The sequence below is a fragment of the Cricetulus griseus genome, chromosome 7 (assembly GCF_003668045.3).
Source record: "Cricetulus griseus strain 17A/GY chromosome 7, alternate assembly CriGri-PICRH-1.0, whole genome shotgun sequence".
Taxonomy (NCBI): domain Eukaryota; kingdom Metazoa; phylum Chordata; class Mammalia; order Rodentia; family Cricetidae; genus Cricetulus; species Cricetulus griseus.
Window position 1 is genome coordinate 110,551,514 of NC_048600.1, and position 102,762 is coordinate 110,654,275.

Genomic DNA, 102,762 nt, shown 5'->3' on the forward strand with positions numbered 1-102,762 from the left:
AGAGCTGGTCATGCACATGCTCAACTACAAGTCCATGGCAAATGACAGTGCGGAAGATCCTCTTGCTAGTCTGCCCCAGGCTCCCTGATGGAGGTGACGTCAGGATTGTGTTTTCCCCATCTTTCCTGGCTCCTCCCACATCGCAGTATGAGCATCTCACACTTCATCCTCGGCATGTTTGTGTCAATTGGACCCAGCACCTGCTGTTTTTCTCTGTTGTTCAGCCAAAAGCTCAGAGTTCATCCAAGCGAACAAGTGAGTTGTCATTAGGATGCCTTCCCAAGGGATTCAGAAAGGGTGTGTGGGGAGTGCATTGTTAAACTACTCAGGTCTCCATAGAAGCTGGGATTGTCAAAAAACCCTTTGCCATATGTGAAATTTAGGTGTCCCCCTTTTTATCCAAACAATTTCAGCAATTTGCCAAGTGGTCTTGTCTCCTATTTCCTCCCTCCCATCCTTTCAAAAATCTTCTAGGGTCTGGAAGACGGCTCGCTGGCTCACAGCACTTGTTCGTGCAGACGGCCCAGGTTTGGGTTCTCAGCACCATGGTGGCTCACAACAATCTGTAACGGCAATCCTGGAGGTCACCTGGTACAGATACATGCAGACAAAACATTCATACACATAAATCTTTAAGAAAATAATTCCTGGGGCTGGAGAGATGGCTCAGAGGTTAAAAGCACTGGCTGCGCTTCCAGGGGTCCCAAGTTCAATTCCCAGCAACCACATGGTGGCTCACAATCATCTATAATGAGATCTGGTGCCCTCTTCTGGGGTGCAGGCAGAACACCATATACATAATAAATCTCAAAAAACAAAAAAAACGAAAAGCAAAATGTAGATAAAGAGAAACAGATTAAAACAAGAACTAAGATAAGACCAAGCATTCATAACTAATAACAAATCTCCATGTCATGATTTGGGAGATGGTTGGTAGCCCTGTCTAAAAATGTTAAATTAAAAATAAAAAATTTCCTCTAAAACCACATGTTTTAAGCCTGTCAGAAGGCTTAGCAGGTAAAGGTACTTGATGCCAAGGCTGACTACCCGAGTTCAACCCTTAGAATGTATATGGTGGATCTGGAGCCCACATTATGAAAAGGAGAAAATTGACTTCTGAAAATTGCCCTCTGACCTACCTACACACACACACACACACACACACACACACACACACACACACACACACACACACACACACACACACAAACACAGAGCGCGAGAGGGGGGGGGTACACACTCAGACTGAGGGAGAATAGAATAGCATCATGGACAGGTCTTCCTGGCCGAAATCATCTCTGGGCTTGAATAGGGGCCTGGGATGGAAGCCACACTGGACTAGAAGCAAGTACCTTTGGAAGAGTTTTGAGCTGCACTGGCCAGGAGAGAACCCAGCACGTGTGAGGAGGCTGGGAGAGCAGCCAACCCCTGAATTCGCCTGACACCGGGTTGGATCTCCCCCAAGTGGTTGGAGAGAAGCGCCATCAGGACAGGGCACGCCCTTCGCGGGTGCCAGCGCCTACCTGTAACACTCAGGGCTAGGGTTGGCCAAACTGAACTGGGCAATGAACCTTCAGCAGGGAAGGGAATTCCGAGGCAGCTGCTGGACACAGGACAGGAACTTCGCTTCACCTGGTTCTGGGGTTTCTGGAGCCAGGGGCGCGGGTGGGAGTGGACGGAGCCAGGTGAACCTTCGAGCTTCTCCTGCCACCTAGTGGCTGCTCTAAGCCAGGCCCTCGGCTGCACTCACAGGCTGCTGCTGGTGGGTGAGGCTGGGATAAACACAAACAGCGTCTCCAATCCTCTTCTGAGGTCGGATTTCGCCTTGGCCAGTTGGGGACCCTGGCTTGTCCCGCACCCTCCGCCTGGCTATACGTAAGGGACAAAACCCCTCTTTGAGGTGCAGAGAGAGCTATGTTTTCTAGATTCACTGATGGTGTGCGGAGCTGAAGCCGACAACCCCACACTGATGGGTGCCACTATCACAGCTTGTCCCACTCCGGCTGGCTTGACGATGGCCAGTGACAGATGCTGGGACTCCTGCCCAGCTTGGTGTCATCCTAGGATTCTGTGTAATTCTCCAAATATGTGCTGTTTCGTGCAGGCCCTTGGGTTCCCATAGATTGGGTTCCCTCCTCTGGAGGATATGCCCTTCTCCCCCTAAGATGACAAGGGACAACAACCACCCCGAGGCCTGCTAGGGAAGGCCAGCCGCGCCTGTGCTACTCCTGGGTCTCCTGTCTAGCCCTCGCCTAGGGGAGAAGGCTGCTTGCGCTGAGGTCTTCATTGCATCATGTCAGGCTCCTGCCTAGGAAGCAGCTGCAAGGATTTGGGGAGGGACCAGACCCTGGGGGAGGAGCTTCAGGAGGGATAGGGAGTCATGTGGAGGGGCCTTGTTACCTGCTGTGAATCCCGAGTAAGGCGCCTAGGGATACCTGTGTGCACTTTGGTGCCTGCCACCTTTCCGGACTGACGCCCATTCTCCTCCTCCAGGCCTGGCAGCCTCAGCTGCACCCGGCCAGATTGCATCATGCTTGGCTTTGTTCTCAAAGAAGCAGGTGCAGGAGTGCCACTTCCCTCTCATCCTTTCTGCTCCCTCCTGGGCCACCCTCCTTTCTCCCTTTGGGGTTCTCAACACCCCATTAGAGGGAGGAAGGCAGAGTAGGCTGTATCCCCCCAAAAGGAACACCAGGTGGCATAGCAGGATACGGACTATCAGAGCTGAGTGACAAGGTCAGAAACGTTCTCCTGCTTCTAAAGCTAAAAATAACACGCGCCGAATTAATTTAACCGTTGTAGGAAGTACAAGGTGTGTGTGTGTGTGTGTGTGTGTGTGTGTGTGTGTGTGTGTGTGTGTGTGTGTGTGTGTGTGTTACCCAGTGCTTTCTGCCCATATTCTTGTGTGATCCTTTCTGCAGTCACCTGAGGTGGGGCTACTGTCACCTGTTTTCCGCTGGAGTCCAGAGATGTGAGAATACTTGTTCAGGACCACCGGGCCACTCAGACAGACCTTGGGTTTGAATCTTGGTCAGCTTTCCTTTTGACAGACTTCTCCAAGAGACGGTTGGAAAATTCCATGCTGACCGGAACTGAACATTTTCTTTATAAGGGGGGCTTGGGGCTGGCAATAGTGACTCATACCTGCAATCCTAACAGTCAGGAGAGAGCTGCAGGAGGGAGTGCCATGAGTTCAAGACCAGCCTGAGCTTCATAATGAGTTAGAGTGCAGTCAGGGTTACAAGTAAGACCTTGTCTTAAAATGTTAGATATTCGAAGGGAGTGTGTTGGAGTGCCCAACACACTCATTAGGAGGCAAGAGTGTCTTCCTGTCTTTTAATTTGAGGGGAAAAAGGAAGCTTCCTACCCAGTAACCTGGCTGTGCCAGCCCTATTCCCCCCACTGCTCCACCCCTCAGGTGGTGGTGCTGCTGCAGACTCTGGTTTAGGAAGGGTCCGCTCGCTGCACCGCCTCCCACAGGGGAGATAGTTATATGGGCTTTAACTAGGTCTGCATATAATGACCCCAAAGGCTGGGCAGAGTTGGTGGATGGTATCACTCCTTCTCTGTGTAAAGACTCTACTTGTAAATCTATGGTGTTTGGGGTGTGTTTTGTTTTGTTTGTTTTTCCCCAAGACAGGGTTTTTCTGTATAGCTCTGTCTATCCTGGAACTTGCTCTGTAGATCAGGCTGGCCTCAAACTCACAGAGATCTGCCTGCCTCTGCTTTCGGATTGCTGGGATTAAAGGTGTGCGCCACCATGACCCGATTTGGAGTATGTGACATTGAGGTTTCACAATAAAGTCACCATGCAAGCCGGGCGTTGGTGGTGCACGCCTTTAATCCCAGCACTTGGGAGGCAGAGGCAGGCAGAACTCGGTGAGTTTGAGACCAGCCTGGTCTACAAGAGCTAGTTCCAGGACAGCCTCCAAAGCCTCAGAGAAACCCTGCCTCTAAAAAACAAAAACAAACAAACAAAAAGTCACCATGCATTTGGCTAGAATCAATGCCTTTTTTTTTTTTTTTTTCTTCAAGACAGGGTTTCTCCTGTCCTGGAAACCAGGCTGTCCTCGAACTCATAGAGATCCTCCTGCTTCTGCTTCCCAAGTGCTGGGATTAAAGGCGTGCACACCATTACTGCCCGTCTCAGAACCAATGTCTTTAGGGATAGACCTTTCGAAGCTCTGGCCAAGCAGCAGCTATTTCAGCAGCTTGGAAATGGGTGCCTGTAGCCACCCCGGCTTTCATTTCCTGGTCATTGAAGGAGAATAAGAGGGATGCCAATGGGAAAGAAAACAGTCTGGACTCTGCAACCGGAGTCCAGCTCATCCAGGGTCTGGAAGAGGCCAGTTGGGGGGGGGGGAGCATGCTTGCTTGCTGGCACTCCTGTCTTTTTAGTCCAGGACAGACTTCATATAAGGGACAAAGGATCCATTGACCCCATAGCCTTGTGACACCACCCCAGGCAGCCAGCGGGGCCCTTGGGTAGCAGACAGGGGCTATGAGGCCACCTAAAGGGCACGGCAGTGAAGCCAAGAGTGGGGAAAGTGGGGAGTATGTGGGTGGTACCAGGGCCAGTCAAGGATTGGGGTACTTCTGGGACTCTACTGCTATCTTAGGACTCTACTAATGTACTGCAATAGAGGCACAGGATGAGCTGAGGAGTCCAACTTCGACACCAAATACATCATCTGGGTCTCCCCGCCCCCATAGCGCCCCCCCCCCACACAGCCTATAAAGCCCCCTTTGTCTGGTAGGCTGAGATCTTAACTCTCTGCTTCAGCTTCCCACTCCCTTCTCCCTCACCCTCTGGAGCCTGACAGAGAGACTGGGTGAGAAATGTGAGGCCAATTTCTTGCCAGGCTGGACACTGGCTTGGGATCAGCAGCTGCTCCTGCATACGAACGTTGGGAAGCCCGCCACCGCATTCAGAGCAGGTGAACTGCCTGCCTGTCCACTCTGGATTCCACTCTTGCCCTGGGCAGAACACCCACTTCATTTATGCCTATTCATGTAATATTCCTCTCAGTCTGGTCCTGCTTTGTCTGTGACAAGGGACACCCTGTTTTTAGTTGCCAAAGAGAGGAGTCGCTTTTGCACTTTCTTGGTCTTCACCAGGGTTGGTGAACCTTACACTCTCGTCACCTGGGGTCTAAAAGCCCTTTCTTGGTAGTGGGTAAACAGGCCATACCCCGTTTGGCATATGGCTGGGGCATGGCATGCTGGGTGGGCGACAGGAATCTCCATCCAGCCCTGCTCCCCACTCCCATGCCACAGGCAAAGCCCTTAGGGCACATTTACAACAAGGAGCCACCCCACCAGTCGCCTGTGCCATCATCCTGTGGAGTGGCACAGTGCCTCCCTGTGTTCAGCACTCTGTGGGTATGTCTGCTGGCTCTCAATCTCTGAAGTGGCCCGTTGCCATTTGGGCTATCGGGTCAGCTCTGCCACCAAGCCTTTTGGTTCCCTTGGCCAAGCTCCTTTCAGGAGCCTGTGGAAAGGAGAGGTGGGGGCCTTCTCGTCTGGGCTAGCCTCAGGAAAGTGACAAGGGTCCTCTCGTGAGCCGGAGTCTTCTCTCCACAGACAAGATCCCAGGACAGGCAGCACTGGGGATGGAGACAGGAGGAGCCCCTGGATGTGTGAGGCCCTGGGTGGCACTGTGTGTGTGACAGAGTGTACGACTCCGCACAGCTGGTGGCCGGTGTCTGCGTGTGCGAAGTGTAAGCTCGCTCGTGGAGCGCGGCCCCCACCCGGGCCGGGGTGGGGGGGAAGACAGCGGAGCTCGCGGAGGGGCGGAGCCTGCAGCGGGGCGGAGCCCGCGGCGGGGTGGGCTCAGGCGGCCGAGTCCAGGCGCTCCTGGCGTGGCTCGTGGTCGCCGGGTGCAGCTGCCCGGCCAGGGTGCATGGAGGTGCCGTCGTCCCCTGCGCCCCCTGGGGCCAGCGTGCAGAGGACGGCATAGCGGTCACAGCATGGAACAGGTCAGCGGATGCCGGGTGCGGGCGCGAGTCTAAGAGCCAGGGCTGCGGGCGCGGTGACCCGGCGAGGGTGGGCGAGGCAGGAGTGATGGCCGGACTACGAGGGAGGGGTGCGGGCGCGGGCGCGGGAGCTCTGGGCGGGGCCGAGCTGGAGGAAAGGGATGGGTCCGTGAGACACCGAGCTGATGCACTCATGCACACGCGCGCTCTTGGGGGCACTCCCCCATCGCCGATAGCCAGGGAGGCACGAGCAGAGGGTGCACTTTACACCCCCACGCACATTTAGAAGCCCCCAACTCCAGTCAGGAAGGCAAGCCCCCAGCCCCTGCTCGCTAAACCTAGGCCTGAGGGGACACGGGCTCTGCAGAATGGAGGGGTGGCCATACAACTCCGTTGTCCCCCAGGTCTCCACACCCTCCAGTGGGACTTAAAGATACAGCGGCCCTTCCCCCTACGTGTCAAGGGACTTCTCCCAGCCTGTCTGCTTCTTTTCCCAGTTACAGCAGCTGCAGCAACTGCTGCCACCATTTCATGGCAATGAGAAGATGGGTGGGCTAGAAGGCTCGCCACATGCGCCCCAAATGCAGCACTGCAGCTCTGGCCAGGTGGGCGGCTGCCTGACTGTTACCGGGGTTCCTGCCTGGGCACTGAGGGTGTGGACTAGGGGTAGTGGCCAGGGAAAACCCCCGCTAGAATTGTCACTCTGTAAACAGCTCTGCAAACCCCAGAGAGCCTGGCCAGTCCAGGTCAGTGAGCAGGGAGCCCAGATTTTGGCTCACAGCCCTGGCTCCAAGAGGGGCTGCAATGAATGGGGGTGGAGTGTCCTCATGTTCCAAGGATGCTGCTTGTATGAGGTCGTTGGGTGGGGTTTAGAGTGGTGGAGTTGGCTGTTCTGTCATTAGATGTGCCTGCAAGTGCTGAACCTGTCCACATAATCATCTTTTCCCGGCCTCCACCAGTTGGTGTGGGGTCCTGGCCTCTTAAGATCTCCTCCCTCTCACTGAGCTCAGCCCCCCTCCCCACTCTGTTGTAGAGGGGTTCAGGCATGGGCTACCTATGATGGTGATGAGTTAGCAGATGGATGATCCTGGATTCTGGAAGGTTGGGAGTGCTCTGGTTTCTTTCCTGGGCTGGGCTATGAGGTTTGGGGTGGGGTCATGGGCTGCTCCAGTCTCCAGGTCTGTTTGGCATCTTGGCCATTAATTTAAATGGCCAGTGGCAGCTCCCCAAGCACTAGGTCTGGTAGGGGGAAGGGGACACAGCTCCTCATTTTTTTTTTTTTTTACTGCTGAGTACTGATGAGCACACTAAAATGCCAGAGGGTTACTAAATGCTGCTGAATTCTTTAATATATCAGTTTTATGTTATATGAATTCCACTTCCATGTTTTTAAAAATTCATTTATTTGTATTTTATGTATACTGGTGTTTTGTCTGCATGTATGTGATTCCCTGGAACAGGAGTCACAGACAGTTGTGAACTGCCATGTGGGTGCTGGGAATTGAACCCAGGCCCTCTTGAAAAGTAGCCAGTGCTCTCAACCGCTGAGCCATCTCTGCAGCCCCCTCCATTTTTTTTTTTTTTTAAGGAGAGAAGGCTAGGCCACTGTTGCTGTCTCCTGCAGCTCACCCCCCCAGGTGACCTTTGCTCCAGCGTCTACATCCTCTACTATTGTGGCATCAGGTTCTTCCCCTTTCTCAAAGAACATACCTTACCAAGCCCACTGCCATCCCTCCAGAAGAACAGGGCAGCAGGACTCTGGGCTTTCTTCTCTTCTCTCTCTCTCTCTCTCTCTCTCTCTCTCTCTCTCTCTGTGTGTGTGTGTGTGTGTGTGTATGTGTGTGTTGTGTGTCACTATGTATTCTGGGCTAGGTTCCCTAGTGTTAGTGTTACAAGAGTGTATATGTGAGCCTGGCTTTAGGCCATGGGACTTCTGGCCTGGCTCTACAGAGCACTTCTGGTGGGCCTGGAATGTGTGTCTCCAGGCTGCTATGAGAGCTGCTAGCTAAGGAGAGGGATGATCTCTGTGGAGGAGCAAGGCTACTTAGCCTATGGCCTTCCAAATGTGAGCTTACTCTTTTGATGGGCGTGGTGTGGTGGGATTTGTACAAGCAGAATGGAGGTGCTGGCTTGGCATGTTTAAGACCTGGGGGTACCCTATGCCCAGCACCCTGCCAGCTTCTCAAAGCCATGGAGGCATGGTTTGTGAGGGGCGTTTCTGAAACCAGAGCTGCAGCAGCTCCTATTTTAAGTTTCCCATGTGCCGAGTCCTCTTGTAGAGCAGAGAACCCTTTTATAGTGCAAGAGTCTCCCTGTGTGTCTGCTTGGTATGTGTGGATTCTGGCATGTAGGGTTTCCTAAAGGGGAGCCTGTCTGGAATCTCTCCCAGGGGCTGGGTTTACCAGGTTCCCCCAGTCTTGTTTCCAGCTCCGCCCCCTTTCCTCTCCATTGGACTCCCCTCTCTCCACTCAGGGCTGGCTCAGGGCCAGACAAGGAGAGAGGGGCAGCTGCCGGGGATTTCCAGAGCTTCCAGGGGGAGGCGGGAGTCGCCCACCCTTCCTCTTCTCCCCTTCCTTGTCCCTCTTCCCTCTACTCTCTTTGCTCCCTCTACCCTTCCAGGAGGGCAGTGTGAGCATGGAACAGACTCCTTCTATGTGGGGGGCTACGCAGAGTGTAGGGTCTTCATACAGAACTATAGAATCCCTGGAACAGGAAGGGCTGGCCTGATACCCCTCAGCCCCCACAATGCCCTGCAGCAGAGAGCAAGGACTTTGCTTGAGTCCTGAATCTGAGCTGGGAGAGCCTGGATAAATTACTTAACCTCTCTGAGCCTATCTCTTCACTCCTACAGTGGACCTAATTACATCCACCTTACAGGGTTCTCGTGGGGTTAAATGAAACTAGGTTAGAAAAGACATCATCAGCTCTCAACACAATTCAGTCCCTTTCCCTTCCAGCTGGGGGACTCATGCCCAGCCACTCAGTCCATGGCCCAGGGCCTTCGCTGGCTGATGACATACAGTTAGGGCCCTGTTCTAGGGCAGAGACCCCACCCAAGGCCTCATCTCTTTGTGCCACCACATAGGTTTTCCTAGCAGTCAGCCAGTTCTGATGGAGCAGGGTTATCACCACCTGCTGTGACACCTGCCCAGGCTTCATGTGGCTGCTGCCAGCCCAGGGAAATTGCAGGCTCCGGCTCCCAGCCAGCTGCTGAGGGGTTGCTGGGCTAGGGGCCCCAGCTGTTTGGCAAATCCCTAATGCCTTAGTCCTAACCTAGCCAGAGGTCTTTAACTTCCCTTTCCAAGGTGTGTCAGACAGAATTTCTGCCACAGGGGCCTGGCAGCAGGGATCTAGTAGGCGCTGGTATCTTTTTTCAATGAATGCTTTCCCCACTGACACCATTAAAAATTGTTTGTGATAGCTGGGTGGTGATAGCCTTTAATCCCAGCACTTGGGAGGCAGAGGCAGGCAGACCTCCCTCATTTTGAGGTCAGCCCTGGTCTACATAGCAAGTTCCAGGCCAGCCAAAACTACAGAGTGAGGCTATCTCAAGAAACAAAGCAAACGAAGGTGTTGAGTCGGCTGAGTAGGCCGATGGGTTTGACAGAGCTTGTGTTCTAGTACTTCCCTCCTTCCTCAGCTCTTTGCCGGTCAAGGGCCTTCAGGGGTCTAAGCTAGCCTCTGAAGGCCACTGCCTTCTTTTGTCAGTACCCAGCCTCTCTCTTGTTCTTCTGTGCTTGTCACATCATCAGTGCAGCACCATCCCAGCACATCCTTTGCGGGTCCATCACCCTTCCCAGAATGAGGCTTCCTTGAGGGTAAGCACACCTTCTGTTTCGTCACTGTCCACACCATCCCATAGTACACTATACCATGTGCTTTGGAGATGCAAACTGCGGAGTACAGTGTTTCCTTCGGGAGACCGCAAAGGGTCTAGGTGCTGAAAGCCAGGTGTGCCGAGACCAGCTCTCCCATCCAGCCCTGCCATCCTCTCTTTCTCCACCAGGGGGCACTTGTTTTCCTTTATTGGAAGAATTGCTGCAGAGGCTAAATTCATGGCCCTTTGGCCCCTTAATTCACTGGTCCCATTTTACAGACAGTTCCTAACATATGATGGCTCTTGTTATATAGTTAAGGCTAACCTGACACTTGTAGTGTAGCTCAGACTAGCCTGGACCTCCTACATCAGCCTCCTGTGTGTTGGATTATAGGTATATGCCACCACAACAAACTCAGTTTACAAGGTTTTGACTTTACCATAGTGTAAAAGCAATGTAACTTCAGCAGAAACCACATCCCATTTATTTCTCTAAAAATAAGGTCTTATGTAGCTCAGGCTGGGCTAGAAACTCTATATATGTGGTTGGGGGTGACCTCTCATCTCCACCTCACCAGAGCTGGGATTATAGACATGGACTACCACACCCAGTTTGAGAAGATGGAATCCAGGACTTCATGTGTGTTAGGGAACAGTCTACCAACTGAACTGCATCCTCCACACTTGCACTCAGCCCTCTGTCTGACCTTTTCCTGGGGTGATGATATGTGACCCTATCCCCTGTGGTACTGGGTTACAATTTGCAGCCAGCTCCTTAATCTAGGGGGAAACAATCTGGACTCTGCACTGTTTGACTAAGTCCAGGTGCTCTGCAGGATGGCCTCGAACAAGCAGTATAGACCAGGATGGCTCAGAACTCACAGAGATCCTCAGGTTCTGCCTCCCCAGTGCTGGGATTGAAGATGTATACCACCACACCAAGAAATTTAGGATGCTTAAAATGGAAGTGAAACTGTATCATGAGTGGAGTGGTCTCCTTACAGCTCCAGGGTGCTTCAAGTCTGTTGTTAAATGTGCGAGCCTGCAAACCTCTCTCACTCACAGCCACATGAGAGAGAGAAGGCCTCACTGACTCATTTTTGAGGGTGGGATGGAAATTCAGAGAATGTACTTGTCTTCAAAGTCAGACAGCTGCCTGGTGAATGGGACTTGGCATCTCATCTCAGAGTTCCTTGGATGACACTCTGAAACTCCTTGTCAACTCAGGACCAGGCCCAACACTGAGTATTCCATGGCCAGTCATGTGTTGTCCTCCTGGGGATGCTTCTCATCCATCCTCTCAACTTGCTCCTGTGTGTCCTCAGTCTCTCCCAGGCACATGTTTTCAAAAGCATGGTTTATTTTTTAATTATATTTTATGTGAAATGAAATGCACGTCTATCTGTGTTCCATGTGTGTGCCTGGTGCCAGTGGAGGCCAGAAGAGGCCTTTTGATCCCCAGGAGCTGGAGTTACAGATGGTGTGACCCACCATGTGGATGCTGGGAACTGAACCTGAATCTTCTGGAAAAGTAGCCAATGCTCTTAGTCACTAAGCCATCTCTCCAGCCTTCAAATGTTGTTGGTTTTTCACAAAACATTTAGTGATTGATTGATTTTTGTGTGTGTATTTGTGCACACATGTGTTCATACCTGCAACTGTGCACATGTGGAAGTCAAAAGACAAGTTTGTTCTTGCTTTTCACCATGAGAATTCTGGGGACTGAACTCAGGCATTAGCCTTGGAGGCAAGTGTCTTAACCCGCTGCACCATTTTGCTTGCCCTATATTAAAAACAACACAGTGTTCTAAAGATATATTTATTTTATGCACATGGGTATTTTGCCTGCATGTATGTCTGTGCTCTACAAGTGTGTCCGGTTTCTGTGGAGATCAGAAAAGTGCATTGGATCCCCTTGAGTTATAGTTGTAGGTGGTTGTGAGCCACTGTATGGGTACTGGGAACTGAAACTGGTCCTCTATAATTATAGAGTGAGCGCTCTAGCTGGGTGGTGGCGCATGCCTTTAATCCCAGCACTCTGGAGGCAGAGGCAGGTGGATCTCTGTGAGTTTGAGGCCAACCTTGTCTACAGATCGAGCTCCAGGACAGCCAGGCCTACACAGAGAAACCCTGCCTTGAAAAGCAAAAGCAAAAAAAAAGTATGTGGACTCTGGAGCCCAAATATCTGGGTTCAAATCCTGTTGTATTTGCATAAGGTACATAGATGGTCCTGAATGCCTATAATCTTGAGATTATATTTGAGAATCTGAAATAAGTGGATCAAAAGTTCAAGGGCAGCCTCAGCTACTTAGTAAGCTCCAGGCTAGACTATGCTTATAGGCTGAGGACCAGTCTAAAAATAAAAAACAAAGGCAAAGTAAAAGGAGTCTGGTGAGGTGACTTGGTTAGTGCTTGCCATGCAAGTGTGGAGACCTGAGTTCAGATCCCTAGTGCCCATGGAACTAGGTGCAGCTGGAAGCAGCTCACATCTGTAATCCAAGTGTTAGGGAGGCAGAGACAGGAGGATCCCAGAGTTCTGGGTTCAGTGAGAGACCCTGTCTCAGGAAACAAGGTGGGGAGTAGAGCAAGATGTTCAATGTCAGCCTCAGTTCTGAATATATGTGTACACACACACACACACACACACACACACACACACACACACACACACACGCATGTATACACACAATTGCACATGAACACAGTATACACATGCACAACACAAAAACCACCCTAGATTTCCTACCCATTAAACAAAATAATAAATACTATGCTTGGCAAGGCCTTCATAATGTTAACTAAAGCATTAACTCGAGATTCATTGCCTGATCTCTTCACTGTCCGGGGGCCATCCTACATAAACTGTCTCGTAGACTAAGTCTTGAAATTGTTCTAGATTCTTCCATCTCCTTCCCCTTTACCTAGCAGGTTACCAAGTTCCAAAGCCTCTGATATTTGTTGCTCACCCTGCATCCTAACCTCCTTTCTTACCGTCCTTGGTTCCTGTCCTTACTGTGTTCCAGTACACACCACTACCTCAAGTTACTGGCAGGCCAGACCAAAACCTAAGTGTCTGAGCCGAGTCTCTCACATCCTCCTGTTTCCTTCCTCATCCATCACACTTCCTGCTCACACACCACCGGAGCCGTCCCTGCCTTTGTCCATGGGGAACCTTCTCCCCAGCTAGCCTCTCTCTCCATTCCCCTCATCCAGGTCTGCTCAACCACGAAGCCCCGCAGAACCAGGGGCAGCTCCTGGAGGCCATCCTCCTGTTTCTTCAGCCTTCCATGGCTGCTTTGGGGTCTCACCATAGAGTCATGATTTAGGAAGGTCAAGCCACTGAAGGGAAGGAGCAGGGCCTGATCCCTAGATCCCCAGGGCCACCTGTCACACCCTTGCAGGACCCATGCTTCATGGGGTATAATTCTGGGTCAACAGCCATGACTGGACTGGTGGAGGGGTTCAGCAATGAGTATGAAGGGGATCCCCCCTAAGGACCATAATCCCCTCAAGTGAGAGTGTGCTTACCCCAAACCCCATAGTAAGAGCCTGTGAGGAAGAAAGGCGGGATATGTAGCAAAGCAGAGATGGAGGATGGGGAGCCGGGACAGACAGGGAGGGGTGATTAGTGGAAGAAGGCCTGAGGAGATGGATAGGAATGACTGGCGGGAGGGGGTGCAGGTCAAGGTGCAGGAAGAGGTGGGAGGGGCCGCAGGGTGGGGGAGAGTGCACTTTCTGGGAAGTGGGAGGGGTGGAGGGGGTTCGTGCTGTGCATTGTGGAGGGAGGAATTGGCCTGCCGGTCAGCGTGAGCTCATTTCCTCTTACTGCCTCCTGTAGGGTCTGAGGGCATCAGGCTCTGGAAAAAGTGAGCCAGGGGCACCCCAGGGGCCACCACCCTCCTCCCTGCCCCCACAGCCTCAGCTCAAATCTGCTCTTTTTTACAGAGACAACCCTTTGTTCTGGGAGGAAAGGACCCTTGTGCCAGGGGGGCGATATGCCTTGGAACACTGGGGCAGCAGGCAGAAGGGGCGGGAGGAACTGGTACTCTGTGAAACTGAGACGATCCAGGCATTGTGACGGATGACAATTAGACGGTAGCAGGGACTTTTTTAGGAGGAGGGGGTAATTCTGGCTTCTGACCTTGATGGGGTGAAAGAACTTAGAGAGGTCATTAGAAGAGAATCCTTGTGAGCGCCCGGACTTAAAGCCCAAAGTGTGAGCCTATCAGTGGCCTTCAGGCTTTCAGGAGGAGGGACGGACTGACTGATGCCTCCCTTCCCACAGCCCGCATTCCTGAGAGCCTGAACAAGTAGCAAGGGGTGGGCTTGGAGACTTGGGTCAGTCCTGATAGTGGTGGTGGTGAAGCAAGCCTCCTGATGAGGTCTCCTGGCTCAGGGATTGGTGTCTTTGGAGGACAGTTATTCTTTCTGCTTTGCCTGCCTCCCCTGTTTCTTGGGGATATCTGCTTTTTCCCCACCTCATGATCTGGGGAAAGGAGTACAGAAGACTTTAAAGTGGCAAGAAGGAGCCAGGTGTGATGTCTCTTGACTTTTATTCCAGTACTCAGGAAACTGAGGCAGGAGTAAGGGTCAATGCCACTCTGCAGTACCCTGTCTCAAAATCATCAAACCAAGTCATACCAAAGAAAACCCAAAACAGGGCCAGGCGTGCTGTCATACCCTTTTAATCCCAGCACTTGGGAGGCAGAGGCAGTGAATTTCTGTGAGGTGGAGGCCAGCCTGGTCTACAGAGCAAGTTCCAGGACAGGTAGGACTACGTATTCGACAAAAGAAGAAAGAGAAAGACCCACAAACAAACAAAATAAAAAAATCTTGTAAGAAGGCTCAGGAAGATGTCAGCATAGGCTGGAGGAAGAGGAAGAGTGAGAGTTAATAGCAAAAGAACCTCCCCTCACAATGAAGGACTGAGGTACTGGTTCTCACTGGACTGTGTGGGGGCCTGTGAGCTGGGGAAACAGGGTGAGGCTCTGTTGGAGGATTGGGGAAAGAGTAGCTGGCTCAGGCCAGGAGTGTCTCTTTAGGCTAGCTCCCAGTGGAGCAGGGTGGGAGTGTCTCTTCTGGGGCCTCTGCGAGACCTGAGGTCTGAGGCACAGCCTTCACTGCAATGGGCACCAAAAGTCTGGGGCGTCTGTCAGAACTCCCTTCCAGCCCTGACTCTGCTGCCCTCGTGGTAACCCCTCTTCCTGGGAGGGGTCTCTTCTAGATGGAAGGGGGGCATACCTCACACCACGTCTGTTGTGCCTCAACTTCCGCCAGTCCCTACCTAGAGCCTCCGCCCCAAGCCTTGTCCAATCTTTCCCTGTATGCGATGAGGTCGCTTCATCCTGTCTCCGCCACTCACAGGCTTTCTGGATCTCTGGGTCCGTTTCTGTCCCTTTCTAGCTGCCTTTCCTTGTGCTGTTACTGGGTTCTTCCTCTTTCCGTGCTCACCGTTCAACATCTGTCTGGGCAGGTCCCCTGTAGGCCCTCTCTCCAGAAGTTTCCCTGAGACCTTGTCTCTGGGCCAGGTTCGTTTCTGACCCTTGGCTTCACGGTCCGCGTAGATCTCTGTCTCGGGTCCCTTTACTTTTGTGCGCAGCGTGTGGAAAGGCTACCGACTGCGCCGGGTGTGGAGCGTGGCCTGTGGGGCGGGGTGGGAGCAGGTAGGCGGAGCTACGTAGAGCCCGCCCCCTTTGGGCCCCGCCCCCTGCCCCCCGGCCCGTGCCCCCTACAGTGCCCTGGCCGCAGAGCCTCCACTGCGGCCCGATGAATGGAGTCGCCTTCTGCCTGGTCGGGATCCCGCCGCGTCCGGAGCCCCGGCCCCCCCAGGTGAGAGCTCGGGCCAGTCTGGGGCGGGACCAGGGGCCACGTCCGAGCTGGGGTCACTGTGCCCCCGTCGGTGGGCACCTCTGCGGGAGCTTGGTGTCCTGCAGGGGAGTGGCAGGAGGGACAGCTGCGCTAGGCAGGGGCTGGAGGTGGCCGCCGCGCAGGGGTCCCCGACAGCCCAGGGGCTACCGGGCCGGGGCCACCCAGTCGGTGTTGGTGCCAGGCCCGCGGCAGCGGGGGTGGGAGGCCCGCGCCTTTTGTCCGGGATTTTCAGGCGGGGCGCCCGCCGCCGTTTCCTCTGCCCGAGTTTTCGTTTTCCGTTGGCGAGGCCCCCGCACAGCTGGAGCCACAGGGAGTGGGGGAGGGGCTCTGGGGCGGGACATCATCGGCTCGCCCTCCGGGTGGGACTGCGTTGTGGACTGCGGGGCTCGGGACCGGGACCCCAGCCCTGCCCGGCCCTCTCCTCTGCCCTCTGGGGCTGTGGGTGGGTCCGGGAGCGGGGTGCCAGGGGCATTACTCAGCGCTGGGCTGCTCTGCTTGGGTTCTTTCATCTGCCAGCTGCTGAGGCTGGGGAGGGGCCTTTACCTTCCCAACAGGGTCAGTCCCCTGCCTTGGAGTCTGGCTTCAACTCAGTCACTCCCCAGCTCACGGTTGGCAGGGCAAGCTGAAGGGCTGAACACTGCCTGACCAGTAGTTTTCCTGAATTTGGAAAAGACATTCCCTGGGGTCCAGTTTGAGGGTCAAGGCCAGAACTGAGCTTCTCCATCTTTTGACACCCCAGCGGGCTCCTGTCCGCGGGGTGTTGGTCCCGCGGGCATGTACTTTGCAAACTCTTTAGGAGACTGTGGTCTCTGAACTGGATGTGTTAAGTTCTCCCTCAGTCGGCTTCTCTACCCCTCCCTGCAGCCAGTGTGTTTCCTAATTATAAACTTGAAATTCAGGATGGACAGGGGGTGGGAGTGGAGGTCATTAGGCTTGAGTCCTTACGATTCTCCCCCCACAAACAGCACACACTTATCCCTGACCCCTTACTGTCTCCACTCCTAGCCCCCTGTGGGCTACTGGTGGGTGGTGGCCTTTGATCCCATACGGTTCTCCCCTTTGCCAAGGCAACAGCCTCATTTTCCAAAGTGGCCAGCGCTGACAGCAAGAGATTTGAATCTCTACTACAGAAGTAGTCATTTGGCCTGCAAACTTGGCCCAAAGGCCCCCAGCCCTGGTGGCTTTCTCCCATTGCACATGTGTGGTTGGATCCACCCCCAGACGGCTGGGAACTCCAAGGCCCTGTGTCCCAGGTGCTATCTTTTCCTTTCAAATTATGAGAGCCCTGGGTCCCCTCCACAAAATACTAGATTCCAGGATCTCAAAGTCCCCTGTGTGTAGTAAAAATGTTAGTGCCTGTTTTTATGTATATATGTATGTATGTATTTATTTATTTAGTTGGTTGTTTTTTGTTTGTTTGTTTGTTTGTTTGTTTTTTCCAGACAGGGTTTTCCTCTGTAGCCCTGGCTGTTCTGGAACTCACTCTGTAGATGAGGTTGGCCTTGAACTCAGATTCATCCACCTGCCTCTACCTCCCCAGGGCTGGGAGTAGAGGTGTGCAGCACCACTGCCTGGCAATGTTAGTGCCTATTTTACAGATAGGGTCTGACCTAAAGGTATGGTGGCAATGTTGGGTTGGAACCTGAGGTCTAGTGGTGGTTAGGTCATGAAATAAAGGTTTTTTTTTGGGGGGGGTGGTTATTAGGAAGAAAGCTTGTGTATTGCTGGGATGGGGCAGGATGTGTGGTTCCCAGCTGAAGCTCAGGAACTAGACCTGGGAAACAACCCTTTTGTGTGGGTAGTGTGGATAAGGCCTTCTGTGTCCTCTCTTAGGGCGACCCTGAGCTCATGACAAAAGGGTGCAGTGATGTTGGCATAGCTGGGAGTGGGAGTGAGGGAGGGTGTGGGATTTGAGAGCAGGGCAGGGTGCGAGTGGGCAGTGGGTTGCTTCACCCCTCATGGGGAGGATACTTTGAAACCTGTGTAAAATTAAAAGGCAGACTATGGCTGGGTGTGGTGGTGTCTTTAATCTCAGCAGAGGCAGAGGCAGGCAGGTCTCTGAGTTCAAGACTAGCTTGGTCTACATAGGGAATTCCAGGATAGCCAGAGCTACATAAAGAGACACTGTCTATAATAATAATGATAGGCTGGGCGGTGGTGGCACTCAGAGGGCAGAGGCAGATGGATCGCTGGGAGTTTGAGGCCTGCCTGGTATACAATGCAGATGCCAGGACAACCAGGACTGTTACACAGAGAAACCCTGTCTCAAAAAACCATATACACACAAAATAATAATAATAATAATAATAATAATAATAATAATAATATAAAAGATAGACTACAGAGCAGATGACTGGACTAAGTGTTGGGGTGAGAGATTGGGGCTAGCTATTCAGAAGAACTTCCAGGGACAGGTTTGTTAGATGCAGTACCTCAGAGCATCCTGGGGCATGCATGGTACAGGGATATATCCTCCAGTAGGTGGACTGCTGTGATGCTGGATTCCAATGCAGATATCTAAAAAGATCCAGAGAGCATGCAAATATATTCAAATGAGCATATAAATTAGTGCTAGAGATTTTTTGAGCCAGAGTCTCTTGCTATGTCAGCCTCCTCAGTGATAGCTAAGATTTGGTAGCAGTTCCTCTGGGTCAGGATTTGTACAACTTATTCTTTGAATTGTCACATTACCACCTCAAGGTCAGTACTACCTGTCATTGTCCATCTTACAGTTGAGGACACTGAGGCACAGTGAAATAATAGTGTGGCCAAAGCTGCATTGTTCATAAAGAACAGAGTTGGTAGCTGGAGAGATGGCTCAGAGGTTAAAAGCACTTGCTATTCTTCCTGAGGTCCCGAGTTCAATCCCAGCAACCACTTGGTGGTTCACAACTATCTATAATGGGATCTGGTGCCTTCTGGCATGCAGGCACAACACTGTATACATAAAGAGAGAGAGAGAGAGAGAGAGAGAGAGAGAGAGAGAGAGAGAGAGAGAGAGAGAGAGAGAGAGAGAGAACAGAGTCAGGGAGGAAAGAGCCAAGCCACTGGGTGCTAGAATCATGGAAGACTTGAATCTGTGTCCATTTAGTAGAGTCCACACTGAATCCTCCAACTGCTGGATTAGAGCTTGATTGCTTGTCTTTGTTGGTCATCAGGGTGTCACAGCCTCAGGTGTCCCTCAGTGTTTGTTGGCGGGTCTTCAGCCTCCCTCCCTCCCCAGGCTGCCCCTGGCGCTCCAGGCCTATGGCAGCCCATTGGCATTCTCCTTCTAGTGGCGCATCAGCCCTGCTCTGCTGGTTGCAGGGGATCAAAGGTGAGGTATTGGCTTGGTCAGGGATTTAGACAAAGCCTGGTCTTAACTATCCTGCTCTGCCACCCGGACTCTGTCATGAATAGGGCCTGTGGGAGCTGGCACTGCCTCTCCCCACACTCACCCCCCCTCCAAACAACCCGCCTTCAGATCTAGGCCCCTGTTTCATGAAATTGTGCCAGTACGTCAACAGGGCAGTACCAGGCTGTACCCGGAGAGTGTCTTCACCGTCTCAGGGAGACATCAGGCCCAGATGGCCTTGGCTTTGGACATGGGTAGAGTTAGAGCCCTTGGGAAGGGGCTGTCAGACTAGAGTTATTCAAAGGCAAGAAAATAATATCAAATCTCATCCATGGTGTGTAGTGCTGGGCAGGTGTGTTATTGCCATCTAGGCTGACACAAAGATTCCACGACTTCCTACAGTCACACAAGTGAGTGATGGAGCTAAGGAACTGACTGTGCTCTTAACCTCATTCCAGTGGCCTAAAGGTGTCATGTCTGTTACCACACAGTCTGGCACCTAGCCAGAACCCAGCGAATATTTGTTGACTGGCTGAGTGGTCAAAGCCAAAGGGCCCCTCTTGTTCAACTTCTCATGCTGAAGGTGAAAAGGACAGTGGACTGTGTCGTGCCCCTCAGACGGTGAATGGCAGATGAAGACTTAGGTCCCTCTGAGTTCCAGGCTCCCAGGGTTTATGTTCATGGTGGTATGTACCCCCCTACCCCACCCCACCAGTGCTAGCCTCTGGGACTGAGTTCTGGGGGTGTGGCAGGGATGAGTACACAATGTGTCCTGTTCATCTGTGTCCCCAGCACCCAGCACAGAGCCTGGCACAGGGCGGTCCTCCATAAATGTTTGCAGAGTGCAAGCCAGAAGCCTCCCCCACTGGTCTCCCAGTGTGACCTGGGCTTAGCTCTCTCCCTGGCAGTGGGATAGGAGGCCTGTCAGACTAGAGTTATTCAAAGGCAAGAAAATAATATCAAATCTCATCCATGGTGTGTAGTGCTGGGCAGGTGTGTTATTGCCATCTGAGCTGACACAAAGATTCCACGACTTCCTACAGTCACACAAGTGAGTGATGGAGCTAAGGAACTGACTGTGCTCTTAACCTCATTCCAGTGGCCTAAAGGTGTCATGTCTGTTACCACACAGTCTGGCACCTAGCCAGAACCCAGCGAATATTTGTTGACTGGCTGACTGACTAACTGGATTCATGAATGGTGAGACAATGTATGACAAACCCACAGAATCCTGTAACCCATCCTTTGCACGTAGGTGGGGTTAGGGTCTCAGGAAGACAGTCTGGGAGTATTGCTGTGTTGTCTGCACTGAGTGCCTGAGCTAAACCTAGGGAGGAAGGGCAAAGTCTCTGAGGGCTTCCTGTCACCACTGCCCTCCAAAGCTACCAGGTGCCCCTGCCCACAAAGCTCCTGGCTTCTCCTGCATTCACTTGGCTCTTCATTTCCCAGAGTTCTGAGGGGAAGGTGCTGAGAAACAGGCCTTCAAAGGTCTGCATCCCATCCCAGCCTTGAGGTGTTTACCTCAGACAGTGGGAAGATTTGTTCTTATCAAGTTGGAGGGTGGTCTGAGTGTGTCTGGGACAAGGCCTGTCTTAGATCTTAACTTTTTTTTTTTTCATTTTTAGTGCTCAGGATTGATATAAGTGTACACTGCCTAAGTGCTCTATGGCCAGTCCATTACCATCAATTCTTATTCTCCTGCTGCTGCCTCTCTAATGCTGGGATTAAAGGCAAGCACCACCGTACCCGATTTAGAACTGAGATTTGAACCAGAGCCTTGTACGTTTGAGATGAGTGCTCTCTCCTTATCTATATGCCTAGGCCCTGGTTGTTTTTGTTTTTTGTTTTGTTTTGTTTTGTTTTTTGGTTGGAGGTTTTTGAGACAGGGTTTCTCTGTGGCTTTGGAGCCTATCCTGGCACTTGCTCTTGTAGACCTGGCTGGTCTCGAACTCACAGAGATCCACCTGCCTCTGCCTCACAAATGCTGGGATTAAAGGCGTGTGCCACCACTGCCCGGCATCTGGCATTTTTAAAAAATTGTTTCTATTATGTTAAGTGTATGGGCGTTTTGCCTGCTTCTATGTATGTGTGCCACATGTGGACCTGGTGCCTGCAGAGTCAGAAGGCATTGGCTCCTCTGGAACTGGAGTTGTGGACGGTTGTGAGGCACAATATGGGTTCTGGGAATCAAATGTGGGTCCTCTGGAAGAGCTGCCCCTTCACTATTTTATTTTAAGACAGGATCTTGCTAAGTTAAGGAGGCGGGACTTGATTCACTCTGTAGCTGGGCCAGGCCTTAAATGTCCATCCTTGTGCATGCGTCAGCCCTGGGACTAGAGTCCTCTGTCATCCAGCCTGGCTGTTATCAACTGTTCATCTCTCAAGCAACAGGTGTTGGATTTCCAGCCCGCATCTGTCCTAAACCTCGGGCCCAGGGACATCTCTAGCTTCCTTTGACCCTTCCATGCCTGGGCTGCTGGGTCACCCTTCCTTTCTGTTCTTCTTTTCCTGGTCTGAATTAGCATTACTCAGTCAGGACCCACCTCCAGGCTACAGCTTCATCTGCTCATAGGGTCCTGCACACTGGGAGATATTTGGTGCTCTACCTTCTGACCCAACAGGCCGGCCCTGGGAGACGAGGGCCTGAGGCCTGGGTCTGGTATGCCCCTGCAGGCTCTTGGGAGTCTGGAGCACCCTGTGGTTGAGTGTGTGGGTTGGGCCTTGCCCTTCTTAGTTCCCATTTTAACTCTACTCCATCTTTACTGTTTGGCTTTGGACACTAGCCTTGGTTTTTCTCTTTCATATGGACTTGAGGCTTGAACTTGAAGCTTACATGTGCTAGGCGAGCACTTTGTGACTGAGCTCTTGACCTGCATTTTCTTACCTCAGATACAATCCATCAGCTTTATTGAGGGGCCTGAGTGAGGGGAATCAGGCCAGTCTCTATTGGCAGCAGCCACTGATAGGCAAATAATGATCAATGGTGGCAATCCAAGCCCTGGTGATGGGAGGCAGAAGGCTTGCCACCAGTTCAGAGTCAACACTGATTACACTGTGAATTCCAGAACAAACTGAGCTACAGGGTGAGACCCTGTTTCAAAGCAAATAAAAACCAAATAAGCAAGCAAATAAGCAAAAATCCCCAAACACCAAACAAAGGAGCTGACATACAGCTCAGATGGTAGAGCACTTTGCCTAGCGTGCACAGGCCCTGGGTTTGATCCCCAGCTTTTCGTTGGGTATATAATCACAGCACTTAGGAGATGGAGGCAAGAGGATCAGAAGTTGAAGGTCATCCTTGGCTACATAATGTGTTTGAGGCTATCCTGGGCTACATAAGACACCATCATAAACAGACAAAACAAACATTTATGGTCAGAGTTATCTGAAGAGGAAGTGAGCTTCCGGGGAAGCAGTGAGGTCTTTGTCACTGGAGGTATCCAAGCCCCTGTGGACAATGATGTGGACTAGTGATAATTCTGGCATTGAGTTAAAGGTGAGCTCAGAACCCCCTGGGGGCTCTTCTTGGAGATCCTTGCTGTGTTACTGTAGTAAAAGAGCTGTTTCCTGGACTTGTGCTTACTGGAGGCTAAGACTGAGGCCAGATGCCGGGTCTGGAAGAAGTATTAAAGGCTGGCCACTATGGTTGGGGCTAAGTACCATCTCAGAAGCCAGGTATCCCTGACAGGCTGCCTGGAAGTACCCTGGAAGGCCTGATGTGAGTGTGAAGTGGGCTAGAGAAGGTGAGAGGCCACTACAGAGCCAGAAAGACTGGGTAACCAAGGAGCAGGGAGGTACCCGTGCCTCTGGTCCTGGAGGCTACCTGATCATCCTGGGTTTGAGTGCCAAGGGAAGGGGAGAGGTCCCTGGTCCACCAACACAGCCTCTCATGTAGCAGAAGCCTTAGCTGCTCCTTGTATCAGAGTCTAGCCCGTAGGAGTGGAACCGGGGAAAGAAAGCCTTATGCCCAGTGCATTTGGGGGCGTCGGGGGGAGGTCCGGGGAAACAGTGGAGCCTTTGTCAACAGCTGCCAGGAATCTGGCAGAGGAGCCAGCCTGGGTCTGGCTGGGTTCTCCACAGGCTGTCCTCTTTGAAGTGACCCTTTCAAAACCCAGCCTGTATCTCTGGGAAGAGAGAGAGCTTGGGCAGACTGGGCAAAGGGACATAGGGCAGGAGGCCTGTGGGCCCCAGGAATGTGGTGGGCTGGGGACATGTGGGAGCCATGTGGGAGGACAAGTACTTGGGTCTCAGTGACAAGCAGGGTGTCAGTTCTGGAAGGGCTTCTTTCAGTTAGCGGTTTGATTCTGTCTACACTGGGCTCCCAAACAAGCACTGTCTTCTTCCTTGTTAATTCCTACCACTGATGCGAAAGCCACTTGGGAGACCAGGGTTGGGGTGCAGGACCTGGAGCACATGGAGAGGTGGAGTGAGGATCTGGGCCACATGACTTTTCCTGCTCCTTAGAGCCTCTAGAAGGTTGGAGACCCCCCACCTCTGAGCAGAGACCCCTGTGCTTCACCAGAGTTCTCCTTATCAATGAGGAGACAGTAATGGTTCTGCACAGGGGGGAGGGCAGGAGGGAGGAGAGAGGAACAGCCAATTAGAGAGGGTACCCTTTCCTGACTCCCCATCTTTCCTTTAGGAGAAATGAGGCCTAGAGAAAAGGCAGGCTAAGAGGGAGACAGGACAAACAAGAACTGACTGGAGAGCCAGGTCCAGTAGTGCAGGAGGTTAAGGCAGAAGGATCACAAATTCAAGGCCTGCCTGGGCAGCTTAGTTGAGACTCTGTCTTGAAATTAAATGAAATTAAATGAAAAAAAAAAAAAAAAGGCCTAGCTCAGTGGTAGAGTGCTTGCCCAGTGTGTGCAAAGCCCTGGGTTCGATCCTCAGAGCTGCATGGGTGTGGTAGTGAGTGCATGCCTGTATCCCAGAACTCAGGCAGTAGATACAGGGAGACTGGAGTTCAGTTCCATCTCTGTGAGGCCTCACACTCAAACTCACAGAGATCTGCTTGCCTCTGCTTCCAATTAAAGGCTTGTGCCACCGTACCAGCTTAACTAAAATAAGTGAAGGAAGGAAGAAAGGAAAGAGAGTGGAAGAAAAGAGAAAAAATGACATCCAGGTAAAGAAGGAGTAGGGTTCCCAAGCTTTACTCAGGAAGGGACACTTTACAGATTGGAACTGAGCAATGGACAGGGGACACTTGGTTTGCCCAGTCAGGTAAGCTGCCCGCCCCACCCTGATGCTATGCTACCTCTCTTTGCATACTTACTATGTGGCCATGTGAGGCATAGTGATAGTTTAACAAGGGACTGGAGTGTTTGTCTGATAGTCCACCAGGTCACACTGCCTAGTAACCTGTAGGAGGTTAGACTGTGTAAGTATGCTCAGATGTTCACACACTGAAACTTCCCAGTGACGAAGTTCTCTGAAAGTGTCATCAGTGGTGTGAACTGTCCTCACTTGGACTTGAGAGGTCTTCTGGAGGTGTGGTCTCAGGTTCCTCTCCCAGAGGGGATGAGGCCCTCTTTGTTGCTCCCTGTATCTTGAGCTGGCATCTACACAGCTGAGCTCTCATTAGCTCTAATGAGACCTTGGCCCTGGGCCCCTGGGCCCTCCTGCACCTAGGGGAGTTGTGTGGACAGCTGAGAGTGGGCAGGTGTACAAGAAAAGAGAAATGGGATAGGTCACCCAGGCAGGTGAGAGAGTCATTTCACTTCCTCCCCCACAGCTTTTGCCTTCTGCATTGGGTCTCAGAGGCCCAGGTCCCTCAGTGCTAGGAAACAGCTTATCTGAGGGACCAGGTATGGTCTGGGGCTGCCAAGGACATTCCCAGGCATGGCTGGCATAGTATTCCTCTTGTCCTCCCCCTGACTATAGCCTGGGGCAGCACAGGAGGCTTGGCGCTTGGGAAAAATTGGGCAGTGGCCAGATCTTCAAGCAAACCAGCTTTCATTTCGGGGTGATCATTACTTGTAAGCACCCTAGGCTCCACACAGCCCTGCCCTCAAGGGGTTCCTTGTCTGAGTTTCCTGTTGCCCAAAAGCCAGACAAAAAGGCTCCACTAAGATTTTATAAACATGGCTTGTGAGATTCTCATCTCCATTACCTGCTATCCCAGAATGTTCCCATGGCCCCCTTGCCTAAATTACCAGTGTTAAAAGGACCCAGGCAGACCAAAGGAACAGTGTGGAGCAGACACAGAAAGAGGGACTAAAGGCACTAGAGGTGTGTGACATCCAGAGAGGCCCAGTGTTCAATTTAGATCCTGGGTGACTTTGCATGGTGGTGATTTTATTTATTACTTATTTCAGTCTTTTGGCAGGGTCCATGTAGCCTTGGCTGGGCTGGAGCTTGAGGGGATCCTCTTGCTCTGCCTTTTAGGTGCAGGGGTTACAGGTTATTTACACTCACAGGAGCTCACTTTTGAATCTGTAAATATCCAGGCACCTCAAAGTGGCCCTTGAACATCCATCTTTAGTGTCTTTATTGTTTTATTTTATTTTATTTTATTTTTTGTTGGTTTTTCGAGACAGGGTTTCTCTGTGTAGCTTTGGAGCCTATCCTGGCACTCACTCTGGAGACCAGGCTGGCCTCGAACTCACAGAGATCCGCCTGCCTCTGCCTCCCAAGTGCTGGGATTAAAGGCGTGTGCCACCAATGCCTGGCTGTCTTTATTGTTTTAAAAAACATTTTTTAGATTTATTTATTTATTTTATTTTATTTTGAGACAGGGTTTCTCTGTGTAGCTTTGGAGCCTATCCTGGGAACTCTCTCTGTAGACCAGCCTGGACTGGAACTCACAGAGATCTGCCAACCTCTGCCTCCCATTGCTGGGATTAAAAACGTGCCCAGCAGTAGTGCATATCCTTAATCCCAGCATTTGGAGGCAGAGGCAGGCAGATCTTTGTGAATTCAAGGCTAGTCTGGTTTACAGAGAAAGGTCCAGGTTGGCCAGAGCTGCATGGTAAGACCTTGTTTCAAAGAACAAAACAAAACGAAAAAGAAGAAGACAGTTGCTGGTAAGGTTGCAATACGCCTTAGTTATATGACCAACTTCGTCTCATTCCAAACCTATGGTTAAGATGAAGGGGCTTACCACCAAGCTGCAGCTCCAGCCCCTACGCTGAGCTGTCTTTTATTTTCTTCCTCTTCCTCCTTTGTGTGTATGTGTGTGTGCGCGCACGAGCCTGTGCACCACAGAACATAAGTGGAGGTCAGGCAGTTCTCAACTTATACCTTGTGGGTTCTGGGGATTGAACTCATGCATATACTTACGCTTTTATTTATTTAGGTGGTGTTGTGATTTTTTATTATTATTTTTATTTATACATGTGGGCAGGTGTTTTGTCTGCATGTATGTCTGTGTAATGTGTGTGTGTCTGGTGCCTGTAGAGGTCAGAAGAATAAAATGAATGTCTTGGAACTGGAGTTCCATATACTTGTAATTTGCCATGTGAGTGCTAGGGATCGAACCCAGGTCCTTTGGAAGAGCAGCCTGTACTCTTAATCACAGAGCCATCTCTCCAGCCCATTGTTTCTGTGTTTTTTTTTTTTTTTTTTTTTTTTTTTTTTTTTTTTTTTTTAACAGTGTCTCACTAAATTGTCCAATCTTGCCTGGAACTCTGTATGTTTCCCAAGCCTTGAGTTCTCAGTGATCCCTGTCCTCCACACCCATCCCCAATTCTGGGACAGAGACATCCCCCGCCTAGGCTTTTTTTTTTTTTTTTTTTTTGATCCCTGTGTCCACATCATCTGCTTTGTTTACTGCATGTCTACCTCTTTGATCTTTATAAAACTGGACTGCTTTTAATTTCTGCAAATCCTTTGGGGTTTGCTGAACTAAAACTTGCTGAGCAGCTCCTAGATGCCAGGCATTTAGCTGAGCATCTGCAGGAGCCCCTTACGGCTGAGGAGATGGAGGCTTTGGAGAGGGAAATGGTGAGACCAGGGTACACAGTGGAGACTGAGCACCGCGTGAGCCCCGCTTGGTGATAACCTTTCCATTTTCCTACATTATATCTCTAAAATTTGAATTGTTTGGGGACAAATAGGGGGCAGGGTAGGGCCACGGATCCACGCGTACCTCTGGACAGGGACTGGTTTACATGTCATTTCCTAAGTGCTCAGCTGTTTGTGAGCTCAGATTTGGGAACTCTAAGAAAGCGAGGCTGACCTGGGGCTAAGGTAGAGAGGGATGGCGTTTTAGGGAGGCAGAGCCTTATTTGGGCAGTAATAGGAATGGGAGGTCTCCTGCGGCCCCGTGGCATCTTTGAGATTCCTCTCTGAGGTGACTGGTGACTGATGATGACCCTAAGGGGCCCACAGGTTTGGGAAACAGCCCTCCGGCTTGCGGGCGCTGCCTTAGGTAGTGGCCATTCCGCGCAAGCTTCCGATAGGCAGCGACCCACCAATCAGAGGTGCCTGCTGTCCTTATTTGCATGACCACGCCCTTCACGTTCAGGGCCCATCTGTCGGCAGAAGCCGCTGCGGCCCCTAGGGCTCTCACCTCGTTTCAGGCCCGGTGCAGTTTGTGCAGTTTGTTCCGTGGGGCGGGGCGGGGACTGCGACCCGGCTGGCAGGCTGGCTGCACTATTCATAGCTCCGGGGCAGGCGTACTTCGCATATTTGTCGCTCCTCACGTCTGGCCGGACCATCCCCTGTCCTCTCCTCCTCCTCCCTGCTCTCCCACCTTTTCCCTTCAGCCTTTCTACAATTATCTGAAGTCTCAGCTGCCTCCTGGTAGTCTGTACACATAAGGAAACAGCCGCTCTGTCCCTTTGTCTGGGCCTAGAAGACTCAGCGATAGTAGAGACGAGGTGGCCAAGAATCTAGGCTTGGCTTGCCAAGGGAGATAGAGGTACTTGTCAGGAATCTGACAGACACTGTGGGACCTGGGTCCACCCTTCAGCCTCCAGGTTGACATCTGAGGATGGGGAGGCCAGTCAGAGTCGTGGGAAGGAGACAGGGAGAGACAGATGGGTGAGTGCTGTGTCTAGCGTGTTTGAGACCAGGTGAGGAGAGCTGGAGGCTGGATCACTAAATGTGAGGACAAGGCATGACTACAGAGGATGAACGCAGATTTCCGTCTGTGTCTGTGTGCTCTGTCCCCCCTTACCCTGTACTTCAATGCTCCCACTTTTGGTTGTTCCCACCAAGAAAGAACAAAAAGTTGAAGCATGGGTGTGTTCTCCCCAATACTTAAGGGCTAGAGGCATGAGGATCAGAAGTTCAAAGTCATCCTTTGCAGTATACTACACAGTTTGAGGCTAACCTGGGCTATATGAAACCCTGTCTCAAAGCAAACAACAAAAAGAGATGAAGCAGTCTCTGTCCCAGGTGGGCCCCCAGGGGAGAGGGGTAGCCATCCCAGTGATGAGAGCGTTCTTTTATTTGATTTTTTTTAAGATTTATTTATTTTTTATGTACATTGGGGTTTTGCCTGTGTGTATGTCTGTGTGAGAGTGTCAGATCCCCTGGAACTGGAGTTACAGTTGTGAGCTGCCATGTGGGTGCTGGGAATTGAACCCAGGTCCTTTGGAAGAACAGCCAGTGCTCTTAATCTACAAGCCAGCTCTCCAGCCCCCACACCTTTTTGAGCCAGGGTTTCTCTGTGTAGCTCTGGCTGGCCTGGAACTCACTCTGTAGACCAGGCTGGCCTGAAACTCACAGAGATCCACCTGCCTTGTTCCCCGAGTGCTGGGATTAAAGGTGTGTGTCACCACAGCCGGGCAATGAGAGCATTCTTTACTTCCCTTCTGCCCCATTCAGAAATATCACAATGCTGTCAGCCTAGCTAGACTGCATGCTTCCCTTCAAAGCAGACACCGTCCTGACCTTCCAGGACCCACAGTTAAGGGGGATGTAGGTCACATTAGCTTCATAAACAGACATCCTCTGAGGAGGTGCCCCGAGACGTGGCACTGAGAACAAGGCAGTGTGTGTGTGTGAAGAAGTGACTTTAAAAGAACATTTATTTTGTGTGGCATGTGAAGGTTAGAGGACAGCTTGTGGGCCAGCTCTCTTCCTATCATGTGGGTCCCAGGGATTAAACTCAGGTCCTCAGTCTTAGTTGCAAGTCCCTTTACCAGCTGAGCCACCTGGAGCTGGTGTGTTGACAGACATTAAAGCTGGAAGCTCCAAGGTGAGTAGGAGTGAATTTGAGTGAGGGTTGGGGAAGCAGGACGGGAGCTGAAGGCCACAGAACATTCCAAAAACAGTGTGTTGCAGTGGCTTAGAGGCTGGAAGGGTGCAGGGTGCTCACGGAGCTGGAAGGAGGTCAGAAGCCGAGATGACTGGAGCACAGGGAAGGGGGTGTGATGTGTGTAGAGGCTGGAGGTGTGTCCTCCAGGGCCTGGTAACCAAAATATTATCTCCTAGACTGACTTCCCAGAGGGAAACCAAGTAGCCCAGAGTGGGGGTAGGTGGGAAGAGGATTGGCTTCACTGGCCTTTGGGTGGCAGGGTCCACCCTAATGGTGGGCAGGAGGCTGGGGGGCAGGGGATGACACCTCCCACCTATCCATTCCCAGAATGCCTTCCCAATAACTTTGCTGAGCAAAGAAGACCTGTGTGAACTTGACTGAGAGCCTTTACCTACAGAAGGACCAAAGTGAATGCCCATGTTAAATGTGTCCCTTCCTGAATGCTGGGGTGGACATAGATCTTTCTTCCAGCCTTCTGTCCACCTCCCCTCAGTGTCCCGTGGTTGAGTGTAGAATTCCCTATCCAGCTGTGGCCTGGGTCAGGGAACAAGGTAGTGATAAGTGGCACCACTCAGGTCCCCAAGGTGCTGTGTGGCTTTGTGTGCAGAGGGCCTGCCATCAACTTCTGTTGTGCCTGTGGTTACACACCTGAGGGCAGAGATGGGCTGACAGAGGGTGAGGGTATAAGCATAAGAGATGCCCTCTGTCCCTTTCTGACCATGGGTCACCAACCCAGAGGCTCTCCCAACTCTGGCATGGTCAGGAGCACAGAGGAGGGCATTTGACATTATAACCTGACCGTCCCCTCAACGACTCTGGTTGTTTGTGCTGCAAGATAGGCTAGAACAAGGACAGGCTCTGCTCAGAGGCAGGACCAGCGCACAAAAGAATGCAAAGGTAGCCTGGGCAGGTTGGGCAGGGCTAAGGTGAGGGGGTGGGGTGGTTTCAGAGGTGAGGCTGAGAGCCTCTTCTTGCAGAGAACCCCACATGCCCTGGGGGAGATGTTAGGAACCTGCTGAAACCTGCCCTCTGAGGGAATGTGGTCTCAGCTGGACTGGAATTGAGCTGTCCCTCTGCCCTCAAGAAACCAGTGAGTGCACCTGTTGTCTCTGTCCAGGTGGTAAGACAAGAACTGGGGGCTGGGGTGCAGAGAAGGGTGTCTCACACTGAGTTTCCAGTCTGTCTCAGGGATGGTATGGGTGTGATGATCATGAAGAAGAGTTTCTTCAGGCAGGTCCTGCCTTCAGGATAGGAATGACTGACTGGAGTTCCACAGTCTCTTCAGGAGAGGGAATTAGGCCTCCTTGGTACTCCCAGACCATAGGGAGACTTCAAGGTTTTACATAATTTGTCCCTCAGGAAACCTTTTCTCCTGTAAGGAATTTTTTTGTGTGTGTGTGGGCGGGTGGGGCGAGATTATGCCTCAGCCGGTTGGGGTTGAGAGTCCTGGAGAATGCAGGTGGGGGACAGGCCACTGTCCCTTTCATTTCCCACTGAGATGACCTGGTGTGGTGACTTGCATGAGCCAGCAGGGGGCTCTGCTGGCTGTGGCACTGACAGACTGCATCCTGCAATGTGTGCAGTCAGGATCCTTGCAGCAGGCAAAGACAGGGACACCCTTTGTGGGCACACCCTTGTGTGTGTTACAGGTGGCTGTGGGCTCACAGGGGCTTAGCCCAGATGGGTGTGCTCTGTAAGGTTGGATCTCAGACAGCAGTCCCACACTGAGCCAGGAAATTCTTCAACAGTTCCACTGCCTCTGCATGGGGCAGGGCTGGGAAGTGTGTGGGGCCATTGGTTCAGTTTCCAAGGGAAAGGATCCCATCAATAGCAGGGCCTTTCTGTGTGTGTCAGGGTCCCTGGCAGCCCAGGAGCTTCCTCTGTGTGGAGCTCCTGACAAGATGCAGACTGGATTCCCAGGTGCTTCAGGGCCAGAGTTATCCAGGCCTAGGTCACCCAGGCTAGGGGCCTTCTAGGCCAGGTGTATGCAGCATCCCAAACCACCTGTAATTCAAACCAGCTGCTGTTAACATTTTGTCCCAGTCGGGCAGTGATGGCGCGCACCTTTAATCCCAGCACTCAGGAGCCAGATGCAGGCAAATCTCTGAGTTCAAGACCTGCCTGATCTACAAAATGAGTTCCAGTACAGCCAGAGCTACACCATGAAACCTTGTCTCAAAATAAAATAAACAAACAAACAAAAAGTCAAATCATTTTTCCTCTGTGTTTGACTTTTCAGTTATTTCAATTTTAATAAATTTATATAAAATTTATAAACCAGATGATAATCCCAGCATTTAGGAGCCAAGGCAAGAGCATCTCCACAAGTTCTGAGCTAGCCTGGGCTATACAGTGAGTTCCAGGCCAGCCAGGCCTAGAAAATTTAATATCTAAAGCATTTAAAAAGGTTTTTGTTTTTTTGGAGATGGGGTTTCTCTGTGTAACAGCCCTGGCTGTCCTGGAACTCTCTCAGTAGACCAGGCTGACCTTGAACTCACAGAGATCTGCCTGCCCCTGCCTCCTGAGTGCTGGCATTACAGGCGTGTGCAACCATTTCCCCAGCTACATTTTAAGAAGCTTTAAAAATCATGCCTATGTGTCTGTGTGGGGTATAGACATGTAAATGTGAGAGCAAGGGCAGAGGCGTCAGTTCTAACTGGAGGTGGAGTCACAGGCAGTTGTGAGCCACCTGATATGGGTGCTGGGAACCAACATGGGACCTCTGGAAGAGAGGTCCTCTCCAGCCCATCGTGAAGTCATTATTGAGTGTATAGCATGCTTGGACCATTTTCACCTCTTGGCTATAATGAAGAATACTGATGTGTCTTATTTTATTTTATTGAGACTAAGTCTTGCTATGCAACCTTGATTGGCCCGGAACTCACAATGTACACCAGGCTGGTTTTGATCTCAGAGATCTGCCTGCCTCTGCACCTCAGGTACTACGATTAAAGTGTCATATGCCTCCATGCCTGGTCAAGAATACTGTTGTGAGCATGTGAATACAGATAGTGATTTCTACGTTTTTGAGTTTAAAGTGGAATTGCTGGTAATTCTGGATTGAAATTGTGATGGAAGCGCCATACTGTTCCCACATCAGCTGCATTATATATAATAGATAACATATAATATTATTTGTATATTATATATATAATATATATATATATATTCCCTCTATTTCAGTTTCCCAGATCCTTTCTGAGCATCCAAATAATCCTCTTGCTCCCGTGCCCTGCTCTCATAGAGTCTCGAGTACCAGAAGTTGGCCTCAAATAGTAGTTGAGGATGAACCTGAACTTCTGATCTCCCTGTTTTTACCTCTTGAATGCTGGGATAACATTCCTGCCATAAAGTGTGTGTGTGTGTGTGTGTGTGTGTGTGTGTGTGTGTGTTGTGTGTGTGTGTTGTGTGTGTGCATGTGTGCATGTGTCTAGGCACACTGGTGTGCATTTGTGTAGAGGCTAGAAGACAACTTTGGCTGCCATTCCTAGTTTTTTTTTAATTGTTTAATTTAAAAAGTTTATTTATTTGCCTGGTAGATGATACATCCTTTTAGTCCCAGCACTTGGGAGGCAGAGGTAGGTGGATCTCTGAGTTCCAGGCCAGCCTATCTGTGTCTACATAGTGAGTTCCAGGACAGCTTATTTCATGTGTATTAGTATGTGCAATACATGTGTGCCCGGTGACTGTGGATGCCAGACGAGGATGTCAGATCCTGAATTGGAACTGGAGTTGTGAGCCACAGTGTGGGTGGTGGGAACTGAACTGAAGTCTTTGCACTAACAACAAGTGATTTAACCCCTCAGCCACCCATCTCTCTAGCCTTAGACCTTGTTTTTTGTCTGTTTGTTTGTTTTTGAGACAGGATCTCTCATTTTCCTGGAGTTCAACAAGTAGGCTAGTAAACCCCAAGGATCCATTTGTCTCTACTTTCCCCAGCACTGGGATTGTAAGAACACACAGTCACATCTGGTCTTTTTGTTTTTTTTTTTTTTAAGTTCTTTGAGCTTGAACTCGGTCCTCATGCTTGTAGGACGAGCACTTTACTGACCGACCTCTCACTCCAGCCTAAGATTTTCTGGAAGTCTACCCCGGACAAAGGCTGTCCAGGGCAAAACCATTTCTGAAAAACAGTGGCCTTCATTCTTAGGGAGGTTGTAGCGGTACCCTGAGGCAGTTTCTTTCTCCTGACCCTAGGGACAGAGAGATAGATGCTGGCCTGGTCTTCAGAGACCCCAACATGGCTGTGAAGCAACAAGCCCTCACTCTCAGGGAGCTGCCAGTTTGATTCGAGGAGGCATAGCCAAAGAGGTCCCTCAGAAGACCTAAGACAGCCCAGGGGCATCTGGGTGGAGTGGATCAGGGTGGAGGGGACTGTGGGCCCTGTCCCACACAGCCTGTGGTTGCCTTGGTAATGGCCTGGGTGTTTACTTTGTGGCTGACTCCAGACTCACCCTCTTTTATAAGTGCTCATTTCCCACCATGAGCAAAGACTCTGTCTTTGGGCCCCTGTCCCTTGGCGTCACCCAGGCTGGTAACAGCTCTCCCGATGGGTTGTAGTCCTCCAGCCTGGCACCTTTTCCATGCTCCTCATCTGCTGGAAGCAGCTTCCACGTTGGCACTCGTGTTGCTCATTCCCAAAGGGCCTAGAAGCTAGGTCTGTGGGCCTCTATCCCCCCCTCGAGGGAAGGCAGTGTTTCTTAGCCCATAAAAGCCTCCAGTCAGCCAGGGTGGTAGTGGGGTGGCACACACCTTTAATCCCAGTACTCGGAGGCAGTTGGATCTCTGTGAGTTTGAGGCCAACTTGATCTACAGAGAGAGTTCCAGGACAGCCAGAGTGGTTACACAGAGAAACCCTGTCTCAAAACAAATAAAAAGCCAGCTGTGGGAGGGGCCATAGTGCCACTGTGTGCAGAGGAGTGCCTAGTTCTGAGAGTGTGTGCTGTGCCACTATGTTTTGTGCAAACTTAGCTGAGTGTCTACATATCTGGTTATCAAACAACTTGAGTTTTCAAACACCTACTGTGCTCTGGGCCCCCACTGAGACACTTTTTTTTTTTTTTTTAAGATTTATTTATTTATTATGTATACAGTATTCTGCTTGCATGTATCTCTGCAGGCCAGAAGAGGGCACCAGATCTCATTATAGATGGTTGTGAGCCACCATGTGGTTGCTGGGAATTGAACTCAGGTCCTCTGGAAGAGCAATCAGTGCTCTTAACTTCTGAGCCATCTTTCCAGCCCCACAATCCCCATTGAGACTCTTTTTTTTTTTTTTTAATGGTTTCACTGTGTAGGCGTGTATAGCCTAGAATTCACTGTAAAGATCAGGCTAGCTCCACACTGTCCTGCCTCCCCAGTGTTGAGGTTACAGGTATGTACTATCACACCCAGCTAAGACTTTCTTTAGTTGACTTAATTTTCCCAACATCCTTTGGGTGAAAGTTTCTGTCTACCTCCATTTTGTCATTGAGGACTCCAGGCTCATGGGCTGGCCCCTGTCTGGGATTGTCCCTGTCCCTCCTGCACAGATTGGATGTCAGGCATAGAACACGCTTCTCTGCCCCTTGCCCCAGCTTCCTCTTCCTTGGCTGTGACCCACTTTGAGAGGGGTGGGGATGGTGTGTCCACAGACCACCCCCACCTGGGCACAGTGGTCTGAGAGAGACAGCATAGGCCAGGAAGACTTTTGACTCTCCTAGTCCTAGCTGCCTAGAGCAACACAGGGTCCCAAGTTCCTAGCTGCTGCTGGTGGTGTGTCAGGGGAGGGGCTGGGAGCTGCAGCTTGCCTGGCCTGCTTGTCAACTTGGCCTGTTAGGGCCTGTCAGGAGGGGCCTCTGCTCTACTGAAGCTGGGAACTGGGGTGTGAATGGAGCTAAAGGGTGGAGGAGCCCAGGAGGCACTGCCCTGGAGGGAGGAGACTAGGCCAGTGGGCCAGCAGTGTTTATCGCATGGCCACATGCCTAGGATAGCCCGACTGTGGAATTCTCAGTTGTGTGGTTGTGGGCAGCTTTGGGTTTGTGTTTGGTGGTGTGACAGGCCAGATGGGTGATTCTCTGGGGGTGGGGCCCTTGTTGGTCACCTGTGCTTTGGGACCTAAAGTCCAGAAGGAGGCGCTGAGCAAGCAGAGGGAAGACGAGCAGGCAGCAGGCGGGACTGACCTTGAGCCCTGTCTCTGGCTTCCTGAGCTGCAGGCTCTGCAAGGCTATCAGCTTCCCTCCTTCTGTCCCTGACCCCTGGGCTCCAGGACAGCGCTCCTCCCCTTCCCTGGTTCCTCTGCTCTCGACCCTCCTCTCCTGGAGGTGGGAGCCCATTACTGCCCCTCTCAGAAGTCCAGGCCCCTGATGTCATGTAAGGAGCCCCCTTTGTGTGTGAGGACTGCCTGACTGGAGACAATGAGAGCAGCTGTCTGGGCCTGAGTCTAGAGCTGAGGGACCCTGGAGGCTTCAAGAGCTGGGAGACACTCCTGATGGAAGGGCCCTGCTGGCAGGGACTGTGTGTGCCTTAACTTTCCAAGGGGTCGGTCTCACCCTGACCCATTGAGCCACTATGGGTGGGTTAGCTGAATGGATAACTCAGAAGGTAATAGATAGGGGTCTGGGGGTGGGGTCAGACCCTGGGCTACAGCCCTGGTGACACAAGAGTGAGGCCTCCCTCTTGAGTGTTATAATTTAAAAAATGGGGCGGTGGGAGCGGTGGGTGTGGTAGGCATGGTGGCACAGGCCTTTAGTCCCAAGTACTCGGAAGGCAGAGACAGGTGGATCTCTGTGAGTTCATCACTAGCCTATTCTACAAAAGGAGTTCCAAGCCAGTTAGAGCCACACATAGAGACCCTATCTCAAAAAAAGGGGGAAGGAGGAGCTGGAGAGATGGCTCAATGGTTAGGAGCAGAAACTCTCTAGTAAGTGGACTTGAGTTGACTCCCAGAACCCATGTGGATGGCTTACAGCTGTCTGTATTCAGCTCCAGGAAAGCCGATGCCCTCTCCAGTCCTCCTAGGAATCTGTATTCATGCACACACATGCACACACACACATAATTAAAAAATAATAAATGAAAAGAAGTCTTTTTAAAAATGGGAGCCAGGAATGGTGGTGCACATCTGTAATCCCAGTACTTTGAGATGTGAAGGCAGGAGAATCAGGAGTTCAAGGTCACCCTCAGTTACACAGAGAGTTCAAGGCCAGCCTTGAAACCCTAATCTCCAAAAAAAAAAAAAAAAAAAAAAAAAGAAAACATAAAGTACTAAGACCTCCTTTCTGAGCCAGAATGGTTACAAATGCCTGTAATCCCAACAGTCAGGAGGCTGAAGCAGAGGGATTACTGTGAGTTCAAGGCCAGTTTGGGCGGTATACAGAGTTCTGTGCCACTAGAGCCACATAGCAATATCCTGTGCCCCTCACCCCCCCAAAAAAAAACATTAGGGAATATCTAGCACTTAGAGAAGGGGCACAATTAGAATGACTTTTTAGAATTCTGGGTGCCCTTTCTTAGGGGTGCTGTCCTGAGCCCCTGGGCAGGGACCCTTAGGAAGATAAGTGAAATAAATTTTGCCAGCTGGTCCACTTAGGGGCCTGGGAGAGGCTGGCCGGTGCGTGATTCCGGCAGTGGGGGAGGAAGCAGGCAGGGTGTGGGGGGAGGACGCACTGGGCAGGAAGGCTTGGAATAGAATCTCAGCAACGCCTGGTATTTCCCAGGCTTGCCCCTCCCCCTTGGGCTCTGGGGCCCACCCACATTCCTTTCCCAGAGGAAACAGGAGGGAGCCGGCTCCCCACGCTAGAAGATCATTTCTTGCTGTGACCCACCTCTGAGGCCCTACTGTGTGCACTATACACACCCTCCTCCCCTTCTCTCCCTTCGAGGCAGCCATCTCTGCATCTGCCAGGTTAAAAGACAGAAAGGGGACATTGGAGATTCTGGTCTCTTTCAAGGTCTCTGTAGGCCTGGACACAATGTCACATGCCCTCCCTATGGCACCCAGACCCCTCTAGTCTTAATTAGACGCTCATCATTGGTCAGCCACGAGAGGCTCACGAGGTGAAGGAATAAAGAATCTCTTTGCTTAAATGTAAGATCTGGGCTTGCAGCAAGAAAGAAGGCAGCTGGGGGCTAGGGAGATGGCTTAGCATGTAAAGGTGCTAGCCACAAGCGTGAGATCTGGATTCCAACCCTCGGAGTCTATGTGGAAGCCACAATGTAGAATGCAAAGACTGGCAGTGGAGATTTTCTTCTGACCTCCTAGGGAAGTGGCACGTGAGCCATCATGAACACATACATTTGCTTAAAAAAAAAAAAAAGCCTGACATGGTGGCAGAAGTAGAAGCAGGCAGATCAGGGCTACCCTGATGTATGTATCAAGTTCCAGGACAGCTAGGGCTACCTCAGGTGGCAGTTAGGCAGCTGGACAGACTTAGTGAGGAGACCTGATGGGGATGAGGCACGTCTGTGTGTCTGCTCCACTACTTTGGGCCCTAGAGCCAGTAAGGATGAGGACGTATTGGTGGGATGGCTACCTGGTCAATGAAGGAACCTGACCTTTGGGAGGAAGGAGTGGGTCAGATTCAGAATTCCTGATTTTCTAGTTATCCAGTGGGAGAAATGTAGACTCAGTTTCACCGTCCCTGGCTGCCCCGCTGTCCCTGACTGGTCCTTTCCTGCTCTCCTAGAGTCCTGACTCAGCTCATGGCAAGCCTTTCTCTTCCCGTTGAGCTTCCGCAGGGTGGAGGTGGGGGTCCAGCTCATGCATGGGCCCCACAAGCAGCAAACAGGAAACAGAAGAACAAAACCCGTTCTCTGGCTGACTCGGTCCCCCCCACCCTGGGCCTCACACTCACCCTCCCTCCTCTGTTCCTTCCCTGCATCCTGCCCACTGACTCCCTCTCTCCTGTCCTCGTCCATGCCTTTCTGCCTCTCACATGGTCCACCTTCCTGGCAAATAAGGGTAGTGGCTGGCCAGATAAGTGCTGAAAGCAGCCCAGACCTGTGGCTCTCCCTCTTAAGATGGGCTCTGTGCTTGTATCCCCTAGTGCTGGGCATTTCCCTCCCTGTGCATAGACTGTTATAGAGTGATAGTTGTCATGGCAAATGCCTTCATGAACTGCCTGCCCTGCCTCTGCTGGAGGATGAGACCTGGAGAGCCAGAAAAGGGGAGAGAGCCGTGTCTGGAATCAGCCAGCTTCCCATCTCACCCACGTTCTGGAGGTGGCAGAGGGAGCTTCCTCTCAACTTGATGACACCAGGGTTCATGGGCAAGGGTCCTGAAGAAGAGGAATGAACATGTTTTCTTTGGAAGATTGGAGCGTGGTCTCTGTTGCCTGAAGGTGCACCTTATAGTCTGCCACACCTCACTCTGGGCTGGCAGTGTGTGTGTGCCCCTTGAAGAGCACAATGTCTGAAGCAAGCACATGCTGAGCAGTGTGTGCCTGTCACCAGCCTGCTTGTATGTGGTTACACGGGCATCGCTGTGTGGTCTGTGAAGGTCTGGCATACCTTCAATGGCTGTGCTTGTATGTGTTCTCCGTGAGGGAGGGATGTTTGCATGGGAGGATGTGCAAAGGTGTGATATCCATACTGAGGGTCTGTGAAGACAGTATGTCCCCGAGAGACAAGTGGAAGGGTGCTGTGAGGCACACAGCTAGACCATGTTTCTGCAGAAATGTGAAGCCAACGGGCCCATAGTGTGATCGCCCAGCAGTGTGAGTTCTTGCATGGTGAGTTTGCATGGTGTGTGCTGTGCCTCAGCAGGGCCCGCTCCAAGCCTCTGGTGGGGCGGAGGGTGGGCTGGCGCGGCGCCGGGGCCGCCCCGGAGGGGGAGGCGTCTGTCCCAGCGACTTGCCGGCGTGTCCCTGCCCCGCTCTGGCGGGCGCTCTTACCCGGGCGGCGCGGGAGGCGCGGCCCCGCTCTAGCCGTCCTGCCGCCGTCCGCGCGGGCCGGCCGCCCCCTCGGGGCCTCTGGGCCTCGAGCCCGCGGCTCTGGGGGGCGGACTGGGACCCCTGGGCTCCGCCTGCCGCGCGGGGGTCCGAGGACGTCCCCCGCCGGGCGCCGAGTCGCGGAGTCCCGCGCAGCGCGTCCGGTTCCAGAAGCCAGGTCTGGTGCGCGCTGGGGCTGCGACGGTGGCCGCGCCCGGGGGCCCCGCAGGCCGCGCTGCTGGGCAGCGCCGTGTGGCGCGTGGAGCGCGCGGGCGTCGGGGGCTGGCGCTGGGAGCGAGCCGTCGGCGTGGACTGCAGCGCCCCGGAGCCGCGCTGCCTCTGGCTGCCCTGTCTGAGCCACAGCGACCGCCGAACACCCGGGCTCCGTCCGTCCAGGGTGAGCAACAGCTTTGGGGCGGGGCGGGAGCTGGATGTCAGGGGCGCTCGGGTAACCCACGCTCAAGCTGAGGGAGTTCTGCATTTCCAGACGGACATCCTTGCAGTGGGGAGTGTGTGAGGAGAGTCAGGGTGAGGTGGCAGCGTTTGTGTGGGAGTTTTCCCAGCGGCGCTGGATGGAACCTGGAGTCGGGGTAATGGCACCTTGTGGACTCGGCCCTCCTGGTTTACAGACTGGAAGGATGGAATGGGGGCTAATGACTGGAGGAGTCGCTGGCATGTCTAGGAATCTAGGCTGGCAGAGACTCAGTGCGAGGGTCACTAACCCGAACAGTGGGCGCCACTCTGTTCTATCTTCTTTCCTAGCAGCAGGGACGCTGCTGACACAGAGGCACTTAAGGGTTTCCTAGTGGTCAGAGGAAGTTGAAGTGACAGAATGGGCCCCCAGCAGGCAGTGGGCGATTTCCAGGGTGGGCAGTGGCCGGGCTAGGGACAGTGTTTCTGATGTTCGGGATTTGCCAGGCTGGTAGCCGTGAGTCACAGTGGGAGCCATCCATGCCCAGCCTCCATACTGTGTTCTCTGCAATGACCTCTTTATGCTGGGGTGGATTGGGTGCGGGGGAGTGTCATACTGATGTGGACAATCCATCGGGGGTGCCCCACTTCTGCCTGATGTATTCCATGGGCTGTTGGCCCTTCTTTAACAACAGTTGGTGTTTCTGGCTGTCTCTTTGTTTTCAGACAAGAGGGTGAGAGTGATTGCAAATAGATTTCAGCCAGAAAAGCTTAATCAGCAACGCCTGTGGCCCCTGTCTGTGCCCTGTCTGTGTGTCTGTGTCAGAGTCAGAGTTAGGGGAGCTGCACTATACTTCTCCGTCTCCCTAGCTCTCAATGCTGGATCTCTCTCTCTCTCTCCTTTTTTTTATGGGGGGGGCTGTTTCGAGACAGGGTTTCTCTATGTAACAGCCCTAGCTGTCCTGGAACTCTCTCTGTAGACCAGGCTGGCCTCAAACTCACAGAGATCTGCCTGCCTCTGCCTCCCGAGTGCTGGGATTAAAGGTTTACGCCACCACTGCCTGGCCTTTCTGTTCTGTACATTGCACCACTCTTGCCCTCAAGAGGAGGGCAAGACTCAGCGTTTTCCCAGGTCAGAGGGGAGGAGCAGAAACCCGCATATAAGGTAACATGAAGGATTGAGGCTAAGTCCAAAAGAACTTCCCACAGGGGAGCAGCCAGCCCTGACTGGGTCTGTGGAGTCTCCTCTTCTGATAGGGATGTGGTGGCTGGTGGGGAGGGGGGAGGAGGGCAGGGGGCGACTACTACATTATCAAGAGACTAATTGGAAGGAGTGGTAGACTGGACCTGGAAGGAAAGAACCTAGGACTTGGAGAGGCTTAGATGGAGGGGGGGGGGTTGTGCTGGGGTGAGGAGAGACCAGTGGGAGGAAGGCATACCCACTGTCCTGGATTACAAGCAGGTCCCCTCAGGGAGTGGCACCCCCAGGCAGCTGGCAGCTCTAGGCAGGATGTGTGTGTAGGGGGAGGGGAGGGGAACATGTGGGGACCTGTCCCAGCCGCTTCTCATCACTGGGGCAGCTGGTGGCTTAAACCTTAATCCAGGGCACCAGCAAAACAATGGGCCCTGCAAACACCCTCATCTCTGAGCCTGGGTGGGAGTGGGAAGGAGGGCAGCCCATACTAGAGGGGAGCAGGGGTTTCTGTGGGAGGGGCTCTGGAAACCCATGAGATCATCTTTCCTTTCAGGGAAATGAGGGAGGGATGTGTTCAGATCTCAAGGAATTTCCAGTGACTGTATGCCAGGCTCCTTGGACCCCAGGAATGTAGGGCCCGTGGAAGAGGCCAGGGTGTAAGCCACAAGTGAAGGGGGAACATCACTGGGCCTCTGCTAAGGACTGGGATCAGGAGTAGTCTAGGCCTTGCTTGGACCCTTCTGGGGGCTGAGAGCTCAGAACCTACCTAAGCCCTTATGGTTTTTCAGGCTGTGGAATGTCTCCTTTTCTGGCGTCTCATTCAGCTGTTTTGTGGCCTCCACCTGGTTCTGTTCCCTGAGACTACAGTCCTCAAACCTATTATGTCGGTCTCGTTTTTCTTTTATTGAGATTCCAGAATCTGCTCTCTCCCCCAACCCTGCTAGATGGCGACTAAGCCTCCTGGCCGTGCACCCGCATGCATGAGCTCTCCGTTGACTCAGTGAGCAGGCGTGGTGGACAGTTTCTCACACGGGCCTCTTGGCATCCCTGTGCAGTCAGGTGTCTGTGAGCTTTCTCCAGCTAGCAGAAGGACAGCTTTCCCATACAGTGGTGGCTCCTTACACCCAGTCTGATGGGCTTTCATTGTCCATACCAGCCCTGGGCCTTCTTCAGGTTCCTGCCAGGGCCAAGGAGGAGCTGGAAGCCCGTTAAAGGGGCTTGTGGGAAGCTTTTCGTTTCCTGGGGCTTTGGGTCAGAGGCAAATGCTAGCTCAGGCTGCCCAGTGGCTATGAGTATTTGAGGCTTTGCCAAAGGCGTCTTGCTTTTCTCACACCCTATCCCCTGGCACCTGTCTTTTCTGTCACCCTCTTCGTACAATTTATCTCACGCCTGTTACTGGCTGTTTATCTTGGTGTCCAAAGACACTCAAGACAGTCTTCTCTCTCTGTCATCTCTTGCCTCCTGCTCCAGATGTGCTGCTCTGTGGCCCCCTCAACTCTTATCATTGTCTAGCCTTTGATGTCATCTAGGGGAATCCCAAACATTCTGGCAGGATGGACAGAGGGCAGTATCTCCCATCTGCCTTTCTGGTGAACCAACCTGGCCTTTGGACTGATCTTTGCAACCTCAGCAAGTTCCTTTAGTGGCCTGATGTCCAGTTGGGGCTTTTGATCCCATGCTGTTGGAGAGTACATTTGTGTGCCAGTCTGTGCTGTGTATATGTGTGTATGCGAGACTGGTTGACTGGTTATGTGCACCTGTGTCCGTGCTAGTGTGCCTGCATTGTGTAAACATATGGTTCTGTGAGTCTGCCTGTGCGTACATTTGTTATTTATTTATATATTATATTTGGTTTTTCGAGACAGGGTTTCTCTGTGTGGCTTTGGAGCCTATCCTGGCACTTGCTCTGTAGAACAGGCTGGCCTGGAACTCACAGAGATCCGCCTGCCTCTACCTCACAAGTGCTGGGATTAAAGCATGCACCACCAATGCCTGGATATTTTTTATTAAAGATTTATTTATTATGTATACAGTATTCTTACCTGCACACATGCTTGAACTCCAGAAGAAGGCACCAGATCTTAATATAGATAGATGGTTGTGAGTCACCATGTGGTTGCTGGGAATTGAACTCAGGACCTCTAGAAGAGCAGTCAGTGCTCTTAACCTCTGAGCCATCTCTCCAGCCCTGTTACTTTTTATTTTTTTTAATTTTAATTTTAATTATTATTATTATTATTTTTTTTTGGTTTTTTGAGACAGGGTTTCTCTGTGTAGCTTTGGAGCCTATCCTGGCACTTGCTCTGGAGACCAGGCTGGCCTCGAACTCACAGAGATCCGCCTGCCTCTGCCTCCCGAGTGCTGGGATTAAAGGCGTGCGCCACCAACGCCCGGCTACTTTTTATTTTTATCATTTGTTTATTTGTTTTTTGTTTTTTGGGGACAGAGTTTCTCTACATAGTCTTGGCTGTCCTGGAACTCACTGTAGACTAGGCTGGCCTTGAACTCAGAGATCCTTCTGTCTCTGCCTCCTGAGTGCTGGGACTAAAGGCATGTGCCACCACCATCCGGTTTATGTGTGCACATTTGTTTGTGTGCCTGTGTTTGTGGTATGTTCTGTCTGCATAAGTCGTGTGTGTGTTTGGGTGTGTTCATGCATGTCAGTGTGTGTGTAGGGTTGTACCAGAGTTGTATGCACGACTTCCTATGTAGAAAAGCTGTGTGTGCAGTGTCTGGCACATAGTAAATGTAATCTGGCTCAATTTCCAGAGAGGCAACGGAGGATACTGAAGGAAAAACTCAGAGGGAAGAAACTGTTAGGCTTCAAAGAGTGAGAGGGGAAGGATATGGTGACGGAGTCGGGGCCCAGAAGGGACCTGGGTCCTCATGGCTGTGGATGTTGGTGGTCCCTGTCAGGTCCTAGGCTCCTAGGCAGCTGGAGGCAGGTGCAGAGCTGTGAGCATACGCTATATAATACTCACTCATCTATCTCCCTGTGCTCTTGCAGCTTCCACTGGGCCCACGAGATGGGTGCTCTTCTGGGCGCCCCCTCCCCTGGCAGGGGCCTAGGACACTGCTTCTGCGAAAAAATCTCCAGGATGGCTTTGGTTTCACCCTTCGACACTTCATCGTGTACCCGCCCGAGTCAGCCGTGCACTGTAGCCTGAAGGTACGTCCAGCTTGCCAGTGCCTGGCCACTCTGTAGGGGGAAGCTTGCCCAGAGAGAGAAGCCAGTTGGCCTGTCCTAGATGCCTGTCAGAGGTGTCTCTCTAGGGGTCCAGCCTGGCTCCCTTCTGAACCAAGTAAGAGCTCTGTAAGGAGGTAGTTCCAGCTGAACCTAGGACTCTTTCTTTGTGACTGTGGACAAATTCCCTAACTTTTCTGGACTGGGTCTTGTCACGGGATGCAGAGGTGGGAAGTCAGTAAATGCAGATCAGCATGTACGGATACACGCATAGACGCACGCACGGTCTCTGGAAAGGGAAGTCATTTTGGGTAATGGGCTCCTTGTTCACTTGTCCACTGGTTCTTGACCTGGGCTAGCTCTTTCTGTCCCCTGGCTGAGGGGTGAGAGACCCCCACCTCCACTCTCCTTATTTTCTGGAAAGAGTTCTGAGGGAGGGGTCCAAGGGCCCCACAAGTCCTAACTCAATCCTCTGTTGTTGTAGATTTGACCACTGGATTTAGAGCCTTCTCAGCACTCTGTGACTCAGTTTCTCCTGAGGGCTACTTTGCCTTGATTCCTAAGGCAAAGGATTAGGATCTCCATTCCTAATACTGATTTATCAGGCTCTCTGAATCATACAACCATAACTTCTCAGGCCAAGACAAGGCCACCAGCTGGAGCAAAGAGTGTGGAAGACAGGAGGGTAGCCAGGCAGCAGTTGAGCTCCCAACCTCCCTCCCTGCAGAGGAGACAAATTTCTATTAGAGTTGATGAATCCCTGACTCTCCTTACCCCAGGGCTGGATCAGCCTGCACAACTGTTGGGGGATTATCGCTTGGGTACCTTGACTCCTCCTGCCACACAACCAGAGTATTAGGTTTCTCTGTATGTCTCTGCACCTGTGTATCAGTGTATATGTGTGTGTGTGTGTGTGTGTGTGTGTGTGTGTGTGTAGTATCTGTAGGCTTATGATGTGTGTACATGTCTGTCACATACTTTGTGGCTTTCACATGTGCATGAATTTTTGATACCAGGATCATCACTGTCACTGACTGTGACTAACCCTAAGCAGCAGGTGACCAAGGACACCAGCCCCTTTACTCCTGGAACTCCTAGTCCTTCCTTTCCTTCTTTCCAGTTCCTGCCACCTTCTCTCAGAACACTGTGGAGGAGTGGCAGTGACAGAGGCTGTGGTATAGTATGGTGGGCTCTCTTTTTCATGGGTCACTGGCCAACTCTGGGGCAAGACAAGCCAGGATTGCTCCCTCCCTTTCTAGAACCTGTCCTGGACTGAGAGAAGCTCTCATCCTGAGGCAGTAGGAGGCCAGAGTTCTCTGCTTTGGATCCTGCAGTGAGCTTGGCCATCCAAATGCATCTGCCTGCCTCTGCCACCTGCTGTCTATGCTGTCAGCTCACACCAGTTGGCATGCGCCTCCCATGGGAAATTGGGCAGAGGCCCAGGCTCCAGCAGCACTCAGCAAGCTTCCTGGCCCACCTTGACCTGACTGGGCTGCCAGTGAGTCCTGAGTTTGGGTGCTGGTTCTGCTGCTGAAAGGCTGACTGGACAATATGACCTTAAAGGTCTCTGTCACCTCTGAGATGTTACACCCACTGGCCCAGCCTGTCTGTTTTTCTCGTGGTTCTTCTCTAATGCCAGCACCTGCCCTCACCAGGATGGACCCCTTCCCTCCTTGCACTTCTCCCTCACCCCTGTAGGTAGCTGCAAGAATCCCACCCCTTGCCTGACACCCACTTCTGCTAATGAAAGACCCTTTCCTAGCCCCTCTTCTTTCAGACCAGAACGCTTTGCTCTGACTTTAGTCACTGCTGGTGTTGGCTCAGCACATCCAGCCCTAAGCTTGCACCCTTCCCCCTTGCTAATCGGACCTCCCAGCCCATTCTCTGAGAGAGATAGCCCTGTTTACACTTGTCAGGCTACTTATCTTTGTCGTCCTGAGTCCTCTGCATGTGTTGTGTGTTGGGGACCTCCTCCCTTGGATTGCAGCCTCCCTTGGGGAAGAGGGCATGGATCCCTGGCAGAATGGATGTTCTTGGAATCCTGGGATGCTAGTGTGATGGGACTGGCAGGTCTGAGAATAGAGTGTGTGTGTATATATTACTGGGATATTCGTTCTGACCCAGACTCCTAGAACAGCTCTCCCATCTCCTAGCTGTTGGCCAGTTGGAAGGAGACAAGGGTTAGAGGGGGGGATGGCTCAGCAGGGCTGCTCAGTTGCAGCATGGGGACTGAACAGGTGCCACACCCACCTCTCTGTTCCCTGCAGGAGGAAGAGAATGGAGGCCAAAGCCGAGGAGGAAGAGGAGGAGGTAAGGGGGAGGAGCAGGGGTGGGGCAGAGATTCAGTTTCTCTCCTGCACCCCAGTGGGCTCCACCCTCTTCTTGTCCCTATGTAGTCTTTCTCCTTTCTGTTCCTGACTAGGCTAGCTCCAGGCATCCTCCTCATTCTCTGTTCTCCCTCCCCATTTTTTTCCCTCTCATGGTTGTCTTCCTATGGGCCTGTCCCTCCCACAGCCATCTGATACAGAGTACTCCGGGTTACAGATCCCCATCTGGTCCCACCCTCCCTCTACTCTCTCCCAGAACAGTCTAGGCTAAGGCTGCAGGGCCTGTGGATCAGGGTTGGGGTGTACTGAGATGGGTTCAGTTTGTGGGTGGAGACGGTGGACAGTGAGGTCCCGAAAGGAATAGTGGGGCCTTAAGGTGTGTCTTAAATGTGACTCACCTTACTGTCACCTTTGCTATCTTTTTGTTTGTTTGGTTTTGGTTTTTTGAGACAGTATTTCTCTGTGTATCCCTGACTGTCCTGGAACTCTCTCTGTAGACCAGGCTGGCCTCAAATTCACAGTGATCTGCCTGCCTCTGCCTCTCGAGTGCTGGCATTAAAAGAGTGTGCACCACTGTGTGGCCCACCTTTGCTATCTCAGGGGTCCTTTGCTGGCTCTCAAGCTCCCCAAGTATTTAAAATCAAGCTCCCCAAACAGGCAGCTTTTCTGCCCTACCTCTGTCTGTGAGCAGCTAAGGGGACATGATCCTCCTGAGTCCTCCTGGGACTAAAGGAGACGTAGCCCTAGCACAGGGTTCAGTGGGACAGGCTTGTTGGCAATGATGGAGTTAGTGTCTATCCTGTGCCCATCCCGGTGTTCTCAGGCTTCTGTTTGGAGCCCCTGACCCTGGAAAAGGAAAAAGGGTGGGAGACATACTGGGTATCTCTGGTCCTGTGATCCGCCTTGCATCTTCAAGACTTGATAGGTGCATTAAAACATATTTTATGTGGCCTGGAGAGATGGCTCAGAGGTAAAGAGCACTGACTGCTCTTCCAGAGGTCCTGAGTTCTATTCCCAGCAACCTCATGGTGGCTCACAGCCATCTGTAACGAGATCTGGTGCCCTCTTCTGAACTGCCAGCATACATGCAGACTGAATACTGTATACATTATAAATAAACAAATCTTTAAACAAATAAATGTAATAGTATTTAAAAAAACATATTTTATGTTTGTGTGTGCCTGGGTATATGTATGTTTGCGAACCATGTGTGTGCAGGAGCCCGAGTATGTTAGAAGAGGGTGCCAGATCCCTGGAACTACAGTTACAGGCAGTTGTGAGCTGCCATGTGGGTGCTGGGGACCAAACCCAGGCCCTGTACAAGTGCAAGAGAATCCACAGATCCATCTCTCCAACCCAGATAGGGCTCTCTTTTTGAACATTATCAGTGTGTGTGTGTGTTTGGGATAATGCCAGAGTGTACATGTACCATGCCGACTGTGTCAAGATCAGAGGACGACTTGGTGGAGTTAGCTCTCTCCTTCCACTTTTCTGTGGGTTTCAGGGATTGATTTCAGACCATGCAAATGTCTTTCCCCAGTGAACCATCTTGTCGGCCCTGTGGAGGCCTCCTGTATGGCATCTCCCTTTGTCTTGTGAATTGTATGTGGAGTCTGCTTGATAGTGGCCTCTGGAAGGGCAAGGGCTGTGTGTGTCCACACACACTGTGTAGCCTGGCTTCTAGCACAGGCTAGGGACTCAGCTCATGGCTGTGGGAAGCTCTTTGTGTGTCCTTGGTGGTGTCCTCCTGTGTGGGACCTTGTGTGGTTGTAGGTATAGGTCATGCAGGAGTGCAGGTCATTGCATGCTTGTGTCTGTATGTGACTGTCCTCTGAGTGTGTGACCCCTATATGTATAGCTGTGCATGGGTGTGGCCTTCAGCAGCCACCCCAGCTAACCTGGCTGATGCCCACCAGGACCCTCCCCCCGGCACCGACTGGAGCCCATGGACACCATCTTTGTGAAGAATGTGAAGGATGGTGGCCCTGCCCACAGGGCAGGGCTTCGCACAGGTAAGCCTGCCCAGTGACTTCACATACTCCTCTGGGGTCACCTTTTCTTCTAACTGGCTTGGGTTCTTAAACCCAGATGCCAAGGAAGTTCTTCTCTCTCCACCATTCATACCTGGTACAGGGGTACCTTCTGCCCCCTGCTTTGGATTCTCACATGTGGTCCCATTCCCTGTCCCTAGGAGACCGGCTGGTGAAGGTGAATGGGGAGAGCGTCATTGGGAAGACATACTCCCAAGTCATAGGTCTGATCCAAAACAGGTGAGCGGCTGGCCTTCTTCCTTCCAGTGTAGTATGCAGACTCCCCCTCCCACAGCCTGTGCCCTGCAACTTGATCCCTCTCCCCAGACCCTGTCACCTCTGGCTTGACTCTCCTTGTCTCTGCAGTGATGACACCCTGGAGCTCTCCATCATGCCCAAGGATGAGGACATCCTCCAGCTGGTGAGTCCCTCTGTCTGCATGGGGGACCTGGGCCCAGCAGTCTTCTGGACCCTTGTGGGAGAAAAGAGAAGGAAATAGCTTGACATTGCTCAACTGGGGTTTCCCTGGGCCCATCCCTGGGCTGGGGCTGTTTGTTGCTTCACTCAAGGCTGCTCTGTGCTGGGGGGAGAGGAGGTGCTGGCCTTGGTAGGCAGGATTCCTGCCAGGGTACATGAAAGGGTGGCCCAGCGGGCCCTGCAAGCCTGGCATGTTCTTGTTTGCTGCTGTGAGAGATGCCTGCTCCCTGCACCCCCTGCCCACGTGGCCTGAGGGAACATGGCTCTGTAGCTGTGTCCATACATGCACATACCAAACGCCACCCTACAACACATCCCTCAGTCACAGATGCCACTTACTACAGATGAGGGCATTCACCCATAGCACCATGTGACTCAGCTCTGTATAAGACACACATGGCATTGCAGGCCAAGGCTAACAGACCCTCTCTCTGTTTCAGTGTCACCATGGTTCCCTCTCTATGCCAGTGTGTACCACAATACCTGTGTAGCACACAGCAAGATCTCACAGTGGTCTCACCTGCAGCTCAGTCTTTTTTTAAAAGATTTATTTATTTATTTATTTATTATGTATACAGTGTTCTGCATGCACATATGCCTGCAGGCCAGAAGAAGGTACCAGATCTCATTGTAGATGGTTGTGAGCCACCATATGGTTGCTGGGAATTGAACTCAGGACCTCTAGAAGAGCAGCCAGTGCTCTTAATCTCTGAGCCATCTCTCCAGCCCTGCACCTGGGTCTTGTAACACAAATGCTGCACATGTCTGGATTCTGTGCTGCTGTGATGTAAACACACACTGGCGTGTTATCACAATGCTGCCCACAATTGTCACAGCATGCTGCAGGCCCTCTCAGGCACCTATGCTCAGTGATACCACAAGATTTCAAATTCAGACACGCTGGGATATAAATTCTGAACCCATCACCCCCAGTGCCTCAGCATACTCAGAATGTAATATGAAGGGTGCTGCCCAAAGGCCAAAGGCGTGTCCCACATGTGTTGTATGGAGCAAACCCAAAGCCCTACGTCTAGAGCCTAGAACACCGCCCCCCTTGCCTAGTGTCCTGTTCTTGGTCTCATAAATCCTACCCAGATGCCAGCTTACTTGCTCCTTAGGTCACTGCCCCTCAGAGGATGGCTGAGGGCCAAGCCCCAGAGGCTCGGAGCTGCTGTGCTGGCTTTGGCTGTGGCTGTGTCACTGTAATGACAGGGCCACACTTGGCATGATGCCTCCCTGGGAACCTCCATTCCTGACCTTAAATGTCCCCTTGTTCTTCCTGGAGATGAAGAGGAAAGAATGGAGGCTCAAAGAGGTGGATGGCTCACCCTAAGTCTTAAAGAGCTTGCCTGTATGCTAAACTTGAGGCGTGGCTACTTAGGAGAGAGTGGCAGGACATGACCCTGGGCCCTGGCTCAGGCCACCTCTCAGGTCCACAGGATGGCAAAGGTAGCAGCCTTGAACTCTGCTAGACTTAGACCAAGTGGGCTGCCAGCTCCAGATGTCAACATCTGGGAGCTTCCACTACCCAACATCTCCAGGCAGCCGGAGGGTGGGGCCCAGGCATTCCTGTGGTTGGGAGCCAAGGCTGGAGGCCAATCGGGTGGCGGCAGTAGCTGACGCCACCACCGACGCGTCAAGTCCCCTCCACACCCATCCTCCCTCCTCCTACCGCCAGGCAGCCGAAAGAGAGCCGGGTGGGGGAGAGGGGGAGCTTGGGGAGGGCTGACTGAGGGGACTGAGGGACCCAAACCAGCAGGGCAGGGGCTGTGGTGAGAGGCAGAAGGCACAGGTTAGCGGGATGCTGCCTCCGCCACCGTGATGCTGGGAGCCCCGGAAGCCGGCAGGATGGCAGGAGGGAGAGGTATGTGTTGCTGGCCCAGTATGCCTGACTGGAGGGGCCTGAGTATGCGGGGGTGTGGTTAGCTGGTCCTTGTCACATGATGTTTGTGTTTGGGACTGGAGGGGTATTTATTTGTGTATCTCATTGTGTGTGCTGTGCTTGTGTGTCAGGGTGTGTATCTTGCTATCTGTCTGTGATGTGGTGTAGTGTGTGTGTGTGTGTGTGTGTGTGTGTGTGTGTGTGTGTGTGTGTGTGTCTGGGCTCTCCCTCCCACCCTTTGCTTCTTCATCCTGAGACAGGCCCCCTCAGCTCAGCTAGCGCTGGGCTGGGCCAGGGACACAAGACTGCTGTCCCTGGGGGGCTGCCTCCTTTTTTGGCTGAGCCTGGGCGCCAGCCCTGTCACTCCTCAGCAATGCAGCGTCAGCTTTAGCAGCCAGTGCCAAATTCCAGGCCTAGGGGTGGCAGGAGGTGGCCCAAGGCCCCTTAGCCAGTCCAGCCCCTTCTCTAAGCCCCTTCTCTAGCTTCTGGGGAGCAAGAAGTGGTCACATTCATCCCAAGGCTCAAGCCCTGGGCCCCAGATACACCACCCTGTATTGAAGGGACAGTGGGCTCTTCCAGCCTCTGCCCACCCTCAGACCACCCCTCCTTGGACACACCCCTTAGCCAGCTTTCTACTGTCTTCTCCTACCTTGACAGGTTTCTGACCATTTTCCCAGTATACTCCAGGAGCTGTGGGCATTGTTGGACATAAAAGAACAGTAGACTGTAGAGGACAGGGTGGGGGAGGACCCTAGCAAACAGATGTTGGAATGTTTGTGGCTAAAGGCTGTCCTTGTTAATAAGTCTTAGAGAAATCTGGCGAGAGAGAGAGAAAGAGAGAGAGAGAGAGAGAGAGAGAGAGATTCTTTGTCCTCCCTAAGGACTCTCTTTGGAGTACCCTCATCCACTCAGGATGCCCCTACCTAAACATCTCCCTTCTATTCCTTCTGAGGACTTTGGTACCCTAGGGCCGTCTCATTCCTGTCTTCTAAGTCCAGTCTGGTCATGCATCTGTGCCTCTGTTTCTGGCCAGGCCTACTCCCAGGATGCCTACCTGAAGGGCAACGAGCCGTATTCTGGAGAGGCCCGCAGCATCCCAGAACCACCTCCACTCTGCTACCCACGCAAGACCTATGCCCCGCCCACCCGGGCCTCTGCCTGGGCCACTATGGTGCCTGAGCCCACCTCAGCACTACCCACGGATCCCCGGAGTCCTGCTGCCTGGAGTGACCCAGGGTCTCGTGTCCCATCTGCCACCCGTGCCCACCTGGACAACTCTTTATTGGGGATGAGCCAGCCCCGCCCAAGCCCTGGTGCCTTTCCCCACCTCCCTTCAGAGTCCCGGACGCCCCGTGCCTTCCCAGAGCCCGGCAGCCGGGTGCTTCCCAGCAGACTGGAGTGCCAGCAGGCTCTGTCACATTGGCTGTCAAATCAGATACCCCGCAGGGCGGGGGAGAGACGGTGCCCAGCCATGCCACCCCGGGCCCGCAGTGCCTCCCAGGACCGGTTGGAGGATGTGACTACCCACCACCCATGGCCCTGCTCCACCTCCCAGGATGCCTTGAGCCAGCTGGGCCAGGAGGGTTGGCACAGGGCTCGCTCGGACGATTACCTGAGCCGGGCTACCCGCTCTGCTGAAGCACTAGGGCCAGGAGCACTGGTGTCACCTCGCCTTGAACGCTGTGGTTGGGCTTCCCAGCGTCCATCTGCCCGCACCTCTGCTTGCCCTTCTCGGGACCTGCCAGGGCCTCAGGCCCCTCCCCAACCTGGCCTTCAGGGCCTGGATGACATCGGGTACATTGGGTATAGGAGCTATAGCCCATCATTTCAGCGCCGGACTGGTCTCCTGCATGCGCTCTCCTTCCGGGACTCACCTTTTGGGGGACTTCCCACCTTCAACTTGGCCCAGGCTCCTGCACCATTCACACCAGAGGCCTCTGAACCACCTAGAGTCATCCGGCCAGAACCTAGCACCCGAACCCTGGAGCCTCCCGCAGAGGATCACCGTGATGAGGTGGTCCTGAGGCAGAAGCCTCCAACGGGTCGGAAGGTCCAGCTGACCCCTGCAAGGCAGATGAACCTTGGATTTGGTGATGAGTCCCCAGATCCAGAGGCCAGAGGGGAACGTCCAGGCAGAAAGGTGACCCCTTTGGCCACTACAGAAGACTCTCTGGCTTCTATCCCCTTCATTGGTGAGTGATGTTACAAGCAGCTGGCTAATTATTCTAGTCTCTGTCCTTTTGTGTCCCCACTACCTGTCTACTGTGCCTGTGACTGGGCTGTGTGCCCAGAGGATCACCTGGGTTTGTCCATTCTTCGTTCAACCTGTCTTCCATCCTGTCTCCCACTCACTCATCCTTCTGGCCATTTTTCCATCCAGTTTTTCTTTCCATCCTCCACTCATCCTTCTCTCCGCCTTTCTTTGTTCAGTCATTCGTTCATCATCTTTCCTTCCTCCTATTTATTCTTCCTTCCACCCTTTGTGTCTTTCATTGTTTTTTTTTTTCCCACTTGTCCTACATTCCTTCAACAAATATTTACATCAGGCACTGTGCTAGGCTGTGGCTAACCTAGGGGATGGATGATCAGACAGAAAGTACATGGATAGGCTCTGTGAATGGGGAAGAGCTCTGTGGCCTAAATGGGTGTGGTTGGCACTGGGAAAATATTGGTAAAACACTTGGTTAAGAAGGAGGTAGACTGAGGAAGAGAATTCAGAATAAATGGGAATATGCAGAGCTCGCAGTGGGAGAGGCAGAATGCTCTTCCAGGCCATGTGGTCCTTTCCATTCCAAGCCAAGCTTGGATTCCACCCTAAGAACAGAGGATGCTGTGGTGGCTGCCTGTAGAGTGGGGGAGGCTAGAAGGCAGGGAGGCAAGGGTGATCCCCAGTTCTCTGGCTTGCCTGGAGGGTGGTGCCTTGTCTCCATATTGGGAATAGGAGTGCAGAAAGAACAAGAAAAGGGTTAGGGCTGTGAGATGCAGGCTGGGCTGGGCTGGGGTCTTTGGAGAAAGCCTGAAATGCAAGATGATGATGTTGGCCTAAGACCTGGGTCTGGGTTTGTAGCTGAGCAGCCTGGGAACGGAGGAAGAAGTTTAGACGGTGTGATGCCATCAGCAGCCTGCAATGGGGATCTATCCCTGTTTCAGTAAATCCCAGCTGAGCCACTGTCAGGTGTCCGTCTAATAGGAAGCCATAATGCTTGTCCTCAGAAGCCACCCATCTGATGGGGTTCTCAGTCCCACTCCTCTGTGCTCTTGATGCGGGGCAGGCTCAGCCCCTGCTAAGAGGATATACTCCCTGACCACAGTCTGGTGGGTGAGGCACTCAGGGCAGCGAACATGTTGTCAGAAATGCCCCAGTGAGGAGGAGTTGAGAGGTTTGCAGCTTGTGTGTGTCCAGAGCCTGATAAGACTGGGGTATTCAGGCAGCTTGTGTCCTTCACACCTTCCTTCCTCTGCTGGCAGATGAGCCCACCAGCCCCAGCATTGACCTCCAAGCCAAGCATGTCCCTGCCTCTGCAGTAGTCTCCAGTGCCATGAACTCAGCCCCTGTCCTGGGCACTAGCCCATCTTCACCAACGTTCACCTTTGCCCTCAGCCGCCATTACTCCCAGGATTGCAGTGAGTATTGCCCCCCTGTGTCACCCCTTTGCTGCTGCCTGGTCCTTGGGGGTTTATGCCCAATGTAGGTTTGCTTCCAGGTGGTTTTTGCTTCCTCTGGGGCCCCATGGGAGAGCCCACTCCTGACCCTGACTGGCAGGAAGGGCTCCTAGGGTATCTCCCAACCTGCTCCTTTCTAACCCCGACACCTCATGTGGGCACCTTTTCAGGCAGCATCAAGGCAGGCCGCCGCTCCTCCTACCTACTGGCCATCACCACAGAGCGCTCCAAGTCCTGTGATGATGGACTCAACACTTTCCGGGATGAGGGCCGAGTGCTCCGGTGAGGCCGTCTGTCTGGGGTGGGATGGTTTCTGCTTTCCTAGGTTGGGCATGGGTTTGGGTGGGTGAGGAGAATTAGGGCCATCCACAGCCCTCACCTTGGGTCTTTGCTCCCCAGGCGCCTTCCCAACCGGGTGCCCAGCCTACGGATGCTTCGGAGCTTCTTCACCGATGGGGTAAGCCAGCAAAGTACGTGTGTGCATTTGTGTGTGCATGTGTGCATGTGTGTGAGTGTGTATACATGCATGTGTGATAGCTCTGTATGTCCTAGGTTCCTGTGATTCCTAAACAAAGTACTATGGTTCCTGGCCCCTTTCCTGTACCCTCATCTTCATGTCACCCATGTGACCTTCCTGCCACCTGAGGACTTTGCCTTTGTCCTTGAATCTAGAAAGTCTTTTTTTTTTTTTTTTCTTTTTAAAGATTTGTTTATTATGTATACAGTGTTCTGTCTGCATGTACCCAGGCCAGAAGAGGGCACCAGATCTCATTATAGATGGTTGTGAGCAACCATGTGGTTGCTGGGAATCGAACCTCTGGAAGAACAACCAGTGCTCTTAACCACTGAGCCATCTCTCCAGCCCCAAAGTGTGTGTGTGTGTGTGTGTGTGGGGGGGTTGTTTGTTTGTTTGTTTAGTTTTTTTGGTTTTTTGAGACAGGGTTTCTCTGTATAGCTTTGGAGCCTATCCTGGCACTCGCTCTGGAGACCAGGCTGGCCTGGAACTCACAGAAGTCCACCTGCCTCTGCCTCCCAAGTGCTGGATTAAAGGCGTGCGCCACCAACGCCTGGCTAGAAAGTCTTAAACCAACTTTCTCTCTCTCTCTCTCTCTCTCTCTCTCTCTCTCTCTCTTTCTCCCTCTCTCTTCACCCTCTCTCATCAGTGCTGGGAATGGAACCAAGGGCTACAGCTCTGAGCAGTATCTCCGACTCTTTGTTGCTGTTTGTTTTGAGTCGGGGGCTTACTATGTAGCTATCACTGGCCACACTCTGTAGACCAGGCTGGCTTTGAACTCAGAAATCCCCTGCCTCTGCCTCTTCAGTGCCACCACACCTAGCTTCCAACTCTAATTTCCTTCTTTTTTCCCCTTCCTTCCCCCATTTATTTATTTATTTTTAGTGGTCAGACCAGACACCTACAGGTTTGTGTGTGTATGACTGGGAGTACATAGCTGAGTGCAGGTGCCCAAGGAAGCCAGAGGCATGGGAGCCTCCTGAAGCTGGACCTGTCAGTGTTTGTTAGTTTTCAGATTCTTTTAAAATGTATTTTAGATTTGTTTTCTTGCACGTGTTTGAGTGTTTTGCCTGTGTGTATGTATGTGCACCATGCTCATGCCTGTTGCTGTGGGAGTCAGAAGAAAGCATTGGAGTTACAGTCATGTGAGCTGCCATGCGGGGGCTGGGAACTGAACATGGGTCCTCTGCAAGAGCAGCCAGTGCTTTTAACCACTGAACTGTCCTTCTAGTCCTTGGTTTTCTTAGGACAGGGTCTTGATAGACCTTGTAGACAGTATTTGAGTCCAGGCTGGCCTCAGACTTGTAACCTTCTTGCCTCAGCCCCGGGAATGCTAGGAACAGTGTAACACTGCTGTACTTTTGTGGGGCCCTCTGAGGCTTGCTCTGAAACCACACCTCCATGGTTGCTGTTTCCTTTCTCTTTTTGGTAGTTTGTGCACTTTCCTCTCACGCATGCACATGGCTTTTGGTAGCTTAGCACCTTAGGGGCATGGCCACCTGGCTCCCCTTTCTCACTTCCTCAGCTTGCTGAGCTCTCCCCTGGATGTGCCAGCTCTGAGGCTGGATTCCTGTTGACACCATCACTTCCCGTTTAACTCCTGGTGGGTTTGGCTACCTGTCCCATCTCTACTTGGTGTTGATGTTCCCGCTTCCCCTGTTTACTTAACTCCTTATTGCCACAGTCGCTTCCCCTGTTTCCTCAATTCCTTCAAGGCTGTAAAACTGAGGGAAGGCCCAGGTTGGTTGACTTTTCCAGCGTGGGGAGGCATGCATTCTGCTGGCAGACCAGAACCTTTCCTCCTTCCTGGCTTCTTCATGAGGTCTTGTGATCTCAACACAAATGGTCCAGAGAGGACAAGCAAGTCCCATGAGATCACACAGCACATCAGAGTTCAGCACAGACATACACCAGGCCCTTGTGGCTGTCAGTGGTCCATGGGGTTCCTGAGATGCCGGTACTATGGGAGCCACCCTAAATTGCCTTCTGTTTTCTCCGTACAGTCTCTAGATAGCTGGGGCACCTCTGAAGATGCTGATGCCCCCTCTAAGCGACACTCAACCTCTGACCTCTCAGATGCGACCTTCAGTGACATCAGGAGAGAAGGCTGGTTATGTTATAAACAGATCCTCACCAAGAAGGGGAAGGTAAGGTGGCCTGAGGAAGGAGGTCCCAGCTGAATGGAAGCTGGTTCTGACAGAACTTCCCAGATCCTCTTATACCTGCCCTGAAGCCTCTGGAGCCAGAAAAAAATCCACTTTAGGCTACAGCCTGACGACTCAAGGGTAGATGCTAGGAAGAACTTTTGGGAGAGGGGGGTTACCAAACCCCTGAAAAGGGAGGAACAGAGAGGCACTGCCTGCTGTGGAAGTACACAGCAAGCTATGTTTGGAGTCCCGACAAACCATTCCTCAGTGACCCTGAGTGACCACTGGGGTTTATGGTAAAGGAGCAAGGCCAAGGTGATGCTGAGGCCCAAGAAAGAAGCAGAAGCCAATTTTCCCAGGGCCCTGTGAGGTCCTCGGGTTACAGACTTAGCTTAAGGGCAACTGGAACCCTTGGGAGAGTTAGAGCTTTCAAATGCTTGTCTGGCTTCCTGGGGTGACTTAGTGAGGGATGCCTGGAGTAAGAAGACCATTTAGAAGATTGCCACCACACAATCCAGGTGAGAGGCAAGGGCCTGTGGAGTGGGTGAGGAGGTAGGCAGGAGGGGACAAATAGGATCAGAAGAGAAGGGGGGCTTGATGTACCAGGCCTGATCTTGAGTCCTATGCTGAGGGCCCTGGACTGGGAAGAGGGAGAAAAAGGAGGCAGGTGGTTCAGACAAACTTGGCCTTGAGTCTTGATGGCATGACTTGTTGCTCAGAGGGCTCTGTCCCTAGTGCTGTGACTCAGTGTCTATAAGGGATGCTGACTAATGCTTTTCCTAACCTGCTGCTAGGCATTTAAAGACATGGTCTGAACAAAGGGTGTACTATACCAGGTGTGGTGAGACGGGTCTGTAGTCCAAGCTGTTTGGGAGGCTAAGACAGGAGGATGGAGAGTTCATGACTTGTCTAGGCTACAGAGTGAGTCAAGGCCAGCCTGGGCAACTTACTAAAATTCTGTCTCAAAATAAAATGTGGTCAGGCAGTGGTGGCTCATGCTTTTAATCCCAGTGCTTGGGAGACAAAAGCAGGTGATTTCTGAGTTTGAGGCTAGCCTAGTTTACAGAGTGAGTTCCAGGGCATCCAGGGCTACACAGAGAAACCCTGTCTCAAAACAAACAAACAAACAATAAATAAAATGTTACACAAAGTCTGGGAATGTAGATTTTTGGCAGACTGTTTGCCCTGCAGGCACAAGGGCCTGGTTTTAGGCCTTAGTCACAACACACACACGCACACGCACACGCACACGCACACACACACACACACACACTAGTGTTTCTTGTGGGCTCTCCTTACAGAACTCTTGCCTGACCTATGGAAGGGCCTGGCTCCATTCCTATCATTGCTGAAAGAGTTGTGGGGGGGGAGTGGGGCTGGGGTTACCAGGTTACCAGAGCTTGACACTTGGGGGCTTCTGTTTTTCTGCCTTAATGCCATTACAGGTCTCCCTCAGTTTCTAAGGGGATGGCCCGGAAGCCCCCCCCCTCCCCCCCCCCCCCCCCGTACCAGACATCCATGGACACTCAAGTCCCTTATATAAAGCAAATTAGTATGTGCATGCAGCTGATGCAATCCTCCCATGCTGTGTAAGTCATCTCTCCATGGCATTTGCTGCCTCATACTGTGTAATACCACGTAAATAGTTGTTACAGTGGGTTGTTTGTGGAATGCTGAGTGAAAAAGTCTGTATCCCTTAGTACAGATGCAGAGGTTTTTTTTTTTTTTTTTCCTGAGTTTTTTGATTCATGGTTGGTTAAATCCACTGTTATGGAACCTGTAGAAGAGGTGCCTCTAGGGTGGTACCTGGAAAGAATAAACTTTGAAATAATCAGACTTTGAATTCCTACACACAGCTGTGAGCATATGGCTTGAGGAGCCACTTTGACTTCCCTGAGCTGTAAGATGAGTCAAGAGGGCAGAAGTAGAGACTAGGGAGCTCTGGAGTTTACAGACACAAAGCCTCCAGCTCCTGAGGGTCTGTTAAGCTTCTAGGGACTTAGGTGATGGGGCCAGCTTACCTGGTGAGTCCTGCCCTCTTGGGGTTGATGACTACAAAGAAAGTGCTAACTGCTCCTCAGTGACAGGTGCATTCCCTGTCAGCATGGGGAGTTTAGAGGCTTAGCAGGATAGGGTTTAGGGGGCTGTGACATGAAGTATGTGGGTGTAGATGGGACGAAGCACCCTGGATGAGACCCCCTCATTGAGGGCTGGAGAGAGGCTCAGAGGAGGTGCCAGGAGCCACATTTCCTAGATTTCAGAACAGATAGCAGAAGGTGAAGTGGAGGCTTGGTACCCAGGGAACCTTTCTGTCCTGAGATGGGGTGGCTTGGGGAGATGTGTGCCACAGAAGGCTAGAGTGTCTGTGCTGGGAGGAGTCAGCACCATTGCTGTTCTTTATGTGATCAGGGGCTGTCTGTAAGAGATTCTAGGGAAAAGGTTGGCCGATGGCCCTGGGGCTGAGGAAGGTAGAGGGCAGGCTGAGGTTCCTGGCTTCCTGGCTTGGCTGGTGGGAGGGACTCTCCCTTGAGTTTCTGGCCACTTGAGGAGCAGACTTGGGAAGAGGAAGCTCTGTTGGAGCTCTGTGACCCTCCATGCACTCTAGCTGAGGTTCTGTGAATGGAAACATAGGTATGGCATACAGGGAGGACCACCAGGTGAGCACAGGTACCCGTGGCCTCAGGTCCAGGGAGAAGACAAGGACCATGAGTTTTTTGTTTTGTTTTGGTTTTATGAGACAGGGTTTCTCTGTGTAGCCCTAGCTGTCCTGAAACTTGCTCTGTAGATGAGGTTGACCTCGAATTCAAATCCATCTGTCTCTGCCTCTCCAGGGCTGGGATTAAAGACCAGTTCCACAGCATATTCTTGACAGGAAGTGGGAACTGGGGAGGTAAGGCTAGCAGGAAACTAAAAAGACCTAGGAAGATAGCAGCCACTCCAAGATGGGGTGGACTAGGAGGGGAAGGTGGCTTTGTGAGCTGTACAAGCAGAGCCCGGTGTGGAAATATCCTCTAAGCCCATGGTAGAGAAATGTCTTAACTGGCATTTCTCCCAGAGAGACTGGCCCCAGCTTTCAGTGACCCTGGCAGCCTAGCTTCAGTGTTTTCTGGGCAGGGAAAGACACTGGCTCCTTGATTCACTGACCATTTCTGAAGTACAGGGGCTTCTTTCCACTCTCTTGCTGGCCAAAGCCCAATGTCACTTGTTAACCTGGGGCCGTGCCCAGGAAGTAAAAGAAGGATCCTAGAGTCAGCTGCAGACCCGGGTTCTGTCTGGGGTCCTGTTTTGTCACCTCATGTCGTCTACGCTGGTGGTCCCAGCCTCTCTCTCCCACCCTCTGCCAGCTTTAGAGACCACCAGTGGCCAGAAAGAGGATGGGCACATGCATGTGGTATTCCTTATGCCAGGGTCACAGCTGAGGGACATGGCCATGGACCCTTGCCACTTAACTCTCAGTGTTTATTATCAGCGACATTGATGCCAGAGAGGGACTTATTCAGGGTTTAGACTTAGAGGGGCCCTTAGGGCCACCTCATGCTAACATGGTTATTCTCTTGGAACAAGAGTTTAATTTATTACATTAGTGGTAGGGCTGCTCCAGTTGGCACTGTCTTGGTCCAGCAGCTCTGTGATGGCATACCTTGGGATCTACCCTAAGGGAAGCTGGGCCTGGCTGCTCCGGCCCTGCTTTCTGGAGGGCTCTGGAGCCCCACCATCAGGACATAGAGCATACTCAATATTAGCTAATGAACATTTGACTTGCACCCAGCCCTGGGCTTAGAGCACCTGTCCAAGCAGCTTGCTTTGTACCCAGGAAACTCACAGCCTGGACCTGAGGTTATGGGGCTATCTGCAGGGCAATAAAATAGTCTGAGGCACCTTATCAAGCAGCTGATGCTGGTGACTTAGAGGAGTCTGATGAAGGAGGAAGCCACATAAAGAAGTGAGAGAAGCTGAACACTTGGGAATCCAAGGCACAAAGATTCAAGCACATCTGGGGCGTTGGTGGCTCACACCTTTAGTCCCAACACCTGGGAGGCAGAGGCAGGCGGATCTCTGAGTTCAAAACCAGTCTGGTCTTCAGAGCAAGTTCCAAGACAACCAGGCTACATAGAGTTCTAGGACAGTCAGGGCTAAGGGCTGGGGAATCTAGCTCAGTGTAGAAGGCTTACCTGACATGTACATACAGGTCCTGAGTTCAATCTCTAATGCAACAGAAAAGACAAAAGGGGGAGAGGGATGACTAGATGGTTCAGCAGCTGAGGGTGCTTGCTACCAAGCCTGGCGACCTGAGCTTGATTCCTGAGACCTATATGGTGGAGTAGGGAACTCGTTGCTGCAAGTTGTTCTTTGGCTTTTGATAGCTTGCCATGACACACCCACATTTCCCCACCCATATAAAATAAATGCATAAATAAATGAGAGAGAGAGGGGGAGAGATGAAGAGGGAGAGAGAGAGAGAGAGAGAGAGAGACAGACAGACAGACAGACAGACAGACAGACAGACAGACAGACAGAATACAGGCCATCGGAGAAGAACGGCTAGTGCACAGGCCCTGAGAACAGAAGGCTGTGCCCGTCACTGGTAGGCAAAGGCCTGGTGACTTGACAGATCGAGGAAGTGGAAGCAGGGAGATGAGTTTGGAGAGGGTCACAATGGGACCTCAGGATCTTCTGTTTGGTTCAAGGGGCTACACAGGTAAGCTCTTTCACTGTAGAAATGATGGTGGGGCTACCGCCTGGAGGACCAAGGTGAGAGGGGCTGGGAAGACCTGGTGCTGCTGCCCAGGTGAGAGGAGTCAATGAGGCAGGCAGGGTGGCAGCGTTCCAGGTTGGGACAGGTGGCACTCTGAAAGCAGGGGAGTTGATTCTGATGAGCTGGATGTCAAGGACAACTCCCAGGTTTCGGGCAACTGGGTGGATTGACTGAGCTGGGAAAGGTGACATGAGGGTGGAGAACAGGTTTGAGGGCAGAGACACATGCACTACAGTGAGGAAAGAGCATGGGACCTACCCTTGTGTCATGCAAATTGGGGAGGGGGGTTGTTGCTGAGCTGGCTATGAGCCATTCAAGATTGGGCTGGTACAGGCTGGCACTGTACAAGTTGGGAGTTGCCATGAGCAGTCGACTGTTGAAAGCCACAGGTGTGCATAGTGTCCCTGCAGGAGGTGTGCATAGTGTCCCTGCCTGAGGTGTGCAGGGTGAGGGTTGCTCAGCACAAAGCCCTGAGGCCTCATGCCAGGCAGGTCTCCTTCTTGTTCTTGGTTGTCTGTTGAGCCAGGACTGATGCTGTGGGGTGCTGTCTGCATAGCTGGATGGCCAGTGCTGTCCTGTGGGGTGCTGTCTGCATAAGTGGGTGGCCAGTGCTGTCCTGTGGGGTGCTGTCTGGATAAGTGGGTGGCCAGTGCCACCCTTGGCTGCCATCTGCTAAGCACCACCTCTCCCTCCCATCCACCGTGTCTCTAGACAAATGTCTCCAAGTGGCAGTACACCCTGGGTAAGAAAGAACTATAGGTTGGACTGGGGTCGTGGCTCAGTGGTCAAGAGCACATGTTCCTCTTGCAGAGGATCCAGGCTCAGTTCCCAGCACCCACACGACAGCTCACAGCCATCTGTAACTTCAGGTCCAGGGGATCTGACTTCTGCAGGCTCCAAACACATATATGGTGCACATAGATGTAGACAAAACACTCACACATAAAATAAAAATGGGGTAAAATAGAATGAACTATAGGTACAGAGCATGAGTGAAAAACTATGAAGGGGTCCAAGAGAGGGACAGAGAGATTGGAAGGACCCAGAACATGGGCCTTATATGCCAAAGAGGCATTGAAAGGGAAAGAAGCCAGGCATGGCGGCACATGCTTTTAATCCCAACACCAGGGAGGCAGAGGCGGGCGAATCTCTGTGAGTTCTAGGCCAGCCTGGTCCACATAGTGAGTTCCATGATAGCCAGGGCTACACAGACAAACCCTGTCTCAAGAAAAACAAAAGAAAACAACAAGAAAAAGGAGAGGCTACTGTGTCAAATGCTGCCATAGAATAGTGAGGCAAGGGCCAGAAGCAGCCACTGGCTTTGGGGACATGACGATCCCAGGTGACTCAGAATGGCTTTCAGGCAGGACACCCTTTGGGGAGTCTGAGGGAGGAGTCTTGAGGGAGGACAGCTCCTGACCATCCCTTTTTTTTTTTTTTTTTTTTTTGAGGGTGATGCACAGGGGACGGTGAGATTTTTTTATAAGGACTCAGTGCTGATTGGCGCCCCTGTTCCTTCTCCCAGCCTCTTCTAGGTCCCTGCCTGGCAATACTGGCATTTATAGTGGGAAGAGGTTGGCATCTTGGGCGTCTAAGTGGTACATAGAGAGGTCTGAGCAAGTGGACTGAGGGCCCAGCATTGGGCTGTTGGCTGGAGGCTGTCCAGGTGTTTGTGGGGTGGTGGGATGGGCTGGGGTCTGTTTCCGCTGTGGTCCACAGCCTGCTGCTTCTCAGTCTCGGGCAGACCCGTGGCAGGCCTGGCTCTCATCGCTGCCCTGTCTCTCCCACCCTGTGTCTCCCTGCAGAAAGCTGGCGGCGGCCTGCGCCAGTGGAAGCGTGTCTATGCTGTGCTGCGGGCACGCTCGCTCTCGTTGAGCAAGGAGCGGAGGGAGCCCGGGCCAGCGGCTGCGGGGGCTGCGGCGGCCGCAGGTGAGGACGAGGCGGCGCCCGTCTGCATCGGCTCCTGCCTGGTGGACATCTCCTACAGCGAGACCAAGAGGAGGCACGTGTTCCGGCTGACCACCGCTGACTTCTGTGAATATCTCTTTCAGGCTGAGGATCGGGATGACATGCTGGGCTGGATCAGAGCGATCCGGGAGAACAGCAGGGCCGAGGGCGAGGTGAGGCCCTGGGCTTGTGCCCAGCGGGCCACCAGGGCAAGGCAGGGGCAGGGCAAGGCAGGCCTCCTCTTAGCTGCTGTGACCTAGGGTGGCCACTCTGAGCCTCACTCCCTCCCCTAGAAAACAGAGCTATTGAGTCCACCTTGGGACTGCCTACCTGGGTTTGGGTGTGAGGACAGACACATACACAGTGATTTCAGGGCAGCTGGCATCCTCAGGGTCCACTGACCAGCAGACACAATAACAACTGCAGTAATGACAGTAATTACTGTTATTGTTGGGGCTGCCTTGGGCAAGCTGTGGCCCAGAGAGGTCAGCTCCTGGCAGCCATAGCCTTTGGCAGGACAGACAATCTCCATGGAGCCGGTTGCAGAATGACCTGTCCTGCCTAAGTGTACTAATTTGGGGGACAGTCACACTGACCTTAACCAGAGGCTTTAGCCTTTGGCAGCAGGTGGGCAGCATTAGGCTAAGTGATTTGGAGACAGCTTAAGAAATATGGCATCTCTCTTGGGAACTGCCAGTGTCTCCTTTTGGTTTGATATGCCCAGAGGTCATTGGACATACCTGTGCAGAGAAAGGTACAGTCTTGGGCTTGAAGGCTTGCATCCACCAAGGGTGGTGAACCTAGGCACCGCCCTAGTGGCACCTGGATAGCCCTCTTTCTGAAAATAAGCCCTTTCACTGATGGGGTCCTCCCCTTCTAGGGAGCCTGGATCCCCTGTTCTGAAGGCCTGGCCAAGTTTTCTCCTTAGTTGCTATAGTGGCCTCCTGTCTTGGTTGTGCCCTCCATACCTGACAGGCTTGAGGGGAGTGCTACACAGTTTTGCACCCAACCCAGAGGGCTGCTTTGTCTAGCTCCACTATGCTTATTGCCAAGGTGACTGAGGCTCAGAGATGTTAGGTGGCTTACCCAAAGTCACCCAGCTGCCAGGGAGTCTAGCCTGGCCTTTGTCCATCCAGGGTCTATGCTGTCCACCTGGTGGATAGAGGCAAGGCTGAGGCAGGGGCCAGGGAGGAGCTCTGGTGGAAGTGGTCTGTGGGCACTGATGTGGTTTCTCTCTCCTCCCCTGCTGCAGGACCCCGGCTGTGCCAACCAAGCTCTGATCAGCAAGAAGCTTAATGATTATCGAAAAGTGAGGTAAGGGCCTGTTCTCGGGGAGCAGCCTGTGGTGGGGAGGAAATCCTACAGGGTTGGGAGTTCCCAGCCAGGGATCTGGTCCTCAGACAGGCCTGGGGGAATCGTCTCTAGTTGGAGGGGATGGAGGCCAGTGAGAGTAGCATGCTGGATCATCCCAGATGAAGACACGTCCCCCCTTCCTTTTTACTTCCGCAGCCATAGCTCTGGGCCTAAAGCTGATTCCTCCCCTAAAGGCTCTCGGGGCCTGGGAGGCCTCAAGTCTGAATTCCTCAAGCAGACTGCAGTCCGAGGACTCAGGACTCAGGACCAACCTGCAGGAAGCAAGGGTAGGAGGGCTGGGTGCCCTTTGTGTGCTTGTGTTGGGCAGTGTGTGTTCAGGGTTATTTCCCATGTCTGCCCTACAAGGGTCTGGAGCCTCAAGGTTTCAGGGCTGGAAGCTTCTGATCCATCTCAATTAACTTCCACAACATTCTTGTTGGATGGTTCTCTGGTCTCTGTGTCCTTTGGGATTGAGAGGGTTCACTCTGCACTCTGAGGGCAGCATCCGTCTTTATACCCTGGGCTATTAGGAAGCACTTCCTGGGCTGGAGAGATGGCTCAGTGGCTAAGAGCACTTTCTGCTTCTGAGAGGGCCTGAGTTGGGTTCCCAGAGCTCACGACTACCTGTAGCTCCCGCTTCTAGGAGATCCAACACCTCTGTCAGCTATTGGCTCCTGAATTGGTGCACACCCCCCCTCCCACACACAGACATACACATACACACACAACCCCCACACACAGACATACACACACACAACCCCACACACAGACATACACATACACACATCCTACACACAAAGACATACACATACACACAACCCCCCCCACACAGACATACACACACACACAACCCCCACACACAGACATACACACACACACAACCCCACACACAGACATACACACACACACAACCCCCACACACAGACATACACATACACACAACCCCCACACACAGACATACACACACACACACCCCCACACACAGACATACACACACACAACCCACACACAGACATACACATACACACAACACACAAAGACATACACATACACACAACCCCCCCCACACAGACATACACACACACACAACCCCCACACACAGACATACACACACACACAACCCCACACACAGACATACACACACACACAACCCCCCACAGACATACACACACACACAACCCCCACACACAGACATACACATACACACACAACCCCCACACACAGACATACACATACACACACACACACACAAACCACACACACAGACATACACATATACACACAGACCACACATACACACATATTTTTTTGTTTGTTGAGACAGGTTTTCTCTGTGTAGCTTTGGAGACTGTCCTGGAACTCACTCTGTAGACCAGGCTGGCCTGGAACTCACAGAGATCCACCTGCCTCTGCCTCCCGGGTGCTGGGATTAAAGGCGTGCACCACCACTGCCTAGCTTCATATATATATATATATATTAACACCAGCCCTGGTGATATAATTTAGTGATTTTTTTTTCCTCTGGTTTTTTGAAACAGGGTTTCTCTGTGTAGCAATCTTAGCTGTCTTGGAATTCACTTTGTGTATCAGCCTGGCCTCAAACTCACAGAGGGTTAAACTTTTAAAAGGAAGTGTTTCCTTTGCCAAAATGTGCCACACACTACCACTTGATGGGCTGGTCCCTGAGGTCACCAACAACCTTTACAGAGCTGTGCTCTCCTTCTTGGGGGCTCAATACCTCATCGTTTAATCCTTCTCTCACTGGATGAAGTTCCTATGTCCTAGTGTGTGGATGTGGCATTGAGGGCATGGAACCCTCTGGGCTCCTCCAGCTGATCCTAGTTCTCTTTGCCACTGTTCATCCCAGAAGACAGTGCTGCAGCTCCCAAAACCCCCTGGGGTATCAACATTATCAAGAAGAACAAGAAGGCTGCCCCAAGGGCATTTGGGATCCGGTTGGAGGATTGCCAGCCTGCCACTGAGAACCAGGTGGGTCCCTGCAGTGCTTGAAACAGGCAGTACACAGAAGGGCCGAGTCAGGGGACCACGGCTGTAGGAGTATGGCATCAGCCCATTCCTCACACACAAAGAGGGGATGGGATCCCAGAGTCCTGCAGAGGGCTTTACAGAACTGAGACCAACCCTGGCTTGTACCTTCTCAGTCAGTGGAGTGCTCACATGAGTTCTGACCCTCAGGAGGAAGGCAGGAGGGCTTCATCTCCTTGGGTGTCCTTACGGTGCCTCTGGCCTTTGTGTTCCCCTGCATAACTTCCAGTCATGTTCCTAACCCCTCTCCGCTGTCTGTGCCCCCAGCGTGTCCCCCTGATCGTGGCTGCCTGTTGTCGTATTGTGGAGGCAAGGGGACTAGAATCCACTGGCATATACCGGGTACCTGGCAACAATGCAGTCGTGTCTAGCCTGCAGGAGCAGCTCAACCGTGGGCCCAGTGATATCAACCTGCAGGATGAGGTAGGTGTGACAGGGCTGCTGGTAGGGTTCCCGTGGACTCTCAGGTGGAACTCACTATGCGCTACTTTATACCCATCCCTGGGCCAGAGTGTCGAGGTGGTAGGAGAAAGCCTGCCTGGTCAGCCAGCCCTAGTGGGCATCTCCCCAAGGTTGGCCCAAAAAGAGATGCAACCCTGGGCAGATGGGTACCAAGACAGATGCAGGTGTTTTGTTTTGTAGAGAGGGTCTTCTGTGTAGCCCAGTCTGATGTTTCTGCCTCTGTCGTCCAAGTGCTAGGATTATAGATAAATGCCTCCAGCAGGGCAGCCGTCCTCCTGGCTGGATGACAGTTTTACACGAGTGCTTAGGGCGGCCTAGTTCATTCATTTAAAGTCAAATATGGGCAGAGGGAGGCTGCACACTTGCTGGGAATTAAATTTCTAAGAAAGCCAGCTAGTGAGCATTTTAGGCCTCCTGCTGTCAACCCCCCCCCACACACACACACATCTGCAGTCCTTTAGCACCAGGCTGGACAAAAATGGGATGCTGCCTGGAGTCCATGGGCCACTGAGGCACACAGAGCCCCGGCCTGGGGAATGGGTTGTGCCATGTTCTTGGGGTGGCTAGCCACCAAGGCTGTGGCCTGGAAAGGGAGGCTGAAGCTGAGAGAAACTTGTAGATGTGGTGACATCACACCAAAGAGCTTGTAGCATGGCCGGAAGTTCTCAAGTCCTTCCTAGAGTTTGAGGGTTCCCAGAGGAGCTCTGAGGGGCCACACAGAGGTCAAGACCTCCTTTCTTTACTAGGACAGGGGCCACCCTGCTTTGCTTTGAATGTTACCTTAGACTTTTTCACATCTATTTATTTATTTGTTGAGGGGCTCACATGTATTATATATGTCATGGCACATGTGTAGAGGTCAGAAGTCAACTTGTGGGAGTTGGTTCCCTCCTTCCCCCATGTGGGTCCTGGGGATTGATTGGACTCAGGTCATCAGGCTTGACAGCCAATGTCTTTGCCTGTTGAGCCATCTCTCACTAAGCCTGCCTTGGATTTCTATGTAAGATTTTTATTTGACCAAATGGGTTCTAATGCAAAGGGCTTTGGGCAGAAGCCATGAATCTGGCTAGTGAAGCACCATAGACCCTGTGACAGAGGATTTGTGTCTTTGGGAGATGGGCAGAGAAGACAAATAGATATGACATCAAGGACAAAGAAAAGAGTGATCTGCCATCAAGTGCTTGTATATAAGAGGAGGGGTGACTGACTGCTAAGGGCTGGAGCAGGGGCAGCCTCCAGAGTTCCTGAGGGTGTAGGAGAGCAAGTGGTAGCCCTAGTAGGGAATGACAGCATTGCTCAAAACTCATGGAAGGGTTTGAGGGCTGAACAAGAAGTGGGCACGCCATCTGCGTTTGGGGGTGAGGATGGTAAGGCCCAGGTTGTATGATGGGTTCCTGGAGTCTTCAGCCTTGAGCCAGTGGACAGTAGGGGACTTTGGGTGGATGTTACACTGGGAAAGCACAGCCAAGAGAATGAGAATGATGCCGAGGGCTAGTGACAGCTGTGAGTGGACAGCGAGAGTCTAGCTAGGGAAGAAACTCCTGAGGTGTGTGGGGGTCACTGAGGGTCAGGATGCTACAGCAGGCCCTGGGTAAGTAGAGGCAGAGAGAGAGGGAGGAAAGAGGCAGAAAGATCAGAATGGAGAGCTGGTGGCTGCATGAGGAAGAGAGCGGCTTGACGAGAGGCTGAAGCGGGGAGAGGGTGGGGAGATAAGAGTCAGATTGTAGCCCCATTGGATTTGGGGTGATAGTACATCACCTATATAGGTTGATGGTATCCTCAGGGGTCATGTGACAGCCTGGGACCAAGGGTCTGCTGTCTGGGAAAAGGCAGACTGACACCAGCTTGGAAGGACAGAAGGACAGGGCTCTTTGGAGGCTGGGGTGGGGACAGACACTGTCATAGAGACCAGAGGCAGAGCTGAGAGATCTTAGGTTTGGCAGCTGGGATGAGTGGTGCTCAGGCCTCAGGGCTGGGAGGAGGTGAGGATTGGAGAGAGGCTTGTAGGAGCTACTCCAGACCAGGTCAGCCTGCAGTGAAGCCCAGCAGCTCACCTCAGCCAGGGAGAAGAGGGGCCAGAGCTGGAGGGATGGCTGGCCTGACCCAGGGTCAAGCAGGCATGCCCAGTGTGCTGGCTGTGTAGTTTGGTAGCAGGCTCACTCGCACGGGTTGCTTTGGGAGATGTGTGGGAAGTCAGTGCTCTGTGTGGAGCCCGTGGAGAGGGTGATGTTGGGGACTATCAGGCACTAAGCTGGGGCTCTTTGTGATGAGTGCATAGGATTGTGCTTTCTGTTGCTCATGTTCCCTTGCTTTCTAGGCAGTTGTGAGTGGTTCCCAGCAGGGTAGTTAAGTCTAGCTCCTAGCTACAGCATGTAGGGTGTTGGTGCCCCCTGGTGGACAGAATGATCTGGTGGTTCCTTCTCTGCTTTATTAGAGCAGTTTCTTATTACAATACCAATCCCAGTGCCCCTCCCTCCCCTCCTCCTGCTCCTCCAACCTCCCCCCCCATTCCACTCCTCATAGAGGATAAGGCCTCTTGATGGAAGTCTGTTCCATCACTGTGTTGAGGCAGGACCAACACCCTCCCCACTGTGTCTATGCTGAGCAAGGTATCTCTCCGTAGGAAATGGACTCCAAAAAGCCAGATCATGCACTAGGGATAGGTCTTGGTCCTGCTGCCAGTGGCCCTGTGCACACCTGCTCAAACCATCCACTGTCACCTGAATTCATAGGGCCTGTTTTGGACCTATGCAGGTTCCCCAGCTGTCAGTCCGGAGTCAGTGAGCTCCCACTATCTCGGGTCAGCTGTTTCTGTGGGTTTCTCTACCTTAGCTCATAATTTGCCATTTGGGGCAAATTATGTTTTGATGCTCGTGCTCGAGCGTGTGTGTGTGTGTGTGTGTGTGTGTGTGTGTGTGTGTGTGTGTGTATGTATGTGTGCATTGTACTGGAGGACATTTAGCACCATCCCTGGTCCCTAGCCTCTATCCATCCATGTGTGCAGTGCTCTTTCTATCCAGTTGTGAGAACCAAAATGGCCCGACTGGAGAAAAATCTAAACAGGTGGAAGTGCTTGCCACCACGACAGCCTGATGCTGAGTTTGAACTCACCCAGAACCCAAGCGGAAGGAGAGAACTGATTCCCAAACTGTGTTCTCAGACCTTCACATGTGCACACACCCAAACATGCTAGTAATAAGCAACATCTTTCTTTTTCTGAGACAGTGTTTCCCTGTGTAGCCCTGGCTGTCCTGAACTCACTCTGCAGACCAGGCTGGCCTCAGAGCAGGCTGGCCTCGAACTCGCATAGTTCTGCCTACCTCTGCCTCCCGAGTTCTGAGATTAAAGATGTGGGTTTGATTGAAAGACCTGCTTCATTAAATAAGGCGGAAGAGCGATAGATCAGGCCTCCACATATAGGAACATGTACACTCCCAAACACATGCATACATGCATACACACACATATGAAAATGGAGAAAGACCCAGATACTGCCAAACACTCCTGGGGCACAAAATCAACCCTCACTTAGAGCCATTTGGACCCCTGCTCCTCACAGAGCACAGGCTCATGGGAGATAGTGATAAACAAGGAAACAAGCACCTGGAAGTAAGTTGGAGGTGGTGCAGATGACCTACTGGGCGGCAGCATCTGTGGGTGCTTGGGCTTTGGGATGGAGGCAGGGTGAGGGCCAGTCCTGTGAAGGGTGAGGTGGAGAGTTCCACTAGGGCTAGCAGTGAGGCTTGTGCTGTGGACACCTAGGCTGTGATGAAGAGGGTGGTCTGAGGGTCAGGCCTGACCCTGGCACTTGTGTATACACTGAAGATGTTCAGGGCATGCTTATGTGGGGGTAGCTCCCCTCACGTCTGTCCCCCACATTCGGGTCCTTTTGCTTTCTGTGGTAGGCAGGATTGAGCCCACTGGGCTAGCGGGAGTCAAGGTTGTGTTCTGGACAGGCATGAAGGCCTGGGCAGGTGGGTGGCCTGGCTGCTCCTAGAACTGGGCGTGGGGACATGGGCACCTGGGCACCTGGGCACCTGGGTGAGCATACTTGTGTCCTGACTGCTCTGCTCCTCTTTAGCGCTGGCAGGACCTCAATGTGATCAGCAGCCTGCTCAAGGCTTTCTTCCGAAAGCTGCCGGAGCCCCTCTTCACTGATGGTGAGTAGTGGGTGAGAGAGGGACACACCATCCAGCCTTTTCCCACTCCCTGCCATACACATATTCTCTTCCTCTCCCTTCCTCTCCCTCTCACTCTTAGTTGTTGGCTTTAATTTTGAGTTCTATTTTATACGTATTTATTTTTATTATATTTAAAAAAACACCAAAGAAATTTGTGCATGTAAAACATGGAGCTTCTGCCGCTGTGTGTCAATCCTGTTACTCTGTCCTCCCTCCTTGAGGTCATGGCCACCCTCTGAGCATTCACGATAGCCTAGCCCTACTCCCTATAATGGTTCCCCAAATAGGGACTGTTATCATATTCCCTCGTGGGCCAAGACATGGGGGTCACCCAGCCTATAAGTGGCACAGCCAGTATTCCACCACAGGCTTCTGGCTGCAAGCCCATCTCTAGTCCATGTACTCGGGTGCATGAGTATGTACAGCCGTGCATGCCTTTAATCCCAGCATTCAGGAGGCTGGGGCAAGAGGATGATGCTTTTGAGGCTAACCTCGGCTACATAGACAGTTATAAATAGAAGCCTGTCTCAAATAAAACCACAATCTAGTCATGGTAGCACACACCTTGTCCCAACACTCAGAAGGCAAAGGCAGACAGATCTCTGAGTTGGAGGCCAGTTTGATCTATATAGTTCTAGGACAGCCTGGAATATGTAGAGAGACCCCGTTTCAAAGCTCAAACCAAAACAAAAATCATGAGTAGACAGACAAACCGATTCTGCCATGCTGTTGTGTTTCTTTCCTGACCCTTCTGCTGTGAGACACCCAGACCAACATGGGGTGGAGTGCGTGAGTTTAGAGGCCTGCTGGTGAGTGTTCACAACTAATTCTACAGGAGAAAAAGTCCTAGTTTGTAGCATTTCCCAATTTCCATGGTGTAAATATTCTCACTGTGATTTATTTCAAGCCACAGGCATGGTGTCCCCAACACAGACTAGGATCAAGACATGCATTTGTATCTGCAGAGCCAGTGTGAACAGGCTGTGGCCTCACTGTTGAGCCAGTTCTCAGGGCTGGAGAGATGGCTCAGAACTGAAGAGTACTTGTTGCTCTTCTAGAAGGCCCCAGTTTAATTCCCAACATCTACATAGTGGCTCAAAACCATCTGCAGCTCCACTTCTGGGGGATCCAATTCCCTCCTCTGGTGCACAGACACTCACTAACCACTCCACATCTAAGCATCCACCTACAGAACACATCCAGTCCTGTAAGGACAGATTCAGAGAAGCCACAGAGGGTTTGAGGGTGATCCAAATACCCACCAGCAGAGAAGCAATCAGAAAAAGCATAGGCTACAGATTCACTTTTATTTTATGTGTATGGGAGTTTGCCTGCGTGTATGTCTGTGCCTGGTGCCTGAGGAGATTAGAATAGGGCTCCAGAGCCCCTGGAACTGGAGTTGCAGTGTGAGTGCTGGGGATTGAACTTGGGTCCTCTGTAGGAGCAGCAAGTGCTTTTAACTGCTGAGCCATCTCTTCACCCCTTGTTATTTCATTTGAGACAACAATACGTTACTCAGGCTTGAATTTCTGATTGTCCCCTACCTCTGCCTCCTGAGTATGTGGAATTGCAGGCAGGTAGCTATCATTGCAAATGCAGGTTTGTCAGTTCTCGAAAATACTCAGTAGCTTAATATTAATTATAATTGTTTGGCCAGTGGCTCAGGCATATTACTGACTAACCCTCACAATTAAATCAACCCATTTTTATTATTTTATATTTTACTCTGAGGCTGGTGACTTGTTAGTTCACATCTTGCTTCTCCGGCAGCTACATGGCATCTCCCTGACTCTACCTGCTTTCACTCGAATCTTTGTTTAAATTTCCTGCCTGGCTCTATCCTGCTTAGCCATTGGCCAAATCAGCTTTATTTATCAACCAATAAAAGCAACACATGTTCGCAACATGCAGAATGACATCCCTCATCAAAGCACCACACCTTGTTTGTTTATTTTTTCCTTTTTCGAAGTCTGGGCGTGGAACACAAGGCCTTGCACTCTGCCGCTGGGTCACAGCGCCAGCTTGGTTGTTAGTGTCTGAAGCTTTGTTGATCAGTAGGAGGGCATGGGGTCTCATTATGGTCTCATTGTATTGCCCCCATTTCTAGGGAGGTCAGCCTCTTTTCGATAGTTTATTGGTTGTTTCCATTTTCTCTGTAATTGTTTCTTCATACCCTGCTCCTGTACTTCTATTGGGCCATCTTTTTCCTCTTGATTTGCGTACCATTTTTTGTATATGGTATGCAGTAACCTTTGTTGATTTTTCAGCTATTTTCTGTAGCCTCCTCTCCCTGCCTTTTTACTTTTTTTCTTAGACAAGGTCTTGCTATGTACCCCAGGATAACTTCATACTTGAAGCAATCCTCCTGCCTCAGCCTTCTGGATGCTGGGATTTCGGGTTATACCATCACAGCCAGCTGCCATTTCTCTTAGACTTTTTAGTTTAAAAACCAAAAACAGTGTTTAAAATCTTACAAAATTCTTATTATTTCTTCTTTTGTTTTTTGTTTTTGTTTGTTTGTTTTTTTGAGACATGGTTTCTCAGTGTAGCCCTGGCTGTCCTAGAACTCACTCTGTAGACCAGGCTGGCCTTGAACTCTGCCTGCCTCTGCCCCATGAGTGCTGGAATCAAAGGCGTGCACCTCCACCACTGGGAGAAAACAATATTTTTAAGTGCCTAAACACTCATTCTTTGTTTAATGGGTTGAATATCTCATGTTTAGGCCTTGTGATTTTCCCCCATTTTGAGACAGGTTCTTACTAACTTAGGCTGGCCTCAGATTTAGAGAAATCTTCCTGCCTCAGCCTCCTGGGTGCTGAGATTATAGGCATGAGCCAGCATGCCCAGCTTGCCTTTGATCTTTTAAAAATTATTAGTACATTTATTTAATTACTATGGGGAAGGAGTACACAGACATGCCAAGTCACACATGTCAAGGTCAAAGGACAGCTTGCAGGATTCAATTTTCTCCTTCTACCATGTGGAACCCAAGAGTTGAACTCAGGTCTTTAGACTTGGCAGCAAGCACCTTACCTACCGAGCTACCTCACAGGCCCTCACCTTTGATATTTTGATTTACATATTGGCCTCTGTCGTACAGTTGTGTGAGGTAGAAACGAACACTCTCCCTAGTCCCGGGCATGTGGGCATGCCTGCATCCTTCCTGTTGCCTTGTCCTGCAGTGGAATCTCAGTCCTCAATGCCCCATGTGTACATCTTCAAAAGCCAGTGGTTGACATCTGGTGTCCTCCAGAGACATGGTCTCTCACTGAGTCTGGGGTTTGCCAGTTGGCTAGACTGAATAGCCAGTGAACTCCAGGGATCCTCCTATCCCCTCTCCCAGTACAGGAGTGACAAGGCAGGCTGCTGCAGTAAGCTGCTTCTTCTTCTTCTTCTTCTTCTTCTTCTTCTTCTTCTTCTTCTTCTTCTTCTTCTTCTTCTTCTTCTTCTTCTTCTTCTTCTTCTTCTTCTTCTTCTTCTTCGGGGTGGATGACAGGTTCTTTCTGTGTAGCCCTGGCCTTCTTGGAACTTGCTGTGTAGATGAAGCTGAGGCTGAGGCTGGTCTCAAATTCACAGAGGCCCGCTTGCCTCTGCCTCCCTAGTGCTGAGATTAAAGACATGTGCCACCACCACCCAGCTTTTTTTTTTTTTTTAAGATTTATATTTTATGAATATGGGTGCTTTGTCTGTATACATGCCTACACACAGAAGAGGGCATCAGATCCCATTATAGACAGTTGTGAGCTGCTGTGTGGTTGCTGGGAATTGAACTCAGAACCTCTGGAAGGACAGCCAGTGCTCTTAACCTCTGAACCATGTCTCCACCCCCATCACAGTAAGCTTTTTATATGGTGCTGTGGATCAAAAATCCTGGTCCTCATGCTGGTACAGCAAGCACTTCCCCCACTGAGCCATGTCCCCCTTGGCAGTCCTTGTACATGGCTCATCTGGGTGAACTGTGTTTTCTGCTTTGATGGTATTGGGGATGGTACTGAGGGCCTGGCCATGCTAAATTCCTATTTGCTGAAGGTTCTATCCAAGTTAACCTGATGGAGGCTGCAGCCCCAAGGATCATGGGGGAAAGGGCTTAATTACCTTCAGTATTAAAGTTCCTGGGGCATCTTTGGGAGCTGGGGACTGCTGAGGCAGGTGAGGTGCTTGAAGGCCCGCCTCCTTTTTTCTTACCTACTGAGCTTTGAGATCTTGACCTGAAGACAGGGGTGGAGACCTTTGCAAGGATCAAGGAAAAGCGCTAGTCTTCCAGCATGGCAACTCGGGAAGCAGCAGTGCCCTCCCCTCCTGGCTGGGACTCTCAGCTCCCGAGAGTGGAGAAGTGGCTGCCTCCCACCTCTGAGGATCTCTCCTGTGTTCTAGACAAATACAATGACTTCATCGAGGCCAATCGGATAGAAGACTCCAGGGAGAGGATGAAGACCCTGCGGAAGTTGGTGAGGACAGAAGCCCTGTCAGGCAGGAGGGGCAGCCTGGTGCCATCCCCCAGAGACTTCAGACAAGTCCTTTTCTACTGATAGCCTCAGTTTCCCCATCTGCACCAGGGAAAGGGGTTGGAAGGTGGATTCCAGATCCCTGTGGTGGGGCAGTGGGAATCTCTTTGGAGCATGGTAGAGGCTGGATTGGAGATCGCTATAGCCTGATCCCTTTTCCCTCCTCCTGTGCCCTAGATCCGGGATCTCCCAGGACACTACTATGAAACGCTTAAATTCCTCGTGGGCCATCTCAAGACCATTGCTGATCATTCCGAGAAAAACAAGGTGTGTGTAGCTCCCTGGTGGAGTCTGGGACGCACTGGCTGCACAGAGTTCGTGCTCCCTCAGCATGATGTGAGCCCTCCCTCTTCCTCAGGCTATTCTGTTCCTACCACACTGGGCCAGGGCCCCAGCCTGAAGCTGGGCCAGCACCATTCCCGCATAGAGCCAGTGGCTGAGTTGCTGAGGGCTCTGTAGGGGCCAAGAGCCACACTCTCCCATGCAGGGTGGCATCTGTCCTCTGATCCAGCTCTAGTCCCTCCGCTTTACACCTTCTCATCCAGTTCTTTCTGTCTTTTGGTTCTGCAGTGGAGAAAAAGAGAGGAATGGCGGGATTCTAGACTACCCTAGAATCTCTAACCTGTCTCTCACCAGAATCTCCACTGCTATCACTAACTCTAGGGCTACCCTGGATGGTGTGTGAGGTGGGCACTGATCATGGCTGCCAGGCCTAGAAATGAGAGAGGCTAAGCATCTGGCTTGTACTTTACTTAGCAAACCTCTCTGGGCCCATGTGGGATGTTCATCCCCTAATCTCAGGTTATATCAGGGTTGGGAATGGTGCTCTCAGTTGACCTGGAGTGAAGGAAGAGTGACGGGTACTGGAGGTCATGCTCAAAGCAATGATCCTCGGACTTTCCCTCACCAACGCAGATGGAGCCCCGGAATCTGGCTCTGGTGTTCGGGCCAACGTTGGTAAGGACATCTGAAGACAACATGACAGACATGGTGACCCACATGCCAGACCGCTACAAAATCGTGGAGACACTGATTCAGCATGTAAGTGCCCATTGTGTGTTTACATCCTGAAAGCCCAAGACCAGGCTCTGCTCCTCCCAGCATGGGGGCCCCAAGATGCTTGCAACAGCACCTGCAGCCCAAGAGGATAGGGGGACACATAGCCTTCAGCAATGACAGGTGGCCATTATGGCAAATCAGCAATGCTTCCAAGTCCTTAGCAGAGGAACAAAACTGAAAGACGAGTCAGGGAGGAGCAGGGGTAGTACCGGGGGCTGGAGACTGGCTGCAGAGGGTCCTCAGTAAGTTGTTCCAGTAGAGGTGGCCGGCAGAACTGGGCATACATGTGTGTGATTTGGGTGTCAGGAGGTCTGGGCTCCAACACCCACAGGCCCTTGTGTCAGGGGGCACAGATGGTATGGGGCATGGAGCAGGGACCAAGGCCACACCCTCCACGGTGCTCTAATGCCTCCCTTCTGACTCCCAGAGGGTCCAAGGAGCCCCTGTATTCTGCCAGATCAGTGGTCTCAACCTTCCTAATGTCACTGTTCTTTAGTAGAGCTCCTCATGTTGTGGTAACCCCAACCATAAAATTGTTTCTGTTGCTACTTCATAACTTCAATTTTGCTACGATTATGAATCATAATGTAAATATGTGTGTTTTCTGATGGTCTTAGGTGACCCCTGTGTAAGGGTCGTGACCCATTGGTTGAGAACTTCTCTGGTAGGTTCTTGGTTTTGTCTAGGAAGGATGAAATCATAGTGGCCAGCAGAGGACGATAGAAACCGTTATCCTCTGAAGCCCACCCAAAAGGCAGTTTGGGGGCTCAGGGATGATTTAATGAGTCAAAAGATTCTCTTCTTACCGACCTGTGACAGCCACAGAGTGTGGACCCAGAGTCCTCTTCTGTAGAAGAAGTAGAGTTAGCCATTGGTCCAGAAAGGGAACCCTGTTACCCCTCACTTTACAGATGAAATCAGGGCTCAGAGAGGTGATGACTTGCAGAAGGTCACACACCAAAAAATAGCATCTCTAGATTTCAAACAAGTCTGTGTTCCCAAACCTGTGCTCCACTCCCTATCACCTCACACCTTCTGGCCAGGGCTGATTGCCCAGAGGCGCTTCCGGCCTGGGAATGAGGCAGCCGTAAGCTTGGACCCTGCTGACTCTGTTGCCTGTTTAATGGGACTGGTCCCCAGATACTAAAACTGCTGGCTGGCCTGAAAGGGTTTTGTTCTCGAGCACTGGGGTCCCCAGAGGCTCCCACAAGGGGGGCTTCTGGCTGTGTGGTTTCTGGAGAAGTTGCTGGAACCCTGAGATCAACACCAGAGTTGGAACAGCAAACAGCCTTTAGAGAGAAAGCAGGCCCTCAGCAAGTCAGTTTTCTCATAGGCAGTGTCTGTGCCTCAGTGTGTGTGTGTGCGTGTGTGCACGTGTGCATGTGCGTGTATGTGCACACCTGTCTGTCTCAGTGACTAGCCTAAGGTATGCATGGTGAACGTTCTGTTTGCTAAGCGAATGAGTCAGCCATGAGTGACTCGCTGAATGAAGTGAGGCAGCTGGGCTTTTCCACCCAGAGATTCACTCCTGACAAAAAATTGCGCTGTGACCTTCCCTTCTCAGCCTCCCAGGCCTGGGGATATCTTTAACACTGAGTAGGCTCCATCCTGTGCAGCCCCCTTAGGCCACCCACCTAAGAGTCCAAGAGGACTCTACAGGAGCAGCAGGGCCCAGATAGGGGTAGGCTGTAGAGCTGTCAGCCCTGGCCAGACAGTGACCATGGGAATTAGTGGTAACATTAACTCCTCCTGGGATTTCACTCAAAATGCTTCCAACAGGGGTTCCTGTCACAAAGGGAAGGCTAGGGCAGCCAGCAGGAGGGGATCCCCAGGCATCCAGATCAGATTTCATGAGGTAAAGGGTGGGAAGAGAAGTGTGAACAAGACTGCTGTGGAGCAGAGGAGCACAGACCCAGGTGCATGGTGGAAGTCACCCACAGCCCTGTTGTGTCCCCCGGGTCAGCTGGCATTCAGAGCCCATGGTGGAAGACTTAGTCATTTATTCAGCACATGGGACCCTGACACTTTTATCTTTTTCCTGTGTTAGGGATGGCGCCCAGGGCCTTGGGTGTGCTAGGCCAGTGTTCTCAAACTGAGCCACAGTCCTGATTGATCCCTCCTGTGTGTTGGGGCATATTTGACACCACTACTGGTCCCTAACCTTCAATGCCACACAATAGGAAATAGGCCTGTGCTGGACAGGAGGAGCAAATTCAAGGCCAGCCTGGACTTCATAGAGTTTGAGAGCAGCCTTAGTGATAGGGCGAGGCCTATTTGCAACTCCCAATTGCATTGGCAGTTCCCCGCCCCCCCCCCCCCCCCGTTCTACATTTTGTAGCTATTTGTAGTGACACATTACATGTTATACGTTCCTTAGGCTGTTAGGGAAAATTCAATACAGCGAAAGGACTAGACTTGGGACACTGTATGCTTGAACAATTACTTAAGCAAATTAAATGGTCTTTAGTCAAGTATTTTTGTTTTTCTTTATGTGAATTTTGGTCTCTTTCTAGAAATATATATAAATATATATTACATACGTATTTATTTTTATATATATATTGTGTGTGTTTATTTTGAGGTAGGATCTCACTATATAATCCTAGCCTAGAAGTCAGATCAAGCTGACTCAAACTTACAGAGATCTGCCTGCCTCTGCCTCTGCCTCTGCCTCTGCCTCTGCCTCTGCCTCTGCCTCTGCCTGCCTCTGCCTCTGCCTCTGCCTCTGCCTCTGCCTCTGCCTCTGCCTCTGCCTCTGCTCTGCCTCTGCCTCTGCCTCTGCCTCCTCTGCCTCTGCCTCTGCCTCTGCCTCTGCCTCTGCAGTGCTGGGATTAAAGGCGTGTGTGTGCTACTCTAATTGTCTATATTTTGTATGTATAGTTATTCCCCACTTTCCTTCTGTAATTCTCTTTAAAATTTTAAGGTAGTATAAAAAGTAATGGGTTTCATAATGGCATTTTCATATGTATGTGTTATCGCTCAGCCTGCTTCCCCACTGCCCCCCATCCTCCTTACACCCCTTCTATTTGTTGTTAGCAGTGGGGGGGCACACACTCCATGTGTGTGTGGACATCACAGGACAGCTCTGGAGTTGGTTCTCTTCTACTTTGTGCAGGTCCTGGGGATTGAACTCACCAGGCTTGCACAGTATCTTTCCCCACTTAGTCATCTCACGAGCCCCACCCCATCCTGCTGGTCTCCTTCCTCTGTCCTGTTGTCTCTCTTTTCTGCTCTCATGCCCCAAGTGCTCCATTACTCTCTCCCTTTTCCTAGCTCCCCATCCCTTAAGATCTCTTTCTTCCCAAACATGGTCCCTTTCTATTTTCATGGTGTGTGCGTGTGTGTGTGTGTGTGTGTGTGTGTGTGTGTGTGTGTGTGTGTGTGTATTCACGCACATGTGTGAGCGCATGCATGTGTGCACATGGGGAGGCAGAGGCAGGCAGATTTCTGAGTTCAAGCCACCCTGGTCTACAGAGTGAGTTCCAGGACAGCCAGAGTTGTTACACAGAGAAACCCTGTTTCAAAAAACAAAAACAAAGCAACAAGCATAAAGAAGATCTATGGTTCTATCCATCTTCTGGTAGATGTCAAGATGCTGGTTTTCCTTATGACTAAATATAATTCCATTATGTGTGTATTACATTTTTGTTATACATTCATCTTTTAGTGGACATCCGAGCTGGTTCCTTTCTTAGCTATCATGAAAAAATGCATTGGTAAACATGGCTATACAAGTATTTTTGAGTGTTTTTGAGGAACCTCCACACTGACTTCTGTAGTAACTGCGCCAATTTATATCCCCACCAGCAGTGAGTAAGCGTTCCTCCTCCCCCACATCCTGGATAGCACTGTTGCTCTGTTTCCTCTCAGCCTCCTCCTCTCCTCCCCTTCTCTCCTCCGTCTCCTTCTTTCTCCTCCTCCTCCTTCTTTCTTCTTCTTTCTTTTTTTGAGACTGGCCTTGACTTCCTAATCCTCCGGCCTCTACTTCTCGAATGCTGGGATTATAGGTATGCACATTGCCCGTCTTGGCTCCTCTCCTTCTGTTGCATTGGTCTGTTTTGTTACTAGGGCTCTGTAGTATAGTTTGAGATCAGGCATTGTGATGTATCCAACATTACTCTTTGTTATTTAGGATTGCTTTGGCTATTTGGAGTCTTTCGTACTTGCATATGAATTTTATATTTACTGTTTTCTTTCTAGTTCTTTGAAGAATAGCATTGGAATTTGGATGGTGATTGTATTGCATTTATACACAGCTTTTGGTAATCCATGCGTTTTTGTGGTATTAATTCGGCCAGCTTATCAGCACAAGAGGACTTTTGATATCTCCTAGTATATCCAGGACCTTTCTGCAGGTTTTTGCCATTTTTATTGTAGAGATCTTTCACCTGCTTGGTTGGGTTTATTCCTAGAGTTTTAAAGATGATTAATTAAATAATTTGTGTGTGTGTGTGTGCACATAGGCACATATGTGCCACAGTTGTGTGCCACAGCATATGTGTATAGAAGTCAGAGCACAACTTGAAGGAATCTGTTCTCTTTTTCCACCATGTGGGACTGGGGGTTGGACCCAGGTTGTTTGGCTTGGCAACCATCACCTATGCCCACTGAGCCATCTCACTGGCTCCAATTGCTAGGGTATTTTCCTCCAGATTTTTTTCGTTTATTTATCTATCCATTCATTCACTGTTTCTTGTGTGTGTTGGGGCAGGAGATGGCATGTATGTCACTGCATTCGTGTACAGGTTAGAAGAATGCTTGCAGAGGTTGGCCTTCTCCTGCCACCAAGTGGGTCCCCGGGATTGTACTCGGGCTGCAGCCTTGGTGGCTTACCTTCTGAACCTTCTCACTGGCCTTCCTAGGGTTGTTGATTTTTTTTTTTTTTGATGTTTTGGTTTTCTTTTTGTTTTGTTTGTTTGCTGTTGTGAATGGATTTTTTTTTTTCATGGTTTCTTCTCAGCAAGGTGATTCCTGATATATAGAATGGCTATTGATTCTTGTCTGTTGATTTTGTTATTTGCTAGAAGTGTTCATTGGATCCAAGAGTTTTCTGGTGGGATCTTTTGGGACTTTTATATTGTCTGTAAATAGGAATTCTTTTTGATGTCTTCATCATGTTTGTACCCCTTCATTTCTTTCTCTTACTGCTTTAGTGAAAGCTTCAACCTCTATATTGAATGAGAATGGCGAAAATGGCCCCTTCTTTGCATTCCTGATTGTATTGGAAAAGCTCCATTTTTTTTTCTCAGTATAATGTTGGCTCTATGTTTGTCACATATGGACTTACTGTGCTGATATATTTCTTTCTATTCCTAGTTTGTACCATGCTTTGGTCATGAAGGATTTTGAACTTTGTTAGAGGCCTTCTCTACATCTATTGAGGTGATCAGTCATGAGCTGGGATTCCAGGTGTGTGCCTCCATACCAGGCTAATTTTTCTTTTCAAAGAACCAGCTTTTTATTTGACGGATGCCTTTGTTCTTTCAGTCTCTGCTTCATTCGATTTTCTATAATCTGTATTATTTGTTAGTATCTACTGCTTGGTGTTTGACTTATTCTTGTTTGTATAAGATCTTGAGGCATACTATTAGATGATTATTTGAGATCCTTCTAATTTAGAAAAAAATTACTATTATTGTTAGTGTGTGTTTGTATCTGTGTCTCTGTGTGAGAGCATGTGCTGTTGTGCACGTGTGGAGTCAGGGGGTGACTTTGTAACATCAGTTCTTTCTTTCCCTCTTTATGTAGGTTCCATAGATTGAGCTCTGGTTACTAGGCCAGCATAGCAAGCAACTTAACCAACTGAGCCACCTTGCCGGCACCCTCTTTTTTTTTAATGAAATATTATTGCTGAAAATTGTTTTCTTTACTTTCTCTATGTAGCCCTGGCTGTCCTGGAACTTGCTCTGTAGACCAGACTGGCCTCCAACTCACAGAGATCTGCCTGCCTCTGCCTCCTAAATGCTGGGATTAAAGGTGTGCACCACTACCCCCGGGCTAGACCATCTTTTTCAATTAAAAAAGGGTTGGGTTTTTTTTTTGTGTGTGTGTGGGGGGGTTATGCCTGCATGTATGCCACGTATTGCTGCCCCTCAAATTCACTATATAACCAAGATGACACTGAACCTCCATGTGTACTACATGTCTGGTTTTTGTGGTGCTGGAAATGAAACCCAAGGCCTCATGGATGCTAGGCAAGCACCCTATCAACTGAACTATGTCCTCAGCTCTAATAATTTTTATTATTAACTTTTTTTCCATGCTGGAAAATGAATTCAGAGCCTTGTGTGTTTTGGGTAAGCACACTGCCAACCGCGTCATATACCCAGCCTGTTCCTTTCACTATTTGTAGCTCCTTCTCCATCTCTTCTAATTCTGTTTTGTCGTTTACTTAGTGTTTACTAGAATTGCTACACCAGTGTGTTTTCAGCTCCCATTGCTTGCTAGAATGACTTCCATCCTTTGACTCCGTCTGTGGTAATCTTTTCTGATGAAGTGTGTTTCTTGGAAACAGATAACTGGATCTTTTTTTTTTTTTTTTTTTTTTTTAATCCAGCCAGCTAGTCTGTGTCTCTTTATTGATGGGTTGATATCATTTACATGAAAAGCCGTAACTGAGTGGTATTTACTAATTCCTGTCATTTGGCAGCTTGAGTTATTCGTTATCCTTTTCTCCCCAGTAGTATGAGGATTCTTCGGGTTTGTTGCTATACTGTCTCTTCTTCTGTCTCTCTTCTTCTATCACTGTCTATCTCTTCTTCTTCAGGAGGTTTACTCTTTGGTTTGTTCTCAAGATCGAGGCTTTCTTGTCCCTCCATGTGGAGGACTCCAGCCAGCTGCTTCTGCTGTGCTGGCTTCGTTTGTCAAGAGCTGCTGTCATCATCTTGAAATGGTCCTAGTTTCCTGTCAGTGTCAGACCATAGCTGCTGGATCCCAGCTGGCAGTTATTCCCCTACTTCCCAGGCTTGGCTTGCATAGTTCCTTGCTTTTTTGGCTCTGGCTAGCTGGCAAGAGCGTTCGTGTATTTCTGATGGATTTGTGTTTGTAGATGAGTCCACATTTCCCCTTACAGTGTATAGTATTGTTTCTTTTTCTTTTTACACCTTGCCTGTAATCTGCCTTGAAGAGATTCTTCGAGATTGTTTGGGGTTCTCTTTGGATGGCCACGTCTCTGGATCTGGCAGTTGTCCTGCTATATTCAAGGAATAGAGTCTGGATGCCCTTAGTTTTAATCTGAGCTCCCTCTATCCTGTGACTGCTTCGGTATGGTCTCTTGTTCGGTATGGTCTCTTGATGGCCGTTGTGGTCATGCTCATGTTTTTTTTTTTTTTTTTTCTCTATTGTTAGACTGTTGTATTGTGTCCACCTGTCCTCTGCTTTAGTCAGTAGCTGTGCTGAAACACCATCACCAATCTGGGGAGGGAAGGGCTTGTTTTGCTGACATTTCTACACCAGATCCTACATCTGTCTGTTATTCGTCCTTTGTCAATCATTATTTTTACTAGTAAGCTTTTGAAATCTTCAGCTAGAATTTACTATTACATTATCTCATTCGTATATATGTATGCATATACACATACATGTAATGTATATGTTTTGCCTGCATATATGTGCACCAAGTGCCTGCAGAGGGTATGGGAGCTTCTGGAACTAGAACTATAGAGGTGTGAGCCATGTGGGTGCTGGGAACTAAACCCGGATCCTCTGCAGGAGCAGCCAGTGCCCTCAACCAGAGCCATCTCTCCAGCTCTTTTTCAGAACCTCTGATTTGGGAGAGCCTGTTGGCAGGTTCTCCATGTTTCTTGGCTTCTTTCTGTATTGTAGTTTGGATGTCACTTGCTGTGTCCTTTGAAGATCTGCCTGTTGAGCAGCCTACTCTTGAGGGCTCAATCCCCAGTACCACTCAGAGAAGAGAAAACAAACTACTGTAAAAGCAACATTGTCAAACCTTGCTAGAAGCCAGGCGTTGGTGGCGCACACCTTTAATCCCAGCATTTGGGAGGCAGAGGCAGGTGGATCTCTGAGTTCCAAGCAAGGCTGGTCTATGGTGAGTTCCAGGACAGCCAGGGCTACACAAAGAAACCCTGTCTCAATAAACCAAAACCAACCAATCAACCAAACAAACAAACAAAAAACCAGAGTCTTGCTGTGTAGCTCTGGTCACACAGACTAGGTTGGCCTCAAGCTTACAGTGACTCTCTTGCTTTGTTCTCTCAAAGCCACTGCCCTGAGCCCTCTTCCAACATTTATTTCAGGCAAGGTGTCTTTTTGTTTGAGCATGAGAACAGATTGCTGAGCGCATTGCAAGGGAGCGGTGAGCTGGGCAGTAGCCAGAGTGCTGCTGTCTGTCTGCCCCTTCTCTTATACACTTTTGGCAGTGTTCATCCTTCATTGTGTTTAAAACTTATGCTTTTATCTTTTATTCCTTTTCATACATTCTTCTAATTTTGATTGCACATTTTTTCTTATGAGTGATCTTTCTTTGTCCTTTTTTTTCCCCTTTTGTTCTGTTTTCCTTCTATGTTTTTTGGTAGTGTTTTTACTTTATTTTGTGTTTTGATTTTTTTTGTTCTGCTTGTTTGTTTTTAAAAAGAGAGGGTGATGAGGACTCTGGTGGGATGCACAAAAGGGGAAAAAATAAACTGAGGTGCTGAGCACTCCCTAGCTTACCCCAAAACTTGGATTTTGCCAATTCTCTGCACTGGGCAGGAGGTGTTTGTTGACCCTGTGGTCAACCCCCTTTGCAAGGGCTTGTATTGGCATCAGCTCTGTGTTGGACAAGCTCGTGCCAGAGCATCTCTTTGCTTAGTGACCTCCCTCTGTGTGTGCCAGAGACCCCTATGGCCACACTCAGCTTTGCCGCCTGTGGGATGGGCAGATTTTTCTAGCCTTCTTGAGACCTCTAGGGTAGGGGTCTCCCAGATGTTCTGGGGGTATGGGAAGTAACTGATACAGAGATCTGCATTGGTGGAGGACTGTCTTCCACCCTTTAAGGCTTCCTCCGTGAAACTCTCCCGGATAGAGGGATGGAGCTACAGGGGTGAAGCAAACCTCTGGAGGGTGTGAGTTTTCCCGGTTCTGCAGCAGTGAACTCAGATCGATAGCTGCAGAGACCATTCACTCATGAATCTGAGGCTTAGGGCTACTCTCAGCTCCTAGGATCTGCTCCCACCCAGGGTGGGGTTGTCTGCTTCTTGCCTGAGCTGAGCCTCCAGCAGCCCCCACTTTCACTTTTCAGACCCAGCTGTTTGTTTGTTTTTCAAGACAGGGTTTCTCTGTGTAGCCCTGGCTGTCCTCGAACTCATCTTGTAGACTAGGCTGGCCTTGAACTCAGAGATCTGCCTGCATCTACCTCTAACAGCTAACTCTCTCGCTTTCTACAGCTGCCTTTGGGGTTCTCACCCTGGGACTGGGGGTCAAATTCAGCCTCCCTGACTGGTACTGCTCCTTGTTCTCAGGCTTCCTGAGGTTGCTGGGACTTCTGCATTTTGAGACTTTGTCTCCCATAAGCAGGCTAGCCTCCAGCTTAAGTAGCTCAAGATGATTTTGAACTGGTTTATTCTGGAGCTCAAACCCAGGGTTTCACCATGTTAAACAAGTACTCCAACAGAGCTTCATCCCAGCATAACTCAGTTGTTTGTTTTCTGATGTTTATTTTTATTTTATATGTATATCATTTTATACGTATATAATACCTGAATTTTGTCTGTGCACATGTCTGCAGAGGGTGTTGGATGAGTTACAGGTGGTTGTTAATTGTCGTGTGGGTGCTGGGAATGAAACTCAGGTCCTCTGGAAGAGCAACCAGTGCTCTTAACCACCAAGCCCATCTTCTCTCCAGTCCCATCTTCATTTGTCGTGATCACAATGTCAAAGATTTATGTATCTCTCTCTCTCTTTTTTTTCTTTAAGGAACAAACAGATGTAATTACTACCTTAATTCTTTTTTTTTTAAAGATTTTATTATGTATACAACGTTCTGCTTCCATGTATATCTGTACACCAGAAGAGGGCACCAGATCTTGTAAGGGATGCTTGTGAGCCACCATATGGATGCTGGGAATTGAACTCAGGTCCTCTGGAAGAGCAGCCAGTGCTCTTAACCCCTGAGCCATCTCTCCAGCCCTTATGTATCTCTTTTTGCAAAGCATGGTTTTAAACAACTTTCAGTATGGTTTGGTGGTTCGTATCTGTATCCCACACCTTCAGTGGCTGAGGCAGGAAGATTTCTGTGACTTTGAAGACAGCCTGGGCTATGTTGTAAGACCCTGTCTCAGCCACTACAACAAAAATTCAGTATCTTTTTACTTTGCATTTTATTTTGCTCAGTTGAAGATTGTTCTTACCTTGTGCATCTTCAGAGTCTCTGTTTTTTACCCCTTAGCTCCATAAGTGAGTTCTCAGCTCATCTGTTTCAGTTGTCTCTATTTGTTGACAATTGGATGCAAGGCCACAACTTTCTGAGCTCCCTTTAACTCTCTCTAATTTTTTAGAAATTTATTTTTTATGTGCATTGGTGTTTTGCCTGTGTGAGGGTGTTATGGACAGTTGTGAGCTTCCATGTGGGTGCTGAGAATTGAACTCAGGTTCTCTAGAAGAACAGTCAGTGCTTTTTTTAAAAAAAAGATTTTATTTATTTATTATGTATACAATGTTCTACTTGCACATTTGCCTGCATCTCAGAAGAGGGAAGAGGGCACCAGATTTCATTACAGATGGTTGTGAGCCATCATGTGGTTGCTGGGAATTGAACTCAGGACCTCTGGAAGAGCAGCCAGTGCTCTTAACCTCTGAGGCACCTCTCCAGCCTCTCACTTTACCTCTTAGCAAGTTCATTTTTTTTCTTAACATTTTCAGAGAGTTTTAGATTCTAGCAAAATTAATCAGAAGACACAGAAATACCTCTGACCTCTCCACGTGAGCCCTTCCTTCCCCATTATCCACATCCTGGAAGGCCAACCTCTGTCATGATGGAGAACTGATCAGACGATGCATAGCCCTGGGCTCCATACCCAGAACCACCAAGCCTCTGACAGCTCAACTCCGCCATCTGCTGGCATTCCCAGCTGACACTGGAGTTCACTCCTGCGGGCCTGGCAGATGTGCCAGATGTGGGTCCCTCCCTCCCTCATGGTGATAGCATATGAATCATTGGCCCAGCCCTAGCCATCCTGTGTACTTTGCCTTCATCTTCCCCTTCACAACCCAGTGACTGTACCCACAGTCTGCCTTTTCCACCCTGTTGTGTAGCTGGAGTCATGCAATGTGAATACCAGTTTATATGGAAGCCCACTAGTAGGGTGCAAGGTAGTCACCTCCAGGCATTTCGTGACTCTGTAGCTCTTTTCTTTTTGCTGTTTTGCTTGTTTGCTTTTGAAACAAGATCTTGATGATTGCCCTAGAACTTGAATCAGTCTTCCTGCCTCTGCCTCCCAAGTGCTGAGATTATATGCGTGTACCACCATCCCTGGCTCTGATACTGTATAAAATCCCATTGGCTAGATGGTGATAGTAGTTTCCTCTGCTAAAGGATTATTAGTTAGCTCTTGGTCATTGTAGGGAAATATCAGAGATAATTGACTTGTTGAGAGAAAAGTTCATTTTTGCTCACGGTTCTGAGGTTTCTGGTTCGTGTGGGTCTCTGGCTGCCTTTGGCCTCTGGCGAGGTACCACAGTGCAGTGCTGGAGAGGGGAGGAGTGAAACTGCTCACCTGATTAGCCATAGAGCAAAGAGGAAGAGGGAGAATGGTAGACTGGGTCCCACCCTCCCCTTCAGGGGTATGCCCACAACACCGCAGCTCCTAAAGTGCCTTCCAGTAGAGCACCTGGGACCAAGCCTTTAATGCATGGGCCCTTGAGGGACTTGTCCAGACCACAGCAAACAGCTCAGTTGCCCTCAAGTCTTAGCCATTATAAACAAAGCTGCTCCAGACAGCTCTATGGCCATCTGTGTATGGAAGCTTTCCGTCCCTTGGGTTAGCACACATGAGCACACCTGCCAGGTCACATGAAGAGTGTAGTTAGCTTTGTAAACAACCATGAGTACACTCCAGAGTGGTCTGCCATCTGTCCCAGCAATGAATGAAAGCTGAAAGTCAATTATTTCCATTCTTCCCTTTTTTCCCTTGATACAAGGTCTTATGTAATGTGGAGCTCTGTCTGGTCTTGAACTCCATAGCCTCCCAGAACTCACAGAGATCCACCTGCCTCAGCCTCCCCACCACACCCAGCCTTGTCCCAGTTCTTGTTAGTATTGGTGTTGTCAAGGTCATTGAATGCATGGTGGTAGTGTGTTTGTTTAATTTGCATGTCCTAGATGACGTATGATGTAGGGCCTCATTCATATGTTTGGCTAGTGGGCATTGAACCCACACTCACACATGCTAGACAAGGGCGTCACCACCGAGCCACAGCCCCAACCCTCCTATACTGCTTTGTCATCTTTGGTGGGATGTCCATGTCTTTGGCCAATTTTTGTTTGTTTTCCTGTTTTGAGTTCTAAGAGCTCTTTGTGTATTTTGCATGAGGTCTTTATTGGATGTCTCTTTGCAAATGTGTTTTTCTACTCTGTGGTTTGTCCTTGCCTACTCTCAACATCTTCTGAAGAGAGAAACCTTTTCTCCTCGAGTCCACTTTACCACTAATTTCTATCATGAATATGTCTAAATTCCATTTGGACTGAAGGATGTCAAGAGTTTCTCTTCCCTGGATTTTCCTGTGTAACGCTGTTGCTGTGATGTTGCTCTGTGTACTGCCACATGTTTCTCCATGTGTGAAGTCTGGAAGGGGCTTTAGCTCTTGTAAAATTATCACTGGCTTTCATTTTACTCCATTGTGAGTGGAGGACATGGATTGTGCAGTGTAGACTCTGAAGAGAGGTCAAAATCCAGTGGTGGCCCCGAGTAGGCTTGACTTTCCAATTATTTGTTCGCTTGTTTTTTTTGTTTTTGTTTTTTGTTTTGATTTTTTGAGACAGGGTTTCTCTGTGGCTTTGAAGGCTGTCCTAGAACTACCTCTTGTAGACCAGGCTGGTCTCGAACTCACAGAGATCCACCTGCCTCTGCCTCCCAAGTGCTAGGATTAAAGGCGTGTGCCACCACGCTGACAAATAATTGGCTGACCTTCCAATTATTTGTGTATGTTGTAGAAGAGTATATGATTGAGGGCAAGGTTCAATGTTCACTAGTTAAAATTTGTCTATTGAGTTGCTAAAGGAATCGATACTTTTGCATATATATTTTAATATTTTATGTGTATGGATATTTACCTGCATGCATGTGTACCCGTGTGTGTTGCAGTGCCTGCAGAGGCCAGAAGAGGGCACAAGATTTTCTGGAACTGTGGTTACAGTGGATTGTGAGCTGCCATGTGGGTGCAAACTTGGGTCCTCTAAGAGCAGCTAGTGCTCTTAGCCCCTGAGCCATCTCTGTAGCCCCTGCTTATATTTTCCTAGTTTCCTGCAGGTCTATGAGTTGTTATCTGTGTGTGCTGATGCACTTGCCTGTGTGTGCACATCTGGAGACCCGAAGTTGACAGACATCCCGTATCTTCCTCTGTCACTCTCCGTATTATTATTAATAAGGCTCTCACAGAACCCAGAGCTCACTGTGTCAGCCAGGCTGGCTGCTCAGCAAAGCCTAATCCACCTGTCTTTGCTCTCCGGTGCTGGAGTTTAAAGCTTGTATCACCATGCCTGCCTTTTTATACCGGTGCTGGGATCTAAGCTTCAGTCTTCATTCTTATGCCCCAAGGACTACAGAGCCCCCAATTGTCCTTAAAATATCTTAGAGCCAGGTGTGGTGGTTCACACCTATAATCCCCGCCCTTGGGAGGTAGAGAGAGGCAGGGGGATCAGGGGTTCAAGGCCAGTCTGGCTACATTTACATTTTTTTTTCTGAGACAAGGTCTCATGTAGCCCTAGTTGGCTTGACTAGGCTAGCCTCAAACTTGTGCAATCCTCCTGCCTCTGTCTCCCTTGTGGTATTCTTTCAGCACAGATAGGAAACGTTACTGGCTTTCTTCCAGCAGCACTGGAAGTCCCATGTAATTTGGTCATTTGTAAGTGGTCTGAACCTCTGAATTCTCAGATGCAGGTTTTTTTTTCTTTATCTTTTAACCTGTTTTGTTTTGTTTGACAAGGACTTCTTCTGTAGCTAGGCTGGACTGGCATTCACAGTGTAGCCTGGGCTGCCCTTGAACTCAATTCTCTAGCCCTAGGCTCCCTTACATCATGAGCCACCAGGCTCTGTATTTGGCATTTATGAGAACACTCTTGCCTGTCTATCCCTGAAGGTATTTCCAGGTATTTCCTTCACTGGATAGAGTGTGACGCCCCAGGTGTCAGTGTGGAGCCAGGGATGGATGGTGGGAAACACTGCCCAACAGGCTCAGCTCCAGCTACTATCTGGCACCTCTCACCGTCAGTGCACCTACTGTCCACTAGAGGGTGCTGCCGCCCAGGCCTCCTGGCTGGCTCTGGAGACATACACCACAGTGAGGCACCCAGGACCAGTTTGTGAAAAACCTGTCACCTGCTTGTGGTGGGCTCTCCCTAGCCCTGATCTGTTTCTCTCTCACATGGTGGTCCCACTTTGTCTCCCCCTAAGGGTTTCTCATAGCTACGGTGTTGAACCCTCTCAGAGGAGGAGTCATCCTTGGGACTGTGAGGTTCAGGAAGCCTTGTCTACAGTCTTCCCATGCTAATTTCACCCGTGTCTTTTGTCTCTTCTACAGTCAGACTGGTTCTTCAGTGATGATGAGGACAAAGGAGAGAGAGTAAGTGATGAGAGGGTGGGTGGGTATGGTCTGAGGTGACCCACCTGTCCTGGAAGGGGGTGTGTGTGCAGCAGGATTCAAGGGGATGTGGTAGTGGAGAGATGGCCAGCGGCCACATTCAGCTCTCACAAGCACCTCCAACTCCTAATGCCCCGCCCCTGCTCTCCATGGGCACTCCACTCTTTCACAAATAATCACACATAATTAAAAATAAAAGAGGCTGGGGCTGGAGAGATGGCTCAGCGGTTAAGAGCACTGACTGCTCTTCCAGAGGGCCTGAGTTCAATTCCAGGCAACCACATGGTGGCTCAAAACCACCTTGAATGAGATCTGGTGCCCTCTGCTGGCGTGCAGACAGAAGACTGTATACATAATAAATAAAATCTTTAAAAACAAAACAAAAACATTGCTTTAAAAATAAAAGAGGCAGCTGGGCAGTGGTGGCGCACGCCTTTAATCCCAGCACTTGGAAGTCAGAAGCAGGCAGATCTCTGTGAGTTCAAGGCCAGCCTGGTCTCCAGAGCGAGTGCCAGGATAGGCTCCAAAGCTACACAGAGAAACCCTGTCTCGAAAAACCAAAAATAAATAAATAAAAATACAAAACAAAAAGATTGAAACAAAGGAGGATCCTTGACCCAAGGCACCTGTAGTCTGATGGGGGAGGCATAGCCCTTCCCTTCAGAAGTGCCAATCTGATGGGGAGACACAGTCAAACCCTGAGAAGCCCAGTATTTAGCATGTAGGATAGTCCAGTCTGATGGGAGAGACAAGGCCCTGTTCTCAGCTGAGAGAGCCTTCAGAGTTCCGTCCTGGTGGGGTGACACCTGACAGCACTTCCCATTGAGGAGCCAGCCCCACCCTTGGAGGAGACTGAATCCTGTCACCAGGCCACCACATTCTGAGGAGCCTGAGGGCTGGCCATCGGGAGGCTGCTGGCTGACCCCCTCCCCTGTTTGCAGACTCCTGTTGATGACAAGGAGCCACAATCTGTGCCCAACATTGAGTACCTCCTGCCCAACATTGGCAGGACAGTGCCCCCCAGTGATCCAGGCTCAGGTAAGTGCAGGGACCTGGGAGGGGAGAGACGGGGGTGGTGGTTCTGCCTTCCAGAGGGTCCCAGATGCTTGGCCAGATGTTTATCTTCCCTCCCCCCCCATAAGATCCTGGCCTGGCAGCACCCCAAGAAGGCCATAGTGGCCTTTCTCCCTCTCTGGGAAAAATGCAGCTGTGTGTTGAGCATCCCCAGGAGTGGGCAGGGCTGTGTTCGGCCATCTTCACTGGTCTCTCTGGATCCTCACAGCTGGCCGTGTTCTTCCGGGTGCATTCCTCCTTATAATCTCTCTTCCTTCTCTCCCTGTGCCCTGTCCCTCTTCTCTCCTCAATCTCTGCCACCTCCTCTGTCCCCCCTTCCCTCTTCTTCTCCCGCCCTCCTCCTCCAGCGGACCTGTTGGAGATTTAAAGGGTATAGTGCGGTGTCGCGGCCTCGGTCACTAACAGTGGCGGGTGATTATAAGAAGGCTGGGCAGGCATAAGTACTAGACATGTCCCCAGCTGACATAGCAGTTGGCAGTGCTGGTCCACGACTGGCCCGTGGCCCCATCCTGCCTCCTCCTATCCTTGTGTTCCCTTGCCCTGCCACCAAATGGCTGCCCTTCCCAGCCCCCAGCTCTGTGGCCTTCCATGTGCAGAACAAGTACTTCAGGTCGACCAAGACGAGGGAAGCTTGTCTGTGGACCCAGCCTCTCCTGGGACCAGTGATATCACTCCTAGATGCTATTCTAAATGACAACCCCTACCTCAGTTCAGGCCCTGGACACTCATCCTGGAAGCCCTGTTCCAGAGGAAGGGTGGCTTCTGTGCTGAGGCCCTTTAAGTGAATGACCCTTTTCTCCTATGTCTGGCTACACTGCCTGGCATGCCCAGTTCTTGTCCCAAAGGGAGGGGGCCCTGCAACAGCAGTAGTCATGAGATGCGGCTTGGGGGTGGGGTGGAAAAGGGAAGCCCCCTGTCTCTTCTAATCACCTGCTGCCGCCTGCCCTATGTGTGTTGAGTGTGGTCGGCCATTCTTGCTCTTCTCACCATTTGCAGGGGGAGGGGGCTGGGGAGGGGCCTCTAACCTGCCTGCCAAGAGAAAGAGAGTGTGTGGATTAACTGCACCTGCTCGCTATCCCAGGCCTGTGAACCAACCTGTTCCTTCTCCAGCCGTGGGGAGGACACTACCAGGTCTTGTTATCTGGTTCCTTCTCCATTCTGGAGACACAGCTGTACCGGTTTTGACTGGCTGTAAAAGGGACCTTGCCCCTTAAGGGCAGGTTGATGTTGGCTCTATCACCAGTCCACTGCCCCTGTGTCTTATCCACCTCATTTCTGCTCTACGTGGTCACTTAATGGGGTCCCTTTTCCTTCTCGTGGGGTGGGGGTGGGGCACACCTCTCTGCACTGTGTGGTCTCCATGCTCTTCAGAGTATCTGTGATGTGCTGTGTGCACCATTGTGACTTCTGTGGACTGCATCTGATACTGGCATTTTCTCTCCAGTGCTTCAGAGTCACGGGGCAGGAGGGGGATGGGGAGAGGAGCCAGGCCCAAAGAAAAGCCTCCTTTGTCCTTAACCCTGGGCAAGTGAAGACTCAGGGGCCCACAGCCTGTTGTCACTTCCTGCCTCTTAAAGGCTAACATCATCTTACGCTCTGGGTCATCCCATAGAAAATGCTCTCAGAACCAATGGCACTGCTAGGGCCTGGGGAGAACAGCTTCATCTCTGCACCTTTGAGGCAAGGAAAATGCATTAATGTGACCCCAGCTTAGCCTTCCTGCTCTAACATTTATTTATTTATTTTGTCAACAGATTCCACCACCTGTAGTTCAGCCAAGTCCAAGGTTAGTAGTGCCAAGGTGTCCTAAATGCATTCTGCCTGGACAAGGCAACCCACTTTGGTTTTTGGTCAAGAGGATTAGAAAGGTAGTGAGACTCTTCGAGAAGGAAGGTGGGAAACACTGAGTGTCGAGGGGAAGCTGAGATGTTAACCTTGGTTGTGCTTGGAGAGGCATCTGATACAGAAGAAGGGCTGGCCTTCTTCAGTTGGGTAGCTGAGAGGCCTGCATCATTAGAACTGACTCTGAAGGCAGAAAATCCTGAGTCTGAGACCTGGCTTTGCCACTTAGTTTTAGGATATTGGGGTAATCTTTCTGGATTGCAGCTTCCTTCTATGTAAAATGAAAATAATAGCAAATATGTCTGCTGTGATAAATATGTGTTAAGGTTTCTAGGGAAAGCTGAGTATGGTGGCTCATGCCTATAATTCCAACATTTGGGAGACAGCCTGGAGTACACACTGAGGTCCAGGTTAGCCAGGGCTACTTAGCAAGATCCTGTCTCAAAACCAACCAACCAACCAAACAAACAAGCAAAAAGAGGGCTGTATGGGAACACTTAACATAGTAAAAGTAAGGAAATAATAAGATGAGTGAGAAATCAATGAAATTGAAAACAATTAAGAAAAATAAATGAAACTACAAGCTGTTTCTGGAGGTGGGGGCGGAAATCAATAAAATTGATAAACTTCTAGCCAGACTGACAGAATAAAGAGATGGCACAAATTGCCAGTGCTAAGGATGACACAAATATATCTACAGCCACACAGACACTGCTAACACAGGGGCATGAGTACAGACCACACAGACACTAACACAGGAACAATGACAGTTTAGTCAGCAGTGGGTAATATATGAAAGTGGTCCCATACAGCCTTACACGTGTGGAAGGTTAATACTGTCAAGTTTATGTAACTACACACCATGATGTTCACACATGTTTCTTAGAATTCATCCTCACTAGGAAGTGATCCACAACTAAATTTGTCTACTATTTAAATATTTATTTAACGTATACTTAGGGGCTAGAGGGAGGGATGGCTCAGCTGTTGAGCAGGAACTGCTCTTGCAGAGAACCCGAGTTCAGTTCCCAGCACCCCACATTTGGTGGCTCACACCATCAATAACTCTAGCTCCAGGGCATCTAGCACCCTCTTGTGTCCTCCAGGCCCCTGCATGCATGCATGCACATATAAGCACACACACACAGGGCACACACAGTAACACACACAGGCACACACAGACATGCACAAAAATAAAAACAAATCTAAAAATAATGTTATTTAATTGCTTACATACCGCAGGGGTTGGAGAGAGAGATATCTCAGAGATTAGAAGTGCTGGCTGCTCTTGCAAAGGACCTGGGTTTGGTTCCCAGAACCCACAGGGCAGCTCACATGGGGGGTAACTCATTTGCCTGTAACTCTAGTCCCAGGAGATCTGATGTCCTCTTTGGGCATTGCACTCATGTTGAACGCATATGCATGCTCTCACATATATACATAAAGTAAAAAATAAATCTTAAAAAATAAACACATGCCGGGCAGTGGTGGCGCACGCCTTTGATCCCAACACTTAGGAGGCAGTGACAGGTGGATCTCTGTGAATGAGAGGCCAGCCTGGTCTACAAAGCTACACAGAGCAACCCTGTCTTGAAAAACCAAAAGAGAGAGAGAAAGAAAAGAAAAATAGATAGATAAAGATAGAAACATACACACACAAAAACCCTACTATCACTTCTCCAAAATGTCTCCCAGGAGGTAGAAGAGGCAGGAATACTCAACTCAATGTATGACAACGGCATTCACCAACACTTGAGGCTGCCAGTGTCTCTAGACAACAGAATACACATTGAATCATGCCACAGACCCCAGCTGAACCTCCTTTACATGGCATCACTGTACTGAATGGTGAGGGACACGAGAGAGATGGCTCAGTGGTTAAGACTACTTACTGCTCCTCCAGAAGACCTGTGTTCAGTTCCCAGTCCCCACATTGGTTAGCTCACAACCACTAGTAACTCTGGGTCCCAGGACCTACACTGTTTTCTGGTCTCCACAAGTCACCTTATAGACACAGGCGCATGCACACACACACACACACACACACACACACACAGAGAGAGAGAGAGAGAGAGAGAGAGAGAGAGAGAGAGAGAGGAGATGTCACACACATGAAGTCACAGCCACACACTTCAAGAAGTAAAACAGATAAGCAGATAGGTTCCTATCCACACAGGGCCTGTCTTGGAATGAATTCTAGTGTTGTGTTAATGAGCACTAGCCGGTAGGGTACTGAACACGGTGGAAGCAGAAGCTGGGTGTAGTTTACAAGCCAGATCGCTGTGAGGAAAGGGGAAATGCATGAACAGACATGAGAGCCCAGCTGAGACATCAGAGCAAAACTGCAAAGCCCTGTGGGTAGAGGGAGGCTTGTGTGAGAAAAGATGGGACTGAGGCTCCCCGCATCCCCCATCCCAACCCCAGAGACAGGAGAAGGTACCTTAAGGGGTAACAACGAGATGGAAACAGACGGCAAGCCTCAAGCCCCTGGTGGTGGGGTCATGAGGGCCTCAACTGAGTCAAAGTCTAAAGTAGGTTGAGGAGGCCTCAGAAAGCTGCTCTGCTCAGCCAGCTCAGTGTCAGACAGCCATGTCCTCTGTAAGAGCCCCTAGACAAAAGTCCTCCTCATTATCCTCTATGGCCACACCTGTCTGCAGTAGACACCTCCCTAATGCCTCCCAGCTGTGGGATTCCAGCTTCCCCAGATTTGGGCCTCCTTGATCCCCGTGTCAGCCTGTCCGCTCCTCTGGAGGCTTCAGCTTAGCCACAGAGCCTTGAACACACACAGTGTGCTTTTCAGAAAGTGTGCGTGGAGACTGACTTGGACATCCAAGAGTCTAGTGAGTTACTCCGTGACTAAAGAATGGGTTCACACTTGCAGTCACCCACTCACGCCCACTCCATGCCATCTTTACAAGGCCCCTGGGCTCTGCACCATTGTCACTGCATAGACGGGAAAGGCAATGCTCAGCTCAAGCGATTACAAGTTTGGGTATGGTCTCCGTCATGGAGGGGTGGGGATCATCAGGTGTCTCCTCTTTCCTCATCGAATGCCTTGGGGACCCAGTTTTGATCCTAAATTCAGTTCTCAGCGCTGCCTCTTGTTGCCACCGATGTTTGTGTTTAAAATCACATCAGCAGCTACCACTAAGCCCTTGGGGGTGCTCTTTCTGAGCATGTCGCATCTGAAGAAACCAGTGCTGGAGTGGGAAGGGTGGGGAGCTGGAGGGATGGCTCAGTGGTTAAGAGCAGAGGACCTAGATTCGGTTCCCAGCACCCACATGGCAGCTCACATGACTGTTACTTCAGATCTGGGGATCCAATGCCTTTTTCTGACCCCCACAGCAATAGGCATGAGTATGGTGCACATACATACACACAGGCAAAACACTCAAACACGTGCAAAAAAAAAATCTAAAATACATTTTAAAAATAATCTGGAAAGACCCATATTGTGGGGTCTTTCCAGATTATTTTTAAATAATAATAACATGGACAGGTCCAGCTTCAGGAGGCTCCCAAGCCTCTGGCCTCCTCGGGCACCTGCACTCAACTTCACACACCCATACAGACCCATACACACACACACACACACACAGACACACACACACACACACACACACCCCTAAAATAAATATGAAAAAAAGGAAAAGAAAGAAATCTAGAGTTGGAAGCTGGGTGTGGTGGCGCACGCCCTTAATCCCAGCACTGGGGAGGCAGAGGCATGGAGATCTCTGAGTTCAAAGTCAGCCTGGTGTAGAGAGTGAGGTCAGCCAGAGCTACATAGAAGTCAGTGAATTGATCTAGGACTGGGGTTTGGCCGGTGAAAAGAAGTGACCAGGGTGGTGCCCTGGAGAGGAAGGCTTTTCAAGTGCTGTGGGTGGAGAGTGAGAACCGTAGGTTCTTGTAGCCAAGGAGAGACCAGCACGAAGCATTAGCATTTACAACCGGGTCGGGGGATCCAGTACCCGACACACTGTCGAGGACTGTCAGTAGTACTGCTGAAGAATTTTGTCTGAAAGTGGCTGGAGAAGACCCTCCTCAGCTCCCAGATCAGAGAGGATGCTGAGTTACAGATAGGAACACGCGGTGGTGATCCTTGGGTGATGGTGATACTCCGGCAGGCACCGAGTGGGTGGGAACCTTCTCACCTGCCGGTGGGGGGACTTGCTTGTTTGGACATGGTGATTGGATGCCATGGTATGTATGGGGTGGGGAGCAGGAATGTGCAACGTGATGAGTCCTTCCTTACCTTCATTGTCTCCTGGCACAGGGTTCGTGGGTCCCCAAGAAAGAGCCTTACGCCCGGGAGATGCTGGCGATCTCCTTCATCTCTGCGGTCAACCGCAAACGGAAAAAGCGGCGCGAGGCGCGGGGCCTGGGCAGCAGCACCGATGATGACTCCGAGCAGGAGGCACACAAGGCCGCGGCGGGGACGCAGGAGCCACCCGAGGAGCAGCTGCCGGACCCCGCAGCCGTGGAGGCCCCTGGTCGCCTCAGCCCCCCGACGGCACCCGAGGAGCGGCCTGCGGCGGACACGCGCTCCATCGTCTCGGGCTACTCCACCCTGTCCACCATGGACCGCAGCGTGTGCTCGGGCACCGGCGGGCGGCGCGCGCGCGAGGCGAGGCGACGAGGCGGACGACGAGCGCAGCGAGCTGAGCCACGTGGAGACGGACACGGAGGGCGGCGCGGGCCCCGGGGGGCGCCTGTCCCGCCGGCCGTCCTTCAGCTCACACCACCTTATGCCGTGTGACACGCTGGCGCGCCGTCGCCTGTCTCGCAGCCGCGCGGATGGAGAGAGTCCGGGCGCCGGCACGGCCCGGGCGGGTCCCCGCGGTCCCGAGCCCCCGAGCTCGGCGTCGTCCAGCAGCCAGGAGTCGCTTCGGCCCCCGGCGGCTGCCCCGGCGCTCGGGTCACGACCGTCGCGCGTGGAAGCCCTGCGGCTGCGTCTCCGTGGCACCGCCGACGACATGCTGGCGGTGCGGCTTCGGCGCCCGCTGTCGCCCGAGACCCGGCGGCGCCGGAGCAGCTGGCGCCGCCACACGGTGGTGGTGCAGAGCCCGCTGACCGACCTCAATTTCAACGAGTGGAAGGAGCTGGGCGGAGGGGGCGCCCCGGAGCCCACGGGCGCTCGACCGCACAGTGACAACAAGGACTCAGGTCTCAGCAGCCTGGAGTCCACCAAGGCACGGGCTTCATCCGCTGCCTCGCTGCCATCGGGGGACCTGGGGAACCTACAGGGCCTCCCCCCTCGCCGCTCGACTGCCGCCCGCCTCCACCAGTGTCTGTGACACCCTGTCCGGGGGTCAGATGGGGAGGAAGGGCGGTGCTGGTGCCGCGGGCTGGAGTTGGGTGGGATGGGCAGAGGAGAATGGAAGCGGGAGTCCTCTGGAGAGGGAAGGGGCTGCTGGGATTCACGTCCCTTGGATAAAGGGCTGAGTGGCTCATTTCTGTGAGTCCACTTGGGGACTCCTGTTGACAATGGAGTGTGGGTGGAGCGCCCAGGTTTCGAATTGAAGGAAAGATACAGGCTGGTGTTTGCAGCTGCCCTCTGCCCTCCCACCTCCATTAGCTCCTAGCCAAGGAGGGGCGCAGATGTGTAGGGTTGGTGTCCATGGGAGAGGGGGCTGGGCTTGTGTGTGTGTGAGTGTATGTAGTCACTGTGCAAAGGTGTTTCCAGTAGCAACTTCTGACCCAACCCCTTCATTTCCCCACCTGTCCCCAAGCCAAAGCCCTGCCTTTGGTGTACACAGGCACCTTAACCCCAAGCTTGGCAGGGCCCCAGGCTGGGTTGAGGCCACCTCCAGAGGCAGGCCTGAACCCCACCACTACCAAGTCACTCCTCACACCCTTTGCCACCTCTGAGTCACCCCTCTAAGCCCTTTGACCTGTGGACCTGTCTGCTCCCCAGTTTTGGAGTGTCCAGGACACCCTGCAGCTGGCGCCTCCCTCCCTTTGACCCTGCTCCCACACTTGAGCATGCAGACCCCCTTCTCCTTCCAGAGAACAGTCAAGAAGGGTCTCAGCTGGGCTGCTCCTGAAGGGTGGGTGGGACCCAGCTCCCCTTCCCCCACGCTGTAAATAAACCTTGGAGTACCAGTCCTGCCTCAACCTCCCTCACTCATTCCAGGGAAGCCCCGCTGGGGATGCCAGCCCTGCACCCAAAGTCCTTCAGTCTCCTTGGTTTATGCAAAGATTTGCTGTAAAGTCTCTCTCCCTCCTCTCCCTTTTACTGTAAATATTGTCTCTAATGTGTAACATATTATAAAGAATTTATAAGGATTTTTAAAGATGTTTTGCTCATTTTAAAAAGTGTTGTAACAGTGTTGGATAAAGCCCCCTATGTCTGCATGGCTCCTCCCACGTGTCCCTCTCTAGGCCATAACTAAGATTCCTGCTTCTGAAGTCCTGTCTTAAAGTGCAGTCTATATCTTGGAAATAAATGGCCTTTCTTGGGCATGAACCAGCGTCTCACTTGTTTTGGATGTGGAGACGGACATATCAGCACTGGGATGCAGACCGGTGCGGTCCACATCCTTGCGAGGAGAGCAGCTATGCTGAGTGGCAGGGTGGGGGAAATCTCTTCTCTGGTGGTTTTTGCATCCTAAGAGACTGGTATGAGCAGAGGCAGGCACACAGAGCAGGTGGTATGTTCCTACATCAGCAAGAGGCCTCCAGGCACCCACTCTGCAACACTTGAAGAGGCTCCTTGTTTCTCAAACCTTCAGAGTGGCCACAGGCAAGAGACTTAGCTGTCACCATAGGCACCTCAGTCCCCGAAGCATTGCCAAAGGACAGCATGGGACTTGCCCATTTTTTCAATCATGTGTGTCAATCATGGCTCTCTAGCTGCCCTTAGAGCTCAGAACCGTTGTCTCTGGGGGCTCAGAACCAATATCTCTGAGGGTTTGAGAATCCATCTTGAGAGCTTTGCCTTAAATTCCACCTCCAGCCCTCAGCTCAGCGCCATCATTACATCCTTTCTGGAAAACTGAGGCATGGGGCAGGATGTATCTTTCCAAGGTCACCCTGTTCATAAGCTACCGAGTCAGGGAGAAGACACATGGAGTGAGGTTGACACAGAGTAGGGGTGGGGGTGGAACCCCCTCCTCACAGGGTAACCTCTGCAGACAACAATAGACTCTAGAGATGAGATGGTCAAACGTAGATACTTCTAGATAAGAAAAACTGAGAATTCAGCCATGAGGTGGTGGTGCACGCCTTTAATCCCAGAAGTAGGGAGACAGAAGCAGGCAGATCTCTGAGTTTGAAGCCAGTCTGGTCTACACAGAGAAACTCTCTTGAGAAACAAAAACAAAGGAAAAAAAAAAAACCCAAAACACTGCACAAAGCAGTAATTGTGAAACTTCTCCATAGAGTTGTGATTTGTATGAATCTAATTGCATGGAGAAGGGGGAGGGGAGAGATCCACATTGGAGTAAAGTTTTGGTTTTTGTTGTTTTGTTTTAGTCAGGGTCTCACTGTATAACCCTGGCTGGCCTGGAACTCGCAGCATAGACCGAGCTGGTCTCAAACTCATGGCAATCCTCCTGTCTCAGCCTCCTGAGTGCTGGGGATTACAGATGTGTGCCACTGTGCCTGGTTTATGGTTTGAATCTAAACTGTCTCTCACAGGCTCATATCTTGATCTCGTGGTCCCGAACCCACTCAAGCACTATTTTGAAGTCTGTGGGGCCTGGCTGGCAGAGAGGCAAGCCTTTGAAGACCCTCGTTCCAGCAGGGTCTTCCTGTCTTCATCCAGCTATAGTGTGTTCTCTGCCGTGATGGATCAAAACTTCCTTGAAAGT

General features: G+C 51.2%; 1 protein-coding gene across 1 annotated transcript; it reads left to right on the forward strand.

Moving 5' to 3' along the window:
* Positions 1–15,475: 15,475 nt before the first annotated feature.
* On the forward strand, positions 15,476–101,420 carry Arhgap23 (Rho GTPase activating protein 23). The gene is given in 25 exon segments (XM_035447489.1): positions 15,476–15,618; positions 43,717–43,878; positions 46,161–46,203; positions 48,137–48,232; positions 48,412–48,490; positions 48,617–48,671; positions 51,643–52,801; positions 54,078–54,233; positions 54,443–54,554; positions 54,672–54,729; positions 56,790–56,933; positions 63,495–63,809; positions 64,889–64,950; positions 65,146–65,276; positions 66,857–66,978; positions 67,303–67,458; positions 71,579–71,657; positions 76,053–76,126; positions 76,361–76,450; positions 77,099–77,224; positions 91,976–92,017; positions 92,977–93,073; positions 94,864–94,895; positions 99,225–99,563; positions 99,565–101,420. Coding segments are annotated over 25 exon segments (4,473 nt in total). The 5' UTR covers positions 15,476–15,555; the 3' UTR covers positions 100,246–101,420.
* Positions 101,421–102,762: the final 1,342 nt, after the last annotated feature.